At 34.3% G+C, this 144179-nt stretch overlaps 12 protein-coding genes and 3 long non-coding RNA genes across 24 annotated transcripts in view; 10 read left to right on the forward strand and 5 right to left on the reverse strand.

Moving 5' to 3' along the window:
• Positions 1-5513: 5513 nt before the first annotated feature.
• On the forward strand, positions 5514-6445 carry LOC144556679 (uncharacterized). 2 transcript variants are annotated; one of them, XR_013512487.1, is made up of 3 exons: positions 5514-5597; positions 5715-5853; positions 6170-6445. It is a non-coding gene; the product is annotated as an uncharacterized LOC144556679 (long non-coding RNA). The 2 variants fall into 2 exon arrangements; XR_013512488.1 differs by having other exon boundaries at positions 6173-6445.
• Positions 6446-8567: 2122 nt separating this feature from the next.
• Positions 8568-31852, reverse strand: LOC144556814 (uncharacterized). 5 transcript variants are annotated; one of them, XM_078305304.1, is made up of 10 exons: positions 31428-31836; positions 31178-31342; positions 30484-30588; positions 30012-30110; positions 29848-29937; positions 29652-29750; positions 29505-29543; positions 29365-29409; positions 29178-29277; positions 28755-29066 (listed from the first exon to the last, which is right to left on the reverse strand). In XM_078305304.1, exons 1-9 carry the CDS (start codon positions 31668-31670, stop codon positions 29185-29187), a joined length of 978 nt encoding a protein of 325 aa, XP_078161430.1. In that variant the 5' UTR covers positions 31671-31836; the 3' UTR covers positions 28755-29066; positions 29178-29184. The 5 variants fall into 5 exon arrangements, with proteins under 5 accessions (XP_078161396.1, XP_078161411.1, XP_078161404.1 ...); XM_078305296.1 differs by having other exon boundaries at positions 28755-29069; positions 31428-31834; XM_078305270.1 differs by lacking the exons at positions 28755-29066; positions 29178-29277; positions 29365-29409; positions 29505-29543; positions 29652-29750 and adding exons at positions 8568-8670; positions 8751-8795; positions 8893-8931; positions 9040-9141 and having other exon boundaries at positions 31428-31852.
• On the reverse strand, positions 25407-26187 carry LOC144565877 (uncharacterized). Its single transcript, XR_013515054.1, has 2 exons — positions 25714-26187; positions 25407-25619 (listed from the first exon to the last, which is right to left on the reverse strand). It is a non-coding gene; the product is annotated as an uncharacterized LOC144565877 (long non-coding RNA).
• An 842-nt stretch (positions 31853-32694) lies between the features above and the next one.
• UPL6 (ubiquitin protein ligase 6) lies at positions 32695-46630 on the reverse strand. Of its 2 annotated transcripts, none has more exons than XM_078305318.1 (27): positions 46313-46630; positions 45815-45987; positions 45178-45275; positions 44499-44626; positions 43503-43614; positions 43000-43180; positions 42710-42895; positions 41707-41889; positions 41343-41415; positions 40932-41050; positions 40407-40699; positions 39842-39938; positions 39099-39233; positions 38724-38810; positions 38286-38372; positions 37625-37765; positions 36813-36938; positions 36622-36720; positions 36006-36073; positions 35746-35812; positions 35223-35393; positions 34800-34889; positions 34585-34665; positions 34283-34356; positions 33876-33947; positions 33366-33458; positions 32695-33006 (listed from the first exon to the last, which is right to left on the reverse strand). In XM_078305318.1, the coding sequence occupies exons 2-27, from the start codon at positions 45971-45973 to the stop codon at positions 32940-32942; spliced, it is 3087 nt and encodes a 1028-aa protein (XP_078161444.1). In that variant the 5' UTR covers positions 45974-45987; positions 46313-46630; the 3' UTR covers positions 32695-32939. The 2 variants fall into 2 exon arrangements, with proteins under 2 accessions (XP_078161444.1, XP_078161450.1); XM_078305324.1 differs by lacking the exon at positions 32695-33006 and adding an exon at positions 33083-33238.
• A 19269-nt stretch (positions 46631-65899) lies between these two features.
• Positions 65900-69837, forward strand: LOC144556856 (neutral/alkaline invertase 1, mitochondrial-like). Its single transcript, XM_078305336.1, has 7 exons — positions 65900-66621; positions 66715-66880; positions 67487-67698; positions 67816-68089; positions 68346-68565; positions 68710-68758; positions 68975-69837. The coding sequence occupies exons 1-7, from the start codon at positions 66085-66087 to the stop codon at positions 69308-69310; spliced, it is 1794 nt and encodes a 597-aa protein (XP_078161462.1). The 5' UTR covers positions 65900-66084; the 3' UTR covers positions 69311-69837.
• A 1153-nt stretch (positions 69838-70990) lies between these two features.
• Positions 70991-74883, reverse strand: GA2OX6 (gibberellin 2-oxidase 6). The gene is made up of 3 exons (XM_078315736.1): positions 74470-74883; positions 71643-72024; positions 70991-71345 (listed from the first exon to the last, which is right to left on the reverse strand). The coding sequence occupies exons 1-3, from the start codon at positions 74850-74852 to the stop codon at positions 71076-71078; spliced, it is 1035 nt and encodes a 344-aa protein (XP_078171862.1). The 5' UTR covers positions 74853-74883; the 3' UTR covers positions 70991-71075.
• A 3698-nt stretch (positions 74884-78581) lies between these two features.
• LOC144565900 (uncharacterized) lies at positions 78582-79143 on the forward strand. The gene is made up of 2 exons (XR_013515061.1): positions 78582-78681; positions 78789-79143. It is a non-coding gene; the product is annotated as an uncharacterized LOC144565900 (long non-coding RNA).
• An 8352-nt stretch (positions 79144-87495) lies between these two features.
• SCPL33 (serine carboxypeptidase-like 33) lies at positions 87496-91852 on the forward strand. 2 transcript variants are annotated; one of them, XM_078305348.1, is made up of 10 exons: positions 87496-87815; positions 88067-88174; positions 88632-88727; positions 88838-88930; positions 89462-89553; positions 90587-90865; positions 90942-91084; positions 91253-91348; positions 91453-91558; positions 91651-91852. In XM_078305348.1, the coding sequence occupies exons 1-10, from the start codon at positions 87500-87502 to the stop codon at positions 91798-91800; spliced, it is 1479 nt and encodes a 492-aa protein (XP_078161474.1). In that variant the 5' UTR covers positions 87496-87499; the 3' UTR covers positions 91801-91852. The 2 variants fall into 2 exon arrangements, with proteins under 2 accessions (XP_078161474.1, XP_078161483.1); XM_078305357.1 differs by having other exon boundaries at positions 91464-91558; positions 91651-91820.
• A 492-nt stretch (positions 91853-92344) lies between these two features.
• On the forward strand, positions 92345-93715 carry LOC144556877 (F-box family protein). The gene has a single exon (XM_078305365.1). It carries the CDS (start codon positions 92450-92452, stop codon positions 93542-93544), a length of 1095 nt encoding a protein of 364 aa, XP_078161491.1. The 5' UTR covers positions 92345-92449; the 3' UTR covers positions 93545-93715.
• A 1656-nt stretch (positions 93716-95371) lies between these two features.
• LOC144556887 (uncharacterized) lies at positions 95372-97351 on the forward strand. 2 transcript variants are annotated; one of them, XM_078305377.1, is made up of 2 exons: positions 95372-96712; positions 96939-97351. In XM_078305377.1, exon 1 carries the CDS (start codon positions 95457-95459, stop codon positions 96672-96674), a length of 1218 nt encoding a protein of 405 aa, XP_078161503.1. In that variant the 5' UTR covers positions 95372-95456; the 3' UTR covers positions 96675-96712; positions 96939-97351. The 2 variants fall into 2 exon arrangements, with proteins under 2 accessions (XP_078161503.1, XP_078161511.1); XM_078305385.1 differs by having other exon boundaries at positions 95374-96694.
• Positions 97352-100191: 2840 nt separating this feature from the next.
• LOC144557008 (uncharacterized) lies at positions 100192-101565 on the reverse strand. Its single transcript, XM_078305552.1, has one exon. It carries the CDS (start codon positions 101493-101495, stop codon positions 100329-100331), a length of 1167 nt encoding a protein of 388 aa, XP_078161678.1. The 5' UTR covers positions 101496-101565; the 3' UTR covers positions 100192-100328.
• Positions 101566-106592: 5027 nt separating this feature from the next.
• LOC144556901 (uncharacterized) lies at positions 106593-111533 on the forward strand. Of its 2 annotated transcripts, none has more exons than XM_078305396.1 (11): positions 106593-106831; positions 106966-107014; positions 107185-107334; positions 107594-107727; positions 108206-108275; positions 108913-109003; positions 109437-109506; positions 109726-109827; positions 110435-110534; positions 110648-110784; positions 111290-111533. In XM_078305396.1, the coding sequence occupies exons 1-11, from the start codon at positions 106667-106669 to the stop codon at positions 111431-111433; spliced, it is 1212 nt and encodes a 403-aa protein (XP_078161522.1). In that variant the 5' UTR covers positions 106593-106666; the 3' UTR covers positions 111434-111533. The 2 variants fall into 2 exon arrangements, with proteins under 2 accessions (XP_078161522.1, XP_078161529.1); XM_078305403.1 differs by having other exon boundaries at positions 106598-106831; positions 109732-109827.
• Positions 111534-117820: 6287 nt separating this feature from the next.
• On the forward strand, positions 117821-119516 carry LOC144557051 (DNA-binding enhancer protein-like protein). The gene is made up of 4 exons (XM_078305601.1): positions 117821-118078; positions 118593-118648; positions 118753-118819; positions 119294-119516. Exons 1-4 carry the CDS (start codon positions 117923-117925, stop codon positions 119372-119374), a joined length of 360 nt encoding a protein of 119 aa, XP_078161727.1. The 5' UTR covers positions 117821-117922; the 3' UTR covers positions 119375-119516.
• A 7460-nt stretch (positions 119517-126976) lies between these two features.
• LOC144556971 (putative methionine--tRNA ligase) lies at positions 126977-134628 on the forward strand. Its single transcript, XM_078305486.1, has 17 exons — positions 126977-127316; positions 127888-128032; positions 128201-128354; positions 128707-128862; positions 129270-129500; positions 129681-129824; positions 129907-129997; positions 130371-130477; positions 130767-130881; positions 131465-131583; positions 131667-131732; positions 131922-132050; positions 132144-132287; positions 132949-133069; positions 133298-133530; positions 133672-133773; positions 134113-134628. Exons 1-17 carry the CDS (start codon positions 127205-127207, stop codon positions 134341-134343), a joined length of 2400 nt encoding a protein of 799 aa, XP_078161612.1. The 5' UTR covers positions 126977-127204; the 3' UTR covers positions 134344-134628.
• A 4021-nt stretch (positions 134629-138649) lies between these two features.
• LOC144556977 (pyrophosphate-energized vacuolar membrane proton pump 1-like) overlaps positions 138650-144179 on the forward strand; it is a 6187-nt gene continuing 657 nt past the window's right edge. Inside the window, exons 1-9 of the mRNA XM_078305499.1 lie at positions 138650-139027; positions 140438-141012; positions 141433-141812; positions 142045-142131; positions 142292-142548; positions 143157-143230; positions 143382-143579; positions 143694-143906; positions 143995-144054. Of these exons, the coding sequence (XP_078161625.1) occupies positions 138775-139027; positions 140438-141012; positions 141433-141812; positions 142045-142131; positions 142292-142548; positions 143157-143230; positions 143382-143579; positions 143694-143906; positions 143995-144054 (2097 nt within the window). The 5' untranslated portion in view covers positions 138650-138774. The remainder of the gene's footprint in view (positions 139028-140437; positions 141013-141432; positions 141813-142044; positions 142132-142291; positions 142549-143156; positions 143231-143381; positions 143580-143693; positions 143907-143994; positions 144055-144179) is intronic.

A 144179-nucleotide genomic window follows, 5' to 3' on the forward strand; every position in this document is an offset into this window, starting at 1 on the left:
AATTTCGCATTTTTACAGATTTTAATTCTATTTTTAAATCATGAATATGTCATGCAAGGTCATCAGTTCATCATTTTCTGTCCTTTGTTTGTGAATTTTATTCTGACCAATTAGTTGCATGAATTTTGGATTTCTTTTCATGAAAATGTTCATTTGGACTTGAATTACTTGTGTGATTTATTTGGTGATTTTCTAGCTTCCCTACAGTGTGCTAGTACGGAGTTCAGTATCATGGTCCTTGTGTATGTACCACCAATAGAAAAGATGAAGAAAAATGAAAATTTCAATTTTCTAGAAAGTTGAACTTCAAAAATTCATAAAAAATAGTACAAAAATCATTTTAAATCAAAATTTGGGCCTAAATTGCATGGAATTGAATTCTCTATTTGTCTGTCATATTTATTTTACCAGAATCAAAGTTTATGCCTTCTTATTTACCTGTTTTCAGTATTAAGAAATGGTACTATTGAAAAAAAATTGGAGATCACTAAACAACAATTTGAGCTTAATTAAGCAAATTAATTCAATAAAATTTGTTATACGTTCCCGTTACTTGTGCAATGTGATAAATACAATCTAAGTCATAAGAATGATGATTTACTAAAAAAACAATGAAATTGTGATTGACTGAAAATCTAATTGAGCTTAAGATTAACTACCAAATGGATATCATATTAATTGCACATGTACGTTGAATGATAAGGCATACAAATTGCATGTTCAAGTGTAAAAGAAATGAGTGACACCAAATTTCTTTTTCTATAAATAAAAAGTTGTTCTAAAAATGTCACTTGCTTATTTTTATGTTTTTATCAATAAAAAAACTACAATACACATAACAACAATAATATTCTTTATAGAGTAGAACTAGGGTGCTCTTAAGCTTACCAAAGTTTTGGTGAGCTTAACTCTAAAACTCATCAAATCAATTTCAAATGACGAATCCGAACTGTTGAAATCCGCCTACCTTACGTGTGATGCATCTACATGTGAAATTTTTAAACATTCGAATTAATTTAGTATAAAGTCAAGCGGTCAAAAAAGTTCAAAAAATGAATGCACTAAAATTAATTTATTAACCTTCTAATTTTGACCGCTTGACTTCATACTAAATTAATTCGAATGTTTAAAAATTTCACATGTAGATGCATCATACGTAAGGTAGGCGGGTTTCAGCAGTTCGGATTCGTCATTTGAAATCGATTTGATGAGTTTTAGAGTTAAGCTCACCAAAACTTTGGTGAGCTTAAGAGCACCCTAGTTCTACTCTTCTTTATAAATATAAAGTTCTACCAATAGTCCTTTCTTCTTATTTAAATATTTTAAAGAAAATAACTTGAACCCACATAAACGCACACTTAGGATCGTTTCTAATTAGCCCAGAAAATGTTTTTGAGATATTGGAGAATTCTAAACAAAAACAGTATAAATTAAATCTCACTTAATGAAGTTTTTAAATTTTGGAGTGATATTTCCACCATTGTCAACTAGCTCTTCTCTTTTCATGTTTGAATAGTTTTGAAATATTTCTGCATATATTTTCTCGGTAAGTACGCTTTTAGTTTTTGAATCAAAACTAATCAAACTCAAAATATTCTGAGAAATGTATTTGAGAATCGTATTTAGTTAAGGAAAAGCTTGTCCTAAAAAGACATTCACATTCATCGTTTTTGTTGCGATAATACGATCCTTCATAAAATTTTGAGTTCGTAGAAGACATCCTCTATTTTTCTAGTGTATTTACATTTTTTTTCTCTCTACAATAAAAATAACCATAAAATAATATTAAGGAAGAAGTTAGTTAATATAGAACAGTGATATTATTGGAATACACAAACAAGAAAGAGAAATATATAAAATATTTGTAGCAGTTTTTCTAATAAATCAAATTATATAGTATTCCATCAAAGAAATATATAAAATATTTCTAATATTTCAATACAAAAATTATTATAAATATTTCTATTTAACTAAAATTAATGAAAAATGCAAAAAAAAAATTGAAACCACAAAAAATTATAGCAATTTTTTTTGAAACAGTAAAAAAAATTGCGGTTTGGAATTCCAAAACGGCAAAAAAGAATTGCGGTTATTAAGTCTAAAACCGCAAAAAAAAATTGCAATTTGAGTAAATTAAAAAAAAAACGAAAACCTGAATAGTTCTGAAATTTTTTTTTTTTTTAATATTAATAAAAATTTCGGAACATATAACCTCTGCATTTTATTTCCAAGCGTGCAAACATGATACCTTTTTTTTATGCAAAATTATAAGGATGCATATCAACTTATCAAAGCATAGAAGATATGTGAAAATGCATATATCATGCGTTAGTTTTTATATTATTTTTTTAATCAATATGAGCCTCAATTTTGATCCTTGAATCGTCTAACCAACAGGTAGTTAAGTAATATCTTGACTACTTAATTGGTCATATAATCATATTTATTCATCTATGTGCCAATTTTTAAATCTACATCAGCTTTGCGCAAACATATATAGGATTTATGTTATAACCCGACATTTTAATTATTGTTAAATAATTATAAAACAAGATTAGTAGTAAATTTAAACAAAATATTGATAATAAAATCAGAACTAATTTAAAATTTTGTAAATTTTGAAAGATAATTCTATACTAAGGCCTAATGCAATAAAATCTACTAACGAATTACTTTAAATAAACAGTTATAAAATTATAATTCGTAACTAAAATCAGATTCAAGGAATAGAAACAGTGAACGATAAATGCCAAAAATACATCAATTGAAAGGTTCTGATTAAACAAATTTTAGACTTATAAATTTATAAGGTAATTATTAAGGATCCTTATAACAATCCCCGCAGGTCTATCCCCGCAAAAAACCCCGCACAAACTGCCAAAAATATCATGGGGGGGACCGCTCAATAATTAATACTCTGCAGAAACTGTTAGTATTTAACTTGAAGCAACAAAGTATTTATCGTGAATTTGCAAAGTATTAATCCATATGCAATGATCTCTATTTAGGAAAGAATAAATCAATCCATTAGTTGTCCCTGCACAAAATTTCCTTTTTTTTTGAATCATCCCCGCACAACTGGGGACCATTAAATAAACAATCCCCTCATAAATACTTATCATTTATCCCCGCACAAATTTTCCTTTTTTTCTGGATTGTCCCCGCACAACTAGGGACCATTAAATAAAATATCCCCTCACCCAATGATAAATACTTCTCAGACATAAAGATAAATACTTTATGATACATTGATAAATACTTGATGTTACATGGATAAAAACTTATCAGACATAATTGCAACTTTTAGTACAATATGAATGATAAATACTTCTCAGACATAAGGATAAATACTTTATGATACATTGATAAATACTATATGTTACATGAATAAATACTTATCAGACATAATTGCAACTTTCAGTAAAATATCAATTATAAATATTTCTCAGACATAATGTTAAATACTTTATGTTACATGAATAAATATTTTATGTTACATGGATAAATACTTCTCAGACATAATTGCAACTTACAGTAAAACATCTGTGACAATGATAAATACTTCCTATATATAATCGTAAATACTTGTCAGAACAACGATAAATACTTTCTTGAACTTTGTTCTTGAACTTGTCAATAAGTAATGTTTAATCAAATCAAAGTATTATCATGTCATGGACAATGATAAATACTTCTCAGACATAATGATAAATACTTTCTTGAACATCAATAAACAGATAAATATTTATTAGCGGGAATTGTTATTAAAGGATAGTATAATTAATGCGGGGATTGTTATTAGAGGACAGTATAATTAATGTGGGGATTGTTAATTAATGCGGGAATTGTTATTAAAGGACAGTAATTAATGCAGGGATAAATGGAAATTCTTAGAGGAATTAATGCGGGGATAAAAGATAGTTTAGGGAGTTAATTTGGAGAGAGAGAGTGCGGGGTTAAATGGGGGGGACAGGGGTGAGGGGATCAATATAATTATTCAATTATTAAACCCATTGGGAATCATGAACTTGTGAAAATTCATATTAATTGTCATACGCGAGTTTCGCTAATTTGTTTCGGTTGTAGATTGGGTAAAAATAAAATATACAAAACTTTGAACAAATTATAAATTAAACTAAATTAAAAAAAATAACGATGAATATTCGTATAGGATCTAACTAAACTAAAATAAATTGAGTTCTAAAATTGGAAATATAAGTATACGAATTATTCATACGAGATAAATTATAAAGTTTACAAATCTTGTTCATTAGGGAATTATAAAGGTTTAATTATATATAAAAATTTATCATTATGCTTAAATAAAAGTTTTAATTAAATTAACGATCGATCAGATTTTATCTAACTGATTAAAACGAATTTAAAATTTTGAAATTTAAATGAGTTATGAAATTATGTATATTAAAAATTAGAGTTTTAAAATAAAATAATATATCACTATGATTAAATTATAACTATTCAGTAAATTCGCAACTTAGAAAATTTGTTAAAGCAAATACATTGATTTAATTCAATTCGTGTAAATAAATAAATAAGTTGAGTTCTAATTAGGAGAATAATTATACGAAATTTTCGTACGAATAAAATTATATAAAAGTTACAAATTTTATTTATTTAGGAATTATAAAGATTTAATTTGATAATTATATGTGTGTGTGTGTGGGTATATATAGCATGGCTAATTTGCTGTCGGCAGCACTTCGACAAATCCAAACCGTTAGATGTTCAAACGACAAATCCAAACCGTTAGATGTTCAATCTATATTAAAATCTGATTGGAGACCAAATTTTACATTTTTTGAAATATTTTACTATTTATTAAGCTGGTTTGAAAACCGCTGTTTTCAATGCTGGAATCGTTTAATAAAAACAACGGTTTTCAAACCAGCTTAATAAATAGTAAAAATAAATTCCAAAAAATGTAAAATTTGGTCTCCAAGCAGATTTTAATATAGATTGAACATCTAATGGTTTGGATTTGTTGTTTGAACATCAAATACTAAATTATGGCCCTGTAAGCACTTCGGTTGAAGTGATGCCGGCAACAAATTAGCCATGCTCTATATATATATACTAATTGATATTGAATTATTCGGATTCTAAAAATCGAATTATAAAACACTTGAAAATATTTGTACGACATTATAAAAATATTAGAAAACTTCGATTCAAATTTATAAGAGAAACGGATTTTTAAATCAACCGATCAAATCAATTTAGATTTCAGAATTTTTTTAAACCATTGATCAAGGATCTAGCACGAATCCTGAAGCTATCTCATGCTTTGATCTTGAGTTTAAATGAAAATGGGGATTTAAGCCCATTTAATAAAAATTTCGGGCCCATGCCCTCATCCCCTCCATTTCCTCTCCTGCTTCTCTCTCTCTCTGACCGTGGAGCCCCCTCTCTCCCTCTATTTTTCCTTCTCTTTCTCCTCTCCTGTACGCGCAAGAAATAGGGAGCGCCTCCCTTTTGTCCTTCTCTCTCGTTGACACCGGAGCCCACTTTCCCCTCACTTTTTCTCCTTTTCTTTCAAGTTATCTTGACAAAACTTTGCGATTGTGGGACCTTAGAAGGTAGGAAATTTTCTATTTTTCCTTTTAATGTCTCACTAATTTCAGTCTAACTTTATTTAGCTAGCTGCCTTCTCCCAAAGGCTCATCTCGTATGATTTAATTTATACAAATTTCCAGGAATTTGGGGTCTCAGTCCTGCATAATTCGGGGGCATACAGATGGAATATCAAGCTTTGCGATGAGGGGTCAGGATATAATTTCTATTTCTAGAAACAAGATATCGTTCGCTTCTCTTTCTGCACTCTCAAACAACCATGTATGTAATTCTTATTTATATTTTGGCTTATTTCTTGTATGTCCCTGCATAATATTTAAGGATTCAAGTCTGTGTGGAAACATAAAAATGAAGTTTGTTTTAATAATAAGAAAATCAATACTGCACCCACACAGGTGCTGATGGTTAATCGTGTTATCTATAAGAATATTTCTTGCGTATATAAAGAGGGAGATGCGATAAATTTAGCATTCTTTTGGCATATGCATGAAAATTTTGCTCATAATTCCTTATGTTTTAGATTTTTTTTATTCTTCAACTTTTCTTCTCTTTTTGATTATTCTTTTTCTTACGGCAGCAGCTGGTGCCGCAATATTTGTACTCAGGTAAAGGGGTCAAAAATCTCTCTCCTATCTCGGCGATTGCCGTTCTCCCGTTGTCTAGATTGTTTATTGTTGGGACCGAAGATGGTGTTCTCAAGATATGTTCTTAGCTCTCCTCTTTCTCCAAACACACACACAAGTCTGTATTTTGTCATTATAGTTTGTGAAATTTGGCTTATATTATTTTTAATACCTAATAGCAGTTTTATTTGTACAGTTTATTTTTAATATCTTAGCTCTCTTTTTTTCTCTCCCTCTCTTTTTGTGTTACTAACGGTGTGTTGGTTTTCCTATTTGCTATTGTAAGATTTTTTTTTTTTTTTAAAGACTTATCTTATTAGAAAGGGTGTCTTACAAGAGTATCGTAATTGATTGTCATATATATCACTTATCTTGTATTTTCGCTTATAAATGTTAATTATATACAAATGTAAATTTATATATGATTCGTACTTGAAGTATACTTGTTCACACTGGAATCTGTACTTTGACAAAATAGTGTGACACTTATCTCGCGCTCCAAGTGGCGTGACCCGAGATAAAATTGCTTTATACGACAAAAATCATTGATACCCTCGTATATAAAATTAAAGGAACCCTCGTATTATACATACTACAAAAGTCGCCTAAGAGCATCTCCATTCATGCAATTGCAAATAGAAAATAAGTGTCAAATGAAATTAACTTCAAACATAATTTCAAATTCGCTACATCCATACAATTGCATTTATGCCACGTCAGCAAAAATTTTATCAATTTTTTTCCGTTGACTGATTTATATAAATTCAAAATACATGAAACCCCTCGTCCTGTACTACAAGGAGATCCCTAACATATTTCACTCATGCTATACTAAAAAGTACAAATCAAGCTCATGCTGTACTACCAGTACAATTACATTGACATTGACATGGAGAATAAATCCCTAATATTTTATTTTTTACTTTAGGTTTGCATTTTTAGGATTTCTCCATTTGCATGGAGAATAAATCACCTTTCCTTATTTTTTGGGAGGAGAGTTGAATTTTATTTCTAACAAGTTTAAATTTAAAGGATAAAATCTACTAAGAAAGCTTGATTTCCTTCTTTATTTATATTTTTTTTTCATGTTTATATTGCAATATTTTGTGTGAATATTTCATGTTCAAACTAATGATAAAAATGATGTGACCACTTATTAATAAAAAAGATATTAAATAATATGCCTAACCTTTTAATTTGATTTGATGGCATTTTATTGTTGATGTTTTTTTTTTCCAAAAATAAAGGGAAAAGAAAATAAATGACTTTTAAACCATCTTCAACAGATATATACACCTTCAAATAGCCACGGAGATTGTTACCCATAAATCCATAATAAAATATCTATATTGTTTCCATTTTTTTTTCACAAGGTCGGTATGGTGCCTCAAAAATAGTTGCATATAGTGATGGGAATTTAATTTTTCAAAAGTGGAAACCTATAAATACGACATACACATGATTAATTATGCGAATATATTAAAATGAGTGTTTGATTGTACCGCGAGAATAGTTATGAAAAATCTTATTTTTATTTCTTAAATACTTGATACCAATACAATTATATTTATTAATAAGTATTAATATAATTAAATAAGATGATTAAACAATGACATAACAATATTTATTAAATGAGAAATTTTATAAATTGTCCTACTTTTTAAAACCCTATAGTATGAGATGCATAATCTTATTTCCAGAAAAGGATAACAAATACCATGTGTATCTCTACATAGTATGAAAATTTGCCTCAATACTCCTATGATATTTTGTCGAAAGCATACTCAGACAATCGCATGTGTGTTGTTCTCTATTTATAAGCGAGGGATTAGCACTTTTGATAGCTTTATGAAGAAACTGGAAAGCATATAGGTGTAAATCTTATAGTATTCTGCAAATTATTGAGATTGTTTTGAGATATTTGTGAGGGTAAAAGAAGAATATATATATATATATTTTTTGGTAATTTGCTTTATACTTATTGTTTGTGTAGATAAGAGTTGTCTATGTGAATGAGCTTAGCATAGAGGAGGCTGGTACAGATGGAGGTGGAATTTTAAAGACTTCATGGAGAACATTGTCCAAGCCTCTTTTGATGTGCAGTACGGCCTTTCCAAGGTATTATCCTTTGTTGTGCCAATTTTGGATAAGATTCCAACCAAGTTCTATTTGGTTTCCGCTTATTATATCTAACACTTTTCCCCTTAGCATGATTCTGAAATCCCGGACAGCTGTTGTTGCCTACGGCACAATAAAATGAAGATCAAATCAGGAAAAGACAAAACTGTAAGACCATAAACAAAGGAAAACTTCCATCAAAAATTTAATCCAAAAACTGTTTTTTATCAATACCGATCTCTCATTTAATGAGACCCAATTTCTTAGCGATTTTTATCTTTTCTTTAAGGTAGTCAGCATATGTATCCGGTATGAGCGAGACCAATAATGGTCCATCCTAATGAAAAATCAGTGTCATTCATCAAAGATTTCTCAAAACAAAAATATTAAAAAACTACAAAAGATTTTTTAAATCACCCGACTGAAATATCTGATTATAAGCTCCTCTTCAGAATATTCCCCCTGCATAGGAACAAAAAAGAAAAAGAAAATAGAATTACAAGCAGAACAATTTGTTCATATGAAAAGGATAAGAAAAATACAGGTAACAACAATATACCTTGGTAGCAGAATTGATGTATTTCATGACGTTTTTAAGCTTGAAAAGATCATGCAACAAAGAGTCAGTCTCCCATGTTAGATTATGAGACTTAAAAAGTTTACAATTAAGGTTTAAATATAAATAAAGAAACCCAAAAAAGCTTACAGTATGTAATATACGGGCGTTGTCTCCATTTTTTATGTAGGGAGAGGGAAAGGAGGCTACATCTTTCTTTTTAATATCAATCAACACTTCCATATAATCCCTCTAAACGGAAGTACATTCATTTGATTAACTTAAATCAAGCCCTAGAAAAGCATAAAAAAAAAAAAAGATCCAGGGGATTGAAAACAGAACCTCCGATCGTGCTACTTCATGCCTGAACTTAGTACATAATGATACCCACTCTTTCGCGTTTTGTTCTGCTTTCTTCAAAACATGTATTTCCTAAGATAGACAAATGAACATTATTTCCACAAAGTATAGGATGCCAAGAAATATTAACAAGAAAAGAGATGAACCCCAGTGATAATCTCCACAAATAAAGATGAAAGGATGCCGTTGTATCTCATTGAAGCATCATCGTGTGTTCTCTATAACTCTGACGCACTTATATCCCACTGAACCATGAAAAGCAATTGAATTTGTGAGAAACTTGCATGCTAGAGCAAATGAAATCAGGCCAAAAAAAAAATACATAGCAAGTCAAAACCAACCATTTATGCAAACGAGCAATCAGAAAGAGGTGAGAGTTTGTTTCTTTTCCCCGTTTGGAAGAACAACTCGTAGCAAATTCAGATTGATTCAACATTTGATTTGCACAAATAAATTGATTGGTAAAATCAACACCCAAAATAAAATTGACATGGTACATAATATAAACTCGAAAAGCAGAGTTTGTAGATTTGCACGCAATTCATGATTGATTTGTGTTTCCTTCTTTTTCCCAACAATTTTTCAAAAGATTTGCTAAAGTAGAAGCATTTACCTTAATTGAGGATTGTAGCTCCTTGAAAAGTTCCTGGAAAACAAGGTCGGCACTATATTTATTGTAAAAAATGCAATAATCACCTGTGATGTCGTCATTGCCATACTGAAAAAAGGTGAACAGGAAAGGACAGGAATTATTGCTAATATCCCTTATACATATGGAGCTATTTTTTGTTCTCCTACAATTACTTTACTTGTTATATTATAGCGCGACTTTTAAAATTTTGTTTCGATCAAAATGGAGTTTTCTATTCCATTTCAGTTTTATACTTTTCTTTTAAGGGAAGAGGAAGTTCTGATGGAGAGACGTTTGGTTAAAACATAAAGTGGAGTCTCGATCAGCGTTTGAATAAGATCTTCTATACTATATTCTAAAGCAAGTAAGGACCTTAAAAGAAAAGTATTAGAGCCGGCACAACAAGCAAGACTCCTACTAGTTGTTTAAGACACACACACACACACATATATATACTCAATGGGAGAATTAAAGTTTGTATTACGTATGATGACCATTGAAATGTTTGGAATTTGTAGGTCATGGTTGGTCCGTTCACAAAGGGCCTACCAATACCAATACCAATCAATTCTAGGGAGTAATGGATGAATTTTGAACCCACTATACTAAAACAAACAAAATAGGCCACTAAATGAGGTAACAACATGAACCAAATGAGTTGAGAAAGTGTAATAACAAGATCATCTCCAACATATAGGCGCTGGTATTTGTCAAAAGGACCCGGATCTGTGCGCAGAATCCATCCCTTGTTTCTGAACTCAGGGCTAGATTCTATACTACAGGCAAGATCATCTTCGAAAGATTGAATCTTTTTTGCAGCATCCTCTTGCCCTTCAGAAATCTAAAAAATCAATAAAGCAAAATATTTATCTATCTGGTGACTGACTGAGAATTGATAAGGAAGAGAGAAAGGGGAAGTGACTCACAAGATAAAGCTTAATTTCTTTGATTTTGCATTCCTTGTTCAATTTTTCCAGGCTTTCCGTCCATGCTGTCCAGGGATCTTCCAAGCTATTACCATAACGATCGAAGAATGCGTCGAATGTACGAAAAGACAAGTACTCAGGACTTTGAGTGTCCGCTTTTGCTTTCTTCGACGCCTCCAAGCCCAAGTACGAGCCGATCTCCTCACACGCCCTCTTAATCGGAAGCTCAAGGGTCGTCGCCATTAAATCCTCTCTACTACTAGTATCGTATTCTCTTTCCTTCGTTCTTTATCAAACCCTAGGTAACGATCCTATCTTTCTTTTCTGTCTTTTCGCAACTACTGAGCGAGGGCGATCGGGGCTGAGTCCGTGTCCCCCCGGTACCTGAGGTGCAATTAATAAAAATGGACGGCCCATATTAATTTCATTCAGGCCTAACCCAATCTGGTAGCTGTTGAGGTTGGGGGGTCTGCTTTGAGATTTGTGCCAAGTGAAATGAACGGTCCAGATTCACCTCTTGCACCTCAGGTACCTGGTGTGATACGGATTCATCGGGTCCCTCGTCCCGAATTCTCATCCTCTGAGATATCTCATATTTTGCGTGACTTTTTGGAAAATCTCAACCATTGCAATACGTTATGCGCGAATCTCAAAGCTCAAATAATACTGGCCCCTACGTCACCCCCGAATAGGCATCGGATACGTTGGTCACGCAAAATATGAGGTATCTCATAGAATACGCACTCCCTCATCCATGTCTGCAAGTACATATTCATATGAAAATTATGTTGAACGGTTCGGATATATAGACCGTTAGTATTTTTAAAACGAAGATATTGATCCGTAGTACAAACTCATTCGTGCTATGCATAGTACCAAAGACTCACTCATAAAATAATATTAACTGGATTAATAATAGAAAAAAAAATGCATTTGTGCCCATATAAAAAGTCAAAATTTTGGATGCTCCTGCAAAATGAAAAATATCACATCCTTTCCTTGTAAAACAGATGAATCATCTGGACCCGTATCTTTTTTTATTTCTTCCAGGAAAATAACTAAATAACCAAACTCACCCTCCCTATTCCATCACTTATATGAAACAATAACAATAACAATAACAATAACGTCCATGTTTAGCAGAGGCCCACATCATATGTCCGGTAGTTTGTAGGATTATGCATGAAATACCATATTTTACATGAGAAAATGTGTTATTTTACTCCTATAAAAAACAATAAAAAAAAACATGTACCTGCTTAAGGATGAGGATTAAAGATTTGATATCTTTCAAGGAAAGAGGCTTTTCCTGCGCATAGAATTCCTCGTTAACTATTATTGTTGGCATATGCCTGAAAAATATTACGATATAAATGTTAAAAGGATGCATAACGAGGAAGCAACAACCCATCAAATTTTTGAACATCAGATTAATTTACAATTCAACTCTACTGCACCAATCCTTCTTTTACCAATGCATTTAAAAATTGCATGATATTAACCGCCAGGAATCTCACTAAAGGATTATAATTACTCTAGATTTTCTATCTACCAGTCACAAACTCATACCAGTACATAGTTTTCTCCATTACATTTTTATCTTGGCAACTTTAGTGTTTAATATGTATTCAATCTTGTCTCAACCAAGAAGCTAAAGGTTCTCTCTCCGCATCAATTTAAAACATGACATAAACACAAAATACACATGCAAATACAAATAAGAAGAAATTATCAGCACGATCCAGAGGCATATGGGGGTGGTGAAATAGAGTGAGAGAGAAACAGAGAACTTGTAAACATGACAGAAGACTGTGAGAGGCAAGAGCCAACCGGGCGCATCACTTGAAAACCCTAATTTTGCCAAAACTGGCCACCTATTACTGGAATAACACGCCTTATGAAACTCCACAGGGCCGGTACAATTTCAGTTCGATATGCCAGATCTGTCATGCTTCGCTCCATTGGGGGCGTGCTGAAGGTGACATGAAGGAAGGCACATGTAGACCCAACAATTTCTAATTCTCGATCATCAGGTGGCACCTCAGTATTCGTGCTTGAAATCCCCTTGAGCAGTACATTAACCTGGTCAAAAAATTTGTTCCACAAGTACATGTTACATATGCAATGCAGGCAAAATTTAGTTAAATTAAACAGCAGTTGTGCAATTATGCACATTATATGCCTCATACGATTGATCCATTACATGAGTCCCACGTACGATTGATCTTTCATAGTTGTTGTCATGGTAGGCCTACATACTATATGCCTTATATTTAATTATTTATAGATATGTTGTTGTTGGGTACATGCATTATGCATGTTGTCTATATATATTTATATATATATATATATATAGAGAGAGAGAGAGAGAGAGAGAGATGGGCTATGGTGCATTGCAATGCATAGGCCATGGTGTGCATTGGACCATAAATCACCGATTCAAAGTCCAAATGACCGATCCAAACCGTTCATCTTGTTCTCCATATTAATATGTGCTTGGAGACCAAATTTTACATTTTTTGGAATTTTTTTACTATTTATTAGGCCACTTTGAAAATCGCTGATCCAACGGTGGCTTCTGATTTTACTGTTCCAAACAGTCACCGTTGGATCAGCGATTTTCAAAGTGGCTTAATAAATAGTAAAAAAATTTCAAAAAATGTAAAATTTGGTCTCCAAGCACATATTAATATGGAGAACAAGATGAACGGTTTGGATCGGTCATTTGGACTTTGAATCGGTGATTTATGGTCCAATGCACACTATGGCCTATGCATTGCAATGCACCATAGCCCATCTCTCTCTCTCTATATATATATATATATATATTGTTGGTTCAAATATGGGTAGTTGAATGCGTGTTTAATATTGTTGGTTCAAATTTTGAGTTTAAAAAATGACTAGCAAATAGAGACTAGCTAGCTCCTAATAGGAGCATAATTATAAATATATATATATATACTAGTATTATACCCGTGCGTTACAACGGGGACATACTATAAGAAAAAAATATCAATGAAAATAATAATAATTATCCAAAAATTAAGACACATGTTAATAGCTTGATTCGAATCTAATATCAAATATCGTACAACAATTCAATATCGACATATAATATGATATCAAAAAACATAAATAAAAAGTGTTATCGTGTGTATGTATAGGATACACACACACATATATTATAAGAGAAATATATATTCACACACACGTTCCAATTTATATTTTTCTTTGTTTCCAATTTATATTTCTCTTCTTCTTTGTTTCCAATTTAGAATACACACACACATTGATATGTTATATATTGGAAATATATTCTAAACTGCCCACAACAATATGTATAGAAACAAAGAAAAAGAAATAAGGAAATAAAAAATAATATTTTCCATCGTGATCCATATAGAAACGAAGAAGAAGTAAGGAAATAAAGAAATAAGAAAATGGAATGTGAAGTCTTCTCAATTAAAGAGGAGAAATATGGAAACAAAGAAATAAGGAAACGGATAAATATATAGCTAAATTTCAGAATTTGTTTAATTTTAATTGTAACGTATCGTGTAGTAGCACATGTGGTGAGTATGTTTTTAACTAAATTTAGACTTCTATACATAAAACCGATGCATTTAATCAAAAGAAGACCAATTATGTAATTGGAGGGTTCAGATCAAATCCGAAGTTTCATCTTTCAATCGTAACCGTTGGCGGATCAGACACCCAACGTGCTTAATAATAGAATGGAGATATATATAAATAAATCACCAATGGTTCAAATTAAAAATAAATGTCAAAGCAAAGATAGCAATGCCAACGCAAACAAAAACGATGGTGTATGTGACTTTTGTCGTCGGCAAACAGATCCAAAAGTCGTTGTGTTAAGATTCTTTAATATCACTTAAAAAAACGCAAGCTATGCCATTGAACGCGCAGTGACACCAGTTTGTAACACCATTATTTAAGAAACACTATCGGTTGGTTACTTTACACGATAGCATAGGTGCGCAACACAATCGGATCCGAGTGAATGGCAAAGGTGAATGCTTTCGCTATTGGGACGATAGCCATCAGTTTGGAAACAAATGGCGATTTTAAATTTCAACCGATACAAAGTGTTATTCTGTAGCAGTGAGTGTATCTATCAATCTTCTGAATCTAGAGGTCTGCATATGATTGTTTCGGTTGTCAAATCTATCATGTGGATGTAAGGTTACATTCAGATCACTAAATACCATCCATGGTACACCGTTTGCTGGCTGGGCTGCCTATAATTATGTGTAGAAGGCCAGCTTTTCAGATTATGTGGATGGGCCATATGTACCCATGATTCTAAAGATGGTATCATCTATATTTATTGCTAAGCCTACAGTTAAAAAGTAGCTGTCAACTCCTGCTGTCCAAAATCCAGGCCACTAGCAACCCCTGCTGTCCCTTGTGCATCAATCAGTAAGTACTGATCAAGCCTTCTCAGTTCCCCAATTGTCTGTCTTATAAAGTTATCATTTTGTGTGTCCCATTTTGTTTCCTACAAATACAGAATTTGTGGTGCTGCTTCTAATATCATTTTCTTTATCAGTGTTCTTTTATTTTTGCAGTTCAATCCTATTCGAGACCGACGATTAATTTTGAACTTTTTGCAAACGTTGATCCTCACTTATTTTACATAGCACTGTTTCTTTTAAGCCTATGTAGAGTATCAATGTAAGATAAGATGCCTTTTAGGATAAATAATGAATAACATAATGACATTTCAAGTTCTTTTGTTTTTGTTTTTGTTTTTAACAGATTCAAAGCAAATCATCTCGGACTTGATGTATACATCAAATGCATTACTTGGTAATATAAAAGAAAGATCTAAAAAGACAATTCGTTTTTGTTTGACTAGCAACATCTTTAGGAAAAAAAAATAGCATCAAACAAACTCCGAAATGAGACAAGAGATGCATCTAATCAGTTATGCAGATTTGAAAAACTACAATGTTTCATTGCTTCAATCAACAAAAACCTAACTAGGTGCTAGTGCTGCCAAAACTTGTCAAATCCATGTTTGTCGACACGCTATACAAGACTACTTGTAAATAAAATCATCAACTTTGTCAATACCAAGTTTCAACTAAGAAGAATGCATCTTTATAGTCTAAATAATAAAGTAAATGAATAGTCTAGAAAAAGTACCAAGTGCTTCATACAAATCGATCATAAAGTTGGGATACAGACTCTCCACTTGTTCCAGGAAAGCAAATTTCCCTCTTGGAAGCTTGGACACCTACAGAACAAACAATGTATGAGAATTAAATTATAGTCTTAAAAAATCTTAAATATGTACAGCTATATAATTAATTTAAGAGAATGAGTTACTAACAATATTTGGAGCCCCCAAATCTGTGTGATGCTTAATTGTATTTCGCACTAAGCGCACTAGACTCGACAGGTCATCTCCATATTCATTTCCCGTTTTGTCTCCACTCTTATGTTCTCTTATCATTGTTTCATGATCTTTTTTCCAATTAAATTGTACCTGACCCAATTTTGATAAGCATTTAGGTCGTTCCATAATTTGTTCCAGAAATACTCTTTTCTCAGAATTTGTAATAATTGCCACAGCAGAGTGCCTTAACGCATGCACACTACAAAAAATAATAATAATAATAATAATAATAATAATAATAATAATAATAATAATAATAATATTTGTAAGTCGCAATAGAACAAACCACAAGTTCCCCTCTCAACCTTTTTCTTAGGAAATTCATCTAAGTTTTATTTTATGATAAACTTACATGGTTACATCCACACGACTAATGTATTTGCAGAATCTGTGAATTGGTGTCTCCAGATCAGCTTTTGTCACATCATAAATCATTTTTCCAAGAGCGATCAAATCGGTGTGTAGATGCTTCTGCTTCATTTGCTTCACCACTCCATTATATGATGGACCTAATAAGAGAATCCAAAATATTAAAAACAAAATAAAACAAAAAAGTCAAGACAGTATGCATGCAGTTGGTAGTGCGATAAATTTATTTAAAATTATTGAAATTATTTACCTGATATGTCAAACAATTTTAATTCAAGCTCTCTTCATTCTGCCATACAAAAATATTAGATGCCAATAAGTTTTCATGAGCTATGTTGTTGTTGTGTAAAAATGCCAGCACCTCCAAAACTAGTATGTACAACAAAATATAATTTATTAACAAAGAATTTGGAATTCGAGAATATATTTATTTGAAATAGAAAAAATTAAATATAATAAGAAATGAGTAAAAATTAAATCTTACTTAATGAAGTCTATAAGTTTTGAAGTCATATTTCCACTAATGTCGACTAGCTCTTTTCTATTCTTGTTTGCATAGTTTTCAAATGTTTCTGCATCTATTTTCTCCGTAAGTACGTTTTTAGTTTTTGAATCAAAACTAATTAAATTCAAAATATTTTGATGTGATATGTTTTTGAGAAGCTCATATTTTTTTACAGAAAAGTTGGTCATAACAAGACATTGGTATTCATCGTTTTCATCACGATAGTACGATCTTTCGTAAAATATCGACTCGGTAGAAGACATATCCTCTATTTTTTTAGTTAACCACGAATATAGCAAGATGTCTTCACATTTTTTCTCTCTGCAATAAAATTAACCATAAAATAATATCAAGGAAGAAGTTAGTATGTTGCATATATTTTAAGATGGAATACTTTGTCATTGTACATTTTGCATCCAAGTTGTCTAGCAACATACAAGTTATTTTTGTTGTTCATTTTTGTTTTTGTTGGCTAGCAACATATAACTTCAAATTTAATATATATTTTTCATTTAACTTCAAATTTAATATATATTTTTCATTTGTGTTGTAAATAATTCTAAAAAAAAAACAATTGTGTATGCATTGACATGCAAAGATAACTTGTAATACGTCTCCGTTGCAACGCACGGGCACGATACTAGTGTATATATATATATATATATATATATATAAATCACCAATGGTTCAAATTAAAAATAAATGTCAAAGCAAAGATAACAATGCCAACGCAAACAAAAACAATGGTGTGTGTGACTTTTGTCGCCGGCAAACAGATCCAAAAGTCGTTGTTTTAAGATTCTTTATTATCGCTTAAAAAAACGCAAGCTATGCCATTGAATGCGCAGTGACACTAGTTTGTAACACCATTATTTAAGAAACACTATCGGTTGGTTACTTTACACGATAGCATAGGTGCGCAACACTATCGGTTGGTTACTTTACACGATAGCATAGGTGCGCAACACCATCGGATCCGAGTAAATGGCGAAGGTGAATGCTTTCGCTATCGGGGGACGATAGCCATCAGTTCGAAAACAAATGGCGATTTTAAATTTCAACCAATACAAAAGTATTATTCTGTAGCAGTGAGTGTATCTATCAATCTTCTGAATCTAGAGGCCTGCATATGATTGTTTCGGTTGTCAAATCTATCATGTGGATGTAAGGTTACATTCAGATCACTAAATACCATCCATGGTACACCGTTTGCTGGCTGGGTTGCCTATAATTATGTGTAGAAGGCCAGCTTTTCAGATTATGTGGATGGGCCATATGTACCCGTAATTCTAAAGATGGTATCATCTATATTTATTGCTAAGCCTACAGTTAAAAAGTAGCTGTCAACTCCTGCTGTCCGAATTCCAGGCCACTAGCAACCCCTGTTGTCCCTTCTGCATCAATCAGTAAGTACTGATCAAGCCTTCTCAGTTTCCCAATTGTCTGTCTTATAAAGTTATCATTTTGTGTGTCCCATTTTGTTTCCTACAAATACAGAATTTGTGGTGCTGCTTCTAATATCATTTTCTTAATCAGTGTTCTTTTATTTTTGCAGTTCAATCCTATTCGAGACCGAGGATTAATTTTGAACTTTTTGCAAAGGTTGATCCTCACTTATTTTACACAACACTGTTTCTTTTAAGCCTCTGTAGAGTATCAATGTAAGACAAGATGCCTTTTAGGGTAAATAATGAATAACATAATGAGATTTCAAGTTCTTTTGTTTTTGTTTTTAACAGATTCAAAGAAAATCATCTCGGACTCGATGTATACATCAAATGCATTACTTTGTAATATAAAAGAAAGATCTAAAAAGACAATTCGTTTTTGTATGACTAACAACATCTTTAGGAAAACAAAAATAGCATCAAACAAACTCCGAAATGAGACAAGAGATGCATTTAATCAGTTATGCAGATTTGAAAAACTACAATGTTTCATTGCTTTAATCAACAAAAACCTAACTAGGTGCTAGTGCTGCCAAAACTTGCCAAATCCATGTTTGTCGATACACTATACAAGACTACCTGTAAATAAAATCATCAACTTTGTCAATACCGAGTTTCAACTAAGAAGAATGCATCTTTATAGTCTAAATAATAAAGTAAATGAATAGTCTATAAAAAGTACCAAGTGCTTCATACAAATCGATCATAAAGTTGGGATAAAGACTCTCCACGTGTTCGAGGAAAGCAAATTTTCCTCTTGGAAGCTTGGACGCCTACAGAACAAACAATATATGAGAATTAAATTATAGTCTTAAAAAATCTTAAATATCTACAACTATATAATTAATTTAAGAGAATGAGTTACTAACAATATTTGGAGCCCCCAAATCTGTGTGATGCTTAATTGTATTTCGCACTAAGCGCACTAGACTCGACAGGTCATCTCCATATTCATTTCCCGTTTTGTCTGCACTCTTATGTTCTCTTATCATTGTTTCATGATCTTTTTCCCAATTAAATTGTACCCGACCCAATTTTGATAAGCATTTAGGTCGTTCCACAAGTTCCCCTCTCAACCTTTTTCTTAGGAAATTCATCTAAGTTTTATTTTATGATAAACTTACATGGTTACATCCACACGACTAATGTATTTGTAGAATCTGTGAATTGGTGTCTCCAGATCAACTTTTGTCACATCATAAATTATTTTTCCAAGAGCGATCAAATCGGTGTGTAGACATTTTCTTCTTCATCTGCTTCACCACTCCATTATATGATGGACCTAATAAGAGAATCCAAAATATTAAAAACAAAAAAAAACAAAAAAAAGTCAAGACAGTATGCATGCAGTTGGTAGTGTGATAAATTTATTTAAAATTATTGAAATTATTTACCTGATATGGCAAACAATTTTAATTCAAGCTCTCTCTCTTCATTCTGCCAAACAAAAATATTAGATGCCAATAAGTTTTCATGAGCTATGTTGTTGTTGTGTAAAAATGCCAGCACCTCCAAAACTAGTATGTACAACAAAATATAATTTATTAACAAAGAATTTGGAATTCGAGAATATATTTATTTGAAATAGAAAAAATTAAATATAATAAGAAATGAGTAAAAATTAAATCTTACTTAATGAAGTCTATAAGTTTTGAAGTCATATTTCCGCTAATGTCGACTAGCTCTTTTCTATTCTTGTTTGCATAGTTTTCAAATGTTTCTGCATCTATTTTCTCTGTAAGTACGTTTTTAGTTTTTGAATCAAAACTAATTAAATTCAAAATATTTTGATGTGATATGCATTTGAGAAGCTCATATTTTGTTACAGAAAAGTTGGTCCTAACAAGACATTGGTATTCATCATTTTTGTCACGATAGTATGATCCTTCGTAAAATATCGACTCGGTAGAAGACATATCCTCTATTTTTTTAGTTAACCGCAAATATAGCAAGGTGTCTTCACATTTTTTTTCTCTCTGCAATAAAAATAAACATAAAATAATATCAAGGAAGAAGTTAGTTAAAATATAATAGTGATATTGTTGGAATACGCAAACAAGAAAGAGAAATACAAATATACCATTTCTTTCATGAGTGCACTGTAGCTGACCTCATAAGTTCTTCTATATTATATAAAAAGAAATCATTATGTATAGTTCTAAACAATGTGATAGAGATTTTAAATTAGTGTTAAGTTGTGATCTTACGGCATTATGGTGAGCAAATGAAGCAGGCCACCACCACTTCTACCTCTGTCTTGCCGAAATCGTCTCGTCACCTTTTGATGTCTTCACACTCAGAGAGAGAGAGAGACAAAAGGAGGTCACTCTAGTCTAGTGCTGGACTAGTTTCAGCTTTTAACCATGCTCACTTATGCAATGAAATTAACTTATTATTAAAAAAAAGTATTTTTCTCATTAAAAACAATGAAGTAATAGTATGTATCTACTGTAAAATGGACACTATAAATCTTTAATATGTAAATTACAAATATACCTTAGAACTCAAAGAGGCAGCTAGGCACAGAAGAAATACTTTTGTAGATTTTCTTTTTGCTGAAAAATATGAGGTAGGATGAATAACATACAATGTACAATCAATAATGGACATTTAACACCTAACTACCATTGAAAAGACAGAGAAAAAGTGTTATTATATTGTTTATGTACAAAATGGGTTTTAGAACTTGGTTCTGTAATTGTATCAAACGACACTATCATATATTATGGTACATTAACAAATCTCAAGCATCCTAGAATCAGTGATACTAAAAAAACACTCATCTTGGAGTCTACTAACTAGGAATCAAAACCATAATTTATAAGTAACTTGGGAGTCTAATAATATTTATACTTGAAAACTGCACCATCTAACACAGAATCAGATTCATGTAAGTTGGATTCTCATAAATTCATTCCCTATTAAAGGCAAGACTAAGTTTGTTTTGAGTCAGAAAAGGAGGCCAACAACAACAACACCTCTACTAATTAATATCATTGTTGTCATGATTATGTTTCTTATAATCACTACAATCATCACAAGCTCTGGTAAGAAAGGTAAGCTCAGTTATTTTGCTTGTTTAATTAAAACAATAAGGGCTTACTATAATCGGAGAAGAGTGAAAAAAAATACCACTAAGATTTTAGGGCTTCACTTGACTGATCAAGAGGAGCGACCCGGATCGGTGGCAGAGAACTAGCAGCAGGGTAGAACGGTGCCTCTCGGAAGTAATCAACCTATAGTCTTATACAAGAGTGTCGGGCCTAATCAACCTATCAGAAAAAAAAAATCAGATTCTTTACTAGAAAAATTAAACCCTTACCAGAGGTGGAATATCTTCCTTTCAAAGAAAACCAAACATTAAAACCAAAAAATGGGACAAACCTCTTCTTTAACCGAGGTGACTGAAAGGAGAAAAATTTAAAAGAAAAAGATAAAAAACAAGAAGCAAACTTACTCAGTCAATGTGGCGGAGGCGGAGTGATTTAGGTGGGGTGAGGCGGAACTGGTGGAAGAGAAGATCTAATCTTTGATCGGTGGACGATGGTGAGGCTTGTCGGAGAAAGGTGGAGGTGGCGACGAAAGGAAAGGAGCAGGCTGGAGGCGACGAAAGGTGGAGGTGGCTGGAGGCGAAAGAGAAATGGGGGAGCGACTGGAGGCGAAAGAGAAAATGGGGGGAGGGAGCGGCTGGAGCCTGACACCATGTTTGGTTGTGGCCTAAATGGTGGAATAAGGAGTTTAGGCCTCGTTATTCCACCAAACGTGCCTTAATTGAGCCGAATTAAGATGGCATAAGCCGATCTTTAGGCCGGCCTAAATTAAGCCACCTCCCATGGTGGTTTAATTTTTATTCCACCTCGTGGCCTAACTTGAATGATTATAATAATATTTTATTTGTATATAATTAGTATATTATTGTTAATAATTATTATTAGTATATAATTATATAATTAATATCTTATATTGTTAATATATTAAATAATTATTATAATAATATTATATAATTAATATCCTTTTATTAATAAATAATTATATAATTATTATGTTATATTGTTAATATATTAATATTGTGTAATTAATATCTTATTAACGATATATAACTATATAATTAATATGTTATATTGTTAATTTATTAAATAATTATTATAATAATAGTATAATATTTTATAGTTATTATTAATATATTAATATTATATAATTAGTATCTTATTATTAATATATAATTATATAATTAATACCCTATATTATTAATATATTAAATAATATTATAATATATTAATATTATAATAATATTATAATATATTAATATTATAATAATATTATAATATATTAATATTATAATAATATTATAATATATTAATATTATAATAATATTATAATATATTAATATTATAATAATATTATAATATATTAATATTATAATAATATTATAATATATTAATATTATATATTTAATATATTAAATAATTATTATAATAATAATTATAATATATTAATATTATATAATTAAAATTTTCTTATTCATAATTATTATTAATATGTAATTATATAATTAATATGTTATATTGTTAATATATTAAATAATTATTATAATAATATTACAATATATTCTAGTTATTATTAATATATTAATATTATATAATTAGTATCTTATTATTAATAATTATTAATAATTTATAATTATATAATTAATAATTAATATTCTTAATATAGTAAATCATTATTATAATAATATTATAATATATTATAGTTGTTATTGATATATTAATATTATATAATTAGTATCTTATTATTAATATATTAAATTATTATTTTAATAAGATTATATAATTAGTAATTATTATTAATTTATAATTATATAATTAATATTTTATTATTAATAATTATTATTAATATATAATTAATATTTATATTGTTAATATTAAATAAATTTTATAATAATATATAATATATTACAGTTATTATTAATATATTATATATTATATAATTAGTATCTTATTATAAATAATTAACCAATTTAGGCTTTTAAAACTTTAGTCCTCCACCAACCCGAATTTTTTATTAATATCCAAATTTAATATTAAATTTCAAAAAATAACCTGATCAGTAACGTTTTTCGAAATCTACCCTTTCAGGAAAAAATTTTTTCCGGAAATAGGCTAAATCCGGAAAAAATTTATCTGGAAATAGGATTTTTTTTTTTGTTTTTTTTAGGAAATTTTTTTTTTCAGTTTTTATTTATAATTTATTTATTTTTTGTATTTAAGTATTACAAATATTTAATATAGTTTTTTAAAAAATAGATGGAATACTATATAATTTGATTTATTCGAAGGACTGCTAGAAATAATCCGGATCAACTTTTTTCATGCCGGATTTTTTACGGCCGTAAAAAAAAATAATATAATATAATATATGCATATGTATATGTATATATAATATAATATATGTATATGTATATATAATATAATATATGTATATGTATATATAATATAATATATGTATATGTATATATAATATAATATATGTATATGTATATATAATATAATATATGTATATGTATATATAATATAATATATGTATATATAATATAATATATGTATATATATTTATATATAATATAATATAATATATGTATATATATGTATATATAATATAATATATGTATATATATGTATATATAATATATGTATATATATGAAAATGAACATATAAAATATGAGGTATGATGAGGTATAAAAAATATGAGGTATTGGAACCCTCGTTTAGTGCCTCGTATAAAAAATATGAGGTATAAAAAATATTATATATACATATATATACATATATTATATTATATATACATATATTATATTATATTATATATACATATACATATGCATATATTATATTATATTTTTTTTTTTACGGCCGTAAAAAATCCGGCATGAAAAATGTTGATCCGGATTATTTGTAGCAGTCCTTCGAATAAATCAAATTATATAGTATTCCATCTATTTTTTAAAAAACTATATTAAATATTTGTAATACTTAAATACAAAAAATAAATAAATTATAAATAAAAACTGAAAAAAAAAATTCCTATAAAAAAAAATTTCGGAAAAAAAAATTTCCTAAAAAAAAAAAAATCCTATTTCCGGATAAAATTTTTCCGGAAAAAAAAAATCCTATTTTCGGAAAAAAAATTTCCGGAAGTAGCTACCGTTTCCGGAAAAAAAATTTCCGGAAAGGGTAGATTTCGAAAAACGTTACTGATCCGGTTATTTTTTGAAATTTAATATTAAATTTGGATATTAATAAAAAATTCGGTCCACCAACTCTAACCAAACAAGAAATAGTTTAAGCTATGATTTAACTTTAGACCTCAACCAAACATGAATAATTTAGACCGGCCTAAGTTAGAATAACCAATTTAGATCTCCTTAGCTTTAGGCCACAACCAAACATGGGTGAATGTTTTTATTTTCGGAAGTCAGAGAAATAGCGATAGAGATCAAAATAAAAACCCTAATAATATTGATAGGCTCATCAGCCATTCTGCGGGTTTCATCAGAATTCCAGGTCTGACCTGTTTTGTCTCTAGATCGGGTCCATTACAGAGTCGGGCCGATTGAATAAAGACCGGGCCGAACGGGCTTTTCTGCCATCTCCCATTTGGAGTTGATGGGTTTAAGAATTGAGAAGAATGCAACATACCGGTTTCAATTTCTCAATCTTGACAAAGGATATTTTCAATACTTTTGTGACGGTAGAGGTTTCAAATGAAACAAAACTATATACAAATTTTATATAAAAGAACTATATATAGAACAAAAGCAATGTTGAAGGTTCAAATGATAATGCAAAGGCATAAGAAAAACCAGTACAACTGAAAATATTAGCGTACATTCAAAAATATAGTATAAAATTGTTGTCTATGTAAGATAAGTAAACATTAAATTCTAAACACTGTTTTTTTTTTTTTTTACATTGTTTATCAAAATGGTTCCAAGTGTTTTCTCCAACCTATTAACAGGTGACTCGGTGTGGTCTGTGCTTTGGTCAACGACAAATGAAGGAGCACCATTGTCTGCATAGGAACTAAAAAAATGTTAGAGGTATAGTTTGGTAAAAATAATTTGATCATTAATATTGAAATACCAATAACGTAGTAAATAACATACCAGAAGTTGAAGCATCAGACTTCCAGAGAGCTCACATATAAAAGATACCACGAAAATAGGAATTGGAACCTGCAGATGATTCTTGAGCTCAATTACTCTTAACTGCCTCTGAAACCTCATAAGTCATAAGTCATAACAAAGAAAGGTAAATAAAATAAATAATAATTTTATTACCCAAACTCCTATTGGAATAGGATCTTGTCAGGTTGCAATTTCATTCAATGCCGAGACATGTCAGTGACAGACCATCATTGTACCCTGACTGGCACAGCACCAATGGCTGTTAGATTGTGAAATACAACACAAAAAAAACCCAAGAAAGACAAGCAAAAAAGTGGGGTTTAAACTCAGATAGGATTCAACCAGTATCTAAGGCTTGACTTACTATTGTGAGGTCAGCAAACATAATTGGAAATAACTAAAAGATGTTGAAAATGAAAAGGCTAAGAGTTATATAATATACCTCCTGTCACACAAACATTTCTTTTAGTTATATAATAACCAGTTAGTTCTTGTGGCAGATGCTGTGGGAATCATTTCTTCCCCCAAGTCTCACCATACACTCTCTTGCATATCAAACTATTAAAGCAAATAAGTAAATCCAATTCCTGCCAGTCAAATTTTTTTTCGCAATTAGTTAGCATGTGCAGTGATTATATATGCTTACATTAGCAGCTGATGCAATTTAGTTAGCATGTACAATGGTCAACATGGATAACTTTAAAAGATGACATATTGATTGCAAGTACCTGAGCTTATGTACTTGAAATCTCTTTCCTGAACTCTAATTATAGAGCAATTTAGGCTCAGGTACATATAATTTGCTCTCTTTCCTGAACTCTCAAGGATGTAATTATAAATGAGGAGGGTTCAAATGCCTCCATGTTTTTGTACCTCCATCATGCCTCCATTTCTCTCCATTATTTTCAAAGTTCAAACAGTCGATCCGAACCGTTCAACCTAACCTCCATACTAAAATATGTTTGGAGACCAAATTTTATATTTTTAGAAATTTTTTTACTATTTTTTTAGATAGGTACAAAAATACTGTTTTTAGATGGTTCAGATTTACTGATTTTGTACCTATCTAAAAAAATAGTAAAAAAATTCTTAAAAATATAAAATTTGGTCTTCAAACATATTTTAGTATGGAGGTTAGGTTGAGCGGTTCGGATCGACTGTTTGAACTTTGAAAATGATAGAGAGAGATGGAGGCATGATGGAGGCACAAAAACATGGAGGCATTTGAACCCTCCTCATTATAAATAGAGAACAACTTAAAGTACTTAGTCATAGAAGCACTACGAGGTGGCTGTAAGGTTCTTTTCATCAAGCTCTCTTGAATTTCGACACTAATTAGTAAAAATGTTATAAAAATTATAAAAGTGTATATAAGACATAGAAAAAGGTACCTACATAACTTATATACACCCTCCATAGATAAAAATATGAATTGAATATGAAATGACACAGATCAAAGCTTGTGGCACATGTGCTATGCATTTCCGGTAAGAATCATTTGATCCAATGAGCAAATACAGAGTCAAGAACCCTTCGAACAAATGCTTAGACATCATAATTAAACTTTGCCAATGATTGAAACCCCTTAAGTTATGTTAAAACACCAGAAAGCTCCAAGTTCAAGGCCCTGATATGCACCAAACCTCACCAAGCTCCAGCCCCCTTGACATGCTTATTTACCAAAACAAATGATCAAAATCGAAGGAGAACTTGCTTTGTAATATTATATGAGGTTTTCATTTCAATACATAATTTATATGAAATGAAATTCATTTTCTACTTGGTAAAAAGTAATTATCTTTGTTTTTATGGGATGTAACAGTAATTTCAAAATAACAATGTATGAACTATATTAATTTAACATTTCTAATTTTATTATATGTTTTCACATTTTGTTTGTTCATTTTCAGAAATATTGGATTACATCAAAGAGGGTCACACTAGCAATGATACTTCAAGGATTTTTTCATGTTATATTTGATCTTCTTTTTTTAATTTGTTGTTGCTTCTTTTATTGTTATTTATTGTTTTTCTCTCTTATAATTTGTCTCCGTTGCAACGTACGGGCACGATACTAGTTTAATTATTATTATTTTATTTTATTTTTGAAACCGGCCATCGGTTGGAATAAAAATTAAAAACCGGCCACTTAGAGTGGAAAAATGGCACGACAGAGCCGGCTCCATCACGGAATGGCACGACACGCGTGTCAGATGTGCGCCGTGATAATTTTTTGAAACTTTGGCACAGCACGTCATGTGAAAAATTTAGTCACGACACAGTACGTAGTCACGCAAGTCACGTGTAATTAGACTATTAGATATTGATTAAATGATTTAAATAACTAAAAATTTAGCTTTTCATAAAATTATGGAAATGCCTCTAGGATCTAATTTTGTAGTGTTTCTACTTATAGATTGTGGCGTTTCTACTTAAATGCTAATTCACGGTCATACTGATAACCTAACCCGCTTGCACAATGCATTATCTTTTTCTTATTATACAAGCAATGCATTCTCTTTTTCTTATTATACAAGCAATTATCATGTTGTCAAGTGGCAATAGCGTACCCTGCTTTGTTTAGCTCTGTGCATATTCAGCGTTGTATCTTTTTTCCAAAAAAAAATACAGAAATAAAAAATATGGACGGTTGTTAAAAAATTTCACTTCTTTCAACACATGCGATTATGCCAAAAAAGAAAAAAAAAATTACAGGCATTATTATAACATTACCCTAAAAGAATATAAAAATCAGAAAATTAACTGCCTGTCGTGCATATTCACCTTCCAAGTCTAGATGCAAATATATTTATTCTACAGCATGACTGCTTTTACTTTATATAAAATACCATAGCAGGTTAGAACAGATTTTGCAACCTAAAATAATAATTAAAAAAATGCACCTAAGCTTATTAAATGGGCACATCTTCTATCATTACTTGGGATCCCATCAGTTTAGAAACTAAGGAAAACAGAAGGTCCACATTTCACAGATAATACAACATCCGAAGACAATAACATAAGCTTACAAAGTGAAATCATAATAGGAGTATCTATTTAAGTCATTGAAACAAGATCCATAATGAATTCAGTTCAAAATAATGAGCTAAAGAAACACCTGTACCGCATGTATCCTTCCAACAGCCTCTTGGAAGCGGTACCAACCACAGAAATTAATAAGCTCCTGGTATGATGGTATCCTACCCCAGACACCCCAAAAGAAAAGCAGCAACATTCATTTTCTTAAACAAAGACAGCTACGAGAAAATTAAATCTATCCCTCAAAAAGGGAGTCTTAGCATGATTCTGAAATCCCGGACAGCTGTTGTTGCCTACTGCACAATAAAATGAAGATCAAATCAGGAAAAGACAAAACTGTAAGACCATAAATAAAGGAAAACTTCCATCAAAAATTTAATCCAAAAACTGTTTTTTATCAATACCGATCTCTCATTTAATGAGATCCAATTTCTCAGCGATTTTTATCTTCTCTTTAAGGTAGTCAGCATATGTATCCGGTATGAGCAAGACCAATGGTCCATCCTAATGAAAAATCAGTGTCATTCATCAAAAAAGATTTCTCAAAACAAAAATATTAAAAAAAAAACTACATAAGATTTTTTAAATCACCCGACTGAAATATCTGACTATAAGCTCCTCTTCCGAATATTCCCCCTGCATAGGAACACAAAATAAAAAGAAAATATAATTACAAGCAGAACAATTTGTTCATATGAAAAGGATAAGAAAAATACAGGTAACAACAATACCTTGGTAGCAGAATTGATGTATTTGATGACTTTTTTAAGCTTGAAAAGATCATGCAACAAAGAGTCAGTCTCCCATGTTATATTTTGAGACTTAAAAAGTTTACAATTAAGGTTTAAATATAAATAAAGAAACCCAAAAAAGCTTACAGTATGTAATATACGGTCGTTGTCTCCATTTTTTATGTAGAGAGAGGGAGAGGCTACATCTTTCTTTTTAATATCAATCAACACTTCCATATAATCCCTCTAAACGGAAGTACATTCATTTGATTGGCTTAAATCAAGCCCTAGAAAAGCATAAAACAAAAACAAACAAAAAGATCCAGGGGATTGAAAACAGAACCTCCGATCGTGCTACTTCATGCCAGAACTTAGTACATAATGATACCCACTCTTTCGCGTTTTGTTCTGCTTTCTTCAAAAATTTTATTTCCTGAGACAGACAAATGAACATTATTTCCACAAAGTATAGGATGCCAAGAAATATTAACAAGAAAAGAGATGAACCCCAGTGATAGTCTCCACAAATAAAGATGAAAGGATGCCGTTGTATCTCATTGAAGCGTCATCGTGTGTTCTCTTTAACTCTGACGCACTTGTATCCCACTGAACCATGAAAAGCAATTGAATTTGTGAGAAACTTGCATGCTAGAGCAAATGAAATCAGGGCAAAAAAAACACACACACATAGCAAGTCAAAACCAACCATTTATGCAAACGAGCAATCAGAAAGAGGTGAGAGTTTGTTTCTTTTCCCCGTTTGGAAGAACAACTCGTAGCAAGTTCAGATTGATTCAACATTTGATTTGCACAAATAAATTGATTGGTAAAATCAAACACCCAAAAGAAAATTGACATGGTACATAATATAAACTCGAAAAGCAGAGTTTGTAGATTTGCACGCAATTCATGATTGATTTGTGTTTCCTTCTTTTTCCCAACAATTTTTCAAAAGATTTGCTAAAGTAGAAGCATTTACCTTAATTGAGGATTGCAGCTCCTTGAAAAGTTCCAGGAAAGCAAGGTCGGCACTATATTTATTGTAAAAAATGCAATAATCACCTGGGATGTCTTCATTGCCATACTGAAAAAAAGGTGAACAGAAAAGGACAGGAATTATTGCTAATATCCCTTATACATATGGAGCTATTTTTTGTTCTCCTACAATTACTTTACTTGTTATATTACAGCGCGGCTTTTAAATTTCTGTTTCGATCAAAATGGAGTTTTATATTCCATTTCAGTTTTGTTCTGTACTTTTAAGGGAAGAGTAAGTTTTGATGGAGAGACGTTTGGTTAAAACATAAAGCGGAGTCTCGATCAGCGTTTGAAATAAGATCTTCTATACTATATTCTAAAGCAAGTAAGGACCTTAAAAGAAAAGTATTAGGGCCGGCACAACAAGCAAGACTCCTACTAGTTGTTTAAGACACGCACACACACACACACATATATATACTCAATGGGAGAATTAAAGTTTGGATTACGTATGATGACCATTAAAATGTTTGGAATTTGTAGGTCATGGTTGATTCGTTCACAAAGGGCCTACCAATACGAATCAATTCTAGGGAGTAATGGATGAATTTTGAACCCACAACACTAAAACAAACAAAATAGGCCACTAAATGCGGTAACCACGTGAACCAAAGGAGTTGAGAAAGTGTAATTACAAAAACATCTCCAACATATAGGCGCTGGTAGTTGTTATAAGGACCCGGTGTTGTGCGCAGGATCCATCCCTTGTTTCTGAACTCAGGGCTAGATTCTATACTACAGGCAAGATCATCTTCGAAAGATTGAATCTTTTTTGCAGCATCCTCTTGCCCTTTAGAAATCTAAAAAATCAATAAAGAAAAATATTTATCTATCTGGTGACTGACTGAGAATTGATAAGGAAGAGAGAAAGGGGAAGTGACTCACAAGATAAAGCTTAATTTCTTCGATTTTGCATTCCTCGTTCAATTTTTCCAGGTATTCCGTCCATGCTGTCAAGGGATCTTCCAAGCTATCACCATAATGATTGCAGAATGCGCCGAACGTACGGAAAGACGAGTACTCAGGACTTTGAGTGTCCGCTTTTGCTTTCTTCGACGCCTCCAAGCCCGAGTACGAGCCGATCTCCTCACACGCCCTCTTAATCGGAAGCTCAAGGGTCGTCGCCATTAAATCCTCTCTACTACTAGTATCGTATTCTCTTTCCTTCGTTCTTTGTCAAACCCTAGGTCACGATCCTTTCTTTTCTCTCTTTTCGCAACTACTTGTCACGACCCGGGTCAGAGACGAAGCGGCTCAATTTTGACCCAGTCAGATTACGTGAGGGAGAAGATGAAGGCGGGGCAGCTGGGCACTCGCTCGGGCAATCTTCTGAAGCGTTGAGTGTGGGTCCGCATTTAATTTCCTGACCTTAGATTGCTGTTTGACTGAATAGAGGGACCAACACTGGCAGAATTGTAACGAGCTTGACCTACAAAGTTCAGGAAAACAACAATTTCACAAAATAACAACTCAACTGATAGAATTTTAAGAAAGTATATAATAAAAGTGGATTAATTGTTTTTAAATTAGAATTCGTAAAAAAAAAAAACCAACTGTTCTTTTAAAATGCATTAAATGTTTTCTAGAGTATTGCATATAGGTTTATTTTTAGTGTAATATTTCAATTCTTATATTAATAATCTTAAACTATTAGCTTAATCACAACATGACAAACGATAAAATATATATTTAATTGTTTTACGCACTACAGACAAGCCAAGAAGCATATAAAATTTTCAACTATTAGCTAAATCCAGTTTGATATTAATAATTATAGTAAAATAGCTTAATCACTTCAAAAAAAAAAACAACTAAAATTATTGGTTTTCATACCAGTTACCACGTGGAGAAATTTGTTTAAATTTCTGGGAATGATTAATTGATTCTGATAATATGACCAATCAGATCACGGTTTAGGAGATGAAGGGCACAATAAACTGTATCCAAATGAGAACCTAGATTTCTTGAACTTCATTAAAAGTAACCCTTTAGTAGCAATAGTTATATTCTTCTAACACTAAAAAAAAATAGTAATATTTTTCTAATTTTTTAAACAAATACACATTGCTATAAGAAACAAAACGCTGGTCAGAGATTTTTAGGCTAAGAAATAATTAGGAATCTCAACAGCAAAGAAACAAAAGGATAATTAATCACAGTAAATCTCCATCAGAGAGAGAATATAAGATAAAGAGTCATCAAATATATAACAAGAATTTCTAGTTTATCCATATAGCAGGCATGACTGACACTTTACACTGCATAAAAAAGCCCTATATATGAAGTAAAATTATTTACAGGTACCTAGAAAATTACAAACTAGCCTCACTATGTGGGCTACTTTTTTGTATGGTCTCCAGTGTTATGAATTCAATTAATGAACTAGATTCAACAGTGTTAACTTAGGTCGAAACCAGCCTCAGCATTTATTGCATACATCAATTTGGTGCGCATCTGCTCTTTACTGTTGTACCCCCGAAAAAAACACAACAAAGACCATTAGTACACTTCAAGGAGTGCAATAGTGCACAACACCAGTACCAGACAGAACTAACGTGGTGCTAATCTAGTTTAACACCAATTGATAGATTTTGGTACTTGCAATCCAATTTACCCTAATTTGTGTATCTGAACATCAGGCACTACTGGTTCAATTCAACCCCACCAAGTACATAACAAGGAATCTAAGAAAAACACTGAAGTCTAAAAAGGTAAAATACCAAGTCAAACATGCTCTAGTACCAATGCAGCTATATGCAGTCCCCTATCAATAGAATAATACATGCTTAATATTAAGTACTACTTATATTCAGAAAAACAAACCTTGTGTAAGGAGGTAACTTGAGAAGGTTCATGCATGTTGCCGAGGTCGGTAAACGGTTGAGAACTTCCTCGTTTACATTGCCCTGTCCTACCCTGTTAGTTTTTAAGTGTCATTTATTACATCAAAGGAAAGAGGTTTCCAGCTACAAATTGCCATGCATAGGCCAGATCTTCAAAAGAATGAGCATTTTACAGAACCCAAATAAAATGAGGTAAAAATCATATGTACGCTTAACCTCTCTGTCTTCATTATAAGACCAAACTACCCCTACCTTTTCCATAAAATAATGGAGAAGCACAATTAGGTACCATTTCAGAGTCAACCGGGAAGATACGGGTATAGAAATTTTTGTACATTTTCATACTTCCCATTTTTGAACTACACAGTGAAACTCTTTTCAGGCACATCAATCACTTTTTCATAGGAGTACAGGGTGAAGAATATAGGGTACTAATGTAAAATAACATGTTGATATTGAAATTTAAAAACATGAAAAGTAAAACTCCAACCTTTGAATGCAAAATTTGGGCTCAAGATACTTGAACCCTAGAAGGGGACCTCTTGAGCATCCAGTCACAAACCTACATTTATTCAGTTTACATTACTTATTTGTCATTTAAACAAAGTGCACTTCTTGGAAATGGCATATTCAGACTTAACTTTCTACTTAATTAATTGTTATATTAATATAAGTATTGCCTGTTTTCTGGTCAGATAGGTCAAAATTAATTAATTACACCATGTATCAAGAAGACAACTTTTTTATTAATAAAGTATTACCATTTTTATAATTAGGTAGGTCTGAATGAATTTGCTCTTCAATTATATTATACCTAAAGGACTAAAACTTTCACTGTTTGGAAACAAGCAAACAAAAATTGATGAACAAATAAATAAACTAAAAACGCTAAGTTACTTGAGAAACTTCTTTTGGTTTTCCAAAGAAAAGCTTTTGAGAACCTCCCAAAACCTCTCTATGACTTCATGGCCCTGCAGTAGCCAACATATAAATAATAAAACTCTATCAATTAGTATTAACCCTAGAATGCAATGAACAATTGAAGTTGGCACAAAATAAAAAGTATAGTGATTTATTCCTTTCTTTTCTCAGTCAATGACCCTAAATTTAAGGTTATAGTTAAAGTACTATGAATTTGTAAGACTACAAAATAGTGCTAAAGAGGCTAAGAATATTAAAAAAAAAGGAGAGAAACTAACAGGTTCATAGCCACCACTATATGTAGCATGGTCGCGCAAATCATCAACATCCATGCTTTCCAGTGATCCCGATATAAGCAGCTTTTTTTCATATTAGACCAATAAAGATAATAAATTAAAAATTAAAATAGTAAAGAAAACCAAGCAAAGTTAACAATATTGGCAGGGTCCCATTTGGAAGACACTCCAATGAAGAAGGAACATAAAACATGTACCTGAAGCTCATGCTCATTGAACATGTCGATCCAATCCTTTTGTATGAGTTGTTGAAAACCTTTCAAGAAATATGAACTTTGATTCCTTATCTACCAATTAAAAATAAACAAATTAGATAGATGAGCAAAATAAACCCAAGATCACTAAAGTGAGAATAATTATAAAATCATTTCTGAAACAATTAATGACCCTTCGTGTGATTTATGCCGTTAAACACGAGTTTACTAACCTCATGCAAAAATAAATATAAAAAAAATAACATTAAGTTAGAGCCCTTCAACCAATTAATGAACTACTATTACTTGTAGAGCGAATTTTTCATTTGTGTGAGCCTCCCGTGTATTATCATTTCCTACTTGCAAAAGTGTTAACTCATGTTTGTGGCCTTCTCATGCAGTAAGTAGAAAAATGAAAGGACAAACCTGGTAGTTGAGGCGGTGGTTGGATACAAGGTGGATGAAAGTGATAACATTATCATTGGTGACATGCATGTCTCCGCCCCCAGGCAGCAGCTCCTCTTCTGTCTGCTCCCCATACTCATTGTTCACTATCACAAAATACAGCTCCAACTCTGAGACATCTCCTTCGTAATGCTGTGCGACCCAATCAGATCAAATTACTTTTGTAAGGCTATGGTCAGAAATATAACATGTATGGTATCGGCGTGTACCAGGGGCTATAATTACTTTTGTAAGGCTATAGTACAGACAGTGGACGATGCTTCTAGGATCCCTCGGAGTTTCCTAAGAACTAGAGGGTCACTTGTATAAATTAAGGCATGTTGGACTCATGTGTTAATTGGGCAAAAACACATGCACATGCATTCATCTGTCTATGCATAAGTATGCTAAAAGTGTGGTCAAGTGCTTAGATTGAAACTATCTGACTGAGTTACTTGGGAATAAAAAATTAGAGGAAAAAATATTATCACAGTAAGCGACCAACCTTTAGAAATTGGAGGTGGCGATACAGCTCAGCATCCAGGGAAGGCAGATCATTCAAATAATTGTATCTAACATTTGTGTAAGGGAACAAAAAAATTTAAATCATAAATAAGTGCAATCTGCATGCTATTAATGCATATAAGAAAAAAAATCTAAATATAATAAGTGGAATTTTGCGTTGTACTTGTGCATCAGAATATCAGTAAACAAATAAACAAGAAGAAAAAAGAGAAACAAATTTCAGAATAACGAAAACTGTACTTTTGCTTTAGTTTGCTGAGGAAGAAAGTTGCAAGTGGTATGTCGACAAGGATACCTTCATACATAGCCTGAGAGAGAAAGAGGGAGTAAGAGATGCACAGAGCTAAACAAGACAGGGTACGCTATTGCCACTTGACAACACGATAATTGCTTGTATAATAAGAAAGAGAATGCATTGTGCAAGCGGGTTAGGTTATTAGTATGACCGCGAATTAGCAATTGCCCACAATACATGCTGTGGAAATGACACAATCTTTAAGTAGAAACACTACAAAATTAGATCCTAGAGGCATTTCCATAATTTTATGAAAAGCTTAATTTTTAGTTCACAATTTCTTGAAAAGAAAACCTAAAACTCCACCCTGAATTTAATCACTGCAATTTGCCAGCACAGTACTGCATGAAATTTTTTCCTTTAGGATATAAAATGTTTTGATCATGCTGTCACATCATAAAATAACTCAATCTACAAATTAACCAACACAAGTTATATACAAGTTTCAAGGTATCTCAACAAAGTAACAAAACTAAAAGTACAGTATAACTTTCTCTAATTACTTTAACATGGCATCGTACAAAACTAAGAAATACTGAAAACCACAGTTAAAGAAAATACCTTCCCAAGAAGGCTACCAAGAAAATGGAAATATTGGAGGTGCTGATCATGTATCAACCCTGATCCTGGGTTGGGGTAAAGAAGGTGATCAGAAGTTTCCTATAAGGGGAAAAGAGTTAGATATAATAAGCGGAAAACAAATAGAACTTGGTTGGAATCTTATTCAAAATTGGCACAACAAAGGATAATACCTTGAAAAGGCCGTACTGCACATCAAAAGAGGCTTGGACAATGTTCTCCATGAAGTCTTTAAAAATTCCACCTCCATCTATACCAGCCTCCTCTATGCCAAGCTCATTCACATAGACAACTCTTATCTACAAAAACAGCAAGTATAAAGCAAATTACAAAATATATATATATATACATATCTTCTTTAACCCTCACAAATATCTCAAAACAATCCCAATAACCTGCAGAATACCATAAGAATTACACCTATATGCTTTCCAGTTTCTTCAGAAAGCTACCGAAAGTGCTAATCCCTCGCTTATAAATAGAGAATACACACAGGATTGTCTGGGTATGCTTTCAACAAAATAACATGGGCGTATGGAGGCAAATTTTCATACTCTGTAGGGATGCACATGGTATTTGTTATCCTTTTCTGGAAATAAGATTATGCAACTCATACTATAGGGGTTATGATACATTGGAGCTTTGTACTAGAAAATAGGTACACCAGTCTCCGGTATGCAAAGAGGAAGGAGATGTACTTGTCTGTTTAATGTTTAATGCTCTTTTCACGGTTTCATTTTTCTTTGGGCTTTTATAATTTATAAGATTATTGCATATCATAATTGAAGCTCCAATTTCCTTTTTTCACCAATTATCTGTGGTACATAAAACAGTTAAATAAAAACACCAAAAATCAAGAGCAAGTATACTAGTAATGAATTACATACAAATATGACATATTTTAGTCTTGACAATCGGTGTTCACACCATACTGATATTAGAAAAATCCTCCAATAAAATAACAAAGGTAGTCTAGAGAGAATACGTGATTTCTGAGATCCTCTTCAGTAAATGCACTCAGCTGGCTGAAAGCATCATCTAGAATTCGGCTTCTTCTTATCTTTAAACGGTGGTTCGTCAGAGGCTGATGAAATCCGCTTCTTTGTTTAGAGGCATCTAGATAGGACTAATAAAGGAAAAAAAAAACATATATAATATATATATATCGCCAACTATATAAAAGAGAAACAGGAGGAATATTTAATGATTAAAACTTTGACGCCTTCTTTTACCCCCACCAGGGGCAGATCTACATTCATTCATAGGGGTTCTTAGCCACCCCTATGATTTTAAAATTTTAATTATGTATATTGAAATTTAATCAAATTTTTTTTTTAAATTATATGGTCTAGCCCCTATCATAAAATGCCAAATGTTTACTTGTAGCCTAGTGGTTAGAATTCCGCTTTGTGATTACAGAGACTCGGGGTTCAAATCCCACCGACCACATTTTGTGCAATATAGGTTTCAGCCCCCCCCCCACACACACACACACACACACCAATCAAAATTTTCTAGTTCCACCCTGGACTCCCCCATCAGTATTAGTTCACGACCCAATCACAATTTATATACAAATGAACAAATATGCTATTAAGAAATAAAAACCAACAAAAGATGAAAACATGAAGTAGTCTAGTGGATACCTGGAATATTCTGACTCGTGCATTGAATGGCACTAGAAAAGGTGCCAGCTTCAATATCTCATTTGCTCGAGTATTATCAAGCATCGCCTGTCAAGGGTTAAATAGGTGTGACTTAAACTCGGTTTGAAAAGCAATAAATGCAAAACAAAGAAAATGAATAAAACCAATCAGAGAACTTAAGAAGTACAGTACTTGATCACAATGCCTTCAATCAAGTCGAGTTGGTTCACTACAATAATTTACTCAGGGTGCCAAACTCATACCAGTTTTGTACACTAAAACGAGGTTCTAACTATAATAGTCATCCCTTCCCAACAAATAAGCCCGTAAGAACGGAAAAGGCTTGACATTAACTCCACAACCCCCACCCCGACCCAAAAACAAAATAACAAGAAAAATAAGATCTAAATTACAAATTAAATAGACAAAAGTGCATACTTGAGAGACAAAATTTTCATTCATTGCTTCATGGTAATGGAATTCAGTGGGCAAAGTAAACTGCCTTCTGTTATTCCAATCTTCCAACTGAAACAAAAACATGTGCAAACAACAAATCTGTAATTTAGTGACTGACTTAAGCACTGGTATTATTAAGTTTACACCTAACATAGAAATAGTTTTATATTACAGAAGAACATCAACTAGCATACACTCCTGTAGAACAGCATCATTCGTGCATACAAATACAAACATGCAAAAGATCCGCAGAGCATTAAATTACCCAGATAAGGTTTCTTACTGGTATGCATGAAATTGCTCCCTAAAAAAAAATAACCATGTGGCTAACATAGTTGATAGTTGATCACCGGATACCTTAGCAAGTAGCTCTGCAATGGCAATGCTAGCCCTGGTTTTGATCTTCTCAACAGAGAGCTTCTTGAACCCCAAAGATGTATCTGGAGCTTTACTATGCGAAGAAGGTATTACCCATAGAAGATTCCATAAGGCCTTGCAGTACAAAAAAAAAGTAATAATAAAAAGGGTTCTTCAGTACAGAATACAGATTAGGAAACGATACTGATAAAACTAGGGCCTGCCATACCAGATTCCACTACAAGATTTGGATCTGTAACATACCAGTATTTTTTTTGTATTGACATTTTGGGTTTATTATTTGCTTCATTCCACAACTCAAAGTCTATTTGTGGTTACTCTGAGGTCCATTTGTCTATCAATGTAAAAGCAGATTAATTATGGTTTGCCTGCACAATTTTTCTATGAAATAGATGGACGAGTTAAGGATCGACAATAAACAGTTTGAACAAAGTGTTTGCTGAAAGTAACTACTAGGTGCAATTAGTGCCACTGCACCAGGAGTAAACCAGGCATGTACTGGCTGAAATTGTAACCCACTGATATTAATTATAGAATTGGCACTGAAGTATAAGAACAGAAAAAAAATACATCTGTGCCCATATAAAAATTCAAAAATTTGCATGCTCCTGCAAAATGAAAAATATCACATCCTTCCTTGTAAAACAGATGAATGAAATACCTTATTTTACATGGGAAAATGTGATATTTTACTACTACAAAAAACAATAAAAAACATGTACCTGTTTAAGGATGAGGATTAAAGATTTGATATCTTTCAAGGAAAGAGGCTTCTCCTGCTCATAGAATTCCTCGTTACCTATTATTGTCAGCATATGCCTGAAAAATATTTCGATATAAATGTTAAAAGGATGCATAATGAGGAAGCAACAACCCATCAAATTTTAACATCAGATTAATTTACAATTCAACTCTTGCTTAATATGGACTGCACCAATCCTTCTTTTTCCAATGCATTAAAAAATTGCATGATATTAACCACCAGGAATCTCACAAAGGATTATAACTCTAGATTTTCTATCTACCAGTCACAAACTCATACCAGTGGGACATAGTTTTCTCCATTACATTTTTATCTTGGCAACTTTAGTGTTTAATTTGTATTCAATCTTGTCTCAACAAAGAAGCTAAAGATTCTCTCTCCGTGTCAATTTGAAACATGACACAAACACAAAATACACATGCAAATACAAATAAGAACAAATGATCAGCACGATCCACAGGCATATGGGTTGGGGGGGGGGGGGGGGGGGGGGGGGAGATGAAAGCAAGAGAGAGAGAGAGAACTTGTAAACAGGACAGAAGACTGTGAGAGGCAAGAGCCAACCGGGCGCATCACTTGAAAACCCTAATTTTGCAAAAACTGGCCACCTATTACTGGAATGACACCGCCTTATGAAACTCCACAGGGCCGGTACAATTTCAGTTCGATATGCCAGACCTGTCATGCTTCGCTCCATTGGGAGCGTGCTGAAGGTGACATGAAGGAAAGCACATGTAGACCCAACAATTTCTAATTCTCGATCATCAGGTGGCACCTCAGTATTCGTGCTTGAAATCCCCTTGAGCAGTACATTAACCTGGTCAAAAAAATTGTTCCACAAGTACATGCCAAGTGTTACATATGCAATGCAGGCAAAATTTAGTTAAATTAAACAGCAGTTGTGCAATTATGCACACTATATGCCTCAATTAACCTTAACTATAGCAATCTTAACCAGAATTGCCCTCTTCCTAAATTTGAATGGCCTATGTGTCCTTGTATGTTGTGTCTGTGTGTGTTACAACATGTAGAAAGAGAGAGAGAGAGACCAAGTGATGAAAGAGACGAGAATCCATGGAGGTAGAGATAGCTCGTTGCAAATTGAGCCCACAGGGCTTCTCTTCTTTAATGTTCTCCTCTTCCATAGGTTCGTCTTCCTCTGCCACCTCTATTTATTCCAGGAGCAATTACAACAAAAGAAACAAAATTAAAATTTTCCAAAATTAACCTCTTATGGCCCTACAAGTTCCTCTACAAATACCACTATAATAAAATAATCACCCACTTAACAACATTTGATCTTTCATGGTTGTTGTCATGGTAGGTCTACATACAAACAAAGTTTATTGACAGGTTAGGAAGCCAGTTGTATGTGGGACTCATGTAATAGATCTTCTAGATTATATTAATGTAAAAATATACAAAAATCAAATAATTAAGAAACAATAACATAGACTTACTTTGTTGGGATGAAAGGCAAAGTGAAGGCAACATGTCAAGCAATAGTGTCAGGAGATTCACCATATCCAATGCCTGATAAGGGAGAAAAGTAGCATATAAAATTACTACTACCAAAAGTGTACAGATTGCAGTGGTATAGATATTGACAAAACATATACTGATCTCCATACTCATAAAATCAACTATACCTAATAAATAGTAAATAACAACTTCCACGGTGTGCCAATTGGTTGCAACAGATACTAACTAGTGTTCTTTTAGTCTGATACAATCAGGCATCAGTATGTGATTTCATGAATGCTAAGGATTATCTATTACCAGAATTGCATGTTACCAAAATAACAAAAAAAGGCAGGAGGATACCATTTCATGAGAAGAGTTTGAAGCAGATATAAGAGGAGAGGCAGCCTCAAGCAAGTTTCCAAGAACACAGGCATACCCTGGATAAGAGGGCCCCAAATTGTCCGCTATGACACTAATGTGGCCCGGCAAATGGCACATCATCTCATGGATACAATGCATGCCAAGCCCCCTTGTACAAAAAACCTGCCAAATATGAATAGGAATGGTAATAAATACACATAATTTAAATTTATTTTGCTCTCAACTTATTATTAGAATTCCAAACCATATTCTAGTTATTGTAATCCCAATATGAAATCCACATTAATACTAATTCACTGCAAGGGATTCATCTTTTCATAATAGATAGTTCAGATACTTCTTCAACTGGATAACAATAACCAGATTGTGGCAATCAGCCCTCCTTTATATTGGCGTGTTTTGATTCAACAACTGAATAACTCAAGCTAAATTGGGCAGAGGGCTAAGTAACACAAATAAAATTATTTAATGTTACTGTAAATGGGGAGAAGTAGGCTGAAATGCACAACTGATGGTAAATTGTGTCTCAAAAGGACTGAAATTCAGCTATAGATCAAATTTAAGGAGATTCAACCTCCTTCATACGCCAAAAGATTTATTCATATTCATATGGGTCTTGCAGATCCAATATTGAGCCTTAACCGAGGTATAACATGTAAAAATTGTGTCAACTAAATTTAGATCATAATAAGGCTTAATTGCACCAGGGTCGGTTGACAGGGCTTACAGCCTAAGGGAAATTTTCAGGAGTCCAGTACATTTCAGCAAGTTCAAAAGCAGATACAGAAAAAACCCACCTCCTTTAGGTTTGGGAAATGATGCCAGAGGGAAGGTATAACATGTAAAAATTGTGTCAACTAAATTTAGATCATAATAAGGCTTAATTGCACCAGGGTCAGTTGATGGGCTTACAACCTAAGGGAAATTTTCAGGAGTCCGGTACATTTCAGCGAGTTCAAAAGCAGATACAGAAAAAACCCACCTCCTTTAGGTTTGGGAAATGATGCCAGAGGAAAGGTACAGACAAAATTTGCGAGTAGAAGCTTGTGCTGGTATCAACAATTGTGCAGCAGCACAGGTCCCCCGTAAAGTGCAAAGAAATTTGGATTAGAATCTGTTCCAAGGATGAATTCACACCTGCATTTGATGCAGGATGCATCACATCTTCCTGCAATTTCAAGATTTAAGAAATACAAATTGAACCTCAAGAGTTCAGCATCAAATTGTACAAAATTTGATCACAAAGATTTGGAATTTAAATTAGCCACTCACCAACCCTTCAAGGAGAATGCCACGTAAGATAGAGAAAACCTTCTTGGTATGGAGAGACCGCATCACCTCAGACGCCCAGGGAAGATCATTATTTACCAAACAGCGTACTGTCTCTAGTAAAACAATTGCAGGCATTGAAGAGTAGTTAGATTGCATCGAAAGTTGGCCCTTCCACCTTGTTCTGTATAATCAAACATACCTAATGTGAATCTCAATAATCGCACAGAACAGCATAACATTACGTGTCAGACTTGATAATTACCTGTCAGGCCAAGTACAAAATGAAAACGGCAGATTAAAATTTTTACACTAGTGACTGAAAGCAGTGTGGGTTCCAATTCCATAATGGTCGGTTTTTTGAAGTTGGAACTTGAAAAAGAAGCAAGATCAAGAAACTATAGCTCGTCCAAATCAGACTGATGTGATTGGACTAGACCAGTCTACAATACCAATCCAGAGCATAATTTGTGCCGTACTGAAAATTGTAGAGAGACATTGCGTACCTATTTTGGTATACAGCTTGCAGACAAACAAAAGTGAGCTTCTTCAACCTATGTTCAACAATAGCTCGATTTGATAAGTAGTCGATGCCACTAAACAGATTAGCAATATTTCCTACAATGTGCATAAACAAAACACATATAAAACAATAGTAATTGACACAATAAATCAAGGAAGATAACTGTATATATATTCTACAAAGCAACACCCAATACAAAGGAAATATGATATTCCTTCAGTTTTATGAATATAGAAATGTTCCATGGACTATAGCAGACAAGATATCCCTCAAACCATTAGTAAACAGAACCTTAAACAACAATAGATTTGCAGAAATAAAATAAAAATTAACTGCTCGACTCAGCGTCAATACCACAACTTTCCAAATACTAAAATATAACACTTTTTGCATTGTTAACTCTTTATTATTTATTCAGTTCATACCAAAAAGAAATATATTTATCAGAAGATGGACTTTTTATTTTCTATAAGATATGTCATATAAAATGTTACAATAAAAATGCAGATTAGATGAAGTAGTTCACGAGCGATAAGAAAAAACTAATGAACAATTTCTAGGCAAAACGTAAATTCTTCTGACTAGGACCGAGTTTTATAATAAATTAAAGACAAAATGTAAATATTCCTTTTATTGAAGACCAAAACAAATGTTTAGTCCCCTCTTGCTGTATCACAAAATATCCAGAGGTCCCTCGTCCTACTCCTAAATAAGCCCTATTATGGCATGCACATATCAGTTAAATTATAATATTACATATTTCGAAACATCAGGTGGCACATCTGATACGTAATGCATGTGCCGTGTCTCGAGATCTTTACCAATACACGTCTATAAGGGTACTCTAGGCAACTTCTGTACAGCGCAACACAAGTCTGCAATTATTGTCTGCTGCAAGTTCTTATAAATAAGAAGGCCGATGCTTACCATTAGAAATCCAATCAAGTTCTTGACTGACAAAAGAGCTTTTTGGACTTACCAAAATTCTGTGCATAATTGAGGATAAAATTGGATACTTCTAGAAGAACAGTGTTATCCTCATTATTAGCGACATTTACAAAGAAGAGAAGATCGCGAAGAAATGTAGACTCAGGACGAAAGCAACTCCTGGTATATACAAACTCTTAATCAGCTAAGTTGATCGCAAAAACAAGTACAGATAGAATTGTTACAGACAAAAGCAATGATTCAATATTAAAGATATTTTACTAAATATACTAGTTAAAAGTAAATTTAAAAAACTAGGGACTAGCTTCCAATAGTCAATACAATTTCGGTGAACTCTTTAATATTGGATTTTTTGGGTAACTGCAAAGCTAAGAGTGAATGGACATCTCAGAACAGCCAACAGAGTCATTGGACAGACCATGACAGGCATTCTACTGATGTTGTACCAAAGTCCTATACAAGGCTACCATTCACATTCACAGACATTCGCTACACCCTGTCAGAACAATATCAACTAATAGGTTCCTGTTAGGAGTGCATAAAAATTGGTGCAAAGATATGGAACAAAACAACATAAGCATAAGATTTTATTTGTTTTGTTTTTGCAGCCCCAAACAAGCTCAAAACAAAACAGTGGCTCGTATTTATTTAAATTTACACTAATTCTATAAGATATTAAAAATTGCAAAAAGGTTGAGGTAGTGCATTACTGATCTGCTTTCTCACACTGGGCCCCATATGTGACAAAAAATTGCTCCTTGACCTTCAAGCGTGCCTTCTCTGTGTCTTGTCTTCCTCTGAAGCATTTCTGTACCCCCGTATTATAGTCAATTTCCCTTATAATTTTCAATGAAAAAAAGTAATACTAATACAATACACTAATCAGTCCAAACTACTAACTATCAGGCATATTTTATACTATACTATGTCTAGCCAATAACATATGTTGCACTGATACCATAGTTTATCAGTTGTTCAGTACAACAAGATGCATATAAATATCTTAAACAGCATTGGTACTTTGAAAATTATCTTATCTTAAACATTTCAACTAGCTAACAGCTTCAATGATGGTCATATACCAACAAACTGGCACCTTGGCCCCCAATTGCCAAACTAAGATTACAAAAAAAGAAAAATCAATAAAAGTCCGAAAGCTAGTTACATATGTACTGATACAGTAGAAACCACTAAAATCAACTGTAATCATTGGTGCCAACCCAAAACTTAGTCAAAGTTTACTGAAAGCTAAATTGATAATTAAAGTGTCAGGAATGGACAGAATAACCCCAAATAGGTTCACATGAAATCAGTGCCATGCCATACATCAGTACTACCAATACATACCTGAATTTTTGTTGCAGCTGAGATTTGTTGTCTCAAGTTTTGTCTTTTCTTTCTCTCAAGCCGAGTCTGTTCTAATAACACCTGACGGTCTCTCTCCTTTGAGCTTCTCCCTCCTAAATCCACACGTCTTCTTGTCGATGAGTCCCCCGAAAAGAACATTGTGTGTTGATCCTCTTGGTACAACAAAATCAAAATATGATTAATTGCCTTCTTTACTGATATGCTGAACTTTTAAACAAATTTTCAGGTTGTGGTCAATGCAATTTGTGATTATGTAATTAAGCTTCCTATTTGAGCTTCCTTGACCTAGCTGACCTCAAGTCTTAGAACAGTTAGAGGACAATTGAGAGATTGGGACTTAAACAATCATCATAAAGTTCAATTCAATATTAGACATTCCAAATTCCCAAATAACCACGTATCAAAACTAGGATCCATTTCTAACAAGATTTAAACCTAAAAGTCAAAATTGATGCTGCCAGAGTTGGGTTACCTTACCTACAAGACGACTATGCGGTGATTGTCCGAGACGAATTCGCGTGTAAGCAGCTCACAATATGCCACGTGGCGTGTCTGAATAAACCAATCACCGTAAATCGAGGATATGGACAAGGAAGAGCTACTCCAAGGAGGCGGATCAAAAGCGTGTTCAGTAGGTTGATCAAGGCGAAATGAGAACGTTCTAAGTTCTAACAAGTGTTGTGTCTTGTAGATTGAGAAAAGGGAAGGCAGGATGGAGGAGGACTGTTTCCCTGTAAAATATGTTCTCTGCTTTTTCTAGTGCACGGTACACCGACATTGGGTTGGGTCTGAACTCTGGACTCTGGATCCTATGATTAGAAAAGAGACAAGGGAAGGCATAATGGGCCCGTTCTGGCCCAATATCATTTAAGAGCCCAAAATGGGTTGGTTCATTCATTTGTCCCTCCATATTGCTAATGCTGACTACTGATCCTCACTGCTGATTGGAATTCGCATCCAATATTTTGAGTTAATGCATCTGGACTGTTCAATTCACTTTAAGATCCGTGCAAACTAGATACACACTAATTTTAATTTAAAAGAGCCCCTGAATTATAGGTTGTAGTTGAATTGACTCCGTTTAAAATCAGACAGCTGAGTAACTTAAAATTTAAAAGAGCCCCTGAATTATAGGTTGTAGTTGAATTGACTCCGTTTAAAATCAGACAGCTGAGTAACTCAAAAGATGCTCTTTTGAGTAAATGCAGACTACTGCTGATTGGAGATGTAAATTTGTGTGTATCCTGATGAGGTCAAATTTTTTCATGTTATATTATGATTAAATTAGATTTTTATGTGTTATGATTGAAATTTAAAAGGACGGCCACAATATATAAATATGGTCACAACACTGGAACGAACACGTGTCGTATACAAACATAACTGATCATTTTATTATGTTTGATCACACTTAACTATTTTTTTTCGTAATTTTAAGTTAATTTATTCAAAATTTACAATCTTATCGGGATCTAATTATCTTGATCATGCACGACTCGCACGACCACATATCATGTGGGTATTTGACTTTTCATTGTCTCCAGTTGTCTGGCGACTCTGTAATGATGTCAAAAAAATATTAAATAAATCAGACTTTATCTGTTTTTCATGCTGATTTTTTTATTTTTTATTTTTTTTTTGCATCCAAAACGCCCATAGGTAAATTTCATTCAACCATCAAAATTCAAAATTTGTTACATACCATCACATTCTGAATAAAAGAAAAAGTATATCCCGCATAACACTTAACAGTTTCCCTTCCTTCTTCCTAATTTAGGAAGACTATCATGAGCCATCTCAACGTGTCTTCTAGGTACATGGAAAATTAGAAACAAAACAGTGAACTGTTTAATTTAAGAGTCTGCCAAATTGCAAAATTCTCTTTTGCTGCCACCGGTATTGTAAATAATGGTATGTACTTATCGGATGGATAGAGTATTCTCAAGTGATTAATTAGAAATAATAATAAATAATTAGAAATAATCAGCCGATTAATCAGGAAAATCCGTGACGGTTTGATCGTCGCCAACGATTAATCGGTCTAAACGATTATTTTTTACAACACTGCAATCCACATCAGTCGGGGATTGTAATTGTGTGACAGCATTTGCAAGTGTGTTATTGAGTTCACTAATTTTTTTTGTGAACTCAACTCTAAAACCTATTAACTTGGCTTCAAACAATAAATCTGAATTTTTGAAACTTATATATCTTACGAGTGATGCTTCTACATGCAAAAATTTCAAAATTTTGAATTAATTTAGTATAAAGTCAAGCTGATAAAATTAGAAGGTTTATAAATTAATTTTAATACATTAATTTTTTGAATGTTTTTTTTCCCACTTGAGTCTACACAAAATGAATTCAAAAAATTAAAATTTTCACATTTAGATGCATCACTCGTAAAGTATATGGGTTTCAACAGTTCGGAGTAGTCTTTTGAAGCTAATTTGATAGGCTTTATAGTTGAGTTCACAAAGAGTCTTGGTGAACCTAAAACCACTCTAGTTCCACTCGATTAAAATATATACGCAGAGTAAACCTAGTTGTTCTTGGGTTTCATCAAGTCTTTTTGTGAACTCAATTATAAAACCTAGCGGATTGATTTTAAACGATGAATCTAAAATGTTGAAATCAATTTACTTTATGAGTGATGTGTCTACATGTGAAATTTTAAACTTTCGAATTAATTTAGTATGAAGTCAAGCGGTCAAAAGTAGAAGGTATATAAATTAATTTTAACGCATTCATTTTTTAATGTTTTTTTACCACCTGACTCTATGCAAAATTAATTTTAAATTTTCATATATAAACGCAACACTCGTAAGGTAAATGAGTTTCAACGGTTTGGTTTTATTCTTCGAATCCAATTCATAAAAAAAACTTGGTAAACTGAAACGATTTTTTTTTATAAACCATAATTAAACAAATCATGAAACCAACATGATTAATTCTATTTTTTACAAAAATCATAAGAATCGAACTGCCATTTCGATCCGATTTTTTTTTTCGGGACCAAAATAGCTATTCGGTACGAGGTGGTTTCACAGGTTTTCAGAAAAAAAAAATAGTGCAGTCTTCAGTATAACACCCATAGACTGAGGCAACTCGGTCTGAGTTTTTTTTTTAGGTTTTTTTTTTCTTGTTCTCCTCCAAACATATATAAATCTATGTAATTAGAATAAAAAATAAATGAGTTTTGAGAGTTGAAAAAAAAGGGAGCTTGTCAGGGTGAAAATAAAGGAGAAAGAAGAGAGAGATTGTTGGCTCTCAGGTAGAAAAAAATAATATAGTGGGGCCAAAATGTCATTTCAGTCTAGATTTAGATTTTCTGTGATCGCTGGACTAAAGCCCTATGAAACCATCTTGTACTAAATTGTTATTTCGGTCCGAAAAAAAAGAAGGTTCGGACTGAAATAGCAGCTCGGTTCCTATGATTTTTGTAAAAACAAAACTAATCATGTTGGTTTGGTTTGATTTGGTAAAAAAAAATTATGGTTTATAAAAAAAAGGAAGCTGATAATTGTACCCCAAACAAAGTACCCGCCCGCGTCCCCCAACCTTCTAGAATGTCGGCGACAAAAAGATCAGGTTTTACTTCATACAGCGCAATAACAGTACCAATCTTTCTTTATTGTATAAAATTTCGCTGCATGAAGAGAAAAACACTATGTTAAAAAAAATTAACAAAAGCACAGCCAAATGCAGCGAAACAATCGTATAATTTAAACATATAAAGGAAAGTGTTTAATCAACTGCATTTAAGTGTTTAACTTTCACTGTAAATGAGTTAAATTTTCTTTTTTTAAAATAAAAACGAATCCCTGAATTCATCCCCGAGCGAAAATTTACAGCTCTAAATTTGAATCAATCTCCAAGCGTGTCCCCAAGCACGAAATTTACAACTCTAAATTTGTACTAATCCCCGAGGGCGTCCCCCAGCACATTTTTTTTTCATTTGTGCAGAATGTGCCAAGAACAGTGATACCTCGCATATTTAGCCTATATTTGACTTGATTTCATACCAAATTCATGTTCCAAATTGTCAAAACCATGTGCATTTCATTGATATATTCTTAGAATTTGGTACTGCTGAGAGTTTGTTTGTTTTCTGCAGGATTGGAGCAAAATACACGAAGAAACGGCGTTTTTGGACACCTTGGTACGGCCCTTACCAAACTTGGTACGGCCTGTACCAAACTTAGCCGTTTCAGCCTTCTTCCCACCTTGTACGGCCTGGCCGTACCAAATTGGTACGGGCCGTACATAGGTGCCGCCTGACAGAATTCAAATCTTGGCAGAGGCTATATATAGCGGGGGATCTCTCCATTTTCGAAAAGGGGACTTCATTCCAGATTGAGAGCTCAGTGAAAGAGAGAAAGAGAGCAAAGGAGCAAGAAGAGAAGATCAAGGAAGAGGAAGAGGCGAGAATCGACGGATCTACACCTTCTCCATTCCCGATCTTCAATCTAGTTCTTTCATGACTTTCTCTATCTCTTTTCTTGTATATCTGGACAGATCCATGACTTGTGAGTAGTAGACTTTCGTTTCTAGGGTTTGTAGATGGATTTTCTTGATTTGTGTTGCTTTTCTTGATTTGGATCTTGTATGAACTCTTGTGATTGAATTGATTGTGAATTTGCTTGTCTTGATTGCTTTGTGTTTCTGTGATTGCATGTGGTGTGCCTATAGTGGTAGATCAACCCTAACAAGGTCATGTGACCATTGCCTTCTCTCAACCAAACCAATCCCTTTAGGTAGACTTGATCGAATTGAAGCCGAAAGGTTGAATTCTCCTCTAATCGACAGATTAGAGGTTACCTTAGATCTCCAATCAATCAACTAGAGGATCTGGACCAAAACACGAGAGTTGAGGTTTAGAAACCCTAGAAGGTAAAGAATTGAATCCAAAACTTAGATCTTGAACCAACACACGAGAGTTGAGGTTTAGGAACCTTAGGTATGGTCAATTGAACCTTTATCAAGAGTTTAATACGAGGTACCAGCAAGAAATGCATCAACTCGAACTTGTAAGCTCTGTTCTGGTAAACCAGTACGGCCCTTACAAGAGTGGTGCGGCCTACCCGTACCAAGCCCCATACGGCTTGGTCATACCAGGTTGGTGCGGTCTGGCCGTACCAACTTGGTAAGGGCCGTACCACTAGAGGCAAATCAGAGATGAAGTCTGAAACCCTTGAAACACCTTTTATCCCAAATCAAAACACAGTTTATACCTTTTCTTGCACATTTACTATTCTATATCATTGTGTGATTGCTTGAGTTGATTCCTTAGGAAAATTAAACACCAAAACCCCTTTTTCTCACTTCTAGTCTTTAGCTAAGCTAAGTAAAATTCTAGATAAAGAAACCGTCCCTGTGGATCGATACCCGATTATACTCCTCGATAGGGTTGTGCACTTGCAACCCTAATCGGAAGGTGTAACCGCGGTTTAAAAGGTACGCTCCCAAGCGTACCGAAACTTGCGTTGCGCTTTCACGCGAACAAGTTTTTGGCGCCGTTGCCGGGGACGGCTATCATTCTCTGGATTTTTGCTTATCTTAGCTAATCTAGATTTTAACTTGTATCTTTTCCTTTACGCTACTCTTTCTTATTACTAAAAACTGGCTCTCGAACAACCTCCTGCAGGAAAGTTCAGATTGAAATACCAACTGAGGAGCAGAGGGCCACTCTTTGACGACACTCCTCCAGACGACACTGTCCCTGTGCAGACCACTCTCAATACAACTCAAGTCACATCAGACGCGACCCATATTGAAGAGAAGATGTCTGTACACCGAGAGGACAGGCGTGAGCGAGAGGAGGATAGAGACAGAGAAGCAGAGCTAACCGATCATTCTGACCACGAGATGGATGACTTCATGCCCCGAACCTTGCGAGAGTTCAACGTACCGAGGGCTGGAGATGTGAGAGGTGCGATCCGACTGCCACACATTCCAGGACAACAACCCAACTTCAATCCGGGGGTTGTCAACATGGTGCAGCAGAACACCTTTCATGGACTCGACCACGAGGACCCGCATTCGCATCTCCAAACTTTCCTCGAGTGCATCACGACCATCAAAACCAACGGTGAGAACGCTGATTACACCAAGCTTGCTCTATTTCCTTTCACTCTTAGGGACAAAGCAAAGAAATGGTTAGGATCTTTACCTAGGGACTCGGTTTTGACCTGGAGGGAATTGTCCAAATTGTTTCTGACCAGATTTTTCCCTCATAAACTAACTGCCAAGGTAAGACATGACCTGACCAGCTTTAGTCAAATCTTTGATGAACCCCTGAATGAGGCATGGGAAAGGTTTAGAGAACTGCAGTACTCTTGTCCACATCATGGTATACCCGATTGGCTCTTGATCCAAACGTTTTACGACGGCTTAAACGAGAGCACTCGTGCTTACGTCGACGCTGTTGCGGGAGGCGCACTGATGTCAAGGGAGCCTTTAGAGGCTATGAACTTGATAGACAACATGGCGCAGAACCAGCAGTGGTCTGGCCGCGACAACTCACGACGACGAGGAGGCCAAGGAGGTAGCCAAGGAGGTGGCAAGTACGAGGTAGATCACATCACGGCTCTCACCGCCAAGATGGACGCCATGCAGAGAGCGATGGACAAGCTCAGCGTCAAAGCAGTCGAACAGCAACCTCAAGCCTGCGTCATATGCGGAGACGAGAGGCACGTTTACGAGCAGTGCCCGTTGACGCAGCAAGACGACGAAAGCGAGCAAGTCAACTCTCTCAACAGCGAACCTTCTTTCTTCCCGAGACCTCCTTTCAGCCGGTCTTATTCTAAAGATCCGGTTGAGCAGCAGCATTGGAGGTCGAACCAGAACAACCCTGCACCGTTCAACAACTCTTCTTCCAGACCGCCCTTCAACAACAACAACTTTCAGAGACCATCCTTCAACAACAACACATGGAACAATCGAGCGAACAACAACTGGAACAACCCCCCTCCCAACAACAATAACTGGGGCAACCCATCTTCGAGCAACAGCAACAACAACGGCAACAGGAACTTCTACCAGAACGCTTCCTTTCCCAATCAAGGCAACCGAGCAGCTCCATCTGATCTCCCAAAGTCACATGCGCCTACCGGAGTGAATGATTTCACCTATGAGCAGGGCAAGATGAATCAAATGATGTGGGAGCAGATGCAAAGCATGACGACTCAGATGGCTGCCCAAAGCAAGTTGTTGGAGCAGCTGAGCCAGATGGTCACCTCCAGCCAACCTCAACCTGGGAAGCTTCCAGCTCAACCAGAACCCAACCCAAGAGGAGAGGTTAAGGCGATTACTCTGAGAAGTGGGACCCACTATGATGAACCACCAATGCCGAGTGACATCACAGCTGATCCGGCACCTGACGCGACCCTGACCCCTGTGCAGATTCCAGCAAGCGAGGTAAATCCAGTACGTGCTGACCCCATTCCACCTCAAGCGGGTACGGATAGTACCAGCTCAGCAAGACCTGTACAACCTTCATTTGAAGCGTCAGGGAGTCAACAGAAGAAAGAAAACGAGAAACCACCCCCATACCGGCCACCCATTCCTTTCCCCCAGAGATTAGCCGAGACCAGATTGAACGCACAATTCGCGAAATTCATTGAGGTGATCAAAAGACTGCATATCACAATCCCGTTCACCGATGCCTTGACTCAAATGCCTACTTATGTCAAGTTCTTGAAGGACATTCTATCCAACAAGCGCAGCTTGGGGGGGCATGAGACTGTGAAACTAACGGAGCAGTGCAGCGCCATTCTGAACAGCGAGCTACCACCCAAACTGGGAGACCCTGGTAAATTCTCAATTCCTTGCAAAATTGGGAAAGCTACCATCAAGCGAGCCCTGTGTGACCTAGGGGCCAGCGTGAGTCTCATGCCACGCACCATCTTTGAGCGCATGGGAGTAGGCGAGCTCAAACCCACGCGCATGACTCTACAGCTTGCTGATTCTTCTGTCAGGGTACCACTCGGCATAGTGGAGGATGTGCCAGTTCTAGTTGGAAAATTCTATGTCCCTACTGATTTTGTGGTGATGGAGATGGAGGAGGACAAAGAAATTCCCATCATTCTAGGACGGCCATTCTTGAAGACGACTCGAACACTCATTGATGTGGAGAACTGAACTCTGACTCTGCGGATTGGAGATGAGAAAGTGGAGTTTAATCTCAACCGAGTTATGAAGTGCCCCTCTGAAACAGAAACATGCTGCTGGCTTGTTGTGGTCGATCAATTGGCCAAAGAACAATCTCGAAGGCAATACAGACCGGATGAATCCCACGCGGGTCGCATGCCACAGCTCGAAGGCTTGGAAAACAGAGAACGAGGATCTGATAAAGCTGACGCGAGGTCTTCACGCGACCCGAGTGAACCTGACACGGACCGCGTCAAGGTTCACATGGAGCCGCTGACCCCCGAACTCAAACCTCTTCCAGCTAACCTCATGTATGTGTCCTCAGACCCAAATACCTCTTGTCCTGTGATTTTCAATGCAGACCTCGACCCTGCTCGCATCCTCAGATTATTGGAGGATTTGAAAGCTCAGCAAACGGTGATTGAGGACTTGATCGAGAAGGTGATAGGCGCTCATCCAGCCACATGCAGGCTCAGGACTTTATCAGCAAACCAGCACACGGTCTGTACACCTCTGAAGTGGGAGCTCCGCCCAGAACCGCCTGATCCCGCCCGATTTAAAGCATAACAGAGAGATGGTCGAGCTCAAGACCTAAAACAAGCGCTCCTTGGGAGGCAGCCCAAGCCTATTTTTGTATCTTAGGAACAATTAGAAATGTGGCATTCATGTTTTCTTTTTTTTCTGCATCATAAGTGAGATTGAGAAGTCTTCAAGAGCCAAAAGAACAGCAACCTTCCCTGATACAGCTAGGCCGCACTGACTTGGTACGGCTAGACCGCACCAGGTTGGTACGGCCAGGCCGTATCTAGGGCTGGCACGGCTCATGAAAGGCCGGTACGGCCCGTACCATGTTGGTACGGCCAGGCCGTACCTAGGGCTGGGCGACGCAGAAGGGCATTCAATGCCGCACTTCTCTTCTTAAACCCCTCCCCTCCCCGCACCCCTTCCCTTGCCGTACCTCTCCCTCTCTCTCTCTCTCTCTCAATCTCTCTCTCTCTCTCTTTCTTCCTCCCTACCGTACCTCCTTCTCCTTTCTGCCGCGCACCACCGCCCTCCCTGCCGCCTCCGTTTCTCACGTACGGCCCCGCACCACGTACAGCCCGTACCAGCGTAGGCCGCACCCCTTCCTCTTCGGGTAAGTTCTCTTCAACCCCCTCTTTCATTTCCATTTTTGGTAATTTCATTTTCATTTTCATTGTTTTCCTCCTTCCATTAGAGGTTCTGCCAATTTTCTGCAAACCCTAACCCTGGTACGGCCTACCCGTACCAGGCTGTACGGCCTGTACCAGCACCAGCACAGGTACCAGACCTTGTACCAGGGCTTACTTGTTTCATTTGAAATGACCAATTTCTGTGTTATGTACATGGTTTGAGGATTATAAGCACTAACTTTACCAATCTGGTGTTGGTACCTGTTTGTACGGCCTGTGCCAAAGTCCGGTACGACCTGTACCAAGTTCTGTACGGCCTACCCGTACCACTTTGTGCGGCCTGGCCGTACCTGATTACGTCCGGCCTACCCGTACCAGACTTGTACACCCCACCCGTACCAGTCCAGTCAGGCCTCCATCTGCTTAGGTCTTGTGTGAGACGTACATGTCCGACCCGTACACAGAACGTCAACGCAAATACGCTCAACAAGAACGTCAAGAGAGTCTTCGCGAGATGCGTCGGCAACTCTCGCACACCCCCACTCCTTCCGGGTCTGATTCTGAGTCCTCCGTCCCCTCCGCTTCTGGCCCCACGTCATCTCGTCTCTCCGGCCGGAGTAGCTCCAGGAGCGCATCGCAGTCTCGGGATGGAGGAGAGTCCTCGTCTAGGAGTGCCTCTCAGGCCGGTTCTGGAGGTGGGCACGAGAGCCCATCCTACCAGCCTTCTGGTACACCCTCCAGTGACCACGCCTCCGACTCCTACGGCACTGATGAGGGTCTCTCTGACTCCACCCAGCGCGCAGCGCAGTTCCACCAGACCCTCCGTCAGAGAAAATTCGCCAACACTCGGATCGTAGACTTCTCGGCCCTCCAGGCTCTGGGACTTGACCAGGAGTTCCTACGTCTCACTGGTCGGATTGGGATATCCCCTTTCTTCTGGAGCATCGCCTAGAGAGGATACTCGGGTCTCACCCTTGAGTTCCTCTCCTCTCTGGAGCTTCGATATAACAAGAAGGATATTCCTTATATCAAGTTCCGCCTTCGTCAGGGGGTTCACCGTGTTTGGCTCTCCCAGTTGCGCGAGTGGTTTGGTTTCGCACCAAACCCGACGACGGACTCCCTCTCATTCGCTGACGATCTGGATCGCAACCACTTCTGGGAGTTGATCTCTGGCAAGAAAGCGGGCTCTGCATTCAACCCGGAGTTCAAGCAGCTGAATGTCCCACATCCCGTCCTCCGCTGTATACTGCGGATCCTCGGCGGCACCTTCTTTGCACGTGGCGAGACGATGACCCGTGCTAATGTCGAGGATCTGCAGTTGCTGGATCATATGCTGCGCCCTGACAACGCACTCGAGCGGCCCGATCTGATGCTCGCGATGATCCACCACTGGCTCGGTCTCCAGCGCGCCACCAAGGTTGGTGGCATTGTCTCTATCTCCGCCTACGTCACGCTCATTGCTGAGCGACTGGGTGTCCAGATCATCGGAGATGAGGAGTGCAAGGGCCCCCGCCATTTCACTCTGACGGCCCTGCACAATTACAAGTTCATCCAACCAGCCGCAGCACGTGATGGACGAGGTGTTTGGGCATGGCGCCTCGGCGACCAGGCCAGCTATGTCATGCCCTTCCCGGTCACTCTCTCCTTTGACGACCGGAGCACCTGGCTGTTCACCCGTCCCCCTCGTATCCAGCAGGGCCCCGCACCACCTCCACCACCACCACCACCACCACCACCCACGGACGATGTGGAGATGCTCGACATTCCCGTTCAGGATCAGGATGAGCATATGACTCCTCACTCTCCACTCCAGATGCCTCCCTCTCCTGGTCAGGTCCCTCTCTTCTCTCCGCAGGGACCTTTCCCTTCTCCTGCTGCAGGCCTTTCCTCATTTGGTGCTGGACCTTCCACTTTCCAGCCTGGCCCATCCACTTCCACATATCAGGCTGGCCCATCCATTTCCTCAGCTGGTCCCTCTCATGAGCCTACCATGCGCGAGTTGTACGCCCTCATCTCCTCCATGCAGGCCACCCAGATCTCCATTCAGGCCTCGCAGCGGGCCATCCAGGAGACTCAGTCCGGCTTGCTCGAGTCTCAGCTCGCCATTCAGGAGACGCAGGCCGCTCAGGGGGACGCTATTTTCGATATTCGGGCCGATGTCGCTCAGCAGGCCCTGAGTATTCAGCGTATGGAGCGACAGATGACTGACTGGCGTTTCTTCATGGACCACGGTCACTGGCCTGACCCACCACCACCCTAGACTTCTCAGGTTCGTTTTCCTTTACCCGAGCTGTTACATTTTCTTTATCTTTATGTCTTGAAGCATTGAGGACAATGCTCAGGACAAGCTTGGGGGGGGAGACATTTGCATGTAGGTCATGTTTACTTTATCGTTATTTTTACTTGTATTTTTTTCGTATTTTCTTGCATTATTAGGAGAAAATTTGCGTGAACTGTTAGAATTTAGAGTAACTTTGAAACATTTCTGGTTGTAATTAGGATAGCCCTGAATGAATTGGAACTAACCCATGATTGGTTATTGAACTGCTTACGTTGAGATGTTTTTAATGATTGAAAAAGATGAAAAATTTAGAATTGCATCGAGCAAAATTATTTGAATAAACTGAAAATATGTTTTTAGGAATTGAGATGTTCAATTGAGAAATTTTGGAATATCCGTTGGTATGAATGAATACCAATGGATGTGTGTATTCATGGTATTTGCTTGTCTAAAAAAAAAAAAAAAAAAAAAAGATGGAGAAAATAAGAGTACTGGCAATAAGTCCTATTGGGCGCCTTTGAGCTCGTCTCGCAAAATAAAATTTTTTTTAATTAACAAAAAAAAAAAAAAATAAATAATAATAATTTTTGCATATACCAACACACATCGTTCGCAATTTTCTTGCCTGAGTTTGTTTCAAGCTTGGGGGAAGTTGAAAATCAATATGAATAAAAGCATAGGCTCGGTAAAAGAATAAAATTGTTTCGATCAAACCTAATTATGTAGTCTTTACAATCATTAAAAGCATCTCAAAATATGAAGTCCAATTGACCAATTGGTGGAGTGAATTAAGGTTTATAAAGAAATGTCCAAGTTACAACTGAAATGATTCTAGAAATTCTTAACCATAGCAGATTCACGTAAGTTTTTACAATTAGATTTGTAATAGCATTTAGGTTTAGTAGTCTAGCCTCAAACCCAAGTTTGAATCTGTTTGCTTGAGGGCAAGCAAAGGTTTAGCTTGGGGGAATTTGATACCTCGCATATTTAGCCTATATTTGACTTGATTTCATACCAAATTCATGTTCCAAATTGTCAAAACCATGTGCATTTCATTGATATATTCTTAGAATTTGGTACTGCTGAGAGTTTGTTTGTTTTCTGCAGGATTGGAGCAAAATACACGAAGAAACGGCGTTTTTGGACACCTTGGTACGGCCCTTACCAAACTTGGTACGGCCTGTACCAAACTTAGCCGTTTCAGCCTTCTTCCCACCTTGTACGGCCTGGCCGTACCAAATTGGTACGGGCCGTACATAGGTGCCGCCTGACAGAATTCAAATCTTGGCAGAGGCTATATATAGCGGGGGATCTCTCCATTTTCGAAAAGGGGACTTCATTCCAGATTGAGAGCTCAGTGAAAGAGAGAAAGAGAGCAAAGGAGCAAGAAGAGAAGATCAAGGAAGAGGAAGAGGCGAGAATCGACGGATCTACACCTTCTCCATTCCCGATCTTCAATCTAGTTCTTTCATGACTTTCTCTATCTCTTTTCTTGTATATCTGGACAGATCCATGACTTGTGAGTAGTAGACTTTCGTTTCTAGGGTTTGTAGATGGATTTTCTTGATTTGTGTTGCTTTTCTTGATTTGGATCTTGTATGAACTCTTGTGATTGAATTGATTGTGAATTTGCTTGTCTTGATTGCTTTGTGTTTCTGTGATTGCATGTGGTGTGCCTATAGTGGTAGATCAACCCTAACAAGGTCATGTGACCATTGCCTTCTCTCAACCAAACCAATCCCTTTAGGTAGACTTGATCGAATTGAAGCCGAAAGGTTGAATTCTCCTCTAATCGACAGATTAGAGGTTACCTTAGATCTCCAATCAATCAACTAGAGGATCTGGACCAAAACACGAGAGTTGAGGTTTAGAAACCCTAGAAGGTAAAGAATTGAATCCAAAACTTAGATCTTGAACCAACACACGAGAGTTGAGGTTTAGGAACCTTAGGTATGGTCAATTGAACCTTTATCAAGAGTTTAATACGAGGTACCAGCAAGAAATGCATCAACTCGAACTTGTAAGCTCTGTTCTGGTAAACCAGTACGGCCCTTACAAGAGTGGTGCGGCCTACCCGTACCAAGCCCCATACGGCTTGGTCATACCAGGTTGGTGCGGTCTGGCCGTACCAACTTGGTAAGGGCCGTACCACTAGAGGCAAATCAGAGATGAAGTCTGAAACCCTTGAAACACCTTTTATCCCAAATCAAAACACAGTTTATACCTTTTCTTGCACATTTACTATTCTATATCATTGTGTGATTGCTTGAGTTGATTCCTTAGGAAAATTAAACACCAAAACCCCTTTTTCTCACTTCTAGTCTTTAGCTAAGCTAAGTAAAATTCTAGATAAAGAAACCGTCCCTGTGGATCGATACCCGATTATACTCCTCGATAGGGTTGTGCACTTGCAACCCTAATCGGAAGGTGTAACCGCGGTTTAAAAGGTACGCTCCCAAGCGTACCGAAACTTGCGTTGCGCTTTCACGCGAACAAACAGTACCTGTGAACAAGTAAAGTATGTAAACCAATATGTATTGGCAAGCAAACAACATAAACAAAGCATTGAAAATTCTCTGATTAATATTAATACATGTGAATTGTTTCAGGTTCTAAGACATGCCTAACACCAAGACCAATACTTGTGAACAAGTGATAAGCCGAAATTGTATCTATTGAAACCTAGGGTTTGTTATGTAAATTAAGCCAAGTTTTGTTGAAATTAGGTTTGATTAGGTTAGAAATGCCCAAAAGTTCAAGTTACTGCCCTAGTTATGTTTATTTTGCAGGTAATCAAGTGTTTGGAGCTTAAAGGAGCAAAACGGGTGATTTGTAGCAAGTCAGCACGAAGTTTGGAGCAGCTTTCACTTTCATTGCGGCCTGCAACAAAACAGACAGATCCCTCTTCATTTCCTGCACTTTCATTGCGGCCCAAAATGAGTTTACAGTTTTCTGCGCAACAAATTCTTAACTGCCTCCACTCATTGCGGCCCGCAATAAGGCGGTTCAGAGCCCGAATTTACTATTTTTAGAGATTTATTTCTAGGTTTCACTAGGGGGTATAAAAAGGAGACCTGTAGAATAGATTAAGGACGTTTTTTAGGGAGAGAATTTCTGATTTTGAACAAGGAAAAACAAGGAAAAACAAGGAAGAGAGAAGAAGGGAGAAGAGAACATGTGTTTACAAACACATTTTAAAGCATATAAACCTGTGTTTACAAACACATTTTAAAATTTTTTCTTCAAACACATTTTAAAGCATATAAACTTGTGTTTACAAACATTGAAAAATATTCATTTAATAGATTAATTGTTCAAAATAAAGACTATTTTTTTAGTTATTAAATATCAAAAGCTGTTAATTTGCATAATTAAAATTAGAACAAATCCCCCACCGTGTCCCCGAGCTAACTGGGTTTAAATTGTACTTTAAAGTACGTTCAAGTACTTATAACTAGTTTAACTAGTTAAAGTACTTAAGTAGTTAATTAATTATTACAGGACTGTTAACAAGCTGGGGGACTAGCTCGGGAATTAGTGATTACAACTCCTCCTAACAGACTGTCCACAAAATTAAAACGTAGAACAAAACCGTGCAAAGCTAACATTTAAAACAATCAACGTAAAACAACAATTCGTTAATTAATGGCAAACTAACAAATTTTTATTATTAGCGAACGGTTAAACCCAGTTAAACCAGTTCGGGAACAAGCTCGGATTTGACGGCTCGGGTACCAGAACATTTCTCTAAAAAAAATTCAACTAAAACATCCTAGTTTTACTATACACAATATGTCATAAATGCATTTCACTGATGAGATCTTCTAAATTAGAGACGTCGTCCCTCCTGCAAGCGGTTGTTGTTAACGAAAATTACAAAATGCTTGCTAAAACTCATCTGACTTAATTTAAGAAGTAGGATCAAAATTGTACTGCTTCACATATATAATATATTGTTATTATATTTTTGTGACTATTTTTTGGTAGGGACAATTTTATGTATACTCTTCAAAAGCTTTAAAATTATATATTTCTCTCTCTAAAATTTATAATATTGTATTTACTGTTTTACATTTCAGAAATTTACAAATTTACTCATTTTATTATTTTTTTATATTAAAACTCACTTTAAATTAAAAAAAAAACTTTTTTTATCCTTTATTATTAAAAACCAAAGGTTTAAACGCGTCATAAAGGACTGGTTAAAAAAACAGCGCTATGCTCAAATAGCGTGAAATAGTGCGCTATAGCGCTATCATGGTCTGAAAACGCTGTAGCGTGCTATTTAGAACCTTGTTAAAAACAAATGCGTACCATGTGTATAAAAAATGTCAATCTTCTAATTAGTCGGTTTTCAAGAGAAACAACATATTTCTTTTGACGCTTACAAAAGCATATATCATAATGTTGTTGTGTATGTATAAAAAAAAATGACTTGGTTTGTCCTCCAAACCGACTAATTAGGAGACTAATTTTTTTGTTAAACAACCTACATATTTTTTTAATAAGGAATAAAATGGGTACTTATTAAATTTAAAATTAGTTTTAATACACAAGACAATAAAAGGGTAAATTTGTGACTTTTTTGAGATTTAGAAGGGTAAATATGATATTATAAATTTTAGAGGGGGAATACGTCAAAATTCCGCTTTTGGTACGAAGACGAGATAGTCCAATGTGCAACACACACACCCACCAAATTTGAATATAGAATTGTTGTTGGATGTATCCATTTCTGTATGTGACAAATTAAATGTGAAAAATTCGTTTCTAAAAAAACAAATGTGAAAAATTGATTAATTAGCTGTGCGGACATGTATGTGGTGAGTATTGAAATTGTACCTTGGGCCCTTGGCCACATGAGAAGAGAATTCCACGGAGGGAAAAGCGGGACCAGCAACAGGTGGGGGCCCAGACCACGTCATCCATCGTGGAGAGACCACATAATCTTTTCTCCGACACGTTGGCTTTGGAATTAGTGGACCCCACGTCAAGAGAAAAGCTCCTAATTAATTCTCAGTTTGAGGTTTTTGTGGTTGGCTTTGGGTTTTGATTTTTGCACACCATCCAGACAGAGGCGGGATCAAAATCCGAATTCACATCCTCTCAGGTTACCGGACTGAGTACAATTGAATCGAATGATTCAAAATTGCTCTTTTTTAACTTGACACGAATCTTAAAGCACAAATAATACTGTCTCTTAGTCATTTCAAAAAAGAACGGGATAAAATTAAATCTGAAGCGTCCTTTTCAGTTGTGTTTAGTCAGGTACCTGGGGCTGGGAGGATAAGGATCCTCAAAATCTAAGGACTGAGGATTAATTGGGACTTGGAATGCATTGTGGATAAAATGAACACGCAGTGTGGGTGACTTCGACTAGGCGAAAATTAATTGATTTAGTCTCCGTCGCTGTCTCTGGCAAGAAGGCATGTTATAATACTTATCATTATTGAGTTCATACAATGATAAGTGTTTGTACCTATGTATACTATATTAGTTGTATGTTCATCCTAATTTTTTATATGATTGCATAAACTTGTTACTTGACCCACCGACATAATTTTTTATATGATTGCTTTGCTTATCCAGTTATCCCGGAAATTAATCATGCATCGTCTTACATTATACATACCAATGCTGTGCTGCATGTATTTGACAAATGTCAGGCAGAGATAAAAATCGGTTATTTCAGTTTTCAAAGCAAATTGGTTTGTGTGTGCAGCTTGATTGAATCGATGGGCGTTCTTCAATTTGGTCCTGTTGATCAAGGAAATGCTACTAATGAATTAAATTAATTAAGGCATTAAATGATTTCATAAATAAACCAAGACGCACAATTTAACATGTCTATTATCATTAATTCTTTTGTATAATTAATACTTCTTCTTTTTTAATAGTTGGCGGCAAGTTGCCGTCAACAAATTTTATAAATAAAAAAGTTACATTTACATAAAAATTGTCTAAAGTAATTTAATAAAATATTTACACCGCATATGAATTAAACAATTTGCCTCTCCCTAATGACCTGTCATCCAAAGTTAAATTTTCAGTGCTGTTTGCGAAACTAGCACATGCTCCACTCTCGTAATTCCTAAGAATACTCTTCTATTTCTTTTCCTCCATAGTCCCCACACCTCTGCTGCCCAAATGGTGCTCCATCTTTCAGTGTATAATTTATACTTATACTTCAACTTTCGGTGTTAACAAATATTACTACATGTATTAATTAATACTTTAATATTTGGGATTGATAGTGTCAATTTCAAATTTATTAATTCTTCTTAATTATAACTAAAATTCAAACTATTTGGACTTAATAACGGAGGCCCTAGGTGTTTATGATCGGAACGGATATTTTTTCATGTGATATCAGTTTTATATATGTTCATTTTTCTGGCTAATAAACTTTATAACATCAGTGTCATTTCAACCTATATAACACCAACTCTAAAACCTATCAAATCGACTTCAAACGATGAATCCAAACCGTTCAACTGATCAACTTCATTAGTTATGCGTTTACATGCAAAATTTATAACTTTTTGAATTTATTTAGTATTAAGTCAAGTGGTCAAATGTGTGAGTTTTAAAGTTAATTTTAATACATTAATTTTTCAATATTTTTACCGCTTTATTTGGTACTAAAATAACTCGAAAATATAAAAAAAATTGTATGTAAACGCATTACTCATAATGTAAATCGGTTTGAATGGTTTGAATTAGTCGTTCAAAGTCGATTTGATAAATTTTAGAGTTGGTGTTATATAGAGTGAAATAACACTGATTGTTAGACGAGGGAGGTGTGAGCCAAACTCTTGCAATTCATATCTATTTACATAACTAATATTACAATGCATAAATATTTTTACTAATATTGCAATACATAACTATTTATTTACTAATACTGCAATGCACAAGTTATTTATTTTGACAATTTAAAAAAAGGGTTAAATTTTAATCATCACACATGCATAATTATATATGTAAAATATGATAGGATTTAAGAGTAGATTTAGGGTGTTCTTAAGTTCACCAAACCTCTTTGTGAACTCAACTTCAAAATATATCGAATTGACTTTAAATGATGAAATTCGAACCGTTGAAACTATTCTACCTGACAAGTGATGCGTCTACATGTAAAAAATTATTATTATTTTTTTTATAGAGTCAAATGGTCAAAAAATATTCAAAAAATGAATGCATTCAAATTAATTTATAAAATTTATAATTTTGATCACTTGACTTTATATTAAATTAATTAAAAAATTTAAAATTTTCGCATATAGACTCATCACTCATAAAATAGAAGACTTTCAACGGTTCAGATTCTTCATTTGAAACCAATTCAATAGATTTTAAAATTGAGTTTACAAAGGAGCTTGATAAACTTAAAAACACCCTGGTTCCATTCTAGAATTTAATACATATCTTACAGTATATCGAATAACTTACAATTTCAACAATTTGAAAATTAATGATATTCACCATCAAATAATATTCAAATTACATGAAATTTGATTGTTAGACTATTACATATCTTTACTCCAGTAACATGTTATAGATTTATTTTTTAAATTTTTTTTCACGAAATATAACCAAAAAAAAATATCAGTGATCCTTTCTCATATATTGTGTGTCAAACCACCGTACATACAAGGTCAAAAAAGATTTTTACGTAAGGTGACGTGTCATGAAGAGGTTGGTTGCTGAATACACAAAGCATCCAATAAGAAAAATCGCATGCTGGGGACGCGGTGGGCAACTCACAATCATGACTTAACGCTTTTCGTAAAAGAAAAAGCTGGAAAAGGTCATAAAAATCTTCGCCATGTCACCACCAGACAAACCCTTATCCACATGACTATGGTTAGTCTCAATTCTCAACCATCAGATTCTATCTGAACGGAAGAAACCGTATAGCTTAATATATCGCGGTATTTTCGGTAAATTAAACGCGATATCTTATCCGTATCAGACACCAGAATGCCGTCAGATATTAAATAATCGGATACGATTAGAACATGCAACATATCGCGATAATATCGGGACATGCCATGACAGCGCTAGGTTACAGGGTCGGTGCTTTTCACGTGATCATTTGCAGAGCTAGATATTTAAAATGACTAATTTACCCCAACTTCGGGATTGTTTTTTCCAAAGACAACCACAATTTCTCATGTAATTCACGCCCATCGCCAGACCCATTTTGGTCAGAAAAAGAGCTGTATTTACTATTCAACCGTTAGTTTTTTCAAACCAACGAAATTTTAATTTATGCGGCCACCCGCCGTCTGTCACTTTCCTCTTCTTTTCCTAAGCTCAAAGTTTCTGAATCTATCATCTTATGAGATTTATACCTCGGGTCATTTAACAATAACATACTAATTCGCTATACCAATTTCTACAAAGTATGTTCACCTAAGTTGTACTTTCCTTGTTCGATATTTTTCTATAAAATGCATCATAACCAATCCAACCTCCCAAGCGTGTTATCAACTCCATCTTTACCAATTAACGAGTACCAACTGCGAAGCAACCTTCTTCGAAACTCACCTAACAAAATTTACTTTCTCCTCCTTTCCCACTTTCCCAATTAGGATTATTACAGAGAAATCCTTGCCTTTTGCTCCATTTCTGTACTTGAATCCCTCAAACGGCACTCAGCCATGGTGATTACATTTACATCCTCCATCAGACCGTGTTGTTCTCACCTCCTCCTCTCGCAAATCTTCCCAAAATACCCCTACCATTTCTCTAAATCTCGAAAACACCCAAACCGGTACGAGGTGGTAGCACAGGCTGCATCCACTGCCCAGCCACTCCATCCGACCTTCGATCCGGTTCCGAGCACCGGCATACCAACCCCAATACTATTACATGAATTGAAGCCCCTAGAGATCTCACCGCTTTTACCTTTCCCTGAGAAATCCAGAACTGTGGATCCGGTGCGCCATGAGCCAACTCGGCGCACCGAGACAGTGGCTGAGAGAGAAGCCTGGAAATTGTTGAACCGAGCGGTGGTCAACTACTGTGGGAAGCCAGTGGGGACAGTTGCAGCAGCTGATGTGGGTGCATTTAAGGGAGATCTATTGAATTATGATCAGGTTTTCATTAGGGATTTTATGCCTTCAGCTCTTGCCTTTTTGTTGAAAGGGGATACAGAGATTGTGCGAAATTTCTTGCTTCACACCCTTCAATTGCAGGTGACTGTTGTAAACACTCGATTTATGGGCCCTATAAAATGTAACTATACTATTAGCAATACCAGTATATAATTGTTAAATTTTTTTAATCAGAGCTGGGAAAAGACAGTGGATTGCCACAGCCCGGGTCAAGGGCTCATGCCTGCCAGCTTTAAGGTTCGTACTGCACCAATTGATGGAAATACTAGTGGGGAAGAAGAGGTTCTAGACCCTGATTTTGGCGAGTCAGCTATTGGTCGCGTTGCACCTGTTGATTCTGGTACTTATATATATCACATATCTGAATCTTTTAGCTACCAATTTGTGTTCCTTACCAGTAAAAGACTTGAGTGGTACTGGTACTGGTAAGTTATGAGACACTTGGCTCTAAAAGCTTGGGTCAACACATCATCATATCATGTCAATAAATCTAAAGGCCTCGATCAATACATCGTCAATTTCATGTCAATCACCTCTTGCTTTTTCTGTAAAACTGAAAGTAAAACTTTTCGGGGGCGTAGATGCAAAAACAGAGGTTCAAGGGTACTATGCCTCAGTATAATATTAATCCAGCAAAGCAGTAACAAAGACAAAATAAAACCATCCAAATGCTCAGATTTCTTTTCCAAACCCAGAAAATTGCAGAAACACCTCTCAAGCAATTGTTTCATCTTGCAAAGATTTTAAATATATACCCCTTGCATCCTTGCAAGATGAAATAAGTACCCCAATTCTGCACAGAAAGTTGAACAGCTTTCAGACTAAAACGCCAAACTGACCTTCTCTATTCCTAGATAGAGGAAGACTGTGGGGTCAGTTGTGCATCCTTTGTAGGGCTATATGGGTTACTTAATTTAGCTATATTTTATAATATGCAACATTTCAGGTTTATGGTGGATAATTCTCCTGAGAGCATATGGAAAGATAACAGGAGATTTTTCACTGCTAGAGAGAGTTGATGTTCAGACGGGAATTAAGTTAATTCTAAAATTGTGTCTCTCTGATGGGTTTGACATGTTTCCTACTTTGTTGGTCACTGATGGCTCATGCATGATTGACCGCCGAATGGGTATCCATGGCCATCCCCTTGAGATCCAGGTATACTATTACCTTCTTAACCGAAAATTTGTTGAGCAATTGAAGAAGAGATATGCCTCTTAAATTTTTCTTTTAGTTTTCTTAAGTTAATATGTTGTTTCATTTACTTTTGGCCAGTCACTGTTCTACTCTGCCCTGAGATGTGCTAGAGAAATGCTGGGGTTTAATGAAGGATCAGCAGACCTAATTCGTGCAATTAACATCCGATTAAGCTCTTTATCGTTCCACATCAGGGAATATTATTGGGTTGATCTCCAAAAATTAAACGAGATCTACAGGTATAAAACCGAAGAATACTCCCAAAATGCGACAAACAAGTTCAACATATACCCAGAGCAGATACCAGATTGGCTCGTTGATTGGATCCCTGATAGTGGGGGTTATCTCATAGGTAATTACACTTTCTGAAGGACATATTTGATACTTTTATTTTTTAATATCTGATCTGGCCTGATACTGAACCAGTACTGTGGAGTCATGAGCAGGTTAAAGTCACCTAGTGCTATTAGAAGCATGGTATTAAGTATAATACTATTCGATATCAGTACCATATGATTCCAACACTTGTAATGTAACGCCACTACCGTTATAGCTATATGATATGTACTATCTCTGCCTGTATCTAATGTGGGCTAAAACTGTTGCAGGGAATGTGCAACCGGCCCATATGGACTTCAGGTTCTTCTCTCTGGGCAACCTCTGGGCCATAGTTTCTTCTCTGACGACTCCAAAACAAGCCGAGGGTATTCTCTCTCTCATAGAAGAGAAATGGGATGACCTAATTGGTACCATGCCCTTGAAAATCTCATACCCAGCCTTGGAGTCTGATGAGTGGCGCATCATTACTGGTAGTGACCCCAAAAACACGTAAGCTCTCTCTCAAGTTCTTTTACTATATTGTATGTCTGTACTTGTTTCGTCTTATTTTTTTGCTCTATTCAAATATGGGGTGAAAATCTCATAATTCAGATGCATCCCTTTTGAAACTGAGGTTCTTTTCTTTTTCTGCAGCCCTTGGTCATATCACAATGGAGGATCATGGCCTACTCTCCTCTGGCAGGTAGTCTCCCCTTCTCTCTCTCTCTCTTTTTTTTTTTAAATACTTGGTAGTGGTTACCAAGTTCCCTCTCTCTTTTGTATTGTAAACGCACTAAAATTCTTATGATTTTACATTCTTGTTGATTTTCGCAAATTTGTAAACTTCGGACATCCATAACCCGATGCTGAATAAGGATACACCCTTATTGAAATATTTTGCAATTTTCTATGATTTCAGTTCACACTGGCATGCATCAAGATGGGCCGACCTGACCTGGCCCAAAGGGCCATCTCAACAGCCGAAAAGAGACTACTAGATGATAACTGGCCCGAGTACTATGACACACCTACTGGTCGGTTTGTTGGTAAGCAGTCTCGGCTATACCAGACTTGGACTATTGCTGGTTTCCTGACCTCTAAATTATTACTTGAAAAGCCTGAATTGGCATCAATTCTCACCTTTGAAGAAGATAATGAGCTTCTCGAAGGTTGTGCTTGTCGTCTCAGCCACAATGGCCGTACCAGGTGCTCTCGCCGGACTGCCAAATCACAACTTCTGGGAAAAAGTTCCTAGAGTAATTTTTATGCAAATTGGCATTTGCAACCCTTTATTTCTTGATATTCTTTGAACCTCTTTGCTACAATACCATGCTAATTGGAATGTACCAGAATATGCTTCATGAGTCTCCCCTAACTTGATCAGAAAACCCTAATACCAATAATTCTGATGCTTAGTGGTACTGACTATGATTAGCATGAACTTCAAATTCAGCACTGCAATTGTTGGCAAGAGGTTTTTTGTAATGTTCAGGAGAGAATAGGGTTGGAATTAATGAAATTTGTTGATACCTGTATATTAATAGAATAGGTCTAACAAAAGGGTTCCATTTTGGTTTATTAGTGAAAATATGGAACCATGTATAGGAAAAATTGATATCATTGTTTCAGCCATTTCTATTTGAGTGGCTTGAGCTCGTTATTTTTGTCGAGCTAGCCCTAGGTCTATTATGGTCATAGGGGATTTATTGTCGTGTAATAGACTTAAAAGATTGATGTAACTGCTAATAAATTTATGAGTTAATGAATTGAGATTCCTTTTAATAGTTTTGACTGTCTTATTTTAGTCTGTATGATGTTTACTGGTTTTTTTTTTTTTTTAAAGAAAAATGAGGATCCAAGTCCTCATTCGATATATTAGATTAATAAAAAACAAGGTTCAGGTTTTGAGATAAAACCTGGGTTATAACTCTTTTTTTTTTATGTAACTTTTTTTTAATGACTTGTTGCTTGTATTGTTTATAGTAGTGTTGCAAATAACGATATGTGGTTGTCAGACGGATATGATACCATCAAGCGATTAATCAGGAATAATCGGCCAATTAATTGAAAAAATTTGTGACAGTTTGGTTACCGCTAACGAATAATCGGCCTAAACGGACGTTTTTTACAACACTGGTTTATAGTCAACAGATTCGTGATGTACATGTTGAGGCTTGCCGGGTCTCATTTCTTTCAAGTATGCAAATAATATTCTTGACATACGACCTAAACAATGTGCTTTTCAGAGAAAGAGAAGAAATTATAATAGTAGAGAGAGATAGAGAGAGGCAGTGTTATTAAATGCGGTTTTTATGCGGTATGCGGAAGGTCACCGCATATGCAGATTTTTATGCGGATTTTAAAATGAGAATTCATATATATATAAATAAGTATCCGGTAATATGCGGTAATATGCAGTAATATACGATAATATATGGTAAAATTCAATATCATACAAACAAGTATATAGTAATATGCGGCCGCATATATTGCCTGCATATAAATTTCTATGCAGATTACAACCGAATACGCATATGTGGCCACATAAACAACATTTTACTACACTGCTCAGAGGGGTTATTAATGGGGAATCCTAATAATATACATAATTCCAAGAGCAAAATATACATAATTTCTCAAGAGCGACAATCATAGTACTACAGAATTTCATAACCTCTAAAACTAGGACACGTATCCTCTGCATTAACGTACCGTTTGAGTTAATTTCTGAACCGTACGATCAGAATTCGGGCCAATCCGGCCCAAGCCTATAACGCACGGGGCCCTTTAATATTAGTACAGATCTCAATCGGACGGTCCACATTTTAACTCAAAATTTGAGTTAATGCAGAAGATATGAATTCTAAAACTAGTTCTCTAACGCTCAACAGCCCAAAAGTTGTGGGGGACACAAGCAAGCCCAATCCCCTCAACATCTAACCCAACTAAAAAAACATGAAAAAAAAAAATAAAAAAAATATACAAATTAAGGTCTGGTAAATGGAACAAAGTTTGTATTTTTAGTCCAATGCCTTGATTTCCAGGGGCTCATCAGCTCGAAACAGATCGAGTCGATTATGACTTAGCCGGAGCTGGTACATGGTTTTCTTGTATTCGGACCAAGTGAACGGGTTGTACTTGCGAGGATTTGCCGGAGAAACCGTATCAGGCAGTGGAGATATTAAGGAGTGCAATGGTGGTGCTCCAAAGAAGATTATTGATTGCCTTTCCTTGTAAGAATTTGCCATTGCTCTATGCCTCACACTCAATAACCTTCCATTTGTCATTGCCTAATAAAAATCAGAATTTGCAAAGCATGCATTATTATTGGTCGGCACAAAGTGTTGAAAATAAATAAAAACCATCCCAATCCAACCCAAATCTAGCGATACTGACCAGACACCATCACTTTTCATTTGTCCCAGCGCAACTATATATGCCTCCAACTACCCCAACCTGATCACTGGTCAGTGTACATATTTTCTGTTGTGAAAGGTGCTACAAATAAGTGATTTCTGTATACATTAATTAGGCCTACATTTATTTTCTTAATATTTGAAATTAAGATCTCAAATAATTATCATTACCTGTAATAAATCCCCAACGTTGATGAAAAATGCGTCCGGATCGGGTGCAACCGGAGCCCAGACGTGGTCGCCACCTGGACCCAATGTCAGTACCTGTAAACCCTCGACGTCATTTGATCGGAGAACGCTGATAATTTGTGGGTCAGAATGTTCTCCGAACCCGATCCGTGCACCGTCACATTTGTTGCCATTCTTAGTAACATTATTGTTGTTCTTATTCCAAGGGGGATAGTGGTTTATTCTCAAAAGAGAATCACTTTCAAGATCTCTTAAGAGTGTACTAAAGGCTGTAATGTCTCTCAACTTTAGCCCTTCAGCTAACATGTCAAGTAACTCACAGGAAAGATGTCTCACTGCTGCCACATATTCATTCACCACATAACTGCCATAAAATTAAAATAATATATTTAATTAAGTTAAGTATAACAAGCAGTACGTATTTCACATGTAAAAAGCAAGAAACAAGGAGAGAAAGATTTGGATTTGATTGGATTGGATAGATCGGCTTTTTACTGATGAATTGAAAGACCATTCACTGATGACTGATCACCTGCCATGAAATCAAGTCTGTATCTGTACCTCAATCCAACATTTATTTTACCATAAATAGCTCGATAGTTAGATACTACAAATGTACATTTCTTCTGCGATTCATAATTCATGCCTTTCTCTGTGTTCCTCCACGTGGCTCAAGAGATGAGAGATGAGAGATGGACATGCAAATGCAGGCTTTATTTACATCATGTCACACTTTTAAGTACTTTCTTGGGTCCTACAGTACTACTATTACTAGATATTTATTTTTTTGGTTTCAAGAAACAAACTAAGAATTGGCATCCTTATATAGTTACTTACATTACATACATGCACTGTACTCAACTTTTTTATTGAATTCCAATTAAGTACACATGAGATTTTGACAAGTAAAAAAAAAAAAACAGAACAGTATCTGTGACTGTATGTAGGGACCAAACAAGATACATTAGATCCTTGCTATCTTATTATTTTCATAGTCTTCTCTGAGTGGTCTCCTCAAGTTGAAGTTGAAGTTGAACCCTAGCTACTAGGCTACTAGTATCGATTGATTCTTTCACTAAAATATATGACTTGGAACTATTACATGCTAGACTAATTTATTAGCTAGGCACACTTCCCAAAAGGAATTAATCTCTTTCATGTGCCTTCTTAATTAACAAACTAATTTCTCTTCACAATACAACATAAAATAAGTCATCTAGTTCAAGTTTATTTAGCTTGACTTGACTCAGCACAAAGTACTTGAGCTCAAAGTACGAATTATATTTAATTTGAAGTATCTATTACTAATTATATAACATAAATTGTTCACTTTTTTTAAGATATAAATGTTTTTTTTTTTCAAATTTTATAATTATTCAACAAAATAATGTAACTAAAGATATTTTATTTAGAAACAACCACCATTAGTACAATTTTGCTTTAATTTTTAAGCATACACAATCAAAATATGAAAAATGCTAATAATTGAGAATTAATTTGAGCTTCATAACTTGATTAATTTTCAGTACAAAGTACAAACTCAACTTGACATATCAACAAATCAAAGCCAAGTGGGGGTCACATATATAGTACATACGTACTACATACCCATAAAGCACAAATGTTAGACAACATGAAAGAAATAGTGTGAAATAGCACATACCCATAAAGCACAGATGAGGGTTTCCTTATCTGGCACTGGGATGTATAAGAGAGAAAGCTATTGTCCTATTGAGATTTGAGACATGGAAAGTACTAAGTGTGAAGTGTAGTAGTACCTAGTAGGCAGGGTATAGCTATAAGGTACCATGTAGAACTTGACCAAGTTGGGGACCTAGAATTGTGTGCTAACAAACCTAGCTAGGGGTAATAGGGGTTTAATTTGAGAACTTGGTTGGTTGCCTTGTCTCTATCAATTCCTCATTTACATGACTATCATGCACCAAACTGCCGTTTGGTGTGTGCAGTGCCAGTGCTTCTGTGGAACTACAAACCTTGTCATTCTCATTCATAGTATACCAATGTTTCAAATTAAAGCTTCTTATTTTATCCATTGTTATAATTGCCATTACAAAGTAATATGTATATGTTTCTGTATACATATGGATAATGAATAACATGATGAATAGCATATTATTCCCTTAAGTTAACGACTCTTTTCACATTATTGTGAGTAATTACTAATAATGATAAAGAACTAGTATGACAAAGACATATGGTCCCTATTTGAAAGGTTATGAGTTCAAAATTCAGATGTGAAAAATTCTTTGTTGTATATATTACAAGGGTATTAAATAGTTTGGTGGCTTGACTTCCAATCTTTACTAAAAAAATTACTAATAATGATAATGAAACTTAATTAATTATGCTGCACATTAATTTTGACTATCCTTGTGAATTAGAGAAGAACATGAATTCCATAATTATAAATTTAAAATTACTCTATTTTAATTATAAGATTTTAAGTCCCATTCGATCATAACATGATTACATGAATACATTTGAAAATTAATTAAGCACGCACCAATGTGATCTAATGACCATTATTTAATTTATTTAGAGATAAGAATAGCTAGGCACACTGATCTATTTTGACTTTTAAGGAACACGGTCAACCTAGCTAGCTAGATGTAGGAAATTATATATAAATATGCTTTCACACGTTTAGGATTAGAACACATGTAATTAAAACTATGTTAATGTGTATATTAATTAATTGTAAAATATATCACACAGTGACACACCCAACACACACCTACAAATTAAGAAGGAAACAGAGAGATAGATCTAGCTAGCATCGATCACAAACCTGAAAAATGATGGTTCCTTGCTTATCACCTTCGCCTTGTGAGATATGGAGCTTGGATTTGCATGTAAGAGGAGATACTCCAATTCACCAACATCACCACTAAACCCGATATTTCTAACACCATAACCCAATGGTGTCGGCGGACCGGCCTTCTCCTTCTCTTGTGCCGGCAAAGAGAAAAACTCGAGGGCGATACTTTCCATTCTCTCTATTAATATCTTAGATACGCCGTGATTTATTACTTTGAAAAACCCGACCTCCTCGCAAGCCTCCACAATGAGTCTCGACATGTTGGTTCGGGGTTTCGAGAGATCAATGACTGGTATGCCAACAGCATGGCATGCAGTCTGGTTGCACACTGGTGAGATTGAAGGAACAACCATGGCAATGAACAATTTTGATTAATTTGTTTCAAATATGAACGATGACAGTTTGAGATGGAAGGAATATATATGGCCGGGAAGGGAGGGGAAGGTTTAAATGGTTGGTGGTATATAATTTTAAATTGGTTGTTTTTATGTTTGTAACCATGCAACCCTACATATTGTATATATATGCTTATTGTTCAAGGATATGATTTGCTCTAGTCACCCTAAAAAGTTAATATTAGCATCTATACTTCTGTTTAATAAAAAGTTTAAAACAAAAACATGTATAGTTTTTATCATGTGAAATATGAATGTGAAAAAAAAAATCGCTCCATTACCGGATACATCATGCTACGAACGTATGTCGATCACGTGACGCGCTATTGCTACCGCTATGCTACATGAGTTTTTTTTTGCAAATTATATGTGCTTCTGTACTTCTATTCCTATTTTTAATGCTACATGGTTTTCTACGATAAGTATGTTAAACCAAACTATGTGCTTCTGTTTTTATTTGTGATTTATTCTCTCATTCTATATTGAGAAATATTTAAATATAAATTCTTTCTTTTGATTGCTATTCGTATATTATTCATTTGTAAAATTATTATTGTTCGTTTCAATTGAAAGTTGATTTTGATTATTATTATAATATATAAAATGTTTAAATATGTATACTGATTTCATTTACCTTATAAAATTAATCACTCTTCGTCTATTATAATGTGTAATACTGTATGAATTATTAAATAATGTTACTTTTTAGATTTTTTTTTCTTTCTTATTTGCGTAATTGATAAAAAGTATAGACTTAAATTAGTTATCATTTAGTTGTTACCTCAATTCTCCAATATCGATTATGTTGATAATTAGTAGAAATATAGAATATAAAATTTTAAAAAGAAAAAACAGTATGTATGATAGCTTCCGCTATAGCTACGCTATTCACAATAGTTTTTTTTTTATCTCCCTGCTATGCCGCTATAATCGCTATTTAGAATCTTCGAAATAACTGATGCAATTGCTACTTTTTTTCGTGTTGAAGAAAGCCCCCAAGTGTCACAACGTACTCCAAACATCCAACTATATAGCTCTATTTTCATTATTAATTAGAGTATGTTTGGTTGGATTGAGAATAGATTATTTTTGGAGTTAGGCTATTTAAAATAGCTTATTTCGTGTTTGATTGAATTAGAATAGCTAGAATAGTAAATCTAAACCTTTTGTTTTATTTAGAATAAACTATTTTTAAGGATTTTGAGATTTGACTATTATAATAAAACAAATAACAACTATTTTTTATTTGGCTATTCTAACTATTTTCAAGAGATTATAGCGATGCTGGCAGAACTAATCAAAAAAAAAAAAAAAAAAACCACCAATGACAATGTTCCGATTCTTTAGTCAACTAAGATTTCGCTATAACAAAAGGCCCCTCTGTTTCCCCCTTTTGACTGTTTACAACACTTCTTTCTTCCTGCAGCTATTTTTTTTTTTTTTTCCAGATATCTTATCATTAGAGACGATCCCCAAACAGATTGTTAGCATCATTTTAATCAGCATCTCAATCTCATTGAAGATGTATTTTTTTTTTTTAAATATAGAGGAATACCTTAGATCGTAAAGTTATAATTATAATTATCTTGGAAATTTGGTGGATTAATTATTGTTGTATTTGTACAATAGAAATATTACTATGCAATTTGACAGTTCTTTAATAATAAGTATTGTGGATGACCCATTTATTTGATGTCAAATATTAAAGATAACCATTGATGTTAATTTGGATGGGTGACAGCCAAAATATTTAGAAGCAAATTAATATTGAAAAAGAAGTTTTATTTGTGTGGGGGCTGCAATTAATGCAAAGATCCTAATCGGAGATGAGTTTAATTATTTATTATGAAGAAAATACAGTTGCATTGATTCCTGTTTCATCTCTGACTTTGTTTGGCCTCTTTTTGATTTCACATCTTTGCCTCATAAAAAAAGAAAGAAAAAAAGACTTGACATCTTAGGGATCCATTTCATTTATATTTAAATATATATTATCATTCATTTTAACTATTGATGTCATTTTACTCATTTTTAAAAATTAATTTCGCATTTGCAAAAATTGCATTTTGGATTTACAGATGTTTTAATTAAGTAAAAATATTCAGGCATTATGTTTAAATAATTCATCGTAAATTTAAATAAATTGAATAATGATAAAATTAATATTCAATTTTTTGATATCTTGACTATAAATTTTTAGATTCAATGCTTAGTGAAATCATATTGAAATAAAGATTATAAACGAATAATAACATTATCAAACTGAATACTAAGAATGATATATCATAGGAAATAATAGAGCTTCCTATCTCTGCTGCTCATCAGCTGATCAGCCTGGGTTAACGGAGCCACCCAAACAGCCGTTAAATATTCAATCACTGACTGACTGACGATAGGGTCCCAGACAATTAAAAAAAAGACGCTGTTAAATACCCGTTAAGTCAAATGAAGAACAAAGCAGAGCAGTTAAGCGGGGCTGAAAGACTTACTTGGCGCTGAGGTGGCAAATTCCCTTGAGAATCTCATCGCCTATATAAAGCAAAATTAAATTAGCCAAATGGTTTACGGAATTTCATTCTAAATTGAGATAAATTGTCAAATAGGCTAGCAACAGCTATAATAAATTCCTTCTATTTCAATAAAATCATTCGATTGGTAATTACTTGTTATTTCTCATCTCTGATTGTGTCTTAATTAATTAATGGCGACGAGCCTTGAGCTTCCGATTAAGAGGGCATGTGAGGAGATCGGTTCGGACTCGGGCTCGGGATTGGAGGCGTCAAAGAAAGCAAAAGCAGAGACTCAAAGTGGTGAGTACAGAGTACTCGTCTTTTCGTACGTTCGACGAATTCTGCGATCATTATGGTGATAGCTTGGAAGATCCCTGAAGTAAAGATTCAATCTTTCCGAGATGATCTTGCCTGTAGTATAGAATCTAGCCCTGAATTCAGTAACAAGGGATGGATCCTGCGCATAAATCCTGGTCCTTATGACAACCACCAGCGCCTATATGTTAGAGATTTTGTAATTACACTTTCTCAACTCCTTTGGTTCATGTCGTTACCGCATTTAGTCGCCTATTTTGTTTGTTTTAGACTTTTAGTATAATGGGTTCAAAGTTCATCCATTACTCCCTCGAATTGGTTGCTATTAATTGGTAGGAAGCAAATATGACCCTTTGTGAACAAACCAACCATGGATTACAAATTCCAAACATTTTAAAACCTTTATTCTCGAACAAGTTGGGTAGGCTAGAAATGAAACCCAACTAGAATCAGCAACATATGGACTTCTGAGGAGGTCACCTATCGTAGTACTACTCATGTTCAATTCGTGATAGGCTAGCTCACCAAGCCTATCACCAGTGTTTTAAAACTTACTATTCCCTTAAAAGTACAGAACAAAACTGAAATGGAATAGAAAACTTCCATTTTGATCGAAATAGAATTTTAAAAGTCGCGCTATAATATAATAAGTAATTGTAGGAGAACAAAAAATAGCTCCATATGATATGTATAAGGGATATTAGCAATAATTCCCGTCTGTTTCCTGTTCACCTTTTTTCAGTATGACAATGAAGACATGACAGGTGATTATTACTGTTTTTACTCGACTTATGTAGTTTTTTAATATTTTTGTTTTGAGAAATCATCGATGAATGACAGTACTGATTTGTCATTAGGATAGACCATTGGTGACGATCATACCGGATACATATGCTGACTATCTTCTCTTAAAGAGAAGATGAAAATCGCTGCGAAATTGTGTCTCATTAAATGAGAGATCGGTATTGTTAAAAAACAGTTTTTGGATGAAATTTTTTATGGAAGTTTTTCTTTTTTTATGGTCTTACAGTTTGTCTTTTCCTGATTTGATCTTCATTTTATTGTGCAGTAGGCAACAACAGCTGTCTGGAATTTCAGAATCATGCTAAGACTGCCTTTAGAAAATCTCTCTGTTTGTCTTGGTAACAGTTTTTTTTTTTTTTTTTTTGAGGGATAGATTTAATTTTCTTGTAGCTGTCTTTGGTTAAGAAAATGAATGTTGCTGCTTTTCTTTTTGGGGATTCTGGGTTAGGTACCAGGAGCTTATTAATTAATTTCTGTGGTTGGTACCGCTTCCAAGAGGCTGTTGGAAGGATACATGCGGTACAGGTGTTTCTTTAGCTCATTATTTTGAACTGAATTCATTATGGATCTTGTTTCAATGACTTAAATAGATACACTCCTATTATCATTTCACTTTGTAAGCATATGTTATTATTTTCGATCGTATGTTGTATTATATATTCTAAAATGTTGTTTGCTTCCAAAATGACATAAATGATATTTGCTTCTAAAATGTGTCACCTAAGGCAGCTAGGAATATCAGTCTTAACAACTTATTTGGTGGTTTAATGGACACAGGGCGGAGCCAGACTTTTAGACAATGGGGATCGAACATGAATGGGAGTCGAGTATATTAAATTTTTGTACTATAAATGGAGGTGAATTTCACACCGTCCATAATATTTTAGTTTAAACTATATTCAAAATGAGGAGAGTTCAAATGCCTCTATTTTTTAAAACTTTAATTACTCAAAATTTAAAACTTAAAAGTTAAAATAAAACCATTAGATGTGATCTTGTTATTTTCTGTGTGCTCATAAAAAATTATCACATTTCAATTTTATTTTTATGTAAATCAATAAGTTGAAAAATTAACGTCTATAAATTATCCACGTTAGTACGTTTTTTACAAGCTCTTGATGACAATCAAAATAAAATTGAAATGTCATAATTTTTTGCACGTGCATAGTTAAAATGATATAGATCATATCAAATGGTTTTATTTTGATTTTTAAGTTTTAAATTTTAAATATTTAAGTTTTAAAAAATAAAGGCATGATAGAGGCACAAAAAATAGAGGCATTTGAACCCTTCTCATTCAAAATAGGGTCTAAATACAAAAAAAAAAAAAAATTGAAAATGAATGGGGTCAATTCATTCATTGACAGTGTAAGTGTGTATTCTTCCGTGATAAGAGGAATTAAGCACAACGCTGGATGCCAGATGAGGAAGAAGTATTGGGGATTAAAAGCATTTCGCTGGATGCCAGAAGAGGAAGAAGTATTGGGGATTAAAAGCATTTCGCTGGATGCCAGATGAGGAAGAAGTATTGGGGATTAAAAGCATTTCGCTGGATGCCAGAAGAGGAAGAAGTATTGGGGATTAAAAGCATTTCGCTGGATGCCAGATGAGGATGAAGTATTGGGGATTAAAAGCATTTCGCTGGATGCCAGAAGAGGAAGAAGTATTGGGGATTAAAAGCATTTCGCTGGATGCCAGATGAGGAAGAAGTATTGGGGATTAAAAGCATTTCGCTGGATGCCAGATGTCACGTTGTCTTCCTTTCTTTCTCATGAGCATTTTATATTCCCTCAATGTAAAATTCACATGCCACTCTGCCACTCACAACTCACAAGTCACAAGTCACAAGTCACAACACGGGGTACCAACTGGAAACCCCCAACCATGTAACCTTCATTGGTTAATGCAAAACTAAAGGATTAATTGACCCCACAACATAAATAAATAAATATTATATATACTTATATAATATCACGCCGCCAAATCCCAACAAAACCTCTTCTTACTTTTTTTTTTTTTTTTTTCAGTTAACTTTCTATTCTTTTCGGTACGTTTAGGTGACACAGAAATAGCTGCTATTTCTGGCGAGCTATTTTCAACACAACACGTTTGGGTGAAAAAAAAACACTATTCTTAACAAAAGAATAGCTCGGGTTAGCTGCTATTCCTATGAAATGTTGGATTAGCGGCCAGGGGCAGATCTACTGTAGCACAGGGGGGGTCAGTCGCCCCCCCTGGATTTCGAGTTTTAGTGGTGATTTATTGGTACCGATCGACTCTGCCCCTCCCTGGAAATTTTTTTTGCCCCCCGTTGGGTGTTTGAGTTGTAATTCGGGTTAAATTTAGTGTTAAAATCAAAATAAATTTCTTGAATTATGATTGGTCATATTAATTATAAGTTATAGGATAAAAAATTATAAGTTACAGTGTTGAAAAAATAAGTCAAAACATTATTTTTTTTATCGAGTACTCAATTAGTTAATGGGTTTAAATCCGATTCGATATTTTTTTGCCTCTCCCTGGCAAAAATCCTGGGTCCGCCCCTGTTAGCGGCTCTTCGGAACCCAGAAATAGCTGCTATTTCTTGATTCATCCAAATGCACCGCTGTGCTTCACAAAACCGGAGTAAAAGCTCATTAATGAAAAAGGAAGGAAGAGCTCTGTGGATGAGTCTCTCCTCCGAACAGTAAATTTACATCCCAATTCGGAGGTGAACGTTTTCATCAAATATCAACACAGCGATAACCTTCGCTCCCCTCCGTACAGTAGTTGTTCACCTTCGTTCCCTCTCTATTTTTTCTCTTCTGGAGCAAGTGAAATCACCGATCAGATCCAGACTGAGATGAGACTACCCTCCACACAGTATTCTTCTCTTCCCTTCCCTCCGCATACCTCCAACTGGAGCACACCCTTAGATTAGCAATTTAGCATCCCTGTCAACTTTTTCCAATTAATTAGCCCAATTATAAATACATGTACGCAATGGTCAATATTATCAGCATATAAATAATCAATAGAAAGAACTAATTTAGGTCAAATTCAACAAAAACTAATTAACATCACTCTGACAAATTTATAACACGTGTTTCCCTTTCCCAGCGTTTGGTATATATGTAGAATAGAAAAAATCAGAATAAACTTTTTGTGCGTCTTTCGGTCCTCATTATATTATATATATATATATTGACCGACATGGTGATACAAATCAAATTGTGGGTGTCCACATGTTTGCTTAAAGTTATTGCATAATTAACGATCGACATATCTTGCTTAAATATATATATACCGTACCATTCGAACGAAATGTTTCCAAATAGGGTTGACCAATTTCTGATTGGGATAAGATTAATTAGACGAACGTTGATACAAATAATTAATTTATGGTTTCTTATAAGAGGGAGGCTATGCATATATTGGTTCGAATTATGAATCATTTTTTTTGTTTTCAAACGTTGAACACGATTTTCATATGAAAATATTTACAGACTTAATTTTATATTTTTTATATATATTTTTTTTACAATTTTTTAATAGAGAAAAAATCACTATTAAAAAATGTTATGTTTTAAAAACTTTATCCACACATCATTATTAAAACTTATATCTTTTCGATCATATTTCTATTTCCTCTTTTATTTTGATATGAAGGTTTCAATTTTCTAGTACTTTTTCCTTCTAGTATATCTAAGTTTTAACAAACTTTATAAAGTAATATCACATTCTGTGTTTTATTGTAAGACTTTTTGTGCAGATATTTAGAAAATTGTATTTAATTATTCATGTTCAAAATTTTAGATTTTTTTTTTTTTTTTTTTGCAAAAATTGTTTCATTCTGTAAAGATTAAATCCTAATTTGATTACATTTCTAAATAATATATTCAATTAATCTTTAAAAAGATTGTGATTATGTGTGTGTCAATCCAAGTCAAACAGTTGAATTACAGTCTTGAGCAAGGGGAACTGGGCACGCCAGTTTTGAACATTATATGTTTATTTTACATGCATTCATGCATATATATATATAATATATAATAGAACTAGGATGTTCATAAGTTCATCAAGTTTTTTGGTGAACTCAAGTTTAAAACCTGTCAAATCGGCTTCAAATGACGAATCTAAACCGTTGAAACCCGTCTATCTTATGAGTGATGTGTCTACATGTGAAAATTTTAAACATTCGAATTAATTTAGTATAAAATCAAGCGGTCAAAAAACGTTCAAACAATGAATGCATTGAAATTAATTTATTAACCTTCTAATTTTGACCGATTGACTTTATATTAAATTAATTTGAATGTTTAAAAATTTCATATCCAGATGCATCACTCGTAAGGTAGGCGGGTTTCAACGGTTCGGATTTGTCATTTGAAGCCGATTTGACAGATTTTAGACTTGAGTTCACCAAGGGGCTTGGTGAACTTAAGAACACCCTAGTTCTACTCAATTGGTGAACTCAAGTCTAAAACCCGTCGAATCGATCTCAAATGACGAATCTGAACCGTTGAAACCCGCCTACCTTACAAGTGATGTGTCAACCGTTAAAAAATTAATTTTGCATACAGTCAAGTGGTCAAAAAAGGTTCAAAAAATGAATGCATTAAAATTAATTTATTAATACTCTAATTTTGACCACTTAACTTTATACTAAATTAATTCGAATGTTTAAAATTTTCACACGTAGACACATCACTTGTAAAGTAGACGGATTTTAACGGTTTGAATTCGTCATTTAAAGTCGATTTGATGAGTTTTAAACTTGAATTCACCAAAGAGTTTAATGAACCTAAGAACACCCTAGTCCTACTCTCTCTCTCTCTCTCTCTCTCTCTCTATATATACGAGGAGGGTTCAAATGCCTCCATGTTTTTGTGCCTCCATCATGCCTCCATCTCTCTTTATCATTTTCAAAGTTCAAACAGTCGATCCGAACCGCTCAACCTAACATCCATACTAAAATATATTTGGAGACCAAATTTTATATTTTTAGGAATTTTTTTACTATTTTTTTAGATAGGTACAAAAGTACTGTTTTTAGATGGTTCAGATTTACTGATTTTGTACCTATCTAAAAAAATAGTAAACAAATTCCTAAAAATATAAAATTTGGTCTCCAAATATATTTTAGTATGGAGGTTAGGTTGAGCGGTTCGGATCGACTATTTGAACTTTGAAAATAATAAAGAGAGATGGAGGCATGATGGAGGCATTTGAACCCTCCTCTGTATATATATAAACATAAAGCTAAATTGATTTTGATTTAGAAGGGTCTTGACTCTTTGAGTCAAAGTCAAACGCGGTACTGATGCTTAATTGTATGAAATTTTTTTTTTTGAGGATAAATTTTATGGATCTTCCGTGCGTGTCAGAGAGAGACAAATCAGAATTCAGAAACACGGTGCCGCGCGCCACCAAATGTTGTCGATTGCATACTTTTTTTCTTATTTAATTTTGTTCAGAGAAGGAGAGCAGAGCGAATCGGCTTTACTTTACGTGTATCCATCCTTATCAAAATATAGACTCCGTTTTACCGACGTGCTCTGGCTTTTGGCAGCAAATCGGCTTTTGATGCATCTGAAACCATCCCCAGATTTCATATATAGAATTGGGACCTAATCTGAAATTGAAATTGAAATTGAAATTGAAATTGAGATGTTAGCCGGTCTTTATTTATGTGGAATTGAACCCTTGAACTATATAATCTGGTTTAGAAGTCAATTCAAATTTGGTCTTATTTGATTTATAAGCAATGACAAGGTTACCAGGTCATATTTTTCTTTTTCTTTTCTTTTTTTCTTTCAAAATGTTTCTAGCAGCAGCATCAGCAACAACAACAACAACATTATTTATAATAATTATAGATAATGATGGATTAATGTAATAACAAAACTAAAATCAACAACAACAAAATTAGTGATGAGTGATGATGCTGATTAATAAATAAAAATGAGTTTTATTATAGAGTGAGTCTATGGTACTATGCATATCACGGGTTGTTACCGTGCTACGGCTCTATATTTGAGTTTTCAAATTCTAACGGTCGATCCGAACCGTTCATCTTGTTCTCCATATTAATATGTGTTTGGAGACCAAATTTTACATTTTTTTGAAATTTTTTTTACTATTTTTTTAGATATTTAGAAAATCACTTGATTTGAAAATTCTGGACCATCCAAAAACAGTGATTTTCAATAAATTTCAAAAAATAGTAAAAAAAAATTTCAAAAAATGTAAAATTTGGTCTCCAAACACATATTAATATGGAGAACAAGATAAACAGTTCGGATGGACCGTTAGAATTTGAAAACTCAAATATAGAGCCGTAACACGGTAACAAATCGTAATATGCATAGTACCATAGACTCACTCTTTATTATATTAGTTCATTTCTTTGGAAATCATAACTAATTTCGTTTAGGATTATTTTAATTAATTTGTTATATTTTTACATATATACTCAGTCCGTGATATGAAGTTGGATGAGAAAAATTGGTTACAGATTCTGCACTGCACGGCTGCACCCGTGATATTTAATAGGAGTAAATAGTAAATTAATTAATTCAGTTTGTGTTGACAAATTAGGCCATCAGAACATGGCTATTGGGTCCTATTTGGTATCTGTCTAATTTCATTGCATTATTCATCTAAATATATAATTTGTAGTTCAGTTAGATCCTTATTACATTAATATTTACATTAGTATTTCGGTGTTGATTACATTAATTCAATAGGTTCAACAAATTGAAATTCCTATTTTCACATTAAAATTTTTATTGTTGCCGAACAGGTCCTAATAGTGATCGCTTTGTTGATGAAAGAAAGAATTTGGATAAAATCAGGATTAAGAGAAAGAATGTCTTTTTTGTAGTTTATATACAATTGTACAATTTTTTTTTTTTTTTGGCAGTTAACACACAATGATGTGTACATCCTGTGAAAACAATTTTTGAGTTTTTGATATATTGAAGTATAATTATAGTAGAGCAGAGCAGAGCCCGGTTTTTAAATAAAGGCCACCTGAGGTTATTATTTAAAGCTGGTCTTTATTGGGCCACAACAGCTTTTACTGGGGACAAGAGGAAATGTTTTGTTTTGGGGGCCCAATAAGAGCGCAATATTGCTCCAGAAAAATAAAACATGATCACGGATACTACGCATATTCACTGGCTCTGATTTATTCCATTTTTAAAATGGTTTCAGTTTTTGGTTTAAATAGTTGGATTTGATTGAATTTTTTAATTACTATGTTTTTCTTATATTAGGCTCAGTTTAGATTTTTTTCAAAACCAAAAAGATTGAACTGGCCATATTCACAGAATATGATTCAAATCTATGTTTTATATATAATGCATGTAATATCAATAATTTATAATTTTATTTTTTATTTTTAAAAATCAAACGAAACCAACTTAATATGAACCGAACCGTTTAAACTGAATTAAATTTCGATTTATTCAGTTGAACCAAATAAGCAATATTATATATAAAATAAAAAAAAATCAAACTCAATACGTACACCAATAAATTAGTAATTTCATAGAATTAAACATCAAGATAACATTATATAAATTATTCAATTCCATACAGAATAGATAGATGTTTTAATTTATCCAAACTAAAATGAAAGGAAGGAAGCAGGAATTGAACCAAACAAAATATAAACCTACTTAAACCATTATAATTCGGTTGGTTTGATTTAGTTAGTTTTAAAAAGTCTAATCCGAACCAATCTATTTAAATCGAAAAACCGATCCATTTAAACTAAAAAAAAGTCCGGTTGAGTTGAAAACCAAACAAATCTAACTATTCACCCCTAATGATTTTAATGCCAGTTAACGGAAATTTAAAAAGTGCTTCTAAAGCTTCATTTTTAACTACATTAATTAAATTTAGTTTATTTGAAAAAATAATTGGGTCTCTGCAACTATTTTAAAAAAACTAACAATTAGTTTTGTTTATACTTACTCGGTGATAAAATAATTCATATTAAATCAAATTTTATGCGCAACGTGTTTACAATATAAAATTTATATTTACAATTTTGTTTCCATTTAAGACAATCATTTTATCAATTGTTTAGGCATCAAGTAAAGATACCACTGTGCATTATTTGTTATATGAGTGAGTCTATGTTAATATGCACATTACAGGTTAGTCTGTAATACGGATTAATATTTTCGTCTTTAAAATTCTAACAGTTGATCCGAACTGTTTAATATAATCCTTATATGATACTTGCTGACCGAATTTTATATTTTTAGAATTTTTTTATTATTTTGTGAGATAGGTAGAAAATCACTTGATCTGAAATTTTGGACCATCCAAAAACATTGATCTTCTACATATCTTTAAAAATAATTTAAAATAATTTAAAAAAATATAAAATTCAGTCTGCAAGTACATATTCATATGAACATCATATTGAACGATTCGGATCGACCGTTAGAATCTTGTGTATTACGAACCAAATGGTGCTATGCATTGTAACATAGACTCACTCTTGTTATATTTACATGTTTGCCCCTGTCATGGGCGGACCCACCTTGAGCCAGAGGGGGACAACCGCCCCCTCTGAATTTTGAAATTCAGTGGAAAAATACGGGTTTGGTACCACTTTGCCCCTCTTTAAAAATTATTTTGTCTTTCTCTGGAACTGAAAATCTTGCCAGACCAGTTCAAAAACATTGTAAATGAAAAACTGTGTTGTTTTTATATAAAATTTATAGAAATTTATGGGTCCGGACCAACTTTGTTGTTTTTTAATATGTAAAATGATATTATTTTGTTGTTTTTATTATGTAAGAGTATGTTATTTATATTATTATTTTTATCTAATATCCGATAGTTAATGGGTTCGAACCCGGTAAGCTATTTGAATTCAATCTCTGTTCCTCTCTGACAAAAATTCTGGGTCCGCCCCTTATCCCCTGTTCCACTCTGCATTCCTCCTTTGTAAAAGCACTATAATGCAAGTATCACATGCCCTTTGTCTCTATTCCCAACTCTCTCTTATCTCTTATTCCAGAAAAAAAAAAAGAGGCAATGACAGCCAATGTCCTTTTTCTAACCCTAATCAGTTTTTTCTCTGTAATTTCCTTTAAAGAGGCCAAATTGACCCAACTAAAAGATTCTGATAGAGTTAATTCCCTACCTGGTCAGCCCAAAACCCCGGTAATATCACAATTTTCAGGGTATATAACAGTAAATGAAGAGAAAGGAAGGGCATTATTTTATTGGTTCTTTGAGGCACAGACTAACCCGAATCAAAAACCTCTGCTTTTATGGCTCAACGGAGGTCTCTCTCTCTCTCTCTCTCTATATATATATATGCATTAAATACTTAAAAAGTAGGATCACTCATTAAATTGGCATGAACTAGAAAGGACTACTGTTGTGTTGTTTAAGGTACTTTTTTTGTTTTCTCTTTTGCATATAAACCCCTGCATGTTTATTTGAAACTTATATGTTCTTAATTTTCATCTTATATGTTCTTCTCTTCATGTTTATTTGAAATTATTGATTTTTTTTTTTTTATACTCTTTGTAGGGCCAGGATGTTCATCCATTGGTTATGGAGCAGCATCCGAGCTTGGTCCTCTGAGGGTTAAGACAAATGGAACCGGTCTAGCATTTAATACATATGCTTGGAATCAGGGTACTATTATCTACATCATCTTTACATTAAACAAATTTCTGACTATAAAACGAACCCATGTTGGTGTTGCTACAATTTACAGAACAATGATCTTTTTCTTCTTTCTTCAAAGTTTTTATTCTCAAACAAGTTGGGATAAACTAGAAATGAAATTCAACCGGAATCAGCAACACAGGGACTTCCTATGAGGTTACCCATCCTAGTACTAATCCTGTCAAATTCATGAGGGTTTCATTTTCATAAAAAGACTGTTTTTTTTACCGCTGGCTCGCCAAGTCAATCACGAACTCTCCTCCTTTTTTTCTGACTTGGGACAGGTTGTGTAGAAACTAACTTAGTGGTCAACTTAGATAGCTCCAAATATTTCGTAAATTGTATCAATTAACCAAATAATTTCTATTGAATTGTGCTATATCAATAAAAGTAATTACCTTGTTATAAATTTTTGGATTATTAGAGGCAAATTTGCTCTTCTTGGAGTCTCCAGTTGGTGTTGGATTCTCATATACCAATACCTCCTCTGATTTTACCAACATAGATGATGCCTTCGTAGGTAATAAATAATATATATTTTTTTTTTTTGTTTCCCGTTTGAAGAAATTTTAAATGTAATTTTAATACTTAAATTAAACCTGACCTCTATATATTTCTATCTAATTTCAGCTGGGGATGCTTACAACTTCCTAGTGAATTGGCTAAAAAGATTTCCTCAATACAAATCTCGGGATTTCTACATATCAGGAGAGAGCTATGCAGGTATTTCTGTAATTTATTTATAACACAAACATTAATTGGGATTACAGTGATGAACTGGTATGAGTTTAGATTTCCTGTGACGGTCACAACTACACAGTTTGTGTGGCTAACCACTGATTTGCAACATTAGAAATATGGGAGCCTTATTCTTTAGATTTCTAGACTATCAATGTGGGTTCTAAACATTTAAAAAATATATATATATTTTTTAAAATGATTTTAATCTACAATAATAAAATACAATAAGATACTACCATGCATAAATATTATAGATTTATTAAATAACAAACATTATTGTTATTAATTTCATATACCACAAAATTCCAAATCCTTCAGTCAACTGATTTGTGTTTGATCTGAAGAAACAGATGGTTCAAATTAAAATGCCAACACATGTAATGTTGAGTTAATAGCTGAAATGGTAAACTTAGCAAGAAGTCAAATTGAAACAATATGAATAGAAAATGCAACAAAAGTAAACTTAATTGTTGCAGATTAAAGCGATTATTTTTGTACACCTTTATGTGGCAGGTCACTATGTGCCCCAACTAGCCGAGCTTGTTCATGACAGAAACAACGTAAAAAGCAGTTCCTATGCGTATATCAACCTCAAGGGATTTATGGTAAGTTGGTAACATAATCATATACATACATACATACATACATATATATATATATGGTTTGAATATATAAGCATTTATTGTGATGTTTCATTTAAAAAGTTTATGCATATATTAGACGTTTGCACTGACTAGACATTATCCAAAGCTCTGGGGCAATTGGTTTTGTTGCCTTTTATCCTTAACACTCTGTTTGGATGGAGAGTAGAGGATGGGAGGGAATAGAAAGAAGAAAAAAAATTTATGTCGAATCATGTTTGGTTGATAAAATTATATGACGAAGATGAAATGTTTAACTTTGTATCATTGTAATTAATAGAATCGGGTTCCCTCCTAATTTGAAGTGTAACGGATAAAAATAAATTTTGTTGCAAATATTTTAAAAAAAAAATAACACAAATGTCTAATTCTATATCTTACCTATATAATTGTCATACAAATTTTTTATCTCAAATTTACAACAACTATCAAATTTCTCATTAACATTCTAAATTTTGATCAACTAAATAACAAAAAAGACGGAAAGGAAAGTTAAATTTATTTTCCCTCATTAATTATCCAAACACAAATAGGTTAAGTACGTTAATCTTCATTTCTATTCAATCCATTCCTTTCTATTCTTCACCTCTGGCGCCCCTTCCTTCCTCTACTCTCCATCCAAATGGGTGTAAATGTGAATTACTGTTCCCGTACCTGTTCCCAAAGTTTGTGTTAATTTGGTCAGATATAATCACCTTTTAATCCTAAATTGCCATAATTTTGAAATATTTAATCAGGACTTGTTTGAAGGCGCATAAAATAATTATCTTACCTCGAATGAAATTAATCAGATATCCTGCAAAAATTAATCTTAAGTTTCTGGATCTTTTATAGTTACCTATAGTGTGTGTTATATATATAACCCTGTATAATTAAAGAAGTATTTATTCTTTATGGTTTTACAAGGGGGGTAATTTAATTAACTTAAAAATTCTGAGCCCTTTTGTACTTGATAGCATGCATGTTATAAGCTAATAAATCTTCCTATCAATTGTAGGTTGGCAATGCTATAACAGATAATTACTATGATTCAAAAGGATTGGTAGAGTACGCTTGGAGCCATTCTGTTGTGTCAGACCAGGTATATAGACAAGCAAACCAGGTTTGCAACTTTAGACTCAGCAACTGGTCTAATGCATGCGACGATGTCGTAAACGCGATCTATAACGAGTACAAGGAAATAGATATATACAACATTTATGCACCCAAGTGCAATCTCCCTCAAGCCTCGTTTGTCACCAACAACAGAGATCATGTTCAAAAGCTTAGCGCTCAAGTATGCATTTTATTTGAAAAGCTTAGTGCATTAGTATCACACACACGCATGATCATTTTTTGTTTTAATTTATCAGGAAAAGTTTATGAGGATAAGGATGCTTGCAGGATATGACCCCTGCTACTCTGTTTATGCAGAAGATTATTTTAACAATGCTGATGTACAGAGATCTCTGCATGCATTTGTAAGAGGAGGTGATGGAAAGTGGAGAGTTTGCAAGTGAGTTGTGTTTTTTATTTTCTTTTGGAGACATGAACAGAATACTAGATCTTGTTTAATATTGTCAACAAATAAAATTCCAGTTGGCTCTTTTTTTTAACAGTACTAGACCAAATTAATTAAGACTAGTTTAGAATGCATGACCTGTGTTTTATTTTTATGGTGCAGTGATTCAATTCTGAATGCATACAACTTCTCTGTGTTTTCGGTATTACCCATATACTCCAAGCTCATCAATGCTGGTTTACGGATTTGGGTCTACAGGTTTGCTTTCAATTTGTTATAAAAGAAGAAGAAGAAGAAGAAGAAGAAGAAGGAAAACATGTTTACTTACAATTGTTTTGTTTGTGATATTAATTATTATACAGTGGAGATGCAGATGGAAGGGTTCCAGTGATAGGAACAAGGTATTGTATGGAGGCTATTGGTCTCCCAATTAAGACACAATGGAGGCCCTGGTATCACAATATGCAGGTTAATTATTTGTAAATCCATTTTAATTAAGAAAGTTATTCTTTCATCTTATTTTTAGAAATACAATGATATATATATATATATATATACAGGTTGGTGGTAGAGTTGTGGAGTATGAAAAGGGTCTAACATTGGTGACGATAAGAGGCGCTGGGCATCTGGTGCCCCTTAACAAACCTCAAGAGGCGCTTCTGCTAATTAACTCCTTTCTCCTTAACAAAACCCTCCCCACAAATAAGTGATCCATCCATCGCCTATATATATTATATATTATTCTTCTTTTGATAAGAGAAGCAAAAGGTCTTCTTAATTTGGGATGTTAGATTTGTTGTGAATAATTTGGAGACTTTGTTAACCCAATGCATTAATTATTCTCGAGTTTAAACAATATCAATAATTAATGTATATTTCCCATTTAAATTTAAGCTTTAATTTTAATGAAAAAAAGCATTATATTGGTTAGACTGCACAAAACTTAATTGAAGAAGCAATTTACATCTCTCTCTTCAATTAGATTCTACTTGTTCAAATAGTTTTTTTTTTTTTGGAGCTATATATGTTGTACATAGCCAACAACAAATTTACAGTTTTGACCCTGGCCTAATGGCCTGGCCCAAGGCCCAAACAATTCTACTTTTACCTTTTACGCATGTCAATTAAAATATGGGCCGGGCCCGGGAGTTTCCCCATTCGACCATTTCTAATCTAAATTCCCAATATACCCCTACTTATTTAATTACCTTTGTTGACACACACCCCTCTCTCTCTTTCTCTCTCTCACTCATCTCGTCTCGCCATTGAAGGGGAAATTTCGCGCGTCCCTCTTTCTGATTCCGATTCTATATCCCTGTCTATATACTACTTAACGGAGAATGTAAATAATAAGAAAAAATGGATGAAATCGGGTTTCTCCCAATCGACCTGATAATCCAAATCCTCTGTCGATTACCCTCAAAATCCCTTGTCAGATTCAAATCCGTGTGCAAATCATGGTGCCGTCTAATCTCCTCAACCCACTTCATGCAACTCCACTTCCGAGTTTCCTCCCAAACCCTGCAAATCGTAATCCAACCTCCCGACCCCACCGAACCCAACTCGGAGAAACTCCTACTAATTGATCCATTCAACCCTTCCTCCAACCTCTCTCTCGATTTCATGGATGATTGCATCAAGGTTCGTGCTTCTTCCAATGGTATGCTTTGTTGTTCCAGTGTCAAAAACAAAGGTTTATACTACCTCTGCAATCCAATTACTAGAGAATTTAGGGTTTTACCAAGAACCAGGGATAGACCGTTTACTCGTACACAACCGTTTTACGAGGCGACACTGGTGGGTCTCTGCTTCAACCCCATTTCCTTCAGATTTACTGTGGTTTTAGCAGGATTTTACCGATCATTCGGCCAATTTCGTGGAAACCAATTTGTTTCCAATGTTTTTGATTCTGAAACCAACTCCTGGAGGCGTTTTGAGTTCCCATTAATTGATGAGTTCACGCACATGAACCGCAACCAAGCAGTGCACGACATCTGTTCGATTTATTGGCTGACTCAAAGTTGCACACATCTGCTCTATTTTGATTTTGAACTTGAACTTTGGGGCAAAATTTCCCTCCCTCCGGAGATTTTGGGGACTCAAAATGGAAGCCGGGTCTACTTGCTGGAATTTGAGGGGCTTGTTTCAGTAATTGAGATTTCTCAGGGTGTTATGAGCACTTTCATTCTGAAGGATCGCAACTTGGAGAAATGGGATTTATTGGATCGAGTCAGGTTAAAGTGTATTGGTGGGTTTGCTAATAGTGGATTACCAGTTGGTCAGAACAGTTGTTTCGTGTTTGTAGCTGCACAGCGGAATGTGCTTGCTTATGACAGGAGAAGTAGGGTTTGGAAGGAGGCGGGTAGCAGGTTGAGATGCGGGCCTGGTTCCATGTACCCGTTATGGTTTTCAGCTTTCCCCTTAAAGAGCTCACTCTTCCCTTGTAACTTCTGAAAGGTTTGTTTTGTAAATAGTGATGTTGGATTATACAATGTAAACTTCTTCCTCTCACCTAGCAACTGGTTCATGTGCTTACTTATTTATTCAGAGTTTCTATTACTCCTTTGTAAATTTGTAATTATGTTTTCTGTCCATACCATATACTGATATACCAGTCAGTTGTTGTACTCTTTGTTTTTTTATTGTTTTGGTAATTTTCTAGTTTCTCTTTAGTTCAAAATGAAATTCAATACAATATGTCATATATTTCCTGTGATGGTACACTAATTGAACAGAATATAAGTTCTTATATGAAAGATGGAACAAAATAACTGGCTTAGTCTAACATCCCCAAAACAATGGGAAATGTGTGAGGCAGCTTTTGTGCATTTTAATTGGTGTATTTCACACACACACAAAAAAGAAAAAGAGTACAAATTTTTTTTATAGTCAATAGTGTCTGCTTTGCTAACAGGTGTTGTATTGCCTTAAATTTATTTGTGTAATTTAATTGTTATTGCAATTAATTAATTAATTCTTGTTGATGTTGATTTATACATGAAAATTTATTTGTGTAATTTAATTGCTTTGCTGACAATATGAGAATGCTTATATTAATGCCTATATAAGTTCAACTGACACTTATTAAATTTTTTTTTTTTTTGTCACATGCATGTAAAAACAAGGGGGCATTGAGATTTTATTATTAATGCATCGTGATGTTTGTAAATATCCATTGATGCAGATATTGTTATGCATTGCAATTTTGAACTCTTGAATTTCCATCAAAATGAAAATACAAAATATTCTACTTTTTACATGCACATAAATTACCTTTAATAAATTAACTACATTGTATTTAATTTAACGACAACCGACAAATACATCTATCAAAGTTAAAAAAATAATATTGTTAATATGTTGTATAAAATTTATAATATAACAAGAGAGTAACTTTAGATATACAATTTTCTATCGCACGTCAAGTTTTATTATTATTTTTTTCTCATCTATGCTCAGCTCGTGGAGATTGAATCGTCTGCCCCCAGAGTCACTGTTGGTGGACCCCCTAAACCCTAAACCCTAAATCCTAAATCTCTAAACCCTAAACTCGGCCCGACCCCGCAGTGACTGAGGGGGCAGCATTTTCCTACACCCCGAAAGACAGATAATCTGCTTCCCAGCTCGTGTACCATTTGATGTCCATTTCTCTCTCTCATTATTTAAAAAATATGTGTGTGATGTACTTAAAGTACAAAGTTAACCCTTAAAATAATACAATTCTTTTGCGTTCTATGCATCGTACAACAGCTACAATATATAGTTATATACAAGTTGTGTACAAAATTTGATGAAATTTGAAAATCTTTGAGTCACCAACCAAAAATTAATAAAACTTAGTCATTAATTCTTCAAACAACGTAATTGATTATCAATGAATTTTGAAATCACATAAAAAATTAATATACAAATTATTGAAATTATAAAAATGCTATAATTTTGCTTTTTCATTTTGATAAATACTACTGAAAATATACACGACACATGCAAACATATTTGTGATCAATATTATAAAATATAAATACAATGAGCTCTAATGAGCTTCTAGCCAAGTAATTGAAATTAGGTGCCTACTGCATGTAATGACAAACTTGAGGGTGAGGGATGTGAATTCTATATTGTCACTATGGTACAGACTACAGACTACACAGATAGGGAATTTGTTTTGAGATTCGTGTCAGGTTAAATTGACGACTCAGATCTCATTCATTCTGCTCGGTCTTTCTAGGTATTGCAATATTGCATTGGATCTGAATTCACCGAAGCTAGTCTGAATCTGGTCTCTACTCTTTTACCTTGGCTCTCTCTTGCTTCCACAAACCACAAACCCCAAAACCCTAAACCCCCGCTTCTCGCTCTCGCCGCCATGACGCTGTTAGACTCCATCACCGCCGCCGCCGCCGCTTCTTCTGGAGGCTCCACCACCATCTCTGCCTCCGGGTCAATCCCGATCATTCTCAACTCCGACGCTATCATCCCTCTTTTATCCAAATCCACACTCGCTTCCTCCAACGCAACTCCTCTCATCACCCCTGTCTCCAACTGGAATCTCTCCCCCACCGATTCCAAAATCATCGAATCCACACGTGCTTTCTCACAAACCCTAGCCTCTCACCTCCAAAACCCTAAGTCCCGCGGCCAACCCTTCACCCAAACCCATTTCTTACAACTTCTCACTTCGTTTCTCACCTCGGTGTCAGACCAAATTGAAATAAAGACAGAAAGTTTCGATCCTGTCGAGTTGATCGGACAGCGAGGGTTTCTTCTTGGACCGGTAATCACAAATCTCATTGCTGAAACCTGTATCTCCTTTGAATTGTGGGATGTTCTAGAGGTTTTGATTGTTAACAAACTATTAAAATCCACGATTTCATCCGATCTGGTAGAAAAACTGATAGATAAGAAGCAATCCAGGCTGCTCTGTCTTTTTGTCAAGTATGTACCAGAGCTCCGTTGTAGCAATTTATTAAATGCTTTGACGTATTTTTTAACCCCAATTGATGATCATTGTTATGAGAGAATGGTTGATTTGAGAAAGGAATGGGAGAAAGAGGCTCTTTCGGCCATGGAATTGGCTACAAAAATTGATATACCCAAAAAGGTCAAGTTTTTGGCCAAGGAGGCAGCTCTTCTTCTTATGGTTTCTCTTGACGGTTTCACTTCTAATGAGATATGCTTGCATTATCTATTTGGATCTGACATTTCAGATTCACTAGTTCTTGGCTCGGCAATTTCGAGGCTTGATGGGTCAGAGTTAACGGGTCTAGTCAAGTATCTGGTAAAGTGGATGGAGAAGTACTGGAACTTCCCAGATGCAGTTCGAATCCCAAAATTTGGGAAATATGTGTCGGTTTTGGGTTTGAAAGAGTGCACCAATGTGCCTTCAGTTGGGTCTATTTTGAAAGCTTTTGGGGCTGTTTTGGATGCCAATTTCTCTTATTGGGTTTTAAACCCAGATGTTAGAGAGGAGATCAAAAAGGGCGAAAATTTGGTGGGTTTGCTGGCTTTGGAGAGTAGTTTTTGCGAACAAGTCAGTGAAGTTTTCAATCAACTGAAGGCTAAAAAGGATGAAGAAGTTAAATGATTGCAATTTATCAAAGAAATGTACACGATTTCAATTAAGTACGCTCTTTTCTTGAATGTGTTTATTGTTTCTTTTTCAAGTATGTCCTCACCTAATATTTCCTAGTTTGGTATAATTTCTTGTATACCCGTAAAATATCAAATATCATTTATACTTTGTATACTGAAAACTTCTTAGGCCCCTTCAAAAGAAAATTAAACATATAGTTGGCATTGCCATTATTTATTAAATAATAACAAACACATCCTCTTTTGGTTGTTATAGGAGATATACATCAAATACGGAGGAAGGTGCAGCAATTTGAGCACCCTTTCGACTTAAATGTGAACAGCTATTCAATGTGCATTTTCAGGGATTATGAGGCAGCCTTTATTAGCATTTTGATCTATAGCAGTCGGGATTGGTAATGGTGCATTCAAAGTTGAACCCTTCCCCCAAGCTGAAACAATTTTTTTCTGAGTTGATCAGATGCTTTAGTATAAGCTTGTTTGTTGAAATTAATTTGTAGCGTGTCCTTAACAAGATACTTCATTGGTACGTTTGTAGGATTTTGACAGATTTGAACAATAATTGAAATTTGTTTGCTATTTTAATGTTGGAAAGAGCATAGACTCAGTTGAGTTCAGTTGAAAGTTTTATAGAAATGCAAAATAGAGAAAACTTTTAATTGGCTTTTTTAATATTGGATAACAGTAGCCCTGAGCTCTTGTATTGAGCAGAACCGGATCACCTGCCCCTTTGTGGGCAGAAAATTCTTGCCCTAAAGTCATTGACGTGTGGGCGGATGGGTCCGGGGTGGGTTTTGATATTTAAATATTAAATATAATTTTGTTTCAAAATCCACTTTGAATTCATGCTGTCAGTGACTTTAGGAGCAGAAGATTCGGTTCCGTATTGTGCTGTCTATTTTTTTGAACAAGAATTCTTGGGATTACTTTAATTTGTATAATTTGTTTCAGTTTGTAATTTTCAGCGTATGATAAACATTTTGTTTTTCTTGGCTCTTTGTTTTTAGTTATGCCATGTCCAAACTGTCTCCCTCCTCTTTAATCATATTTCCGCTTGTATGATTTGGCGAAGGAATATGTAATTCGAGGTTAAATTTATGTCCCAAATTTTTTAATAGGATATAAGCTGGGTTGATTTTACCGACCCCCGTCATGTTTTATTCCGGGTTTTTTTATTAATAGAAAAAAATAAAATAAAATATCGAGAAAACCGTTTTGCTAGATTTTGAAAAATAAAATAATGTTATAGTTTGTAACGTTCAGGACACTGTAAATTATAAGGTCTAGTTAATTTAATCGTTAATAATTTGTAATTAACTAAAAATAGTCTAGTTGAACTTTATGGTCTATAAAAAGGAGAAAATGTGGAGAGAGGAAAGAGAGACGTGACAGATTTTGGGAAAGAAAAAAGAAAGTTTTGGCTGATTTTTTTATAAGTCCCTTTCGAATATAGCTAATTAACGGAAACAGTTTGGGTTCGATGGCTATCGAATTCAAAGTAGTTCCAACGGGTTTTCTAATTGTCGGATATGTTTTAGGATTCGTGCTTGTAATTTTACGTTTACTTTAAAATCCATACACACGAATTTTAAAGTAAATCTGACGGTAAGAGAACCTGTTAGAATTACTTTGAGTCCGATTGCCATCGGACCCAAGCTGATTCCCTAATTAACTAGATAACAAAAAACCAAAATATAACATGGCCGCCGTTGTATTTCATCGCGCCCATACTAGCAAAAAAAATAAAATATCACCGCTTTAATTTTTTAGAAGAGAAGTTCAATTAAATATCACGGGTTACATATTAGATTCAAATTGGAAAATAAACTTACGCTTCTATGGCAGCAAAATTTGAATTGCTGTCTTCGTTTTTGTTTTGGGATTAATCTTTTTTATTTGAACTTCTCTTTCCAAAAATTAAAGCGGTGAGAATTTTTTGTCTGGAAGAGAGAGATTACAAAGTCTAGAAATTTTCTTTTTGAGCCAGCGTCTAGACGGGATGGAGCATAACAGTCTAGTTATAATTTTTATTGTTGTTGTTGCTACTGTTACCCAACACTGAAATGTCAATTACTTTGAAGTGTAATACCCACAATTATTATTAGACTCAAATTAACCCTTCACATATAAAATGTAATGCCCTTTTACAATTTGAAGTGTTTTGCGCAGTCAACGAGAATGCTCCAAATCACAGTATTAGGTGCACACCACCTAAAAATCATCTCATGCAAGCAGAATCTAATGCCTTCTCAATTTCACCTTTCTTGCACAGCACATGTACATGAAAGCTTTATCTATGCCTGCTCCATTAGGAACAATTTTGTTCGATATATAATATATATAGATTGCACACACCGTTTGTGAAATGCTTCAGGGAGGTATCTTATTTGCATCTCTCTTTTCTCTTTGCACCTGTCTTGATATCTTTTAATTCTTCCAATGTAAGAATTAATTACCATGCTGGTCTTGTCGAGTTAATACATTACTAAATGTAGCTAGACTAATCATACCAGATAAATTATGCATGAGTTAAGACTTAAATTAGTTTTTACTCAAATTCATTTCTCTATGTTGTTATGAAAGGCTTGAAATAAATTTAAAGCACTGCAATTTACAAGGGTCTTCATTTTAGATTGCATAATTGAACAGGGACCTTCTTGCAATAACGAAAAAGAATTGACTTTCTGAACTTTTCTCAAAATATATGGTTCATTGCACATTTTAATTTAAAGAAAAAAGAATTTTAGATCAGTGATGAGAAATAATCAGCAGCTAAAAACAGTGTGTTGTATTTACTTCAATTATAGATCAGTATCACCTTAAACTGAATCAACTAATTTTGCTTGCATGCCATCTAATTTTTATATTTAAAGGGCATATCTATTCAATTAACATTTGCATTTCATTGCAGGTTTCTCCAAGAACCCGAAATAGATCAAGGAATAGTTGCTAAAATAAGAGATGCTATCAAAGAACAAAGAAAAATTATGTGAAATAAGAGATGCTATTTAAAGGTGACTATTTTCTTCAACAGTATCGAACTGAGGATTTGTGTAAAACGAGTCAGAGATTGACGGATTGCAAGAAGTGATGCGAGGAAGGGAAGGTCAGATCACGCCCCGGGCCTACACCAAGAAACAATGGGGCACCCAGGTACCTTCATTTCATCTCGCACTTGATGATCATTCCATACATGAACAAGTTTCTAACCTGAGAACTAAGCTGTTACATTGTGAAAACCTGAAATGAAAACAAATCATGTGTTTCTGACAGCCACTGTCAATTGCTGGTAATTGCTGGTAATCAAGTAGCATTTTGGATACCATTTTGGTCAGGTTCCTTACTGTCAATTGCTGGTAATCGAGTACCATTTCAAAGTTGAGTTTAATTAGGAAATTGGGTTGCAGTTGGCGTTTGTTATAGAAGTCATGCTTAAATGAGGATGAATTTGGGTTAATATAATGTTGACATCTCACATTTAGTAACTAAAAATTTAAAATCTCATATAGTGAAAGATATAAAATGAGAAATCTTGTTCCATTGAACAATGCCCCAGAATTTGGTCAAATAATACAAAACAACAAAACAAAAAAGACAACAATAAAATTGAAGATAGGTAACCCACCAAAAATATTAATTTCCCAGCTTAATCGTTAATATAACCTTGTTTCTTTCCTTCAAAGCCCGGCCTCATGAGTTTCTTCTCCCTCTTCTCAATCTTTCTCATCTTTTTCTGATGAATTCTCTCCTTAATATTCCCAGATCTCTTGCTCTGCTTCTCAGCTTTGGACTTTGCCACTGTCTCCTCCCTCTCTTTCCATTTTTGCTTATTCTTCTCCTGCCTCTTCTTCTCTTTCTTGATACTTTGTTTCAGCAATTTGGGGTCATCATGCACTTTCTCTCCCGCAGCCTTACTAACTGCCGCTTTCCAAGAAACCTTCTTCCCCTTTTCAGGATCTTTCTTTGCCTCTTCAAGCCTCTTTGCTCTCTCCAATTCCTTCTCCTTGGGAAGCTTCTTTGTTCTCTTCTTATTCTCTCTTCCATCAATTCTAACCTGACCAAATGTAATATCGGTAGGTTCACCAACCTTATTCTTCTTATTGTTCTTGGAAAAGTTTTCATCCTTTCCATCCTCTCTCTTTCTCTTACCAGTGTTATCAGCCGAAGCAGCTTCTTTCTCTTTGTTCTTCTCTCTGTTCTTCTTTGACTGTACCTTGAGCTTCTTCTTGCTGCTCTTCATCTCCTTCTTTCTTTCCTGCTTCAATTTTGCCTCAGGTCGAGTGTTGCGACCTGACGAGAGCTCAGCTATCCGCTGTCGCAGACGCTTCTGTAGCTCTTCGTATGTCACTGGCCGCTCGTCAGTCAACAAAGCCTTACTCTGATCCTTCTCTTCTTCATTTTCTTCTTCTTCTTCCTCTTCCTCTTCCTCTTCCTCCTCCTCTTCGTCAACGTCGTCTTCGTCTTCTTCTTCATCATCTGAAGACGATTCTTTCTCTTCATCTATAGATTTCTTCAACAAATCAAGCGTAGAAGAGGCGGGTCGGGTTGGGTCAAGGCGGTTGCGGCGAGATTTGTTGATATTCTCTCGAGTTTGCGCCTTGATCTTCTCCTGCTTCGATTTGGAGAGGCCAGGGAACCATGGTTTGTCGTCGGAGGTGTAAGGGAGGAAAAAGCGCGCCGGGATGAGCTCAACGAGCTGGTCGAAGAAGAGCGAGTGCTCGTGGATTAGGTTCTTTAAGTCGAGAGGAGATGCGGTGGCGGTTTGATTGGCAACGCCCCCTCCGCCGATAACAGCGGAGCGCTTCTTCCCCATTTCGTAGCTAGGGTTCAGGGTTTTGGTCGGGTTCGGAGAGGAAGGCAAAGGAACTCAAATCTGATTTGGGTTTTAGAGGGGACTAGAGAAAAATATTAAAAAAAAAAAAGCCCCATCTGGCCCGTTGCGACGAGTGCGTATCCTCTGAGATATCTCAACTTTTGCGTGACCGACGTGTCCGGTGCCTATTCGGGGGTGATGTAGGGGGTCAGTATTATGTGTGCTTCGAGATTCGTGCAGAACGTATTTAAACGGTTGGGATTTTCCATAAAGTCACGCAAAGTTTGAGATATCTCAGAGGATACGAATTCCGTTGCGACCTCCTTAGTTTAATATTCAATTCATATTTAAACCTAATTTTATCTGTCTGGAAATAAAAACGATACAATTATCCGATCGTTTTAAGGAAATTTTTTATCTATAAAAATTATTAAATTCAGATGTACGGAAATAGAAATAGTATCTTGTTGAGTTGTTTTTAAAAAATATAGAAAGATCTGACTCATTGAATTCGATCTAAAATATATGGATCTAATTCAATGATTCAGATTCAAATATTATGTTTTTCTGAAATCATTAGTGAAACAGAGCTGGATTCTTCATTAATAGAACGGTCCAGATCCAAACTAAATATATATATATAGACTAATATGCTTTCGGTAGCATATGGGTCGAAATACACACGGTTTAAATTTGAAATTTTAAAATTCAAAAGGTCAATCTGAACCGTTTATCTTGTTCTCCATATTAATATGTGCTTGGAGACCAAATTTTACATTTTTCTGAATTTTTTTACTATTTATTAAGTTACTTTGAAAATTGTTGATCCAACGGTGGTGGCTTAACAAAATAGTAAAACCGTTGAATCAACAATTTTCAAAGCGGCTTAATAAATAGTAAAAAAATTTAGAAAAATATAAAATTTGGTCTCCAAGCACATATTAATATGGAGAACAAGATGAACGGTTCAAATCGACTTTTTGGATTTTGAAATTTCAAATTTTGACTATGTGTATTTCGGCTCATATGCTACTGAAAGCAGATTAGCCTATCTATATATATATGGATCTGAATTATTGAGTCTAATCCATAATATTTGAACCGGACTCAATAGATCGTTTTTTTTTTATATTTGTTGGAAACAAAACACTTCTTTTATTTCCATAAGTCATTACATATAGAAAAATTCCTCGTTTTCATGCGAAGTGCAACTCTTTTTAATTTTCAACAACTTATTTATAATTAGAATTAACATCAATTATGGATGAATAAAATCCACACCTAACTAGTTTTGAATACCTACCTAACTTAAAAAATAACAAATATTTCATTGTGCAATAGTAATAACTAATAACGCATTCGACATCAACAAATTAAAGTGTGCATCAACGTACATTACACAAATTTACCTTTTTTAATTCCATTTCAGATCAGTGGTTCTTAATGCATGCATGAATTCTAACTATTGATTTCTGGCAGGATGTTATATTGAATACTAGTAGTCATGAACAATCAGTTCAACACTTCAACTAAGAAATCTAGCAGCTTGATTTTGTTTTCAAGTGATCCTTCTTTCTGAGCTACATATTACAAAATTTAAGGATGCAATATAATGGCCCTTCTTTCCGAGGCAATTCATGGTTGCGACCTTCTTAGTTTGTATTAATTAGAAATTAATAATGGAAATTAAGGATCCCCTTTATTTCTCTTAATGCTGAAAGGACAAATTAAGTAAAAAGTGACATTAGCTTGTGCCAATAATGTACAATTTTTAATTTATAATCCAAAAGTAGTATATATAGGATAGCGATTGGATTCTAAGGTGCATGATGATTGTTATGTGTGTTTTAACTTAATTTGTATACTACAATTATTTCTCCCTTGGGAAGGATACATTGTACATTGTAAAATACTAGTATCTTGTCCGTGCGTTGCAACGGAGATATATTATAAGATTGAATAGAATACAAAGATACATTTTTATTTGACTTTCACATAAAATTAAGAAAAAATATATTTAAATGAAAAAAAAATACACAAATGAAAAAAAAATTCAAATAATAAATAACAATTATAGAAACCACAACAAATAAAAAAAATTGATCAAATATAACATGAAATTTTTTATTGAATTATCATTGCAATTTAATATCTAATTTTCTCCTCAAACAAGACGTGTCATTAAACGATTTAGATGATAAATGATATGTAAAAAAACAAAATTGAAAAAGATATGATTAAATGATTCAAATAAGGATTTTCTCTACATATATGTTCTTCATGGAAATTATTTTAATAATGAAAATTTATCTACATATAATTTGTCTACACATAAGTTTTAGATATTCTTCATTTTCTCTCCAGATCGGAAATATATAACTGTTTCCATCAGCACAGGATCCTTTTTTTTTATTATGCAAACATTAGCACAAAATATGTTATTCATCTATTCACAAATATATAGTAGCCCTAAATAATATTCGAAAAAATATGATATTTTTCGTTTTCATTGTCGAAACTATAGAGGAAGAGGAGAATTGAAACGGAGGAAACTGAAAAATAAGAAAATAATTTAATTGCAAGAATTGAAGATATCTCTAAGAAGAAATAAGGAAGTAGATTGCTAGAGATTCATTCAATTTTAATTGTGACAAACCATGTAGTAGATTGTGTGGCGAGTATGTTTTCAACTAAATTTAGACTTCTACACATAAAATATATATATTTAATCAAAAGAAGACTGATAATTTAATTGTGACAAACCATGTAGCAGATTATGTGATTAGAGGGTTGATATTTATTCAAAAATTCAACTTTCAATCTCAGCCGTTGAAGGATCATGACAACTACGTGCATAATATAAGAATGTCGGATGATATTATCGAACTTTGCAATCCAGAGAAATAAGAATTCTCAAGTCCTTGACAGTAGAAGAAATAAAGAAGGGAAAAAAAAAAGAGATTCCCTAACATAAAAATGGGAATAAGGGAAAAAAGTTTCCCAAGTCGGCCCAAATGAGAGGTAAGTGGTGTATGTTGAAGGTATGATCTTTCTCCCACTTAAAAAGAAAGGCAAGCGCTACCGATGCCTTTCACATAAAAAAATAATAATGATAAGATTAAAATGTCATATCAGTTCCCTTGTCTATTTTTCAAAATGAACCCTTGATTAATTTAATTTAAATAAATAGTCTAAATTCTTATATATTTGTAGTGTGTGTATTGAATTCAGAATTTTAAAATTTGCACATCTGTATTTTTGAGTAATGTTAGTTATGAGAATAGAATCCACATTGCACATAATAAATAAATACTTATTGTATTATTTTTTAAATGTCAAATAAAGCAAGATGGTGACGGATCCTCTCATCCTATTCTAACCACTCCATGTGCAGTATTCACTAAATTAACTTTGAAGTTTTGTTTTTTTTTTTGGTTTTTTTGTCTTTCTTACTTGAAATACCTACAAAATGTCAAATAGAGGATGGGAAGCGCATATGTTTATTCAAGATATGTGTGGATGTCCGACTACATCGTTAGTTACTTACATATCAGAATTAAAATTACATATGCGTTGGAGATCTTGTGTCCCGTGGTCGGGTACCAGAGCAATGTGCTCATATTTTCCCGTATCATATGTGGAAACATGGACCGAGCTAGCTCCTCGTCCAAATCCGAACGAGTCATCACATATGGGGTGTGTTTTGTACCAGTGGATGATGTCATATTAAAAAAATTACAAACATTGTTTTTAGTACAAATTTGGTCCAATTTGATTTAAATATTGTTTAATTTGGTCTACGATATGTCAAATATGATAAATTAACAAGTTGGTTAGTTTTGTTATTTTTTAGGGATCATTGGTGCAAGTTTGGTCTTATTTGTTACAGTTTTCGAAAAATTTAAGTCCGATTGGTTCAAATCTGGTCCAATTTGATATACGATCGGTCAAATACGATAAATTACTAAGTATGGGCCTAATCTGATGTGCAACATTTTTTTTCTAGGAAGTGCTCATTTTTTTTATTGATTATAAATTTTAATTTGTGTTAAATTTCTAACATTTTGATCTCCCATAAAGACGGTATTGTCTTAGATAACAATGCAAGCATGGCTTTTTATGTCTTATAAATAAAAATCAATCTAATGAATGCACAGTGATTAGTGATTGATTAATAGATTTAAGGTGCAGAATTTTTATGTGTACCCAATATAATTTATGCACGCCAATTTTTGAAAGGTTTCGGATTAGTTATAGTGCAACAATTTGATTTAGTTTATCAGTTTGTTCACTATCTGAAAATCAGAATTCATGTGTAAATTAAATTTCAAGATAAACAAATTTTACCACTAGAAGTGTAGTAGAGAATTCTAGTCCTAGCTAGCAGCAATCTTCTTCTCTTTTCGATCTCATATCGAATCCAGGCAACAACACAGCAACCATGTCTCTATTAGTATCCACACGAACATATTTGAAAATCAATGGTCAATCGGTATGCTAGTACCGATCTGAAAGCCCCATCTTTTACTCTGTCTTTCTCTCTTTTGTTTTTTAAAGTGTAATGAACAAAATAATGAACAACACAAAATGAACTATGCATGTATATTTATAATACTATGCACCTATTCAGTACACACCACTTCATTGTACCTGAAAATTCAAATTATAAATATTCATTGGATTAAACTAGAAAAAAAAATATAAATTAGTAATATATGAGTACCGGTATTACTAAATCTACACTAAAAGAGAAATCTAGATTCTCTGTATCAGTAAAACCTGAAAATTAATTAAAAAAAACTAGATACTCTTGCGTACCAAAAAAAATGAATACTCTATATATTTCATACCGTGACGTGACTGGTTCGTGTAACGTGATATATAATTTTCGCTCGAATATAATCACATCACATAAATAATGATGTCACGCAACACGCAAATCATGTCACGTAATCGACACGTGACGTTAATGTTCACACTAATTTCCTTCTCTAAGCAATAAGGGCATATCTAGTGTTTACGTGCTTCTTTAATTGCAGCCTAGCATCATAATTTATAACTTTTGGCGGGTTCTTTTGCAATTTACATACTCTATATCTATCTATCTTGCATGAATCCATGACAAAAGAGAAGAAATATCTTCTCTGATACTTTCCAGCAATAGCATCAGCATGCCTGCTCTCCATTCTCTTCCTTCAACCAAAGCCTTGCTACTAAGTGCAATTCAAACCTTAGCTCGGTCCAGAAGCGCCAGGTCCACCAAATCTCTTCCCCCGCCGATCGAGTCGCTCCGTCGAGGCGACTGGGTGAAGCTCATCTGTGGCGCCAGCTTCGAGGTATTACATCAATCAATCAATCGTCAATTTTCACAATCGCCCTTTCAAGTTTCAATCATGTCATTATGTTACTTTTCTCTTTTATAGTCCATGTAGAAATGAATAAAAGAACTGAATTTGGCATTTTTCTTTAGGATGTGGCTGATGTAAGGAATCTCTCTCTTGTTTACACTCTCGCTGGAGGTGAGCATTTATGAACATTTAAAGAACGGCATATCTTCATCTTTCACTTTGGCAATAATAGATTTCAAATCGAAGCAGTACAGTAAGGTTGAATTGATGGTTAGGTTAAACAAGATAGAATTCAGACATAATTGCACAAGTAGGTGAGTGAAAGAGTGTCTTGTGTGCAGTGGATTGCATTGACTGTGCAGCTGATGCATCGGTTGTGAATGCGGTTAATGAAGGGATTAATGCGGCTCAGTCGATCTCGACTATTAACCGACCATGGGTCATGATCAGTGTAAATGATGACCGACAAGATCTCCATTTTCGTAAAGCTGGTACGTTACTAACAGTACCTGTCTTGCTTCCTTTGTTCTTAACTGCTCAATTGATCAGGCTTGACCAGGTTATACCTTAGAAAAGCTAGGTCACAGTACATATAACCATACTAGGGAGGCGGCATCATACCGGTCTTCATGATGCTATTTTGAACTGATTTTGCTTTGGGTTTAAATTTGATTTTGTGATTTTAAGAACAGACATACCTTAAATATACTTTTAAATTAAATTATTTTATCATATAGTTTTTTTTCCTAGAATTTGATCCTGAAGAATGCCCAACTGATTGTCCGAGACCATGTCAGGCGATATGCCCAGCTGAAGCAATCTCTCTCAAATTGGTACAAGAAATTAATGGAACTGGTACCAGCACTTCATGTAGTAAGCTTGAGGTACTATAGCCTCTCGACTATTGCTTTACTAGATTGTTCGTATTGGTACCTCACAAGTGTGGTTTCTGTCTTCCACTGAAGAATTTTTTGCCCTTAAAATGGTCTTATGAGGATTGGTCTTTTCTTAATGTGCTGGTCCCACACCTGACTGGTAAACAGTATTGACCATGGATTGGTCCCTTTATTTAGTTATTTTTCTTTAAGGTATTTTCTTGGTGTTACATAAGCCCATAAATTAGTTGAGCACCTATTAGTACGACTCAGTGTTGTAAAAAACGTCCGTTTAGGCCGATTAACCGTTGGCGGTGACAAAACCGTCATGGATTTTTCTGATTAATCGACCGATTATTTCCGATCAGGGCTGATTATTCCCGATTAATCACTTGGCGGTACATTGTCCGTCCGACGACCGCATACCGTTATTTACAACACTGGTATGACATAATATTTCATCATTTTAATTTTTTCTCATTTGAAGGGAGGGGTAATAACTGAGAGATGCTACGGGTGTGGTCGGTGCTTCTCTGTGTGCCCTTTTGATAGAATAAGTGTGTTTTAATTCTTATTTATGCATTATTTCTTTACATTATATTGTTTTATATCTCTAGGAAAATTATTGAGTATGTACACCAAAGAACAGTGAAATTTGAAGTAATTTACTATAGTTAAGGATTTCCCTAATTGTATTATCCTGCAACATTTGGAAATCAATGCAAAGGAAGACAACTATATTATTTGATAAATACATAATGAGACTGAACAAGTCACGGTAACTAAGTACCAGTAACATATAATAGATAGAAGTCCTACAGGAGCAGCTTTTTAGCCTATATGACTAATATGAGTGCAGAATGAAGGCCTCATTTGACTAAAGCGAGGGTGCACAGTTAAGCCATAGTAAACCTAAGTTCAGCAACCTCTTCATTCAACAAATACATTTAAACTCCAGATATTATGAATTTATCCTTCTCCATTTGAGGACTAATATATAACAAAGAAAATATATATAATACATTTATGGGAGCTTTTCAAGCCAGCAGTAATATCAGTACTTTACCATGCTAGCTATGACTATACTACACTTGTTCTCGTGGATCTTGAAAAACAGTCATGAATCTTTTTTTTTTTATTTCGGCCATAACCAACCATATATTGACCACTTTTGCCTCTCATCATACATTTTAGGACCAATGACATATGTGAGAGATCCAATAATCACATGCAATCTTTTGGAAAGGGATGATGTTGATGCCCTTGAGATTCATACTAGTGGGAGGTATTTATACCATTTACTTTATTGTCATCATTTTTTTATATTCGTGATCGAACCAACTTTCTACCCTGTATTGGGTGGCAGAAGATGTCCCTACTCAACTGAGATATGGTTCCTTTTCTGGTGGCAGTCCAAATTGGACTGAAATTTGATATCGAGTTTGTATAACCTGTTCATGAAGACATGTAGTTAAGGTGTTAAAAGCTGGGGTAGTTTAATAATTTTTTGCTTAACCTTGGGTTTAATAATTGGGTGACTCCGAAAACAGATAAAAAATTGTTGGCTTTTTGGTTGTAGTTGCATGTTATTAGACTATTAGAAGTGTTGGGTGTTATTTGAAAATGGATAAATAATTCCTTTACTTTCCAAAAGTGCCCTTAACAATTAGTCTCTAGAGTCTGGATCTTCTCACTCCAAGTTCACAACACTGTTGTAGGGGTACCGACTTATTCAGTGAGCTTTGGGCTAGCCTAGGTGACTCGATCGGTCACACAAAACTAGTAGCCGTAAGTTTTTCATTTCTTAGAAGAAAAATTACCAGAATAGTTCACTTCTCTGAATTTCCTTTATGACTGCATTGGATAATAACTAAATTTAATATCTCGAGGGAAGACATTAGTAAAGGTTTTCTTCCTGCACAGTGTGATGCTGCTATATACTATGCTTGTATTCCTTACAATGAGTTGTTTATTTGGAAAACTTTGTTTTTGATGTAAGTTCAAAAATTTCAGGTGAGTTTACCATATGTTGGCGAGACAACTTTGGGACTAATGAATCAACTATTCTCAATTATGCATTCTTGCCCCCCGTTGTACAATTTATGGCAGGTTTCTCTTATTTCATTTTTATCAAGCTTAAACATGTCATATGTTTTTTATGCCCTTTTTAAGAGATAAAAGAGAAGAGGAAGGTTCCAATGCAACATAAAAAGATTGTGCCAGACAAAATGCCACAATTTCAGTGTTTCATTTATATTTCAAATATTGAACCTAAAGTGTTGATCTTTTTTAATTTTCGTTAATGATGAATCCATGCAAAATTTTATGATTTCTAGATTCATCCAAGAGACTAAGACTATTTCAAGATGTCAAAAGATGAACACACTAAAATTAAAATCATACTTAACTAAATTCGTTAACATTTTGACTACTTGATCTAGTATGAAATGAACTCCAAAAATCATATTTTTTACATGTGGAAGCATCTTTCATGAAAATGAACAAGATCAACGGTTTGCATTCGATATTTATTAAAATTAAAAAGTGAGGTTGGGGCATTTTGCGGTACCAAAAACTTGTGGTACTCAACTGGTACCATATCTACTTCATTACCTCGAGTTCTTTACCAGATTCATATATTTGCTTTTTTTTTTCTGTTCTTCATCTCGGCACTGACTGAACGCTCAATGTTGGTTTGATTAAATGTCAATTGTAGTTGGATGGTCGGCCCATGAGCGGTGATATTGGTAGAGGTGCAACAAGGCAAGCTATTTCCTATGCTATTCATTTAGCCTCTACGCACAATAGGCCTCATGGTACTTGCTACTATTCCAATTCATCAAAGAGTTTTTTTTTTTTGGCAAAGTAAACTAATTTGTTGGATCAGGATAATTCTTTACCATTGACTTCCTTTTGGTTGGTTTTGAAGGGTTTTATCAATTAGCTGGGGGTACTAACTCGCATACAGTTGAATGCCTTAAGAAAGAGGGCCTATTCCGTACCAGAGCTGGTACAGGGAGAGATGCTTTGATTGGAGGAATAGCTTATGGCGGATACGCTCGCAAGGTTTTCACTTTTAACAATACTGTGCTTACCTTTTACTATTTTACCGGAAGCAATGCAATCCATCTATTGCAATTATTTACGAGCTTGGTATGGATCAAGGATCAAATGAACACAGATAATAGGAATAGGAATTTAAAAAAGAGGGAACAAAAAAACATTTGCATGGATTGTTACCGCTCTTAATACCATTGGTAGTGTCCAATCAGGTGTCGATGATTAATATGGTGTTGTTGGTATGGGAATTCACGCCACCTGGTGGTAAATATTGACCGTTCTTTTTAGATACTTCTGATTTATGGCTTCTTTTCAAATTTGCATCAATATTTCAATGTTCTGCAGATAATGCCCGAACTTTTTGTAAGTTGGTGTAGTTAAAAAGTTGGTAGAAATAGGAGGCACATATCTCTAAGGATAAGAAAAGATGCAGTGTTACTTTGTCATTCAAAGTGAAAATTCATCTTTCATTCTAATTAGACACTTAATAGAGAACTAATTCCTTGTATAGATTGTAGGGAAGGTTTTGCGAAAGGTACCGACACAAAACAGCTATGCGAGAATCGAAGACCATCCCGAGCATCTTCTAGAAGCACTAATGGAAGCTTTGGCATTGGTAGATCCTGTCAAGAGTTTTCAAAGTTCTTCCACTTGAAAATGTCAACCAACTGTGTTTTGTATCACTTTTTGATAAATATTTTATGTTTGATGGAATGAAAGGAGAAGTTACCAATTGGAAAGCATCTTTTTTGTTATTAGTCAACATGGGTTAGACAAGCTTTTAAAGTTACCCTTTAAACTGTTTCAAAATGGGAGACCTTACAAGTTACAAGGGTGTATATGCAAAGTTTTGCACAAAGTAAGAAATATGCACGTCATTATAATTGGAGTGTATAGTGAAGTGTAATTTACTAATTTCTATGCTTTGTTTTAAAAAAAAAAATGAAAGAATAAATTTGGAAGAATTAAAGGTAAGAACAATTGTAATTTGTTTATACAGAAAACATAATTGATAACTTCTGATTACATTCCTTGATGTATTGCAATATGATCATTTCTCTCATGACAGCAACATAAAATTTTCATTCGACATGTTATAATATTTGTCAGTCTCTCTCTCAATGACATGAAAAGAACATTTTATTATTTAATGTGCAAAACAAGTGGAAACCATATTTGTAGGAAGGGTTGCTGTGAAAGAACTTGCATTTTCAAAGACAATGAGTTTTTTTTTTTTTTTTGTTCAAGTAAAGATTGGGTTAAGTCACTCAATTATTTAATGTAAAAATTAAAATTTGTTATTGTTGAAAAAATATTTTTTTATTTTTTTACTTTTGGTATTTTTATGAGAATTTTTTCTTTATATTTGATGAGAGTCAAAATAATCAAATCCTTGGTTTTCTTAAAAATTCATTATTGTCTAAGAAATATTGATATTTACAAGAGAAGGGATTCACTTACAATTACAACATCTTACAACAATTCGGTTTTGTGATTTTCAAAATCTATACATTCAATCCAAGCCATTCAACATGATCTCTATATTAAAACTAGTAATCGTGCCCGTGCACAGCAACGGGAGCAAATTATGTAGTAGAAAACCTAATTTACTAAAAAAAAAATTTCATAAAAAATAGAGAAAATAAATATCGCTGACTGTAAATCAAAGATATTATTTCTGAATTTAATATAGAAATAAAAAAATATAACATTCTCTAATAAAAACCATAAACATACAAAGCTAAAACAAAACAAACAACCTAAAAGTACTGAAGTAAGTAATTTCAATACGCTGACAGCTTCATTCGGCTACGGAATTAGATGATTCAAGATGCGTTGGAAAGATAAAATAACTTTCTATAACCTTTCTATTCTGATCATATTCTAATTCGGAAGGCTTAGTGGCCTACAAGCTGCTAGAACGTGAAGGGTATTTCAGGAAGGTCTATTTCTGGTTTTTTCTGTTTTTTCGGTAGCTATTCTTTGCATAGGTTCAGGGTATAAATATTTCCAGAATCGTGACAGCTAATTACCTTGCTCAGCCTCATCACCATCATCTTCATCCGTAATAGACGCCATAGAGACACCCACTCTCGGAATGTTTGGATGCCAACCTACTTCACCGTTTGTGAAAAATAATGGATATCCTAATGGATCATAGCATCCAAAATGGTAATTAACGATACTGGATCGAAATGACCTCCCAAATACAACAATGCTTCTTCTAAATGCACTGTTATCACCATTGCCCTCAACCCAAACCGCAGCCACTTGTGATGTGGTTGGTTTATTGTAGACACGCTGATCAAGATCTGCGGAGGCATTTAGCGTTATTCCAGAAGTGTGAAGTGTGCGCAACTCTCCAAGGCTCCTAAACACTCTGCTGTATGGATTAGCGGAAAGAATTATCATCAGCTTTGCTACTATCTCCTTATCAAGGCTTGGCATCCTTTGCAGTCGATGTTCCAACTCGAATTCTGTGTCGAAGAAATAAAGTTGCAGATACTCTGGTAGCCTTCCTTCTCTCGGCACCAATTGATCAATGAAGTGATATATCTGTCCATGAACACGAAAGTTATACACTCCCCCGCAATTTGAATTCTCATTTGTCAGACCGACACCACGGTTGTTATTTTTCTTTCGCTTTGCATCCTTTACTCCAAATGATGTGAATGAGAAATGGGTATTGTAGGACCTTATGTGATGTCTAAACTCAACACCAATCTTGTCATTAGTGGTGAACAAATAATAAAGTTCATCAGGCACACTGGAGCTTGCTAGTTGGGTTTTCCCATTCATGCAACAGAATGTTGGGATTTCGTACTGGAACTTTTTGGCCCCACAAAACATGCAGTAGGTTGGTTCCTTGAGTAAACTTTGCGTGGAGGGCAGGTCTTGATATACAAAATCAAATGGGTCGGATGTATTAGCATTATCATATGATGATGCATTGTAGCTGCATTCGCCATCATCAAAATTATCTAAACAGATTTAAAAAGACGGTTAGAAAAATTGGAGTATTCTTAAATTATGGAGTAAGCATTAACATTTTTAGGTTGTTTGAAGATAAATCCCTTCTTTTCAAAGAAAAAGAAACCTGATGCTTCGGCTCAGATGAAGTTCCTCATACTCACTAAAGGAATAACATGCTATGATTAAAGGTTTTTTGAAGGAGTGTTTGCTGGTAAACAGCAGTTCTCTATTCTGACAGTCTGAATTGTGATTTTGTCTGAGAGCAATTGGCTGGGCCAAATTTGGAGTTCTTTATATGGAAATGACCATCAATACTTGAACTTTATGTCTAATTAATTTCAGAATTTTTATGGCTCAGGGACTATGATGAACAGGTGGTTTTGTAATTGACAAATTTCAGGAACCAGCAGTTCTCTATTCTGACAGTCTGATTTGTGATTTTTTCTGAGAGCAATTGGCTGGGCCAAATTTGGAGTTCTTTATATGGAAATGACCATCAATACTTGAACTTTATGCCTAATTAATTTCAGAATTTTTATGGCTCCGGGACTATGATGAACAGGTGGTTTTGTAACTGACAAATTTCAGGCTGGTAGCAATTTTCCTGAACCAGTCCCAATTTCAAAAGATGAACTTCTAAAATCGATTATAAATCACAGAAAATTTCAAATAGAGACATTCCTTTTTCATTATATTCATATGAATGTCCTCTTCATTATTTTCTGGGTCTGTACAACGAAATAATTGATCCATAGTATGGACCAATCTGTGCTATGCATAGTTGTAAGTCAACAAGCTAAAACTATGTTTTTGTACCAGCAAGCATACAAGCTCGTACCAGGAAGGATACAGGTAAACCAGACAAGAGGAGGCTCAACTTCGTTTTATTAAAAAATTTCATGATGGGATAACAATCGTACCTTCACATCGATCAGTGATGACAGGTGCAACAAATTCTTCACACAAATCCATTATGTTGATTTCCTCTATATTTGTAAGATTCTTATTTGTTAGTAAGAATAATACTCTAAATTAATAATTCTTGTAAAATAATGTTATGGAATGCTATAAACATATACCTTCAGTAATATTATCAAATTCATTTGTACTGTCATTTTGTTGTATCAGCATCGGTGGTTGGTTCTTGGCTCTGCTGTATACCCTCTTACGGCATGTTTGTACACCTACAAGGAAATCCAACTCAATATAAATTTTGATAAAAGAAATGAACTTACACTTGTTTTAACGATTGAAAAACAAAATATGATTGTACCAGCTCCATCAAAACGCACGCTTAGTGGAGGAGATGTTGCAATTGCACTTTGTATGGGAGAATTGCTACTCTGCCCTGTTTGCTGCTGCTTCTTTGCACGATTTTTCAGTAGAAGGGCTTGTTTCTTTTCCTGACTCATTTCTTGATATGTTCTATTGAAGTACTTTCTCTTTTGTTTCAATCGTTTCTCTGTGAGACAGAAAAATGAAATATTTTTGTATCTATTAATCGGCATTACATGAAAATAAAATAACTTTGCTAAAATCTTGGCCCTTAAAATTTGAGCTTTCCTGAAAATAAATTACTATAGAATTGCGTTCAGGTTTCATTCTATCGTTTTTATTCCTCTTATTTTTCTTTTCTTTCTGATGTTTCTGCCAATTATTCTTAAATCAATGTCAATTTCTTTGAACGTTTCCAAAGTATGTTTAAGAGATTGATCAACAACCGCCTACTATCAAAATACCTGATGTTGTCGGTTCTGTTGCATCTGAATTGTTTTGGCCATTGTTAATTGGTGGTTGATTTTCCTTTCCATGATGATGCCTCTCCATTGCATCTGGCGTGAAAGTGAGAGGAGGCAAGAGGAGGGCGGAGGGCGCGCGTTTTTTTAAAAAGGTTTGGTGAAGAGACGGAGAAGGGTGAAGAGACGGAGCGGAGTGGGGTGAAGAGACGGAGCGCTAGAATTTTTTTTAGCGGGGTGAAGAGATGGAGCGCCAGACGGAGAACGGTAAAGAGAGACAGAGCGGAGAGAACTTTTTTTTAGCGGAGGGAAGAGATGGAGCTCCAGACGGAGAACGGTAAAGAGAGACGGAGCGGAGAGAATTTTGTTTTAGCGGAGGGAAGAGATGGAGCGCCAGGAGTTGTTTTAGATTTTTAGGGATCTTATGTGGCGCGAACAGTGGGGTCTTAAGTGTTGAAGAGTAAAATTTAGAAAATTCTGCTGTATCTGATCTGAAAATTGAATGGCTGATATTAATTCCGAAAATTTAACTTTTAATCACAACCCTTGCAGGATCTAGACATTAAGCTCCTTAATAAGGTAGGAAGATGTGTTTGGAGATCAAATTTTACATTTTTTTAAATTTTTTTTACTATTTATTAAGTATTTTACAAAACTGTTATTTTTCAATGATTCATAATTGTCTAAAAACATTATGTTTGTAAAATACTTAATAAATAGTAATAAAAATGTAAAAAATTTGATCTCTAAGCACATTTTAATATAGATATCATATTGAGCGGTTTGGATCGACTGCTTGGACTTTGAAAATTACAAAACCGAATTATTATAAGATGTTGTAAGTGGATCCCACCTCTATTTACAAAGTAATCATTTTGGATTTTGAACCGGCGACCTCTCAGAAAGACAACATTATCTTTATCACTGGATTAAAGATGAGTTCTCAACACTGAGTTATATGTTATTACACCATGACCATGCTAAGGTAATATTACTTTTTTTTTTTCTAATGATTAATTTGATTTGATATTTTACTGTTCGAGTTGCACATTATTTTACTTGTGATAACATGCGGAATTGCGAACAAATATCTAACTAATTGACATATTTAAGTATGATTATCACGTATAATTTCTTATTTATTGGAACAAAAATGGTACTATTGTTAATATTATTTAAAAAAAACTTTTTGTTAAAAATGATACCAAATTATCCAGTGCTTTGTTATTTGCAAAGAAAAACATTAATCATTAAAATTATTTGCAAAGAAAGTATTTGACTTAGAGCATCTACATCCCTGAAACTCTTGGAGTTTCTAATATGATGTGGCAGTTTCTAAACCAGTTTTAGAGATGTAGATGGGTTTCTTATTTAGCAATTTTGCTCCAAAATTTCTTAATAATCCCTGAAACTCTTAGAGTCTTTAAATAACTGTTAACTAATTTTTAGAAATTTTGTCTCTGAAAGTTTCTAAACTCTCGCATCCCTAAAACTCAAAATTAGAGTTTCTTAATTGCCACATCAGCAAATAAATTACAGGAGAAAACAATTTGAGCCAATCATTTGGCCAACACAGAGTTTATAAACAGTTTATTAATAAGAAACTTTTCTGCATAGTTTCTAAATAAGAAACCCTCTCACATCCCTGAAACTGAATTAGAAACTGCCACGTCAGATTAGAAACTCTAATAGTTTCAGGGATGTAGATGCTCTAAGAAACTGTTTATAAACTCTGACGTGGCCAAATAATTCGCTGAAATTTTTCTCTCTTGTAATTTATTTGCTGATGTGACAATTAAAAAACTCTAATTTTAGTTTCAGGGATGTGGAGGTTTAGAAATTTTCAGAGACAAAATTTCTAAAAATTAGTTAACAATTATTTAGAAACTCCAAGAGTTTCACGGATGTAGATGCTCTTAGTTGAGACAGCTATACTCGATTAAGTTATTTCAATAGAAAGAAAGTTGCTTGAGGGGATAATGATTTCGATATTTGTTTCGGATTAGAATTCGGGGTAAAGATTTTAACCGAGAAGTTTTTCCTTGATGCAGCACACGAACCATATGCAGTGCTCTTTTGATTCTATAGTCTATGCGCTGCATGAAGTCAAAATTACTCTGTTAAAAATATTTACCCAGAATTCTATAGTCAAAATTAAAGACTCCAAAGTCAAAATCATTTAACGGGTCCCATTCGTCCAGGATTAACCCGAATCGGGATCCGAACTTTTCCTTTTCTTTGTCACAACTCACAAGACACAAGGAAATCGAATCGAATCGAATCGGGCTGAGCTGGTTGTAATTGGGTACTTGGGTACTTGGGTTCGGACCCGATCTGAAAATTTGCCTATCTGGTTTCTTTTCCAATATTCATTCTACAGGTTGCCTCAAAACCCTAGCCTTGTTCAGGGAGACACCGACACACAGAGAAAGAGAATGGGGATGGAAGCAGGTGGAGGAGGAGAGGAGGGAGGGGCGGAGATGATTGTGGAGCCCTCATCTAAGGATCTGCAACAGCAGAGTAAAGCTCTAGACAAGCTCACCGATCGGGTGGTCGACGACCGCCAGCTCGATTCTTCTCGCGTCCAAGAGGTGCTTTAAAAATGTTTTCCTTCTGATCGGACACATGTTTAGTTTATAGGAGAAACGGATTTTGGATTTGTAATTTGATCCAAGATATACTCCACGAGATGCATTTGGAATTGGAGGGTGATGTTCTTTTCAAGGATGTTACCTTCAATCCTTTTCTTTTTGTTGAAAAGTTCTTCAGCTAGAAAATACAAGTATGTTACCAGTAATCTCTTACCAGTATGGACAGACTACAGACTGGTATTACACTAATGCTGTTGCATTGTAGAATTGAGAATAGAGAAATTCAACAACAACAACAACAACAACAACAACAAAGCCTTTAGTCCCAAACGAGTTGGGGTAGGCTAGAATAGAGAAATTCAAATATAGTTAAATTGATATCTAATTATGGATGAAGGTCAATCGATGCAGAACTGTGTCAATTTCTGTTTAATTCAGTAGAACTGAACTTTTGTTCAAATTAACTGGTTTTTTATTATGTCACTTTATCTTATAGTTAATTCTTTGTCAATAGGCAATGGCTTCTCTTGCTTCATCCAAGGAGGCTGATTGGAATGCAATGAGATTGAGGTGTCTCTATATTTTTCTTCCCTTCAGTTTTATAAAAAAAAAAAATGTGAATAATTTGCTTTATCCAACCTTTACTCTTACCTTTTTGTTTTTCTGTTGAGTAGAGAGAAAGAACTTGCAGCAGTCAAGATAAATCAAGTAGATGTAGACATCATTGCAAATGAGCTTGAGGTATCTTCTTATATCCTGGTTTGCCTTTGTATTTTTAGTGGTCTGTTAACTTTGTTCTTACTGGTACTGGCCACTGGTGTTCTAATATACTAGTCAAATGAATCAATTATCCCTTGCTGATCAGGAAAATGGAAACAATAGAGTTATGTACACAATACCTGTTGCAAGTGTCATGGAGTGTTTTTCTCATACCAGAAAAATTTCCTTATTGAGCCCTAGTACATGTTTTATCACAAGCTGAAAACAAATTGTCCAAAGTATTATCACATTTTTTTTAGAAAAATAATCTCATCTTTACTCTTGAGTACAAGTTTGACATCGTGTACTGGTTCTTTGTTAGCCCCATTCTGGTTCTGATACTGGCATAGTACCCAATTTCAAGATGATAATAACATAGTAAAGTGTGCAGATAGCACTATCAATATGTATAATGCTACTATTGTTGTTACTGATCTGTTTGATTCTTTTATGAAGTTGGACAAGAAAGTGGCAGAGAGAACACTTCGGGAGCATAAAGGCGATGCTGTGGCTGCTATACGCTACTTTCTTCGTTAAATTATTCTCATTTTATTCACCTTATTTGTATGTAACGGATCTTATTCTGTCGGTATCTTGAAGGACCGACCGAGGTTGGTGTTTTCTAGCTGAAACAATTTTGTGGGATACCAGTCTGTATTTTAAAAAATAACAGTACTTATAACTGTGTGTTTTGTTTCTGTGACGCACCCTATAAGTGACAAAAATGTTGTAGTTCTTGGCTTGATAATTTTTTTTTTTTAAGAGTTATAGAAGTTTAGCATGCGAAAATGATTGTCGGAATTTGGAGTGAGATTTTGAGTCATATAAAGGTGGTGATTTTATTCCTTGCAGCTAGGGCTGCAAACGAATCGAATCGAACTTACTCAGTTTGAGTTTGGTTTGAATTAATTTCGAACTAAGTTTGGTTTGAACTAATTTCGAATTGAATTTTTTACGAACTCAATTTCGAATCTTTTACAAACTTTTGAACGATAAGGAAGGGTGATTGTAGTCATTGAAAATGAGAGGTGAAAGTTGTCTAGGATTTTAGAACTGAGAGCGGGAATTATGACTTATGACTGGGCAGTCTTATGTTTTAACTTTTAAGTCATCAACGAACATAAGTCATCAGCGGAAATCAACGGTCCATGTTACTTTGAGATTCGAACTAGAATAGTTCGCGAATCTATTTCGAACGAATCAAATTCAGTTTGAATTAATTTTGAACTATTTCAAATCGAATTATTTTACGAACTTTTTTGAATCAAATTACGAACTATAAATTTTATGTGCAGCCCTACTTACAACTGTTAGAGCGTGGATACAGCATGGTTTTTGCCTTTAGACACGTACATGTCGTGTTTCAATTTTTATAAAATGAGATGCCAGTTCAATTTGATATGTAGAGTTAGAAAAGCGAAAATTACCAATGTAATGTGATGTATGTAAAAATGTTTCGAAAAAAACAAATTATCATTTTAAATCTCATACATGAGGAGATAATTTTACAATAAACAATTATAATATACTTAAGATATTAGAAGAAAATAAATTAGTAAATAAATTAAATTAAAATTAATGACGGTTCATATTCATATGATAGATAATACTAAAACAGAGTTCATATTTGGAAAACATAATATTTTTCGTAATAACTAGCGGTATCCTTAATCCCGCAAGAAGGAAACATTGAAACCAACTTTTCAGTATCGATCAGAGCTCCCAGAATGAGTGGGGTCTCGCAACAGATAGCATACACAGTCACACAGTGGGTCAGCGGTTATCACGGCTTGTTAAAATGACTGGCAATACACAACAGACGGTGTGGTAGAGGCATTGTTTGGTGGGGCCGTGAGGTAAGGGACACACGGGAGAATCGGACCGGACATCAATCCGGTAAAGTTTCAATTTGACGGTTCACTGGTTGGACTGATAGATCAACCGGTTTGACCGTTGGTTTTTTAAATACTTGCATATTTATAAGATTTAAGTACTATTATAAATAAGCGGCATGATGATTGTCCCCCCACTTTCATCCCCCTATTATCCCCCCAATTTTATTTGTTCAATCTCATCCACATTTCTTATGATCTATAAGGAATTTTGTGAATCTAAAACCACGAACGTCTTCTACGCAATTTTATCTTTCAAATGAGATCCATGATGACATACTTTCGAGCTCATCATCACGCAAGTATTTATATCTCGTCATTTAAGTATTTATACCTAGTATTTTACACATATGACACTGCTGACATTTAAAAGTATTAATATCAAGTATTACAAGTATTTATACCTATGCACTGAAGTATTTATACCTATGTGGTCAATTATTTTTGTTAGAGAAAGGTTGACGCAGGGACGATTGGGAAAGGTTGATGCGGAGATGCAGGGTCCACGATTGGGGATAAATACTTAGAGCATCTACATCCCTGAAACTATTAGAGTTTCTAATCTGACGTGGTAGTTTCTAATCCAGTTTCAGGAATGTGAGAGAGTTTCTTATTTAGAAACTATGCAGGAAATTTTCTTATTAAGAAACTGTTTATAAACTCTATGTTGACCAAATGATTGGCTCAAATTGTCTCTCCTTTTTAATTTGTTGCTGACGTGGCTTAATAGAAACTCTAAAATGAGTTTCAGGGATGTGAGAGTTAGAAACTTTAAATACCATAATTTCTAAAAAGTAGTTAACAGTTATTTAGAAATTCTGTTGAGTTTTAGAGATGTAGATGCTCTTACAAGTATAGGTATAAATACTTGCACGATGAGGTATAAATACTTGTGTGACGATGAGCCCGAAAGTATATCATCATGGATCTCATTTGAAAGATAAAATTGCATAGAATACGTTTGTGGTTTTAAATTCGCAAAATTTCTCATAGATCGCGAGAAATGTAGATGACATTGAAAAAAAAACAAACTAAAAACGTGTATGATTATTCTTCCCATGTAGTTTGAGTGGTCCCCCCATATAGTCATATCAAGTTAGACATGCAAGTATTAATATCTTAGTTTGCAAGTATTAATTTATTATCTTCCAAGTATTTATACCTATGAATTTAATTAAACTTGGAAGACCACAGTGTTTTAAATAAATTTAATTAAACTAGTTAGTTAAGTTAGTTTATGAAAGTTAAACATGATTGGGGATAAATACTTACAAGTATAGGTATAAATACTTGCACGATGAGGTATAAATACTTGTGTGACGATGAGCCCGAAAGTATGTCATCATGGATCTCATTTGAAAGATAAAATTGCGTAGAATACGTTCGTGGTTTTAGATTTGCAAAATTTCACATAGATCATGAGAAATGTGGACGACATTCGCAAAATTCCACATAAATGGAGGTTTAAAAAATGAGGGGATGATGGGGGATGGGAGTGGAGAGATTCATATAATTATTCTATAAATAATTATGGTTTATGTAATAAAATTTTTAATATACATATTAAACAATGTACTATAAAAATAAATTTGTATATTACAAATAATATATTTATTGTAGCTCAATGTACTATAAAAGTAAATTTATATATTACAAATTATATATTTATTGTAGTTCAAATGTAAAACTCATTCTTAGAATTATTAAAATAAAATATCATGAAATATTTTTTCATTAATTTTTTTTATAGTTCTATACTTCATATTAAAATTGAATAGCTACATAAAAATTCTTCTAATGATTCATATTAGAATTTTAATATTTTGTATTTTTTAAAATAATGTTGTAGTAAATGTTGAATTATTCTCAAATATATAATTTTTATAAAAAAATATGTTACAAAACATAAACGACTATGCAAAATTAGTCACAGAATAATACATGTTAGATTCCACTTTTCAAAAGATAAAACAAATAAATAGCCGGACACAAAACCAATACAAAACTGGATTTTTTTTTTGTTTAGTTCCGGTTTTATAATTTTTTTTGGTTTAGTTCCGGTTTTTTTTTATAAAACTGGAACTAAACCACTCTTTGAAATTTAAATTTGAGTTTAATTTCACAAAAGTAAATCGATTTAGAATTCAAATAATGAATTAGTTATATTATTTTGAGTTTATACATTTGTCGAAGTTATGGCTTAGTAAGTGTCGTGTAATATAAATGTCAAGTATCATATAATAAGTTTAGACAAAGATAATAAAAAAATGGTAATTCCAAAAAGTTTTTGAGAAAAAAAAAATGAAACCACTTTTTGTTTGATCTATGAACGTGAGATTATTTTTTGAAACATGAAATGGGATCATTTCATAGACATCTAATACATTTAAAAGCTATATCTATATTGAGAATTTCTTCACTTTGTGAATTTCGAATTCATGATTTTTCACACGGAAATTATGTGCTTTTTTTTATAAATATGAGATAATAACTAACATATATTTATATTTCAACAATGAAAAATCAATTATTGCAATACTAGATGCATGTATTCGGAGTAAAATTAACCAATTAAATACAATTTATATAATTTTATAAGAGAAAGTGTTATATTATGTCCCGATATTTTTATTTATATCCAAAATAAAATATAAATTTAAAAAACTAACCAACTAGTTAATGAAATTGCAAAACTACCCAAACCGGTTAACCATTAACCGGACTCAAATCAAATTTCCGGTTATTGGTTTCCTGGACCCATTGAAATAGTCCGATTAACCATTAACCGGAAATTTGATTTGAGTCCGGTTAATGGTTAACCGGATTTGTGCATTTTCCTTTTTTTTTTTTTTTTGAATTTTGAAAATAGAAATTTTTTATTTTTTTATTTTTTGTATTAAAATATTAGAAATGTTGAATATATTTCTTTGAAAATAAATGGAATACAATATAATTTGATTTATTAGAATGACTGCAACTAATAACCCGGATCAATATTTTTCAGGCCGAATTTTTCACGGCTGTAAGAAAAATTAATAAATTTCTTTATGTGCTATTGGAAAAAAATAAAAATGCTTAGATTCTGAGTTATTGATCCCAGTTCAAAAATCACTTCTATGCAATCTAGAAAATATTGTGATCCTTCTAGGACATTTAATTTATAAAAAGTTGTATATTTTATAAATTAACGAGCTCAATAAATTATTATCCGTCTACATGTATCTATGTGTATATTTTATCAATTATCAAATAGGAGAGAAGTCTTCGTCACTAGCGGAGTAGCGGTAGCTTTTTTCTCAATGGCAATGGCGACTTGGCAATGCCTGATTCTGATTGGAGCAGCGACAATAGCTTTTTTCTCACTAGCAATAACCATAACCGCTGTCTCCTCCGCGGCTCCCCTGCCGAAGAACAAGAACAAGAACAAGAACCACACGGTCGGAGAAGCTGCCGGGTGGTTCTTCTAAGACTTTTATCCTCGGCGATTATCTCAGTAATGTTCTCCTTAATTTGCTTCCTTATCTTTTTGTTAGCTTTGTTTTTTTTTTTTTTTTCTGTTGCATTACATTTGGTTTAATCTGATTTTCTTTTTCTCTGTTTTTATTTCGTTCCATTTTACTGGAAACAATTTTTACTTCATGCAGCGCAAGATTCATATGGATTGCTGTTCTAAGTTCTAACTCTAAGATTCATACAGCTCAAGTTTTTACACATGCATACAGTATCATAGAAATAAAAACTTAATTACAACCAAAATTCTAAAATGAACTACAATTACATCTAAACATTATAGCAACAAAAACCAACTGATAATTCAAAGGTAGAAATTGTCAGCAAAATAAGGCACATTCAAGTTTATCAACCATTAAAATTCTCAATTAATCAGATTCATTAGTGCTTGAAGGGCCCACCTCAAGGGGCAGTGCTTCTATTTCCTGAATCATATTGACCTGTGCTAGTAATTCCTTAGCATAAGATGGTAAAATATGAGATAAGCAAAGAAACATATTTTTTTGATTTGCACCAAAAGGTAGCAAGGGTAATGATTTTGTTACTTACAATCTGAAGTGAAGAAAGGATAGAATACTTAAAGATAACATTATTTCGGAGGAAATGTACAATTTGTCATTCTTTTTCAAACCAACAAATAAAATGTTCCTCCTCATAAATTATTAACAAAATGTCTTTGTGGGCCACATTTTCCTCTCCCTTTCCCCTCCCTCTCACTTCTCTTTGTTTACCCCTACAACTTTTTTATTTGAAATGGAGGATATATTTAATATTATATGGAAATTTTGTGAATTAGGAGTGCATATATTTTATTGTATAACTTTTTATTATTATAGATCTTGTAAGCTAAAACTAACAACATAATATTAGCTGATTTACAAAATACTTTTAACGTATGATTTCCTACCGTCATTATAGAATATATGTAAGTCTAAATATTTGCGTCAGTCAAACATATTTTTAAATTAATTTAATTGAAATCAAATTTTCAAATAATTTTCTAATTTTGAAATTTTCAACCATATATATAAGCTATATGTCTTTATTGTGATACTTAAAATGACTACAAATTTTCAAATGATTTTCTAATTTTGCAACCCCAAGTTTCTAACCTTCAAACACAAACACAGTACTAAAGTGTTTATATTATGTAAAGTTATTTGCTATCATGGTTGGAACCTGAAGAATAAAAAAGGAGAAATTCAACTCTTGTTTCTTGGTTTTTGTTAAACCATACTGTTTATTTTTGAGAAAAAATATGGGTCATATTCATATTTCATTAATGATTGCAGTTACAAAGTTTCTAACCCTGATTACTAAAATAAAAGAAAAAAAAAACTTGATAAATAAAATTTAAAAATAAAAAGGATGAGAAACAGCCCCAAAATTAAAAAAAAAGTTTTATTTTCATAATTCATGTACATGCAAAATTTTGAGCTTGTTTCCATACCTTTTATTTTTAAATTTTATTTATCAAGTATTTTTTTTATGCTCAACTTTCTTGAGTTTTTTTTTTCTTGTTAAATGTATATTTTAGAAATTAGTACTTGCAAATTTTAATTTTGCACTTTGAGATATATTGCTTATTTAACAAGATTATTAAATTAATTGTTCTGCATTCCTGTGATTTAAATTGTAATAGTCATATCAGCATATATTTGCAATTTTGAGATGAAGATGCTCTTACAAGTCTTTCATCATATCGTGTCTATTATAGGAATATGAATTCAAAATTTATCTGGATGTTAATCTATTATAGTATTTATAATTAATTGAAGGTTTTGGTAGATGTGTCATGTTGCACTAATATAATTATGAGCAAATGGATCGAGTCAAGATGCACTTAGTTATTTAAATAACTAACCTTGTAACGTGTACTTTTTAGAAATAACTGTTAACTAATTTTTAGAAATTATGATCTTTAAAGTTTCTAACTCTTACATCTCTGAAACTCATTTTAGAGTTTCTATTAAGCCACGTCAGCAACAAATTAAAAAAGGAGAAACAATTTGAGCCAATCATTTAGCCAACATAGAGTTTATAAACAGTTTCTTAATAAGAAACTTTTCTGCATAGTTTATAAATAAGAAACTCTCCCACATCCCTGAAACTGGATTAGAAACTGCCACGTCAGATTAGAAACTCTGATAGTTTCAGGGATGTAGATGCTCTTATATAATATATGGAGGAAGAAATAAGAAAAAAAATTAAAAATGTCTAGTGTGGAGTAAGAGGTAGAGTAAATAAACTGTATTACTCTAGATATCTGAGGTGCAAGTAATAAATTCGGATCGTTATCTTAACAAGACACAAATATCAAAGCATACCCCCTACAGTTTTATTGGACATCGAATTGAATTTGATCCGATTGAGATTTAATATGAGCCGTTCATTTTTTTAAAATTGTATCTCAGATACCTGAGGGGACACAGACTCTAGAGTAAACCATTACTCGACGTTTAAGAAGCCAAACAAAAAATAAAATTGGAATAAGAAATGAGTTAATCTAGTTACTCTACCTTTTTAGGTAGATTAACTTATTCCATATTTCACCTATAGAGCTTATTATTATAGGCATGAGTTCATTTAGGAACATCTTATTTCTTCATATGAATTAATTTAATCTATAACTTGAATTACTTGTATAAAATATGAGTAAGATGAAGTTATAAATTTAATCATCCTAAGTTTACACCATAACCAAACGTGACCATAAAGATTAGTCTGATTTGGTTATTCCGTAGTTTGCGGGTCGGGTTTGACGGGTTCGGATTATTTGGCCCCTACTTCGCCCGGATTGGATAGTCTCTCTCTCTCTCTTCCTCCAGAGTAGCGTTACTAGGGTTTATCGGGAAGCCAAAAACCACAACCCATCTCATCTCCTACCCCTACCCCCTCGAGCGTTACTAGGTTTGACCTCGATTTCTCATTCAACCAATCCAAAAACTTCAATTTGAGATAGAAAATGGGGGATTCAACTGAGAAGCTGCTTCCTATTGCTGGCCGCCGCAACATTCTCATCACAAGTGCACTTCCATATGTGAACAACGTTCCGCATCTTGGCAACATCATCGGATGTAAGTTTTTTTTTTCTTGTTTTTATTCTATCCTTTTTACTGATTCGATCTGTATAATTCAATTGTTGTTTGTGCATGTGCGTACGAAAAAACCCCTTTCATAATTTGATATGTCACAAATTCGCTAGATCAGTGCTTATATCATGTTTCTGTTGTGCAAGGAAACTTTGAATTCCAATCAGTTGGGGAATTTGCCTTTGTTTTCTTAAAGGCGCATCAATTGTAAATTTTCACCTTAATTTATTAAGATACCAGTAAATCAAATGTCAATTTTGTAGGTTTTGATATTTGCGTTAGTAAGTTTGAAATATCTTATTTGGGCTAATTCAGCTAGTAATTTTTCTGTTGTTAATTCATCCTTTGAACTTTGCTTTGTTTTACTCTGTTATTTTAAAAGTTAGAGAACCTGTGAAGATTCTTATTTAATTATCCAAGTTTCAGTGCTTTATTAGTTGAATTTTATGTTAATTCCATACTAAGATATGAATTGTTAATTTTGGTGTCTAACAAACAAGCTGATGCCCAATTTGTTACTATTTTTTTCTACTAATTCCTTATGGGAAATAAACAGGCGTGCTTAGTGCGGATGTGTTTGCTCGATATTGCCGCATCAGAGGATATAATATTATTTATATGTGCGGTACTGATGAATACGGTACAGCAACCGAGACAAAGGCCTTGGAAGAGAACTGCTCTCCTAAGGAGATCTGTGACAAGTGGGTGCATTTAATCTTTGAACCAATTGTGTAAATTTCGTAATTTGTAATTGCTTTGCCACTCGATTCAATTATGTATTTTATCAAGTTATACTGTTATACATAGCTTTACTGGATGTGATTAGATACATTTTTGGATTATTTCTGACATGTGTGCTGCATATGCAGATATCATGCAATTCACAGCGATATTTACAAGTGGTTTGGCATAAGCTTTGACCACTTTGGACGCACTTCTACTCCTCAGCAAACTGAGGTCTGCCAAGCAATTTTTCATAAACTCATGGATAATGAATGGCTTTCTGAGAACACCATGCAGCAAGTAAGTTGGGCGCTTATTTAATTATTTTGAGTTGGTATAATTCATATTTTTTTCCCTTCCGTGTTAGCTTATTACTGGAAGTATTCCCGTCAAGGAATTGTATGAAATTCTGGTGTAGTTGCACGTCGTTCATATCACTAAATTACACGACAGTACCAGTTCTATGAGACCAATGTACCACCTGGACTGTTAAACTTGAGATTGCTTGTGGTCTTTCTGCGAAGTTTAATTTGTCTACGATTAGAAGTTTTGAGAAATTTTACCGGTAAAAGCATTGATTCTAAGCCTTTCCTGTATCAAAAAGGTATCATACACTTTTTTTTATTGACGTGATCTGTTTTTTGTTTTTCAGCCCTACTGCGACACGTGTCAAAAGTTCTTAGCTGATAGGCTTGTGGAGGGAACATGCCCTACACCAGGCTGCAATTATGATTCTGCCCGAGGTGACCAGTGTGAGAAATGTGGGAAGCTATTGAACCCGATAGAGCTTATTGATCCCAAGTGCAAGGTAATTTTGGTCCAATCACATAAATAGTATAATAAACAGTAAAGATATCAGAGTTTGGCTGAATAATAGTTGATCTGGGGTAATATTTTGACTGAGCCTATTTGGGACATTTTGATTGATTGTTGAAAGATCAACATGTTTTCCAATATCTCGTCAGAATTTTAAAATTGCTACCATTTCAGTGAGGACCTGTACTGGTATCTTAGAGTCTCCATTGCTAAGCTTGACTTATAACAAAGGTCTCTTTGGTTCAAGAGTTAAGACAGCAAAGAGCATTATTTATTAAAAGAGTGGTCATGTGGCTGGTACAACTAGGTCATTATGGTGCTTTACCATTAAAATTAAGTTACATTACAGTTATGTTGTGATTATTATCTATAAGACTATGACACAGTTTGATGTTCCAGGTTTGTCGCAACACACCACACATCAGAGACACTGACCACTTGTTCTTAGAGCTTCCCCTGCTAAGAGAAAAATTGGAGAAGTACATCAGTGAAATGTCTGTGGCTGGATCTTGGAGTCAAAATGCCATTCAGGCAACAAATGCATGGCTTAAAGAAGGATTGAAACCTCGTTGCATTACAAGGGATCTGAAATGGGGTGTCCCTGTTCCCCATGAGAAGTATAAAGAGAAGGTTTGATAGTTTGATGGGAATAAATGATATTAAAATCATGGTATATTATTGCAAAATCTATCAAAAACTGAATGATGGATTAGTAGACTCGTTGAAACTTGAATTCCATATGGTATTTAAATCATATGTTCCATTAATTTTGAAATGATTATTTATACGTTTGGCTATTTTTCTTTTCAGGTGTTTTATGTATGGTTTGATGCCCCAATTGGATATATTTCCATCACTGCTTGCTATACACCTGACTGGGAGAAGTGGTGGAAGAATCCTGACAATGTGGAACTGTATCAATTTATGGGCAAAGATAATGTGCCATTTCACACTGTAAGTGCCTATTTTTTGCTCTGTGAGTGGTGAAACTTGAAATCAGCTTGTAAAGACCTGAATTGTGGAACAAAACTTTCAGGTTATGTTTCCCTCTACACTTATTGGGACTGGCGAGAAGTGGACCATGATGAAGACAATTAGTGTTACTGAATATTTGAACTATGAAGCCGGTATTTTCCATTAAGCTTCTTTTTTTGCATTATACCCACTATACTGGGAAGATTATTCTACTATTACAACTGTACAGTTACTTGGAAACAATGGTATCATTTGCAAAGTAATAGGATTACTTGATGGTGGTTTTTCTCGGCAATCATGATAGACTTGAAAAAGTAGTATTAAATTTTGGGGTGGTATTTGAGAAATATCTGGTGAAACTTGATTATACACTACAGTCACGGACGATAATTGCAAGAAAAAAGCAACAATATAATTAGTAATAGAACTATATGAGTTAATTATAGACTGGTAGACAGTTTAAAACTTAGTTGTTAATTCTTTGCTGGGAGAAGCAACAAGCATTTTACTTTATTTAATCCCCAGGAAAATTCTCCAAAAGCAAGGGGATTGGAGTATTTGGTAATGATGCGAAAGAAACAAAGATTCCGCCTGAAGTATGGCGGTACTATTTGCTTACTAATAGGCCTGAGGTAAGTTAGCATTGTCGGTTTTAATTTTATTATTTTAATTTTGGACACTTTGCATGCTCTTGCGGATTGGTTTTGTTAAATGTTATTATATATTTACAAAAGCTCATATTGATACCTGTTATAAGCAGGACTTGGTATCTGCTTATTGATGCCTTCGTAAAAACTGAAATAGGATGTTGGATAAATTTGAATAGATGTTTGAGTTCTTTTGTCCTTAATTTACATTTAAACTCTCAAATGCACATTGGCTTTAGTAACAAATATATTTATGGTTATTTCTGTGATCTAGGTGTCAGACACATTGTTTACTTGGGCAGATTTACAAGCAAAATTGAACAGTGAGTTACTAAGCAACTTAGGGAATTTCATCAACCGTGTGTTGAGCTTCATTGCAAAACCAGCAGGTTAGCATTGTCCTACATCTCATTCTTGAATCTGATTAATCATTGCAAAGCCGTAAGCAGTAATGCCTTCATGAATTGCCCCAAGCTCTAAACACTTAACTAATTTGCTCTCAAGGAGGGATCTGGTGCCACAACCTTCGCATTTTAATATCCAATATCTGAATGACATATCTGCGGCATTTAGTTTGTCCTTCTTCAAGATGATATGCCTATATGAAATTTTATGCCTTATTCAGTCCTTTACACATGGTTAAGAGTTGATAAAGTGAACAGATCAAGTTGACTGTAAATAGATAAATTTTTAGTGCATCTATCTTTTGAACTCTTCGCCTTACATAAAACAAATTATAAAAATTATAAACTATTTTTAGAGCATGGCTCCTGAAAAAGAACAAGATCAACAGTTTTTATTTTTTATTTAGATATTTGATTGATAGAATAATGCAAAAGTGGATGTGGCAACCCATAATTGCGGCATTGGAATCCTACTCTTATTCTTATTGTGTAGTACACCATATCACATGTAAGAAAGTCAATTGTGAATTACTCATGCACTCATTAAATATGTCATTTCCTTTTGCAGGAGCTGGATATGATTCAATTATTCCTGATGCTCCTAATGCTGAGTCACATCAGCTGACAAAGACGCTAGCAGAAAATGTTGGCAAGTTGGTTGAGCAATACATTGATGCTATGGAAAAAGTGAGCTGATATTTTTGGCCCTCAATTTATCTGTTTCTCTTCATCCATACAGTTGTGTGATGTTCTATTATGTTATGTTGCAGGTCAAACTAAAACAAGGTCTTAAAACTGCCATGAGCATTTCAAGTGAGGGCAATGCTTACCTGCAGGTACTTTTGCCCTGTGATGATTGAACTAGAAATTGAGTACAACAGTCAAAAGGCCAAAAACAAAACAAGAAGAAAAAAAAATACGTGTATACTTGTCAACCAGAACCTGCAGCTTAATCCTCACGCAAATAGAGGATGACATCTTTTTTTATCTCCATCTTCAATATTGGTGTGCTATTTGTTGTGCAGGAAAGCCAATTTTGGAAGCTTTTTAAGGAAGATCCAGCTGCTTGTGCTGTTGTGATGAAAACTGCAGCTGGGCTTGTGTACCTTCTAGCCTGTTTGCTTGAACCCTTCATGCCTTCATTTACTGATGAAGTTAGTGTGCAGTTTAAAAAAATAGAAAATTTATTTCCAGGTTTTCCAACCCTTTTTTATATCTTAGATTTGAATTTTTGATATGCTCACAAGGTCTTGAAGCAACTTAATTTATCCCGAGGAGCAAACCTTTCATTCTCTGACGAGAAAGGAGATGTTGATAAGGCAAACAAGCCTTGGGAGTTTTTGCCAGTAGGACACAAAATCGGGCGACCTGAGCCATTGTTCAAGGAACTTGTATGTTTCTTTCTGCCCTCTTTTTGTTATCGAACCTTTCCATTCCTTTGTTTGGTTACGAGTAACTATATATTGATTGTTGAATAATATACTTGACAACCTTTTTGGGAGCACATAATCTATTAGTGGCCTTTATTTTATATTTTACCTAATGTGAAAGTTAATTGTTTTATGTAATTAACAATGTGAGTAAACTAAAAAAAATGCTTCAGGCAGTCTGACTTAAATATCCTAAAACTTTTTGATCCCACGCATTTCACTTTGTATCATTTTGGTAACTACCATTAACCATTATCTTAATAATAGACAAATTCTGACAATTTCTGTCATGGAATGATTTTTTTTTTGATAGAAAAATATACCCTTCAATGAATTAACCCATGTAATGCTGGCTAGGATATCTGTTAATTTATTATGATGATAAGGACCAAAGTGAGGAAAGTTGGCAAGTTCATACATCAAAATGGAGACTAATATATTTAGGGATCTCATAATATGAAATAAGTAATACTTTAGGACCATTTGTGTTACTTTAGTTATGCAATCGAGGTTAGATCATTTAATCCAATAAGTAATCCTAGTTTTAACTGTACATTTGATATTAAGATACCATGTATGACCCTTTCTCTTCTTTTTGTATCTCGTGTTGTTTCTTATACAGAAAGATGAAGAGGTGGAGTTCTTCAGACAAAAATTTGCAGGAAGCCAAGCAGACAGAAAGCTTAAAGAAGAAGCTGATGCCAAGGCTGTTGCTGAACAACTAAAGAAAACAAAGCTAGCAGGTTTAATTTTTTTTAAAAACTAAACCAGTTTTGCTTCTCCAGTTTACATTTTTCCAATATGTTGATAATTTTTATTTAGAATCTGACCACAAACAGATCTGCATGTAGTTCTTTGCTGTTGTTTGTTTAAAATTTGTGTATGATATTAGGGGAGTACAGTAATATGTTAAAATCGAACAGAGAGATACACATGCAACTAACATGTGTTCTGGATCTTATTTGTTGCAGATGGAAATAACAAGAAAGAAAAAAAGAAGTCAGGCGGGTCGAGCTCAAAATCAAAAGCTGCCGAAGCAGAGCCCACCATCTCCAAACTTGACATACGTGTTGGTTTTATAACTGAAGCTAAGAAGCACCCGGATGCTGATTCACTTTATGTTGAGGAAATCGACGTGGGAGAGGGCTCAACTAGGACCGTTGTTAGTGGCCTTGTCAAGTATATTCCACTTGAAGAGATGCAGGTAGTCAACTGATCTGTTTTGCAATGATCGTCCCCTTTTCCCAACCATCTTACTTTTGTGTTATCTGCTCACTATCAAATATTTGAGCAGGTGTTTTCTTTTTCTTTGTTAGTGTTCTTAGCAATTTTTCTTGCTGAGCAGGGTCGTAAAGTTTGTGTGCTGTGCAACTTGAAGCCAGTGGCAATGCGTGGTATTAAATCACATGCGATGGTTTTGGCTGCATCAAATGAGGACCATACTAAAGTAAGCATCATGCCTTTTGTCCCAAGCATTTCTCTTGTGTGCATCTTCCCTTTGAGTTATTGTTTTAATAAACAACGAACTATGCTGTTAATTTATTGGCCACTATGAGTTGCTTCCATATGATGAAAGAACATTTTGATGAACAAAAACAATGAAAAATTTTAAACTTAATCATTACATGAATTTCACTAAATTGGTATAATGGCACCCTGTGTTAGTAATTCTGACAGCTGGGGTTATTGGTACCATACCACCGCTGTACCTAGAGTAATTGATGTAATGTCTTTTTACATGACAAATAAGTACTAGTGAATATAATCATAACAAATTGCATTTCAGGTTGAATTAGTGGAGCCTCCAGCATCAGCTGAGATAGGAGAGAGAGTCACCTTTCCTGGGTATTCAGGTGAGCCAGATGGGTTGTTAAATGCAAAGTCCAAGGTCTGGGAGAAGGTTCAAGCCGAACTACACACCGATGCACAGCTGGTGGCATCCTATAAGGATGTGCCTTTCACCACGTCAGCTGGTATTTGTAAGGTCGCATCAATTGTAAACGGAGATATCAGGTAGAAAGAATTCTTTAGAAGGCGGTTTCATGACCGGCTATTATTCAAGTTATTGATGATTATATCGGTTTCCATGGTTTAGGGTGGGTTAATTTAGATCTGGTGGACTCAAATTGTCCTTGATAGTTTTGGGTAATTTTTTAGATTTGGTCAAACTCAACAATTGTTTTCCAAAGTTTTGGGTTCTGATTTGGATGCGTAATTTGTTGTCAGGAAATTAATTTAAAATTCAATTGTTTGTGATTTGAGGTTTTAAAGAGTGAAATAACAACAGAATATTATGAGTTTCTGACTTTTGTTTGCCTCGCTCAATTGCTGAATATTAGAATTGTTCCAATCTTTCCATTCAAAATTAATGGACTGTTTGACGCCATTGTTAGAATCAATGACAAGTCGTATCCACGTTGGTAAAAAAAAATGTTGTTCATGTCACTAGAAAGTTATCCATGTCACGTTAGTAATCTATAACAAAAGCAAAGTTTGATGACCATTGAAGCAATCTACCCTATATTATTCCAACTATTGGTTTCTTTTTATTTTATTTTATTTTATTGAAGTTTGGAAATAGATTTCATAAGCGCAAGTTGTAAATAACAGTATGCGCTCGTCGGACGGACTAGGTACCGTCATCGGCTATAATTAGAAAAAATTGGTCAATTAATTGAGAATTTTTTTTGACGGTTTAGTCACTGCCAACGACAAATTGGCCGATTGATCGGATTAAATCGGACTTTTTTTGCAACCAAGAAAACACAAATTTGTAGCTTTTACTTGTTAATAATCTTGATCTGCGCTTCTGTATTACAGGTTGAGTTTTTGGTTTAGCACAATTATTCCTTTATATAATATGCTATTAATAAACAAAATAGTATTTGAGCAATATAACACTTTTGTGTTCTTCTGCATGAATCAGAAAAGCTACGTACTGTCAAGATTTTCCAAAAAATTATATGAATATTATGTGTCTTTAGAGTTTGAAAAAAAATATTTGCAATGAAGCATGCTAAATATAAAACTTATTTTATAAAATTATCTTCTTTTACCAGTTTAAATTTTTAATAACTTGGTGTATTTAGATAGAATTATGACGAATTTCGACCATTTAGGTTTCTAAATTATCATGTTTGGGTTGAATCTATATGTCGTTACGGGGTATTTTTTTTCGTTCGGTTTGATTTTCCAAGTCTATAAATGAACATGCACTCAAGTTTGCATAAAAAATATAATCATAAAAAAAAGAGTAATGATGGCATTTTTTTTTTTTTTTTTATCTCTGCACCTCTTGTATGCATCTCAGATATGTCTATTTTTTTTTCCTTCAAAATTTGTTTATACAAAACAGTAAAAGTATTTATACCTTGGATTACTTTTATACAAAACAGTAAAAGTATTTATACCTTGGATTACTAGTAACAAAAATTCTAAACATTTCAATGAGGTTTTTAATTTAATCTTTCTTATAATTGTCTACAATAATGATAAATATTACATGAAATTATAAACACTTACGAATTTAATTAAATATAATTTTATAATAAATATAAATAATTTGAGAGTGTAGAAAAGAGATGCAGAACATTGAATTCAAGAATAATTTCTCCATTAAAAAAAAAAACTCAAAGATAAAGCAACCATATGTTTTTTAAGGCAAGTTGTTAATATAATATAGTTGGACTCTTGTAAGAATTTAAATAAGCAACTTGTTAATATAATTGTTGCAAACAGACAACGCCTGAAGGCTGAAGGACTAAATTTCAAATAATCTTAATTTCATGCGAAAAGACAATAACCAAGAAAATTAATCTCTATTCCCTTAAAATATATATGTAAACTGAAAGCAAATTGTCACATTTTAATTTTTATATAGCTAGAATGACTGGAAGCAGGCTGCAATGCTGCATGGTTGGTTGAAAATACCTTTTCTTCTCTTGTATGCAAAGCACGTACGTTAGAAGTTAAAAGTTAGAAGTCAACCAAGATCTCAATGGGGAATCAATCGGGTCGGGTCTCATTATAAAATGGATCCGTTTTACAGGTAAGATATTGGCCTGTTTGTGTACCTTAATGTTTAATGGATATTCAGGATTAGGGGTGTTAACGGGTTGGGTGGAGACAATTTCATAGTCATGTTGATATAAAATTAGTTGTATCCATATATACTCTATTCTTACTTATTAAATATTAGCTTATTCATACGTTATCCTTAGATATTAAGATAACGAATCACAAAACGAATAACGGTTATTATCAAATAAATTGATAACATATATAATTTAATTCAAAAATATAACAAATAAATATATGTATATACATATACATCATGTACTTAATATCACAAAATATAAAAAAAAATTAAAATTATTGATCCCATTATTTTAAAATATATAAATTATTAATTAAATAAAATGATATAAAATGTGGTATAACTCAATGATGTCATAAATTACTAATTAAAAACTATATAAAATATAATACAAATCAATCTAATCTAAATAATATAATTATATCATTATATGTACAAATAAAAAATTATCATATAGGCTTTTAAATTTATTAATTACCCTATATGGTATATAGGATACAAAATAGCTCTTATTTATATCCTTACCGGATTAACTAACATTTTTTTTTTATGTCTATACTCATACTCATACTGATAAGCTAATAAAAAAGATCTTATTCATACCCGTCTTACTATGAGAGCTCATGTGCACAGGTGATCGTTCTACGTCTCCGAGATTGTGCACCTGATTGGTCCATTTTCTTTGATTGAGAATTTCCTTAGCCGTCTAATTTCAATCAACGGTGGACACAGTGTTTTCCTTCAAAAAAACTGTTATGTTGACAAGATCTGCAATTTGTTGGATGTTAATCTAATTACCATAAAAAAAAAAACTATTTCACACTAATATTTATTCAAATTAATAGGTTTTTAGACTGAAAGATTTACAACAGCATAAGAAAAATAATATGTTGTTCACACATATTTTGTAATGAAAATCCAGCTAGTATGATATTAGTGTCATGTGATACCAATTTTCAAATGATATTAATTTGAAATGTGTATAAACCTCATAAGTTTTGGAACCTAGTAATCTGGTCAATCTAGATAATATATATCCCAATAACGAAATGAATTATATAGATTCAAGAATGTATCAGGTTGAGAAAGGGGAGGTAGCGTAGTTGATTAGAAAAAATTCTAAAACTGTTGTATCCAAAAGTCGAGAGTTCGATTTCTCTCCCACTTCACAGCTTCTGCCAAGGGTTTCAAAAAAAAAAAAAAAATGTATTGAGTTAACGAACAACGAATAATGAGCAATTAAGTATACAAAGAAGGCCAGATCTTGCTTAATGCGGATGATTGGTATGCAATGTGAGAAAAATAATTCAATGAGCAATAATATATATAATTAATAGCGTCTTTCTATGAAGGTTTTGACTTTGATATTGTACTTGATTACTAAGTAATAAAGTCTGTTATCATACTTGATTACTAAGTAATACATCTTTCGGTTTTGGGGGAAGGAATGCACATGAACTTAATTGCACAGTCAAACCTATATTAATTTACTCTTTTGCATATAAGGCTTCTGTAATTTTATTGCATGAGAAACCTTTCTAATTCTGTTTTTAACCTAAACTTACATGACTGTTGCAAATTACAAGTTTCATATCTGGCAAAGAATTCCGAACATATCTAATTCAAATGTTTTCTGACTCAAAAATCTTGAATATATATTGAGAAACTCATATTTTTGCAGTATGACCCTCGTGAAATTTCTAATTCAATAAACTTTTCACTCAGTATTTTGTATACACCAACGTTGTGTGACAATTATATATTTATATGTTAATACTTTCATATATGACTACTGTACACATGAAATAATATTTTTGGTCATACAAATTTTTTAAGTCTACATACAGGAGCTTATATTACTAACACCTCTGCTTGACTATACAAAATATATATATCTAAGAAAAACATACATCATTTAAAAAGAACAAAATTTGAGGATGATTTAAAAATTTGAATCTTGCAACCACAAAATGCAAGAACTACAAACAAACTACATAACAAATCAATAATCAGCAGGATTACACACTGAAACAGCTTTTTTTTTTTTTTTGAGAAACAGCTGGTAACCAAAAATGAGAGAAGTAATTGAAAATTCAATTTACAAATTAAAAAATTATCAGGGATACAAGAGCTCAAAAGAAGAAATTGACCTCTACAGTTATATTTGCGCTCCCTCTATAAGACTACCATTAAACCCCCCAAAGGACGCATAAGAAAACTTCTCTCTAAAAAAAAAAAAGGTACAAAGAACAAACCACATAAAACCCCCTCATTCCCCTTTCCCTTCTTCAAAACCTTCAAAAGACTACCATTTAATGATTTGAATCTCGTTTTTTTTTTTCCTTATATACAATGGGTAGTGCAGGGGCTGAGGCAGTGATACCGTTGGCAGCAGTTGTTGGTATTTTATTTGCATTGTGGCAATGGTTTGTAGTGTCTCGTGTGAAAATATCTGGTTTCTACCAATCTTTAGGAACCAGCAATGGGTATCATGGTGGTCCAGTTTTCGAGATGGATCGAACAGAGGAGGATGCAGTTGAGGGATCGCCGGATGAACGGGTCATCATGGCAAAATGTGCAGAGATACAACATGCGATATCCGTTGGTGTGTATTTATATCTGTTTCCTTTTCCTTTCATTTTTTCTCATTTTTCAGAAATCTTGTTGATTTATGCTTCTGTTTCGCTTGTTCTTTTTTCTTTTCAAACTCTTCTCTATACAGTCGTTTTACCAAGTCAATGATTCTCATTGCATACTTGATCTCGAGAGCTTTTATTCATATTGAAAATTACATAAAGACTTGTGAAAGTTTGTTCACTTTTGACGACATTGATGCTTTCATTTTGGTTTTATATTACACATGTTCACCAAGTACTATTCTCCCAAAATGAGGCACCACATATGTGCCATGCTCCACCAACAAATGTCCAAATAAGAAATATAAAGCAGTTTAATGTGCCAAAAGACAACAGAAGTAACTAAACCTCTATCTGAAGGGCTGGGGGTAATATCTAAAAGCAAAAAGGAGTAAGTAAGCTTCATTGGCACTTCAATCAAACTCAGTTAAGTCATCAGTCCTGGGTATTTCTGGCATTGCTTCATCAGGGCTCAGGGTTTGCAGAGGGATGGCATCCACTGTGTCAATGATCCACAAAGCCGTTGCATCCTTCACTTTCTTGCTCACATTATCTGTCCAATATGTCACCAAAGATATTATAAGCAAAATGATATTTCTTGCTGATTGTACAGGACTTTGGTTGAAGCAAATGTCATTTCTATACTTCCATAATGTCCAACAAAGAGCACTATATATTATCAGGAGCCCTGTCCTGTCAGTAGCTGAAAGAATGAGAGAAAATTCAGTGATATCAACACAAGTTTCCCATGTACTCATTATATCTTGACTTTTTCCTAACCAAACTTGTTGGGTAAAAGGGCAATTTAGGAATAGGTGATTTCTGGTTTCAATGGCAGAACAAAAATGACACTTTGGATCTCCCTGCCAACCTTTTTTAACTAGTCTATAGACTTTGTCAGAAGTTTATTAGAACTTAGTAACCACATGAAAATTTTGATTTTGGGTGGAATAGGCAATTACCACCAAAGTAATGGTATTTATGCCTTTTATCCAAAAAAACAGCATTGTAGTTCTGTTTACTGGATCCTAATATTCAGTTGAACAACTGAAACACATACGCCAGAGAAACTCTGTATCGAACATGAAAAAAAACCCAATACCTTAAGTCAAACCTTATTTTTCTTGAACCTTGTTCCAATTATTACGGTATCTGTCAGTATGTACAGTACTACTGATACTGGTATGTACAAGTGTGCACAATGCCATCTAAGTTTAGGCTATGACTGAAGCCTAATATTATCTCATATAGAAATGGAACTTTCATGGTTGCACTCTGCAATGTTGATACTAACTAAAACATTATAAGAATCCTCAATTACAAGTACATATGTTTATTACAAATTGACTAATTGCAGTTTCTTCACCTTTTGTTTTCAGGTGCAAACTCGTTTCTTTTTACACAATATAAGTATCTGAGTGTTTTCATGACGTTCTTCGCTGTAGTAATTTTCCTTTTCCTTGGATCGGTTAATAGCTTCAGCACAAAAACCCAACCATGCACCTACACTCAAAACCAAAGTTGTAAATCAGCACTTGCAAATGCATTTTTTACAACAATAGCCTTCCTCCTCGGTGCATTCACTTCCGTCTTTTCGGGATATCTCGGCATGAAAATAGCCACTTATGCCAATGCAAGGACTACTTTGGAAGCACAAAAGGACATTGGTACAGCTTTCAAAATTGCATACCGGTCCGGTGCAGTGATGGGTTTCTTGCTTGCATCAAGTGGATTGTTAGTGCTATACATATCTATAAATTTGTTCAAGGTCTATTATGGAGATGATTGGGAGGGTCTCTTTGAGGCAATAACAGGTTATGGGCTTGGTGGATCTTCCGTGGCACTCTTCGGTAGAGTTGGTGGTGGAATCTATACAAAGGCGGCTGATGTCGGTGCAGATTTGGTCGGGAAGGTCGAAATGGACATTCCAGAAGATGATCCACGAAATCCTGCAGTATGATTTTTTTCCCCTTTTTTTGTTTATATATTAGGAAGCATTTTTATCAAGTTTTATTATAAATTTATAATACCAATTAATCCTGCTAAGTGGTAAGTAAAAGGGGATACTTAACTCGCATTGGTTGGGTCCAATACCTGTTCATCATAGAGTGATGGGGACTGACAATTTAAATTCAGTACCAGGTAGAGTGCCAGTAAGAAGCTCAATTCAGTACCAGGACTCAGGCATTTCTGCACAAGAAACATTACTTACAGCACTGACTAATCTATGTTATTCTTCTTTACTGCCGGGAGAATGTAGCTAGATTGGTTGTATCAGATTTAAAACTGCATTGTAATACACTAATACTGTACTGGTACTTAATGGTGATCCTAATGTATCAATTAAAGCAGTACTACATATTCTTTTTTACAGGTTATAGCAGATAATGTGGGAGACAATGTAGGGGACATAGCCGGAATGGGATCTGACTTGTTCGGATCTTATGCAGAGGCCACATGTGCGGCACTCTACGTGGCATCCATCTCCTCTTTTGGTACCAACCACAATTTCTCAGCCATCTTGTACCCACTCCTGATAAGTGCAATGGGAATAATTGTGTGTTTGTTCACTACTTTATTCGCCACGGATTTTTTGAAAATCAAGGCAATTTCTGACATTTCGCGTGTTTTGAAGCTCCAGCTCTTGATTTCAACTGTTTTGATGACAGCTGGGATTGCGGTTGTCACATTTGCAGCTTTACCCAAGAGCTTTACAATATTCAATTTCTCAAATCTCAAACATGTCAAGAATTGGTACTTGCTTTTTCTCATTTTTTTTCTACTTCTTTTAGGATTGCAATATGCAAAAGCTCTGCAAAAACACTTATTAAAACAGTGCTAAAGAATAATAAAATACATTATTCTTTTAACTCAAAGGTGTATATATTACGTTAACAAAGGATTTGTTTTTTGAAATTATTTCATGTGTACTCTTAATTGAAGCAAGTTCATTCAATTGTCTATTTTCTGTTGTATATAATTACAGGCAACTTTTTCTCTGTGTTTCTATTGGCTTGTGGGCTGGCCTTGTAATTGGATACACCACCGAGTTCTACACCAGCAACGCTTACAGGTGATCCATTTTCTCTCAGTAGGATACGCATACTCCTCACTAAATTGTGAATAGTAATTTATTGAAGTTTTTTTATTACTTTAAGGATAGTAGTAATTTGTCTAAATATTAGTTATAGAAGTTCATTTGCTTTTCTTTACATTCCTTTCTCGATTTGTAGTCCGGTTAGAGATGTGGCTGATTCTTGCCGTACCGGTGCAGCAACCAATGTGATTTTTGGCCTAGCACTTGGCTACAAATCAACAATCATACCAAGCTTTGCATTGGCAGCTTCCATCTACACCAGTTTTCGCCTTGCCTCAATATATGGAGTAGCCATGGCTGCACTGGGAATGCTTAGCACAGTTGCCACTGGGCTGTCGATTGATGCTTATGGGCCAATTAGTGACAATGCCGGTGGCATTGCTGAGATGGCTGGTACTTAAAATTTAAGAGAATAATTCCAAACAGTATCACTTGTGCTCCTACAGAACATAATAATATCTGTCAAACAATAAATATAGTTCATATGCCTCTGGCATACACAAAGTACCCTGTACAATCCTTTCCCATTTTTCTTGAAAATGTGCAAATTTTTTTCTTTATATTATGTCTGAAGGAAGGAGGGGTATTAGTATTTCAGTTTGGTAAGGACAAAACCGAATAGTTCCTATGCTTCATCGGGGTATTTTTAGCAATTCTTTTTTTTTTTAGGGGTACGCATAAAATTGTGCAAGTACTTGACTGAAAAGAATTTCAATATATATAGACTGGAATAGCTTACCATGAAATAAATTATTAAGCCAAAATTAAACCATTGCTTAGTTGTATAAGGGATGACAATTAAGAATTGGCAAATATCACCCTGCCATTGGCAAAAGAAGTTGGATTTGAACTTCAATCTTTCTTCATGAAGATAAAAGAAAGAAACCAAAAAGAAAAAGGAAAGGATAAAACTAGAGAGCCTTCTCCATAATTTTACAAGGAATAAAATATCATGTTAGAATTATGTTATTTTTTTAGAAGATATTATTTTCTTCTAACAGGTATGAGCCAGGAGGTTCGGCAACGAACTGATGCACTTGATGCAGCTGGTAACACTACTGCTGCCATTGGCAAGGTATGCATTCTTTGCCTCTTCTTTTTTATTTGAAGAAGTTAGAAAATACCCTTACATTCTTCCAACAATGCCAAAAATTAAATAGAAATCTCTTTTTTGTAAGTGTATTAAAATGCAATTGAATGGTTTGATTTCTTATGTTTCCTTCTAGGGCTTCGCTATTGGTTCCGCTGCATTGGTATCGCTAGCATTGTTTGGTGCATATGTGAGCCGGGCTGGTATTGCATCAATTGATGTACTAGACCCGAGAGTATTTGCAGGTATGATGGTGGGGTCCATGCTCCCCTATTGGTTCTCTGCCATGACAATGAAGAGTGTTGGTACCGCCGCTCTCAAAATGGTAGAAGAGGTAACACTGATTATTCCTTCCTAAGATTACTGAAAATACATTCAAAGCTCCAAATTTAATGTGAATTACCAAAATGCCCTTAGCTTCAAGTGCAGAACTATGTATGTGTAACAGGTAAGGAGACAGTTCAATACCATACCAGGTCTGATGGAAGGACGTACCAAGCCTGATTATGCAAGTTGTGTGAGGATATCGACTGACGCTTCTCTCAAGAAAATGGTTCCTGCTGGTTTTCTAGTAATGGCAAGCCCCTTGTTTGCCGGTACTTTTTTTGGGGTCGAGGCTCTTGCTGGCCTTCTGGCTGGTGCACTGGTTTCTGGTGTGCAGGTATGGCTCCTCCTATTTGTGTATTGTCCTTTTCTTCCTTTATGTCTGATCTCTTAGGATATGATGTACTGAGGTCTAATTTGTTTAGGTTGCCATTTCTGCATCAAACAGTGGAGGTGCTTGGGACAATGCAAAAAAGTACATTGAGGTATATTTTTGTTTATCTAGCACTAGTAAATTTTTTAAAAGAGATTTTACTTGTACTAATATTTTCTTTGGTTGGCAACAAGTACAGCCAATTAGAAAAAAGATACTACTACAGCTGCTGTTGAA

The sequence above is a fragment of the Carex rostrata genome, chromosome 1, assembly GCF_964058835.1.
Source record: "Carex rostrata chromosome 1, lpCarRost1.2, whole genome shotgun sequence".
NCBI lineage: Eukaryota > Viridiplantae > Streptophyta > Magnoliopsida > Poales > Cyperaceae > Carex > Carex rostrata.

Bases quoted from the DNA above. Each gene is read 5' to 3' on its own strand.
- LOC144556814 (XM_078305270.1), bottom strand. From the start codon at position 31,670: ATGGCGACGACCCTTGAGCTTCCGATTAAGAGGGCGTGTGAGGAGATC. The intron at 31,343-31,427 runs GTGAGTCACTTC...TTGATTTTTTAG, and splicing joins AAGAAATTAAGCTTTATCTT to ATTTCTAAAGGGCAAGAGGA. The intron at 8,796-8,892 runs GTATATTGTTGT...GTTCCTATGCAG, and splicing joins ACATCAATTCTGCTACCAAG to GGGGAATATTCTGAAGAGGA.
- UPL6 (XM_078305318.1), bottom strand. From the start codon at position 45,973: ATGTTCTTTTCGGGGGACTCATCGACAAGAAGACGTGTGGATTTAGGA. The intron at 38,373-38,723 runs GTATGCACTTTT...AACCCTTGACAG, and splicing joins ATGAAAATTTTGTCTCTCAA to GCGATGCTTGATAATACTCG. The intron at 35,813-36,005 runs GTACAGTTTTCG...CACAAATGTTAG, and splicing joins CTCAGCAAACTAAAGCAAAA to ATACAATTATTTGAATGATC.
- LOC144556856 (XM_078305336.1), top strand. From the start codon at position 66,085: ATGGTGATTACATTTACATCCTCCATCAGACCGTGTTGTTCTCACCTC. The intron at 66,622-66,714 runs GTGACTGTTGTA...TTTTTTAATCAG, and splicing joins TTCACACCCTTCAATTGCAG to AGCTGGGAAAAGACAGTGGA. The intron at 68,566-68,709 runs GTAAGCTCTCTC...CTTTTTCTGCAG, and splicing joins GGTAGTGACCCCAAAAACAC to CCCTTGGTCATATCACAATG.
- GA2OX6 (XM_078315736.1), bottom strand. From the start codon at position 74,852: ATGGTTGTTCCTTCAATCTCACCAGTGTGCAACCAGACTGCATGCCAT. The intron at 72,025-74,469 runs GTTTGTGATCGA...ATTTTATGGCAG, and splicing joins AAGGAACCATCATTTTTCAG to TTATGTGGTGAATGAATATG. The intron at 71,346-71,642 runs GTAATGATAATT...GATTTTTATTAG, and splicing joins ACGTTGGGGATTTATTACAG to GCAATGACAAATGGAAGGTT.
- SCPL33 (XM_078305348.1), top strand. From the start codon at position 87,500: ATGCCCTTTGTCTCTATTCCCAACTCTCTCTTATCTCTTATTCCAGAA. The intron at 88,175-88,631 runs GTACTATTATCT...TTGGATTATTAG, and splicing joins TACATATGCTTGGAATCAGG to AGGCAAATTTGCTCTTCTTG. The intron at 91,559-91,650 runs GTTAATTATTTG...ATATATATACAG, and splicing joins CCTGGTATCACAATATGCAG to GTTGGTGGTAGAGTTGTGGA.
- LOC144556877 (XM_078305365.1), top strand. From the start codon at position 92,450: ATGGATGAAATCGGGTTTCTCCCAATCGACCTGATAATCCAAATCCTC.
- LOC144556887 (XM_078305377.1), top strand. From the start codon at position 95,457: ATGACGCTGTTAGACTCCATCACCGCCGCCGCCGCCGCTTCTTCTGGA.
- LOC144557008 (XM_078305552.1), bottom strand. From the start codon at position 101,495: ATGGGGAAGAAGCGCTCCGCTGTTATCGGCGGAGGGGGCGTTGCCAAT.
- LOC144556901 (XM_078305396.1), top strand. From the start codon at position 106,667: ATGCCTGCTCTCCATTCTCTTCCTTCAACCAAAGCCTTGCTACTAAGT. The intron at 109,507-109,725 runs GTAAGTTTTTCA...TAAGTTCAAAAA, and splicing joins GTCACACAAAACTAGTAGCC to TTTCAGGTGAGTTTACCATA. The intron at 109,828-110,434 runs GTTTCTCTTATT...TGTCAATTGTAG, and splicing joins CGTTGTACAATTTATGGCAG to TTGGATGGTCGGCCCATGAG.
- LOC144557051 (XM_078305601.1), top strand. From the start codon at position 117,923: ATGGGGATGGAAGCAGGTGGAGGAGGAGAGGAGGGAGGGGCGGAGATG. The intron at 118,079-118,592 runs GTGCTTTAAAAA...CTTTGTCAATAG, and splicing joins ATTCTTCTCGCGTCCAAGAG to GCAATGGCTTCTCTTGCTTC. The intron at 118,649-118,752 runs GTGTCTCTATAT...TCTGTTGAGTAG, and splicing joins TGGAATGCAATGAGATTGAG to AGAGAAAGAACTTGCAGCAG.
- LOC144556971 (XM_078305486.1), top strand. From the start codon at position 127,205: ATGGGGGATTCAACTGAGAAGCTGCTTCCTATTGCTGGCCGCCGCAAC. The intron at 127,317-127,887 runs GTAAGTTTTTTT...GGAAATAAACAG, and splicing joins TCTTGGCAACATCATCGGAT to GCGTGCTTAGTGCGGATGTG. The intron at 131,733-131,921 runs GTACTTTTGCCC...TTTGTTGTGCAG, and splicing joins AGGGCAATGCTTACCTGCAG to GAAAGCCAATTTTGGAAGCT.